The 137,449-nt window shown below is 43.3% G+C and overlaps 1 protein-coding gene across 4 annotated transcripts; it reads right to left on the bottom strand.

Moving 5' to 3' along the window:
- Nucleotides 1-22,071: 22,071 nt before the first annotated feature.
- Nucleotides 22,072-135,047, bottom strand: KIZ (kizuna centrosomal protein). 4 transcript variants are annotated; one of them, XM_082645290.1, is made up of 14 exons: nucleotides 134,893-135,047; nucleotides 129,548-129,610; nucleotides 125,936-126,098; nucleotides 117,183-117,275; nucleotides 93,301-93,946; nucleotides 92,605-92,920; nucleotides 67,099-67,212; nucleotides 59,775-59,925; nucleotides 51,277-51,442; nucleotides 50,345-50,410; nucleotides 38,978-39,082; nucleotides 35,369-35,465; nucleotides 23,902-23,945; nucleotides 22,072-22,211 (listed from the first exon to the last, which is right to left on the bottom strand). In XM_082645290.1, exons 1-14 carry the CDS (start codon nucleotides 134,979-134,981, stop codon nucleotides 22,105-22,107), a joined length of 2,220 nt encoding a protein of 739 aa, XP_082501416.1. In that variant the 5' UTR covers nucleotides 134,982-135,047; the 3' UTR covers nucleotides 22,072-22,104. The 4 variants fall into 4 exon arrangements, with proteins under 4 accessions (XP_082501416.1, XP_082501417.1, XP_082501418.1 ...); XM_082645291.1 differs by lacking the exon at nucleotides 134,893-135,047 and adding an exon at nucleotides 134,504-134,644; XM_082645292.1 differs by lacking the exon at nucleotides 67,099-67,212.
- Nucleotides 135,048-137,449: the final 2,402 nt, after the last annotated feature.

Raw genomic sequence — 137,449 nt, 5'->3', positions numbered from 1 at the left:
TAGTTCGGTTTCAAAGAACGGGATTTGACCAAAGCCACAAATCTAAATCCATACTTGTTATTACATGGATTTCAATGACAAATCCCGTGCTCTGAAATGTAACCCCAAACAGTCAAAGCCCGCCAGAATGTGACTCGCTTGTAAAGCAGGTATAAGACGTCCTAGGTCAGCACTATGAAAGGGTCCTGCTCCATTTCATTCCATAATATGACATTTGAGAAGATTCTGGCAGATTTCTGTTTAAGGCCACAGGTTGTATTGTCTCCTAAAGCAAAAGACAGGAAGTTGACAGAAGGCACATGTTTCAAGGAGTTGAACAGTAATAATTCCCTTTGGGGGTATAAATGGAGAAACTGGATGGGAAAGACCTCCTTCAAAGGATAATAAAGTGTGAAGCACTAAGAAGTGTTGAAGGTATGACCTCAACCCTACAAGCTGATAAGCAGGCCCAGACTTTTATTTATAGTGACATGAGTGACATTTATCTGCCTTTCACTAGAACATCTAATCCGCTTGTCAAGGTGTGTCTTAAGCAGACACCTGATTTCTGGTCAGAGTTGGCAGGCTTCGAATACAAATGTGACTGCCCTGGCTGAAATTCATGACTGAAAAAAAATCATGGAGATATGAAATCATCGGGGAAATATATCAACTAGATTTCAGTTTGCCACAGAGAGGACATCACCTGAAGAGGGTATTGGCTTTGTGGTAGAAATTACGGTCTGTCAATTAAAGTAGAAATGGGTCCAAAAGGGAGGGGATATCTGTATGTGCATGGCTGATTCATTTTGTTGTGCAGTGGAGGCTAACACAACATTGTAAAGCAACCATACTCCAATAAAAATTAATAAAAATAAAGTAGAAATGGAGATGAATTACTGAGGGGTTCACAAACCTCATTATCTCCCTACATAGTCCTTAAGTTCAATTATGATAGAGTTGTAGCTGTCTCTCCCTTATGCCAAATTGTTAACAGAGTCCAGTTTTAGAAACTGAAAATCAACATGAATCAAGAACATCCACAAAAACTGCCCGACTTCTCTGTAGGAACTGAGGGGGATCCAGGCTGTGATTCTCTCTTCAGGGACTCGCAGTAGCAGACGATATAAGGTGTAATCACATTTAAAATTAAGTAGCAATAAGCAATTTCAATAGCAGTACAAGAAAAAAAAAAGGCCATGGTTACTTACAAACAAATTAAACAGAACTTACTCTAAGAGTTCAGAGGAGAGAAAGAAGAAAAGGCTGTTGTGGGCAGGGAGTCAAGCAAGACTTCATGGAGAAAGTGGGACTGGGAACAAGTCTTGAAGGAAGAGCCAGATAGGTAAGATTTTCACTAGAATGACGTGCATTAATTAACTCCAGGCCACAGGGATCCCATCCCCCCCGCACGCACACACGAACGCACACACACGCACTCTCCTCTCCCTTCTGTCCACATGCTTCCTGGGCCATGGCACCCACACTGCTGTCCATGGTGCTGCAGTGCGGGGCCTCTATGTCACAGGCTGCAACTGACCTTCAGACAAGAGGACAAGCACCTTAAGAAGGTCTGTCTTGTTTCCTCTGCCTTGTATGGCATTTTGCCCAAATACAGTTCTTTTTCTTTAAAACCAGCTGCGTTTAGGTATAATTTACATACATTAAAATACTTCCATTTAAGTTCAATGAATTTTGACAAATGGACGTACTTGGGAAACCAACACTACAACAAGGATATAGAACAATTCCATCATCCCCAAAAGTTCCCTGTGCTCCTGTGCGTGCGGTGGCAACTCCCTCCTCACCCCTGGCCTCAGGCAACTCTTAATCTGCATTTTGCCCCTATAGATTAGATAAGTTTTTTCGAGAGTTTCCTATAAATGAAATCTACCGTTTATAGTCTTTTGTCTGACTTCTTTCCCTCAGTATAATGTTTTTGAAATTCATCCATGTTGTGTGAATCAGTCTTTTGTTTATCGCTATGTAGATGTACCACAATTTGTTGGTCCATTCACCTGTTGATGGATATTTGGGTTGTCTCCAGTGTTTTGGAATAAAGCTCTGTGAACATCCATGTACAAGTTTTTTTGTGTGTGTTTGCAAATACACTTTCATTTCTTTGGAGCAAGCAAATACTGGGAGTAAGGGCTGCTGGTAGGTATATGTTTAACGTTGTAAGAAATTGCCAAACTGTTTTACAAATAGTTGTACCATCTTACCTAACCATACATTTGATGATTATAAGAATGGCCTCCATGAGCATTCTTGTCATTGTCAAAAGCCTTGGGAGGATCTCTGATTGCTATAGAATGGAATTGATACTCCTCAGACTAGCATCTTTGGCCCTCTGCCATCTGCCCTTGTTTTGCTTTTCCACCACCCTAGTATATGCTTACTTCACTCACGCACACACCATTGAACTACTTGCTCATCCACAACTGAGCCAAACATAAGTGACAGTGCTTCCAGGACTGCACGTGGATTTGCACTAGTCCAGCTCCTCTTTTTGCCTCGTTGTCCATGTGACCACATACCTACCAGCCAAATGGTCAGGGTAAGGCACCAACTTATATGTGTGACATCACATTCTTAAGGCAAATTTCACAGACATCATTAATCTTGAAATTTTGTCTGTCTCTAAACATTCCAAACATGTTTCTAGGATTTCAGAAATCCTCTTTTTGAAGGGAAGGGAGTACAGAGAGCATTCTCTTGACAGATTCAGTCTACAAACATTTAGTGAGCATCTACTAGGAGCAAAGCATAGTGGGAGATACCATTTGTAGAGTCTCTATAGGATGGATGTGGGTCACTGCGGCAGTCTAAAAGGGGGAAGTAGCAGACGGCTCTAAGGGAGCCTGAAGTAACCACATGGGCTGATGCAATTTTACCTGAAGCACAAATGGGAAAACTGGAATATATAGTTCATGACAATTACGAAGAGGAAGAAAAAACGAGCAGCCCACCCTGTCTCATTATTCATTCATTGTTTAAGCAAATAAACCTCAAGTGTCCATTTGGTGCTGCTGAATTGCAATGATGTCTATTGCCATTAGGAACATCATCATGGGGACTTCCCTGGTGGCACAGTGGTTAAGAATCCGCAAAGCAACTAAGCCCGGGCACCACAACTACTGAGCCTGTGCTCTAGAGCCTGCATCCACAACTGCTGAAGCCCACGCACCTAGAGCCCGTGCTCCACAATAGGAGAAGCCACCACAATGAGCAGCCCGCGCACCACAACGAAGAGTAGCCCCTGCTCGCCACAACTAGAGAAAGCCTGCGTGCAGCAACGAAGACCCAACACAGCCAAAAATAAATCAATAAATTAATTAATTTTTTTAAAAAAGAAGCATCCATGAAAAGGATTTGTAATGTCTGCTGGGCTCAGATGCAGTCTCTTCCAGGTAAAGCCAATCATGAAGATGAAAACGGGATGGAGGGGAGAAGAATCGTGCATTTACAAAATTGCCAGTGGCCCATTTTGCTTGTTAAGACTGTCAGTTTGAAGGAGAAAATACATTGGTATAGGAAGTGTGCACGTGCCATTTTTTCTTCTATTTTTTTAAACCTGATTCCCACTGTTCTGCAAATCCTCATGTTCTTTTCTGAAATGAATCTTCCACCTGGACTAGTGCATTTCTTTGTCCTAACACGTTACTCAAATAGAATCACTCAAGAAACTTGAATAAGAACTAAGACATAGAATTGGATGCTTGTGTGGTGCAGAGATGAGTCATGATTTGGCTTCTGGCTGCACGATGTGGGAGTTGGTCCAGCACCATGGGAGAGCACCTTAAAGTAGTGCTCTCAGAAAGTTAACAGAGGTAAGAATCCAAAAGCTTTTCTGTGTGTGAATGGCAGTCACGTGTTTCTATCTTTCTATCGTGGGATCACTTGCTTAAGGAGAGCTGGCTTAGAAACTTCTATCTTTTACAGAGAGCAATTTAGCCAGTGGCCGGGGAAAACAGAGGCTTTTATGATACCAAAGACCAGTAGTATTTTTCATGCAGCTGATCCCACGACTCAAGGTAAATGAAATAAAACTCCAAAGAATGCATTTCCCTCGGTCTAGTACCCAGAGATCCCGCAGCATGCGAGCCTGACTTTTACTGTCCAATTCATAATCTCTTTCTAAAATCTCATTCATTTTTCCCAGCCAGCCAGCACTGTCAGGCTAGGGATGCTACAATCCTAAAAGATGCTGCATTGGAGAGAGGGATAGACACCTGGAGCTCTAACTCTACCTAGTGACCCAAGTCACAGACCTGGCTCTAGACCTACTGTTGTGTGGCCTTGAACGATCCTCTCACCTCCTTGGGACCTCACTGCCCTCACCTGTAAAGCGAGTTGCTAAACCAATCACCTCTGAGGATTCTTCCGGCTCTATCCGTCAGCATTAGACGCCACTTTCCTTGTCTGAATGCCTGTGTCATCATCTGTGGTCAGTATTTAATACGTTGACATACACAGCTTGTTGCTACTTGTTTTCAGCTGTGTCGGGCTTCCCTCCCTGGAGTCATTTGAATGCTTTCAGTAAGATTTGACAAATCTTGACTGTGCAGCTGTGTGCCAGCCTCTGTTGCAGGCGCTAGGTGTTCATCAAAAATTGCCTGTCCTCCTAGATTCTACAGTCTTGCTTAGCATGGGGAGTGGGGTGGGAGAGAGACGGCAAATAAGTGAAGAAACAACGTATAATACTGTGTTGGGTTGTGATAAGTGCTCTGGAGTAAAATAAAACAGGGTGCAGGGATGGGGAGTGGGGCCTCTATTTTAGGGTCAAGGAAAGCCAAATTTCCATTTTTTAAATTGGGGTATAATTGACATATACGCTTCTGACACCAATTTCAAAGTGTAATTGCAATTCTCCATCAAGCAATGCTCAGCTGGGTGTCCCACAATTCAACTCAATTCTGACACTGTCTACCTGGGGATGGTGTCAGATCCCACAGGCTGAGGGCTCAGTCCCCCAAGACTGCCCCTCCCCCCACTTCAGATGCCCCTCGCAAGTCTGGTCGTCACCTGTGCTTCTGACCCACTGGCTGTAGATCAGGGGTTCCCATGACCTCCTCCTCAGGTTAGACTAATTTGCTAGGGTGGCTCATAGAACACAGAGAAGCATTTTACTTACTAGCTTACCGGTTTGTTGTAAAAGAACACAACTCGGGGCTTCCCTGGTGGAGCAGTGGTTGAGAATCTGCCTGCCAATGCAGGGGACACGGGTTCGAGCCCTGGTCTGGGAGGATCCCACATGCCGCGGAGCAACTAGGCCCGTGAGCCACAACTACTGAGCCTGCGCGCCTGGAGCCTGTGCTCCGCAACAAGAGAGGCCGTGATAGTGAGAGGCCTGCGCACCGCGATGAAGAGTGGCCCCCGCTTGCCACAACTAGAGAAAGCCCTCGCACAGAAACGAAGACCCAACACAGCAAAAATAAATTAATTAATTAATAAACTCCTACCCCCAACATCTTTAAAAAAAAAAAAAAAAAAGAATACAACTCAGGAAACGGCCAGATGGAAGAGGTGCACAGGGCAGGGTGGGGAAAGGGCGTGGAGCTCTGGGTGTTACCACCCTCCCCAATTTCAACATATTCATCAACTCAGATGTTCTCCGGACTTGTACTTTTGGGTCTTCTGCAGGCTTCATCTAGTGGGCATGACGGATCATTGACTGCATTTCCAGACCTTATCTCCGCCCCTGAAATCAGAGGGTGGGACGGAAAGTTCCAATCATCTGATCAAGGTTGGTTCTCCATCCTCATTAACATCACAAAAGACACCCCTATCCGCTCTGGGAAATTCCCAGGCTTTCAGGAGCTCTGTGCCAGGAACTGGGATGAAGACCAAATATATATATTTTTATAGTAAGTCATAATACCACAACCTACCATAAGATGAACAGTTCTCAAATGTTCAGCCAGTGAATTTTGGCAATTGTGCAGATGTGTGGTAAAGTTAAAACGTGTCTGAACATTCCATAGCACTCTTCTCATCACTTCCTTCCTCTGAATTTGGACTGGTCTTAGTGACTTGATTCCAAGGCACAGAATGTGGCAGAGGGGACAGGATGTGACTTCTGAGGCGATACAGCTTCAACCTGGAGCCCTGTCTCCCTCTCTCTCTCTCAACCCATCCACCAGGCTGTGAGGAAGCCAAGCAGCCACATGGAGAGGCCAGGAGTAGCCATCCTGGCCGACGGCCCCAGCTGAGGTCCCCGCCAGGGGATATTGGTTTTCTCCTTATCACACCTGACGGGTGAGGAGGTGGGGAATCTGAGCACAGAACTCAGGGAACCCCAGGCAGACAGCCTCATGAGGGAAGGGTCGGCAGAGGCCAGGGGCAGAGTGCTGGTGGCTGGGGACAAAGGTACGGGGGCTTCTCCCCGACCTGTGGTCTGCCTCTCTCGGGCCAGGGAGCCTCCCCTCCCCCCACCCCCATGACGGGAATGTGGCCACCCCAGAGCCCCTGTCTGTAACTACCAGGGTGGGGAAAGATGGCCATGACCCCAAACTGCAGCTATTATAATACTTGACATTATTAAAAATCTCAGAATAAAGCTTTCTGCTGCCCTAAAAAAGGAGCCGGTTGTGTTCGGCAAATGGATGCAGAGTTAGGATGGAGGGGTCAGGAAAGGTCACGGACCAGCTTTGCAACTAAGCCATGCAAATGGGGACCCAGTGTGCTATTCTGTACTCACGGGGGCCAACGTCACGTCATCATCTCCCACTTTCTGACAAGAGACGCTTGGAGTGAATTGAACTTTAGGCTTCTGAAGGAAATGATAGAGCAAGGCGCTGTGATGAATGCTTTTCTGGCCAGGGCAGCAGGGGCAGCATAAAGATGAAAACGCTCCGCATTTGATGATGAGCTCGTGCCAGGATGGGCCTCCAAGGGGAAAGCTGAGTCTCCTTCTGCTCACTCTGAGCAGGGCTCGAGTGTCCTACTGGGCTGAGAGGCTCTTCAAAGATCTCAAGTTTGCCCAGCAGGGGTAATACTGACCTTCCTTTTTTTTTTTTGCGTTACGCAGGCCTCTCACTGTTGTGGCCTCTCCCGTTGCGGAGCACAGGCTCCGGACGCACAGGCCCAGCGGCCATGGCTCACGGGCCCAGCCGCTCTGCGGCATGTGGGATCTTCCTGGACCGGGGCACGAACCCGTGTCCCCTGCATCGGCAGGTGGACTCTCAACCACTGCGCCACCAGGGAAGCCCGAGGATTCTTCATGTCTATGAAAACCAAATGCAACGAGCAAGCCTTGGTGGCTCCTGGAGTTAAAAAAACATTATAAGAGAAATTTGGGGGGCACAAATGGTGAAATTAGAATAGGGACTATATAGTGGAGGGCATTACGGAATTAATGCTAGTTGTCTTAAATATGATAATAGTGCTGTGATTAGGTAGGATATGGCCTTATTGTTCAGAGATGCAGGCTGGAGGATCAGATCATCAGGGAAGAAGAGGGGACCACAGGGGAAGGGAGAATGAAGGTAATGAGAAGCCCCAGCTGGGCTGCTCACGACCTCACTCAGCCAGACAGGAAACATGCAGTTTGGAGTATCTATCGCTGCCCAAATCCACCAGCCCCAAACACAGAGGCTTAAAACAACAATTGCTTATTTGCTCCCAACGTGGACTTCGGGCAGGCAGCTCATCTTGGCTTCACGCAGACTCACCAGCTCTGGTGCTCACAAGGCTGGAGGCTGAACAGAACAACTTGCTGTTGGCTGGGTTCCTCAGTTCTAGTCCACGTGTCCTGCCCACAAGGCCAGCATCGGCTCCCTCACAGCTCAGTGTGGGCTCAGAGCAGCCAGACTTCTGACACGGGTCCTGGCTTCCCTCAAAGTGCCAGAGTGCAAGCTGCCAGACCTTCCTAGTCTTGAGGCCTGGAACTGGCACTGTGTGGATCCTGCCTCAGGTCACAGGGCCAGGCCAGATTCAAAAGACTTAAATACCAGGGAGAGAGGGTCACTGGAGGCCACTAGATGGACAGTTCACCACACACAGGGATATGGGGCTGTGGCCAGCGGCAATTTCCTATAGGCCAGCCAGCAACCACAGGAACAGGGCACATGAGAGATGGCGGTGTTTCAAACACCTTCGGCTCCTTGATTACATCAGGGCCACTCTGTTGAAGCGCAGAGATCAAACTGCTCCATGAAAAAAAAGGGTAAACAAGGGTTTCCTTATGCAGCACCTCCCCAAGGATTTCAGAAGCTCATATGAGTGGGAGGTTTAATATAAGTGTTTCCTGAACCTATTTGACCATGGTGCACACTTAAAAAAAAAAAAAAGACTATCACTTGGTACATTAGGACTGTAATGACTCCAATTTAGTTGTTTTTTTCTTTTAATTTAATAACACTTTAAAAAATTGTGGTAAAATACACATAACAGAAAATTTACCATCTTCACCATTTTTAGGGGTGTTAAGTTCATTCATGTTGCAGTATAACCATCACCACTGTCCCACCTCCAGCACTCTTTTCATCTTGCAAAACTAAAACATTAAACACTAACTCCCCTTTTCCCTCTCCTCCCAACCTCCCAGGAGCCACCATTCTACTTTCCATCTCTATGAATTTGACTACTCTAGGGAACTCATATGAGTGAAATCATACAGCATCTGTCTTTTTGTGACCAGCTTATTTATAGCCACCCCTGCTCTCTTTTTTTTTTTTTTTTTTTTTTTTTTTTTCCGGTATGCGGGCCTCTCACCGTTGTGGCCTCTCCCGTTGCGGAGCACAGGCTCCGGACGCGCAGGCTCCAGACGCGCAGGCTCAGAGGCCATGGCTCACGGGCCCAGCCGCTCCGCGGCATGTGGGATCTTCCCGGACTGGGGCACGAACCCGTGTCCCCTGCACCGGCAGGCAGACTCTCAACCACTGCGCCACCAGGGAAGCCCCCCTGCTCTCTTTTGATTGCTCTCTGCGTGGAGTATCTTTTTCCATCCTATCACTTTCAACCCATTTGTGTCTTTAAATCTAAATTGAGTCTCTTGTACGCAGCATATAGTTGGCTCATGTTTTTTAAAATCCATCCTGCTGATCTCTGTCTTTTGATTGTAGAGTTAAAGTCGTTTACATTTAAAATAATTACTGATAAGGAGAGACTTACTTGTATCGTTTTAACTTTTTTTTTTCTATATGCCTTAGAGCTTTTTTGGTGCCTCATTTCTTGCATTACTGGCTTCTTTTGTGTTGAGTTGACTTTTTGCAGGGAAATGTTTTAATTCCCTTCTCATTGCCTTTTGTGTATATTCTGTAGCTACTTTCTTTGTGGTTACCACAGGGGTTACCTTTAACATCCTAACATTATAGCACCAATTGGAATTTATGCCAACTTAACTGCAATAACGTAAAACAACTCTGCTCCTACACAATTCTGTCCCCACCCCTTTCCGTGACTGATGTTACAAAAATGTCTTTACACATTGTGTGTCCAAAACATAAACTAGTCGTAATTTTTTATGCATTAATTTCTTACATTGTGTATAAGACAAAATGTGGAATTACAAACAAAAGTTATAATAATAGCTTTGAAGCTAATATTTTGAAAAAATGTATTAGTCTCTTCAATCATGTGGAATATAAAAAATTGAGTTATAAACCAAGGTTAAAATAATACTAGTGTTTACAATTGCCTACATCTTTATCTTTACTGAGATCTTGATTTCTTCATATGGCTTCAAGTTACTGTCTAATTTCCTTTCATTTCAATCTGCAGGATTCCTTTTAGCATTCCTTGCAGGAAAGGTCTAGTGGCAACCAACTTTCTCAGCTTTTGTTTATCTGGGAATGTCTTCATTTCTCCATCACTTTTGAGGGACAGTTTTGCTGGGTATAAGATTCTTGGTTGACAGTTTTTCTTTCAGTACTTTGAATATAACAGCCCCACTGCCTTCTGGGCAAAAGTTTCTGGTGAGAAATCTGCTGATAATCTTACTGAGGATCCCTTGTATGTGATGCATTACTCTTCTCTTGCTGCTTTTAAGATTCTCCTTTTGTCTTGGCTGTTCTATAGCTTGATTATAATGTGTCTTGGTGTGGGTCTCTTTGAGTTCATCCTATTGGAGTTTGCTGAGCTTCTTAAATGTTTATAGTCATGTCTTTCATCAAATTTGGGAAAATTTCAGCCCCTATTTATTCAAATAATCTCTCTGTCCCTTTCTCTCTCTCTCTCTCTCTCTCTCTCTCTCTCTCTCCTCTTTCTGGGATGCCCACAATGTGTTTGTTGGTCCAGTTTATGGTGTCCCACAGGTCCCTTAGGCTCTGTTCACTTTTCTTCAATTTTTTTTTTTCTGTTCTTCAGTCTCAATAATTTCAAATTGTCCTATTTTTGAGTTCACTGATGTTTTTTCTCTTCTGGCTGCTCAAATATGCCTTTGAATCCCTCTAGTGAATTTTTAATTTCAGTTATTGCACTTTTCAGCTCCAGAATTTCTTTTTAGTTTCTTTTTTGATATTTCCATTTTGCTCATACATTGTTTTCTTGACTTTCTCCATGTCTTCCATTAGTTCTTTGAGCATCTTTAAGACAGTTGTCTTTGTCATCTAGCAATTCTGCCATCTGGTCTTTCTCAGTGATGGTTTCTGTCAGGTTCTTTCTTCCTTTGAACAGGCTGTTCTTTCCTGTACACCTTGTGAATTTTTGTTGAAAACTGGACATTTGAATCTAGTAATGTAGTAACTCTGGAAATCAGATTCTCCCCCTTCCTCAGGATTTGCTGCATTTTGGTTTTGTTTTGTTGCTTGTTGTAAGCTGTGTCTCTGCTGGGGATAAGCCTGAGGTATAAACGTCGATCTTCTCAGGTCTTTTTTTAAACCTGCATATTTCCTTGGGCATGTACCTTTCTCTGGTCTTATGTGTTGACTTTATAAATTCCCCTGTATTTGTGGTTTCTTTTCAAGGTCCTAGACTTTAAATGTCTGGCTCCCAAAAGGGAAAAGCAGAAAAATGAATGGAAGGGGAAAAAAGGGGTGCTGGCCCTTTAATTCCCTTGGAAGTTGCTTCAGCTGGAGGGGGAGGGGCTTGCCACCGAGGAGGGGTTCCACATGGGCCACCTGCCTATGTTTCTGCACCTCCAAGATCAGAAGCAGCAATCAGCAATCAGAACACAGAGCCCCAGTTTTTGGAGGTCAAGGTCCCTATTGCCCACTCTGGCTCCCCAAAGCTGCCCATAAGCTGCTCCAGGAACTCATGCACAGCTGCCTGCCAAGTGGCTAAGGGTCGGGGGTGGGTATCAGCCACTATGCTGGGAGCTGAAATTGGCTGGAATTAACTGCAGTTTACCATCCAAACCCTCCCCTGGAAGTTGCAAGCCTTTGGATAGGCTCCAGAATTCAAACGCAGTTACAACAGCCACATCCTGCCAGTGCAGTTGTAGTCTGGGCGAGGAGACAGAGTCCTGGGGCTTCCTACCCCACCACCTTCCCAGAAACCTCTCTCCTCCTGTTTGGACTCTTGTCCTCCAGGAGTGGAGGATGAGTTTCCCATTGGATCATAATCTTGGCTTTTCTGCTGCCTGTCCTCAGTGCCAGCATGGCACCTGTGCCCTGATTCTCATGATGTACATTAATAGTCTTTCTTCTCCCACATCCTCCCAAGGGGATTTGCTGAGGTTCAAGGTCACCGTGGCTCAGAATGTGAGACATGAGAGCCTAGCATGAGCTCTCCTGTTATATGAAAATTCTAATTGCTCACAGGTAAATATGATCACCTTGTCATGAACCTCCCTTGGCACACGCATGCCCGGAACTACTGAGCTCCCAGCGTCCACCTGCCAAACTCCTACTGGTTCTCTGAGGCTCACCCCAAAGGTAATGTCCTGATTGAATCCATGCACAGACAATCTATCCAATCCTTTAGGTGTGTTTCCACAGAACAGCAAATAATACCGTTAGATAATATTTACTGTGTGCCTTTGTTAAGTGAGTGATTGAATAAATCGTTACTTCTTATATTATTGCCAAACTATCTATGAGAAATGTTTGAGCTGGAGACCGGATGCAGGCACCTCTGAAAAGGGAGAAAGAACAAGTCCTTGGCAAGCACTGGAACAAGGATGCAAGACTGACAGCATTCCTGTGGCTCTGGAGGGAGTGATGTGGTCTGCTTTCGGTTGATTTCATACCGTTGGCATAAGTACACTCACAAGTGCTAAGAAGGCCTGGCAACGGGACCCTGCAAACGCCACTTAGTAAACTACTACGGTGATTAAACTGCAGGCTGCCGCAGAGTGCCTTCTTAGCTCTTTTCTCTAGCATGTTCCCTCAGTTGGGAAGCATCCGGCTCTAAATTTGGGAAAGCAGGAGATGGCAGGCGTCCTGTCCATCAGCATCATCTGTCACCATCCTTGAGCTGCCAGCGTGACAGCTGGGGAAGAGCGGGTTCAAGTTGACTGGCAGAACATTTTACATCGAATGAGTTTGTGTGGAATAACAGTATAATAAATAAGGCTCTAGAGGAACCCCGTTATCACTTGCATTCCAAAAGTGAGATATGGCCTCACCAGGAGCTCACAGAGCCATCTGTCATCAAATAGTCTTTGTGTCAAAGGCTGGACTGGCCTGAGGAAATGGAAAACATCAGCAGAGGAAAGCAAATGACGACACTGTGTCTTTTCAAAAAGATTTACAGGGAGCCACCTCCAGGAGCCAGAGATTTCCAGACGATTTTGAAATAAATATATAAAACCACTACCCAAAGCGGTGAGACTTGAAATCCTGGCTGCTGAATGCTAATGAGTCTTCCCACTGGATGAGTTCAGTTTCTGTCACTCGGGGTACGTTCTTGAGTAATATAATCCTTATCTGCTTGGATTTGGGGCTGGGATTACTGTGATCTCCTTTAATGTGTTTTTGCCAGTTTGATATATCAAAATCCGATCGTCCCCGAAGCACTCTGCTGATGACACAACTGCTGGTGACAGGAACACTGAAAGTGGATGAAATCTTGAGAATTGGAGAAAAGCTGCAGGGATTTGTGGTTGTTTGGTTTCCTCGTTTTTTTGTTGAGGAAAAGGAGGAGGGAACTCACAAGCTGACGCGATAGAGAATTGTTGACCTCATGGGTCAACAGCACGACCACTAGCTGAGCGCCACAGACCATGTGTCAACGGGAACGTCTGGGAGGGCGGAGAGGCGCTCTGGCCATTGGAGAAGGAAATGCATTAGAAGAGCAGTTCATTGAGATGAAAAGTTCAAGGCTAGCCAAGTCCCAGGGGCAGCAAACGCGGGATATTTGATGGGCCTTATCTGCATAAGGTCTTCACCCTGGACTGGCCCTGGTAAGGTTTAGTCCTGGAGGATGTGCGAGGTCCCACTGTGATGGGAGACCCTGCAGTGGCCGCCCTTGGGAATTACAGGGATGGGTCCCTAGGGCCAGAGTTCAGTGAGGCTGACTTTGGTGGTTCAAACTCACAGAATTCGCCTCTGATTGGGTTTCCCTGTTTGGAACAATCCTTCCCCAGTGTATCCCTGGACCAGGACCAGTGGACATTTATTTACAGCACGGATGGCAGGGTGGTCCCCACCTCCACCTGCCCCCTGCAGGGCGCCTCACTGCTTGGCAGAGCCTGCAGAGCTGAAAACGGTACCCTCCAGCCTCGACTAGAGTTCGGCTGTGATTTAGGGCGGTCCTACCAATCAGACGGACCTGTGTGAGACTTGGAGACTGGTTTCGTTCTGGTGGCCAGGAACGGGAGTTACTGCATAATGGGGACAGAGTCCCAGCTGTACAAGACAAAAAGAGTTCCGGAGACGGACGGTGATGACGGCTGCACAGCAAGGTGAATGTCCTTAATGCCACTGAACCGTGCACTTAAAAATGGGTAAGGTGGTAAATTTCATGTTATGTGTATTTTACCACGATTAAAAGTTGTTTTTTAAAAAAATTTTTTTGGCCTCGAGGCTTGTGGGATCTTAGTTCCCTGACCAGAGATTGAACCTGGGTCGCCAGCAGTGAAAGCGTGGAGTCCCAACCACTAGACCACCAGGGAGCTCTAAAAAAAATTAAAAAAAAAAATCATTCCACTCTTGTGCATATATAAAAAGGAAAATAATAGGCCGAATCAATAAGTTAATGCTTTTCTAAAACTCACGCACGTGTAGAACTTACTCCTTCTAAATCACTTTTTGATTCAGAGTCGCTGATGCCGAGGTTTACCAGCATCACTGGTCTCAGTGCCACGAGCAGCGCAGAGAGGGTGAGGCAGCCTTTAAGGCCGCTCCACCGTCTCCAGGATGTTCGTCCAGGTTCCTGACGGCCATTCTGCAAGTCCTGATGCATCAGCGACACCCACGCCCTGACTGCTGACTGGCCAACACGGCATAGCCCAATCTCAGAGTTGTCAAAACACGGGGAAACAGTGTGTGCCAGAAGCAATGAAATACTCTTCTTCACTTTTATTAGCTGGCCTGGATGAGCCTAAAACGAGGCTGCCAAAACGCTCCCTCTAAATGGAAATCTCGTCCCCTGTTTAAAACCCTTCAATGGCTTCCGAACATTGACCAAAAGAACAAAGTCCAAGCCCCTCTGCATGGGATACAAAACTCTTCACGATCTGTTTCTTTAAAAAATGATTATTTTAAGCACACAAACGTGTATAGAACAACATAACATAAATAATGTGGCACAAGCAACCAGATTGGACAAATATGACAAATGTTTGCACTTTGCCATATTTGCCTAGAATATTTGGTTTTTAATCTAAAGGAATAAGCTGTTCCCGGTGCATCAATGTTCTCTGTATGCACTGCTCGTCCTATTGTCTTCTTCTTCCCAGGGCCAATCGCTCTCTGGAAGATGTGACACACCCCTTCCATCCAGGTTTTACACTTTCACTTTATCTGAACCCTTTCCTCCCTCGCTGTAATAACACACTGGATTGTTTTGTGTTTTTCACTTTTATGTATATTTTATTAACTGTCTAAATCCTCCAGCAATGTGTGTTTCTCATCGTTTTCCTGTTGGTGAGCACTAATGTTTCCCAATTTTTACCATTTCAAACAATAGGGCAGTTAACATTTTGAGCATGTCTCTTTGTGTATGATAGTGAGAGTTTCTCCACAGCAGCTTTGTTAGTAGAAATATAATAAAGCCCCAAATGAGAGTTATATATGTAACATAAAATGTTCTAGTAGCCACATTAAAAAATATAAAAAGAAACTGATGAAATTAATTTTAATAACATATTTTAACCCAACATAGCCAATATATCCATTTCAACATATAACCAATACGTTAATGAAACACCTTACAGTGTTTCTTTTTTTTAAAAAAATTTATTTATTTATTCATTTTTGGCTGCATTGGGTCTTCGTTGCTGTGTGCGGGCTTTTTCTAGTTGCGGTGAGCAGGGGCTATTCGTTGCAGTACACAGGCTTATTGTGGTGGCTTCTCCTGTTGCGGAGCACAGGCTCTGGGCACGCTGGCTTCAGTAGTTGCAGCACGTGGGCTCAGTAGTTGTAGCTCGTACGCTGTAGAGCGCAGGCTCAGTAGTTGCGGTGCACAGGCTTAGTTGCTCCGTGGCATGTGGGATCTTCCCGGATCAGGGATCGAATCCGTGTACCCTGCATTGGCAGGTGGATTCTTAACCACTGCGCCACCAGGGAAGTCCAGTATTTCTTTCATAAAGTCTTCAAATCCAAAACGAATTTCTCAGTTTGGATGAGCCACACTTCAAGTGCTCAAGAGTCACACGATGCTGGTGATTACCGTATAGGACAGCGTGACTGTGAAGTATGTATTTAGAGATGGAAACATAGGGTCACAGGATATGACAGGCCATCTGCAACCTTGCTTGATATTATAAACGTGCTCTTCAAAGTGTGCAAAAGTCCCCCTTCCCTGGTGTCCTTCCCGACACTCAAGAGTGATCTGCCTGCCAATCTTGGCTCGTCTGTTGGGTATGAAAAGGCACCTAATTGTACTTTTCTTTGTTTGCTTTCCTGGTAAGTTTGAGTACTTTTTCATGTTTACTGATCACTTGGGTTACTTTTTCTATGAATTTCTCATTCTGATCCTTTGTTCATTTTTCTGAGTTAATTTTTCTTGTTGATACGTGGTTCTTTATATATTCTAGCTACAGAGCTTTGATGGGCATGTATCTTACGAACGTCACTTTCTAGCCCATGATTTGTCTTTGCATTTTGTCAGCATCTTTGTCATACAGAAAATTTTAATTTCAATGTAATATTAATCAATATTTTCCTTTATGGGTTTGTGCATTTTCCGTGTTGGTTAAGCAATTCTTCCTTGCTTGGAAGTCATAAAGACACTTGCCTATTACTTTTTTCTTTAAGAGTTTTAAACTTTTCCTTTTCACATTTAGTTCTTTATTCTAGCTGGAATTTTCTTTGTGTTAAGCTTGATGTAGAAGTTTTACCACCTCACACCCAGTAGGATGACTGCTATCAAAAAACACCAGAGGGCTTCCCTGGTGGCGCAGTGGTTGAGAGTCTGCCTGCCGATGCAGGGGACACGGGTTCGTGCCCCGGTCTGGGAGGATCCCACATGCCACGGAGCGGCTGAGCCCGTGAGCCATGGCTGCTGAGTCTGTGCGTCCGGGGCCTGTGCTCTGAAACAGGAGAGGCCACAGCAGTGAGAGGCCCGCGTACCGCAAAAAAACAAAACAAAACAAAACAAAACAAAAAAAACACCAGAAAATAACAAGTGTTGATGAAGATGTGGAGAAATTTGAACACTTGTACACTGTTGGTGGGAATGTAAAATGGCGCAGCCACTGTGGAAAACAGTATGGCAGTTCCTCAAAAATTTTTAAATAGAATTACCGTATTCCACTTCTGGGTACATACCCAAAAGAATGGAAAGCAGGGTCTCCAAGAGATATTTTTTATGCTCATGTTCACAGCAGCCTTATTCACAAAGTACGGCACATACATACAATGGAATATTATTCAGCCTTAAAAAAGAGGAAGTTCTGGCACATGCTACAATGTGAATAAACCCTAAGGACGTTATACTGAATGAACTAAGCCAGTCACCAAAAAGGCATACTGCATGATCCCACTTATATGAGGTACTTAGACTAGTCAAAATCACAGAGACAGAAAGTAGAATGGTGGGTGCCAGGGCTGGGGGGAGGGGAGGATAGGGGGTTATTGTGTCATGGGAACGGAGTTCCAGTTTTACAAGATGAACTGAGTTATGGAGATAAATGGTGGTGACGGTTGCACACCATTATGAATGTATTTAATGCCAATGAACTGTACATTTAAAAAATGGTTAAGATGGTAAATCTTATGTATATTTAACCACAATAACAAAATAGAAAAGGGAATTCCCTGGTGGTCCAGTGGTTAGGACTCTGTGCTTTCACTGCCGAGGGCCCGGGTTCGATCCCTGGTTGGGGCACTAAGATCCCACAAGCGCACAGTGTGGCCAGATAAAAGAAAAAGAAAGGAAAAGAAAAATGTACTGGGGAAAGTGGGAGGGCTTCAAATGTACCGTGAATGAATGAATGAATGAATGGTGGGAGAGAATAAGGCAGCGAGGGAAGGAGAAGGGACTTTAATCTAGAGAGAAGATGCCAGATGTGAAGAGATGACAATGGAAGGAGGACTGGGAGCTTCGACCTCAGTCTCAGCAGAACAGGGGCGAGGCCATCTCCTGACCAGGGGAGGGCGAGGCCATCTCCTGACCCGCGGAGGGCAAGGCTCGAGGTGTGGGTGTGGGGCATGCTCCCCTCGGGAACTGACAAAGAGTCACTACAGATGCCACTATCCACTGAGAGATAAATCAAAGCAAGATAAATACTTTATGATTGCCATAGAACACATTTAATTTTGTGTTTTACCATGTGGATTGCCAACTAACTGGTCCAGCATCATTCACTGAAAAGTCTGTTATCGCCTCATTGATTTCTCAAACATCTGTCTGTACCCAGCTCTCACGCCTGGGACTTTTTCTGCGGCCTCTATTCTGCTCCAAGTTTCTAGCTTTGAGCCGCAACCACAGGCCTAAGTACGATTTTTATAATAAATCTGGACATTTGCTATGGGGAGACCTTCTCTTCTTTATTCTTCAGAACTGTCTCGGCCATTTTGGACCTTTAAATTCCTTCCGAGTTTAATGAGCAGCTTGTCAACTTCCGGAAATGACCTGTCGGGATTTTGGTTGAAACAGCATTGACTTTTTGGATGAACCTGGACAGAACTCGTGCTTTTAAGATGGAATCTTCCCACCCACGAACATGTGGTTCTCTTCTGTCAATGGATGTTTAAAATTTTGTCCTTCACTAATTTCTTAAAATTTTAAAAGATTTTTGACATGTAATTTTTATTACTGTAAATGGCATCTTAAAAAAAATATTTTCAGGACTTCCTTGGCGGTTCAGTAGTTAGGACTCTGCGCTTCCATTGCAGGGGGCGTGGATTCGATCCCTGGTCGGAGAGCTAAGATCCCACATGCCGCGTGACATAGCCAAAAAAAATAAATTATTTTCAAACTGGCTCTCCTGGTGTGTCACCACACTGCTGATGTTTGAAGTTGCTCATAAGTTGCTCTTATATCAAAACTCTCACTGGTTTGAAGGCTCTGCTCCAGTGTCTGGATCTTCTTTGGGGACAACCGTATAGCCTGTCAACCACACACACCTTGTAGCTTCCCCCTCACGCCCAATCTGCAGCCCCACTTTCTCTCGGGCGCCCCTCCAGCCCTCATCCTTGCTTCACGTGTGTCTTGCACTAGCCTCCCGTGAGGACTGTTTCATTTGCACAAGTTCTGTTGTGCCTCTGGGCTTTGTGGGGGTCATTTCTCTGCCTGGAGTCTCCTTGTTCCCCTAGCTCCACCAGGTTTCGTGAAAATGTCACCTCCCACGTGAAAGGTCCCTAACTCAGCTGCGGGAGGAATAGTTTCTTCATTCCTCAGAACTTCGGGGACAAAGGCATCTCCCGTAAGGGATCTTGCACGACGTGCTGTGCTTCAGGCTTTGTCACCCTCGTTGGAGTGAGGGCGCCCGAGTTCGGTGACTGTGTCAGATCCAGCTCTGTACTCCCAATGACTGGCCCCCCAGAGCCTGGCACACAGCAAGCGTCAGGAAAGGCTTGATCAAGTTGTATCTGAACTTCAGTTGGTAGAGCTGGGATGGTGGTTACCCCAGATCTAGAGTTGTATCCTTATCATTGTGGGTTCCAGGGATTGATTTCATCACATTAACCAACCTCACAAAGTTTGATTTATAAGTTGGAAGACTAGTGTGAGAAAAATGGATTGTGAAATATATATTGATCTCTGCCCCCAGTTCTGGACACAGAGCTCCTAAAACCCTTGGAATTTCATGGGTAAATGAATTTTTTTTTTTTTTTAATGAGATGACTCGGGCAGCGGGGAGGGGGTGGTCCTGAAGAGCTTCAGGAGTGGGGCTGGTCACTCGAAAAACCAAGCCATGATTAGAAGCTTGGGACTTTCAGCCTCCTGCTCCCCTTGTCTGGAGAACAGAGAGGGGCTGGAGGTGGAGTTAATAATCCATCATGCCTACCTGATGAAGCCACCATAAAAGCACCAAGGATTCGCAGAGCTTCCGGGTTGCTCAACAAACACATGGCGGTGCCAGGAGGGGGGCGCACCGGCGGGGACAAGGGAGCTCCGTGTCCTTTCCCCAGACCCCACTCTATGCATCTTTCCATCTGGATGTGCCCTAGCCTTCATCATATTCTTTCATTATAAACCAGCAAATGTAAGGAAGGGTTGCAGTAGGTCCTATGAGCCATTCTAGCAAATTATCAAACCCAAGGAGGGGCTGTGAGGACCCCACCTCACAGACCAGTCAGACGAAGGTTTTGGGAATCTGGGACTTACTACCTGTGATTGGCGTCTGAAGTGGGAGTTAGCCTTATGGGACTGAGCTGTGAACCTGTGGGGACAGCACTAACTCCAGTTACTGTCAGAAAGGAACTGAATCACAGGACAAGCAGCTGGTGTCAGAACATGGGTTGAGGTGGGGAAAAATCCCCACGTATGGTGTCAGAGGTCTTGTGAGCATGGTAGTCGTCTGAGAGTAAAGGAAAACACAGTTTATTAACTTAGGCTGTGACTCTCCTCTTACCTGGGAAACAAGACAAGCCATGGGCCCACTGCACAGCCTCCCCAAGAGCTCAAGCCCACCGGAGACCCGAAAATAGATGAGGGAGTCATAGGTGAGCAGAGAACTCCCAGCTCCAGCCGGCCAGCCTTGCCCTCCTATCACTTGTAGCATCATTTTCTTTGCATATACATATTTTTTAAATATAAATTTATTTTTGGCCGTGTTGGGTCTTCGTTGCTGCGTGTGGGCTTTCTCTAGTTGTGGTGCGCGGGCTTCTCATTGCAGTGGCTTCTCTTGTTGCAGAGCACAGGCTCTAGGCACACGGGCTTCAGTAGCTGTGGCTCGCGGGCTCTAGAGCACAGGCTCAGTAGTTGTGGCGCACAGGCTTATTTGCTCCGCGGCACGTGGGATCTTCCAGGACCAGGGCTCGAACCCATGTCCCCTGCCTTGGCAGGCGGATTCTTAACCACTGCGCCACCAGGGAAGTCCCTCTTTGTTTATTTTTAAAAAGTCAATTATCTCCTTTCCCCTAAAATGTATTTGAAAAGGAAAATTTATATCACTTCTTTACATTTTAAACCAGGGTCACCGGAGATAAACAGAAAGTAACTGAAAAGAAAAAAAATGCATTAAAGTTTAGCTGGAAAGTTCTGCCTGCTAACAGTGCTGGGGCCCAGGCTTGCCCTACCTACCATGATTCAGTGTAAGACACATTAGTGCTGAAGGCCGGCACCAACCGAGGCTTCCTCCTGGACCACCATCAGTGGTCACAGCATATGGTCTCTGGGAGAAGCTGTTCAGAGGCAGGACTCTGTATACGCCATCAGCGTCACTGGCTATATCTAGTGAGCGTCCTGACTGAAGGGCTTCTTTTGTTTTCTTAGTGGGAATAAATCATTTAAACCTGGTAAGATTTAGAATTAAAATTAGAAATGTCTACAAGAACTTTTACAAGGTTTATATACATAGAAAATGCTTGGAAGAGTATCGCCCAAATGTCACTAATGTTGACTGCTGGACTCGTGTGTGTTGGGGGAATAATTTTAGATTTACAGAGAAGTTGCAAAGATAATGCAGAGTTCTTACGTACCTTTCACCCAGTTTCAGTTTCCCCTAATGGTACATTCCTTTTATCTCACATTTCTGTGGTGCATTTGTCAGAACTTAGAAACCAACACGGGACATTACTATCAACTAAATTCTAGACTTTATTTGGATTTCACCAAATTTTCTATTAATGTCCTTTGTTCTGGTTCAAGGATCCAACCCAGGGTCCCACCATTTCACTGAGTTGTCTCCTCTGGTCTGTGACTGTTGTGTCTTTATTTTTATGACCTTGATGAGTGTTTTTCTCTGTTGTTAGTGCTTTGAGTATCTTATCTAAGAAACCACTGCCTAATTCGAGGTCACAAGGGTCTTTACCCCTGTGTTTCCTTCTCAGAGTTTGATTGTTCAGCTCTTACACTGAGGTCCTTGACCCATTTTGGGTTACTGCTTGTACACAGTGTGAGGTAGGGATCCAAATGCATTCTCTTGAGTGAGGCTGTCCAGTCATCCCAGCATCATCTGTTGAAAATATCATTCTTTCCCCACTGAATGGTCTTGGCACCATTACTGAGAATTAACTGACCATAAATGTGAGAGTTTATTTCTGGATCATCAATTCTAGATTACATATAAATCAATATTTCATGCAGTACCACACTGTCTTAATTACTGCAGCATTTTAGTAAGTTTCAAAACTGCGAAGTGCGAGTCCTCCAACTTTTTCAAGACTGTTTTGGCTATTCTGGGTCCCCTGAATTTCCATATGAATTTTAGAATTAGCTTGTCAATTTCTACAAAGAAACCACCTGGATTTTGATGGGCATTGTATTCATCACTGTGCTTTTTGATAACACGGAAAAGCAAATATGCCAGTTCATAGTTATGTCATGAAATTTCACTGGAATAACAATATGGTCCCAACTTTTCATATTAAACAATTAGAAAACTTAAAGGGACACGTTTATTTTGAACATCACATCTGAACACAGGGGTTTAGTTTGTTTAAAGACTTTATTTCTAACAGATGTTACAGCTTATAAGTCATAAAAATCATCAAACTCATCGGTGGACGTGTTATGGTTTCTAGGACGTAAGGCAGCTTCGATCTCTGAGTTACTGTCGTCAGACTCGCCCCAGAAGGCTGGAAGAGAAAACCAGACAGCTGCTCAGCATCTCTGCAGTCTGATTAGCTCGGCTTACTCAGCTGTGGCCCGCAAAGGGCTTCCTGGGGGCCCTGCGTGGTGCACCTGAGCGGACGAGCCCGGGGCGCAGGCCAGTGTTGCACCCACGACTCGCTTCTGCGTGCTCCACGTGCTGCGATGGGAACTCATGGCAGAACACTTGCTCCTCCCTTCTGCCTGACTCTGCACTGTAGGATGGCAATCTGTACGCAGGGTGAACATGGGGGCAGGGCGGCTGGGTGCTGCTGTACCAGGCCCAGTAACAGCCTGCCTGACTGCTCCTCGCTGTGAGCTCCCTCTGTTCCTCAGCACGGGGACATGGTGGAGGAACAGCAGTGAGGTCTGCGCTGAGACAAAGGCGTGGGTACACACAGTTCACTTGGGAGGTGACCCTGGGCGGGATGGGGGGTGGAGAGGGTGTTAACCAGGAGAAGGGCTGGCAGTGGACGGCTGGGGTCAGTCCTGCGGGGGCCTCGGAGAGACTGCGGAACACTCCTCCGATGGCCCCAAAAGCCAGCAAGGAAGTGGGGTTATTTACCCACCACCTCCCACCCTTCAGTGGCTGGGGGTTGTTCTCAACCAGGCGTCGACTCCCTGGAGCTCCTGGCTCCTGTGGCCGGAGAAAACCCCCCGGGTGGAGCCGCAAGCTGCCCGACAGGGGGGCTGCAGGCTCGGCCTGGAGCGCCAGGGTGTGGCGGGCCCACCGCCTGCGCCACTGCCCACCCCTGGGACCCCCGTGTCTACAAGGCACGGCCTGCCACCGCCGCAATGACTCCTGAGATGTGACCCCATCTAATCCTCGCACCAACCTGGCGAGGTGAGTACAAACACCTCTGTTTTACCAAGGCTGAGAGGGTAAGTACTTGGCCCGATCACGGCGGCAGAGGGTGCTCAAGCCCCAAGTCCCACCGGACCGGCTGGGAACAGGGATTCAGAGGCAGGAGTAGGGGCGGCCCAAGCTCGGCAGGGGATACGCCACTGCCAGTGTGGAAGGAGGGTGTTGAGGGATACATAGGAGCTCCCTGGGCAGAGGAAAAGGGACAGGAATGTCACAGAGAAGGAAGGGCGTGAGCGGAGGCACAGCGGTACGAGGTGGAGCACAGGGAAGGCCGGCTGAGGCTAGACCCACCGAGGAGAGGACGAGACCTCGGAGGAACAGGGCTGGGAGCAGGGGCCGGGCCAGACCACAGGGGGACGTTCCAGACTCTACCCTGCAGGTGGCGGGGGCGCTGGCCCTGCTTCCCCAGCAGGCAGACGTCTGGATGGGGATTCAGAAGCCAGGGCTGGGGGAGGGGCGGGGGAGGGCTACAGCAGGAGCCCTCAGGTCAGAGCAGTGGGTACCTGCGGGCAGTGGCAGCGAGGACGGGGACAGAGGTGAGGACGTTTCATGTGGAAGACATGGCGGGGGGCGGGGGGGCGGCCAGGATCCCCTGCAAAGTCATACCTGCAGATTAAAGCGCTGGGCACCGTGGACCCCGGCACCCGTGTTCTCAGGAGAAGCCCCCAGTCCGCCCCCAGGAGAGCTGCAGGGCCCGTGAGCACAGGCAGGCGCCTCCGCCCGCCCCCAAGGGTACCTGACACCACAGGTCACAAACCACCCTTTTAGATAAAACACAAAATGAGAGTCTGGTCTCTGGTTATTTCTCTTACCTTTAGACTTTAAATTGGCAGCTAGTTTCTTTTTGTTTTCATGCCTGGAAAATAAAGAAAGAACCTAAGTCCTGAAAAAATAAAGACAATCAGACTAATAGTTTTACAAGGAGCGCGTTAGGGAAGAAGCACACATTACTCACTGGGAGGCCAGAAGGTTTACATTTACTCCCGGAGTTTTTTTTTTTTTTTTTTAACATCTTTATTGGAGTATAACTGCTTTACAATGGTGTGTTAGTTTCTGCTTTATAACAAAGTGAATCAGTTATACATATACATCTGTTCCCATATCTCTTCCCTCTTGCGTCTCCCTCCCTCCCACCCTCCCTATCCTACCCGTCTAGGTGGTCACAAAGCACCGAGCTGATCTCCCTGTGGCATGCGGTTTTAAAAGCAAAAAGCCCTGTGGATGCTCTGGTGGGAGGGTCCCGGGCGCATTGGGCCGCACGCTGGGCGCTCACTGGGGAGGCCACCGGGGCAGGAGGCAGGCCCTGGGACGCACCGAGCAGGCAAAGCTCAGCGCTGCCAGCTAAGCTGAAAAGCAGAGGGTCTGAGGAACAGGGAGAAGTCAGCCAGGAGGTTAAAACACTTACCTTGTCAAGCCATCGATACTGATTCTCAACTGCTTAACAAGGAGTTCAAAATAAACTGTTTGCTTAATTAAGGGTATTAACTCCCGGTAGAGAAAAACGCAAGAATCCTGTCACCTGTGTTGAGGTTTCTGTGTGTCACACACACACGAAAGTGCAAGTGTCCAGGGACGCATCTAACACCGGGTGACTCGCTTACTAAACACCCACTGGACCGAGAACCTGGCTCTGCGGGAGACTGTGTCCATCTGCGTCACCGTCTCCAGAGCTTTCGCAATGGTCATGCGCATGGAAGTTCCCTCTCGGAGCACCATTCCAGTTTCTTATTACACTTAAATTCTTTAAAGTTCACCCTAAATGGTCAATGAGATGTTAAAAAAGAAACAGTCACTTGTGTATGGCTTGACATTTTGATGTTTTTCTCATGCTCCTGTTGAAGTTTTCCCTCTCGTTTACATTTGCAGATTACTCCGTGAACACAGACTCCAGCCTTTAGGTGGGAAGCGTGCTGAGAAAAGACAAGGACACATCGTGCAGCAGCACCGCTGCTCTCTCGGCAGGACCCTGGCCCTCCTGGCGCAAGACACCCTGGGAACACATCTCTGTCACTTTGGGTCAAGTCTGGCTAACCTGTGGTTTGGAAATCTGCCTTTTGCCATAGCATAAGTTTCTTGGCAGTCTGTGCTCTGTCAGTGCTCCCTTTAAACTTGGTGCCTGTTTCTTTGTTTTGATTGAAACATAGTTGATGTACAATATTATGTAAGTTACAGGTATACAACATGGTGATTCACAGTTTTTAAAGGCTATACTCCGTTTATAGTTACTGTAAAATACTGGCTGTACTCCCTGTGTTGCACAATGTATCCGTACCTCTTAATCCCTTCCCCCTGTCTCGCCCACACCCCAGCCCCCTGCACTGGTAACCGCTAGTTTGTTCTCTGTTTTTTTTTTTTTTTTAATTTTTATTGGAGTATAGTTGACTTATAACGTTGTGTTAGTTTCTGCTGTACAGCAAGGTGAATCACTTATACATACACATATACCCATTCTTTTTTAGATTCTTTTCCCATATAGTCATTACATTACAGAGTATTGAGTAGGGTTCCCTGTGCTATACAGTAGGTCTTTATTAGTGTTCTCTGTATCTGTGAGTCTGTTTCTTTTTCTAGTACGTTCACTAGTTTGTTGTATTTTTTAGGTTCCACATATAAGTGATATCATACAGCATTTGTCCTTCTCCGACTTATTTCACTTAGTGTAGTACCCTCTAAGCCCACCCATGTTGTTGCAAATGACACAATTTCATTCTTTTTTATGGCTGAGGAGTATTCTATTGTGTATTTATGTACCACATCTTCTTTATCCATTCATCTGTTAATGGGCACTGAGGTTGCTCCCATACCTTAGCTGTTGTACATAGTGCTGCTATGAACATTGGGGTGCACGCGTCTTTTCAAATGGTGTTTTCATTTCTTTCAGATACATACCCAGGAGTGGAACTGCTGGGTCATATGGTAGTTCTATTTTTAGTTTTTTGAGAGACCTCCATACTGTTTTCTACAGTGGCTGGCACCAATTTACATTCCCACCAACAGTGTACGGAAGGTTCCCTTTTCTCCTCGCCAATATTTGTTATTCATGGTCTTTTTAATGATGGCCATTCTAACTGGTGTGAGGTGATACCTCATTGTGGTTTTGATTTGCATTTCTCTAATAATTAGCAATGTGGAGCATCTTTCCATGAGCTTGTTGGCCATCTCTATGTTTTCTTCAATAAATTTGAAAAATGTCTATTCAGGTCTTCTGCCCATTTTTTAATCATGTTGCTTTGTTGATATTGAGTTGTATGAGCTGTTTATATATTTTGGATATTAACCGCTTATCAGTCATATCATTAGCAAATATTTTCTCCCAGTCTGCAGGCTGTCTTTTCATGTTGTCAATGGTTTCCTTTGCTGTACAAAAGCTTTAAGTTTAATTAGGTTCCATTTATTTTTGCTTTTATTTCCTTTGCTTTAGGAGACAGATCCAAAAAAATATTGCTACGATGTATGTCAAAGCGTGTTCTGCCTGTTTTCCGCTGCAGTTTTATAGTATCCGGTCTTAACATTGAGGTCTTTGATCCATTTTGAGTTTATTTTTGTATATGTTAGAGAATGTTCTAATTTCATTGTTTTACATGTGGTTGTCCAGCTTTTCCAGCACCACTTGTTGAAAAGACTGGTCTTTTCTCCATTGTATATTCTTGCCTCCTTTGCTATAGATTAACTGACCATAAATGCGTGGGTTTATTTCTGGGCTCTCTATTCGGTTCCATTGATCTATGTGTCTGTTTTTACGCCAGTAATGTACTGTTTTGATGATTGTAGCTTCGTAGTTAGGGAGTGTGATTCCTCCAGCTCTATTCTTCTTTCTCAAGATTGTTTTGGTTATTCGGGATCTTCTGTGTTCCCATATGAATTTCAAAATTATTTGTTCTATTTCTGTGAAAAATGCCCTTGGTATTTTGATAGGGATTGCACTGAACCTGTAGATTGCCTTGGGTAGTATGGTCATTTTAACAATATTAATTCTTCCAATTCATGAACACAGTATATCTTTCCATATGCTTGTATTGTCTTCAATTTCTTTCATCAGTATCTTACAGTTTTCCGAGTACAGGTCTTTTATCTCCTTAGGTAGGTTTATTCCTAGGTGTTTTATAATTTTTTATGCAATGGTAAATGGGATTATTTTCTTAATTTCTTTCTGATAGTTCACTGTTATTGTATAGAAATGCAACAAATATCAGTATATTAATTTTGTATCCTTCAACTTTACTGAATTCATTGATGTGTTCTAGTAGTTTTCTGGTGGCATCTTTAGGGTTTTCTATGTATAGTACTATGTCATCTGCAAAGAGTGACAGATTTACTTCTTCCTTTCCAATTTGGATTCCTTTTATTTCTTCTTCTTGTCTGATTGCTGTGGCTGGGATTTCCAATACTATGTTAAATAAAAGTGGCAAGAGTGGGCATCCTTCTCTTGTTCCTGATCTTAGAGGAAACGCTTTTAGCTTTCCTTGGTGAGTGCCTGTTTATCTGATGTGACCAACTAGTGGCCTATGCCATTTCTCCATGAAGAGTGGACGGCCCCACAGCCAGTGCTGACTGTCATGGAGGCCGCCAGTCAGGTGGCTGCTGACAGTGTAAACCTGAGTCCACCTTCTGTAAGAGTGCATGCACACCCACACACACACACACAAAACACAATTGTGGATTGCGTCTACTCTCTATCCAGCTCCCACTTCATGAGGACACCAGGCTCAGTGCGGGGTGGGTAGGCAGACATAACAATGCTGTAAAGATGCAGAGAGACTAGTTTGCTAGCTGATGTTCAAATAGTAAGAGCCATGTGGGGTTGTGGGGAGACGGCAGGAGCACTGCAGGCAGGAGGCAGGCAGGAGGACTGAGAGAACAGGTGGATGATGGGGCGGGTGGTGGTGTGGCTGCAGGATCCCAGAGGAAGCAATGCACTCCCTGGACTCTACTGTGACAGCTGGAAAGGATTTCCAGGCCAGGCCCAAGGCAAGGGCACAGAGGCAGGCGAGCACATGCCAGGTCCTTACAGCCTGGCCCCTGCTCTGAGCTCCACATGCATGTCCAGGGCTCACCTGCTGGCTCCAACTTGGCTGCCTCCAAAGAGTCTCACGGCCAACACGCCCATCCACAGCCAAACTCAAGCTCCCCCACCAAACCTGGGCCCTTCTCCTGTCTCAGCTAATGGACCCCAAGCCTCGAGTCCCTCCCAACCCCTCGCCACTCCTCTGCCCTCCCACACCCAATCAGCCCCTCGGTCCTGCCAAGTTTACCTCCCAGCACTTCCAAGGGTCCTCACCCGTCCCCTATGCACTGCCACCGCCTGGTCGACCAAACCAGCATCTCTTGCCTGGACCTTCTAACAGCCCCCTAACTAGTGACACCACATCCACCTTGTCCCCTCCGACCCACTTTCCACTCGGCAGCAAGGGTGAGCTTTCGAAACACAAATCTGACCCCTCTGCCTCCTTGCTGAAAACTCTTCAGTGCCTTCCCATTGCTTTTGGCAAAAGAACTAAATCCTGAACAGCATCTCCAAGGTTGACGCCCAGGCTTCGTTGGGCCTCCTGCTGTAGCCTCCCCCACACCCCACCCTCGACCCCCGAGTCCTCACTGAATTTACTACTTCACAGCCATTTCTGTCACTAACTGACATGTGACTGCCCTTAGGCTGTCAGCTCTATGAGAGCTGCCACCGTACCAGTTTCAGTCCCCGGGGTACCCGATGCTCTGCACTTAGTAGGTGCTCAGTGATATGTGTGGAAGGAATAGGTGAGCCTCACTAAGCATAGGGCCTTGCCTAAAGGCACGTGATCAACATTTGATGTTAGACTATTTAACTGGCATGTTCCTACTTCTATCTGAGTTCAGATCAAGTTGTTCAAGTGTCTTCCCAGAAACATGTTTCAGAACTAAACGCATGTGTTCACCCTTGAGGAAGGTGGAAAATGCGTCCAGGTGTTTCCGATGCCATCCTCACCCCTTAGGGGAAGTATTTTTCCCTTTGGGAAATCGTCTCTGCTAGTCGATGTGACACTGCAGTGGAAGGTTGATTTTTATTACACATGACTCATAGGGTCAATATTTCTTTCTCCAGGTCACACCTAACGTCTAAAGCTAAGTCAAGGGGCTTCCCTGGTGGCGCAGTGGTTGAGTATCTGCCTGCCAATGCAGGGCACACGGGTTCGAACCCTGGTCTGGGAAGATCCCACATGCCACGGAGCAACTGGGCCCGTGAGCCACAACTACTGAGCCTGTGCGTCTGGAGCCTGTGCTCCGCAACAAGAGAGGCCGCGATAGTGAGAGGCCAGTGCACCGCGATGAAGAGTGGCCCCCGCTCGCCGCAACTAGAGAAAGCCCTCGCACAGAAACGAAGACCCAACACAGCCATAAATAAATGAATGAATGAATGAATGAATAAATAAATAAATAAAATAAAATAAAATAAAAATAAAGCTAAGTCAAGGCCAAAGGGGATGGTGAGAGATCTCGGAGTAGACAGAGCCAACTCGTTTAGCTATCATCGTAAACGAGAGAGAACCCAAACCAAATGCACATAGGAAAGCATAAGAATGCGAGAGTTCAGGTTATAAGCCACGGGGCATGGTCCCTGTGCACCATCAGATGTGCTTGGACTCCGACGGCCTGACCTTCCCTGACAGCGTGGACGTCACACCTCCATTGTGTAAGGCAGAGGCAGCGAAGGTGAGCTGTAGAGAGCCAGTGAGTTAGTGGTTCAGGTGTTGTGGTCTCTGTCATAACTACTCTACTCTGGCTCCTGTATGAAAACAGCCACGGACAATATGTGAAGTGGCGGATGTGGCTTTGTTACAAGCAAACGTCACTCAGAGACACTGCAACTTGAATTTCATATAACGTTCAGGTATCGTGCGGCATTATTCTTCTTTGGATTTTTCCCAACCATTAAAAAACATAAAACCTCTCTCAGCCTACAGGCTGCACAGAACCAGGAAGAGGCCCAGGGCCAGGGCTGCAGAGACCTTCATGAAGCGCTGCCACCACCTGATGCCCGGCAGCAAGCCAGGGAGCCCGCCCTCCCCGGCCTGCTCGTGGGCGACTCCTGGAATCCAAGAGAGCAGAGTTTTAATTTTTTCCCTAGAACTTTACAATTAGTCTGGAGGTCCTATTTCCAAACAAACCACTTTCAGGTAAGACACCACAGATAACTGATTAGATTAAGGCGTGAGCACGCTCTGCTGGTCTCATTCACGGGACACCGTCTCTGCGCAGTGTCCTGGGAGGTGTGGCACCTCCCCCTCTGCACAGTGACCACCATGTGCCCACCAGTGAGATGCTCCCTGTCAACATTTTGCCACACTGGCTCTGTCGCATGTCTTCTCTCTCTGTCTGTCCATCACACCATCTTAGTTTTCGATGCTGTTTATAAATTCCCTTGCTATTGATAAGGAATTAGGACAGACAGGTAAGGACAACTCTCATCAAAATCACTTTTGCTCTCATCCTTGCTACACATAAGAAGTTATCATCAGCTGGGGTCTTAACAGCAGGTTTTATTCTAAGCACAGCACCTAGTGAACACCTAGGATGTGATCCTGCTGACACGGGTGCTAGAGAAAGAGTCAAAATTAAGAGTGCTGACTGTTCAGTTAATTTTTTAAATTTTTATTTTGTTTTTAGTTTTGGCTGTGTCAGGTCCTAGTTGCAACATGCGGGATTTTCCGTTGCCGTGCGCGAGCTCAGTAGTCCTGGTGCGTGGGCTTAGCTGCCCTGCGGCATGTGGGATCTTCGTTCCCTGACCAGGGATCGAACCCGCGTCCCCTGCATTGGAAGGCAGATTCTTTACTACTGGACCACCAGAGAAGTCCCTCAACTATTCATTTTATATGAACAAAAGGCTAATAATATCGCTAGAAATAGGCTACACGGTCAACATAAGTACAAAGTTAGGGGGCAAGGATGTCTGCCAGGATTCAGGTTTGCTTTGTGGGGCCAGCAAGTAGAGACAAAAGTGAGGCATGGAAAACCTATGGTTCCTAGGAGACTCATCATAAAGTCACACCAGGGCTCAGGAGGCAGCGCGCTGTGTGAGGGGTGACGGAGGCTGTCGGGTGAGCACAGGGACCCAGGGAGGTGGGCCACAGGAGCTCCTCAGAGCCGTGGGATGTTCTAAGGTCAGTAACACAGACTCTCAACCTCATGGTCAGTAACATATTTTTGAAAGAAAAACATATCTACAGCCCATTAACAAACATACCCAACTTATTGTGGCTTTGAGGCCACGTCCGTCAAGTTTGGCAATGAGCTTTTGAGGGTCCTACCAAGAACATGGCCTATGGTGTCGGGGGCGATGAGGAAGGGCCCCAGCGGGAAGAGCCCTTGCAGTTCTAGAGTCTTATCATAAGCCTGAAAACATTAACTAACTTATGAGAAGATGTGGTCTCTACACTCTGAATTCTGTACGTTTAATGATTTTAACTAAGCTAAAATCAGTATTAAAATGTCTCACACAGCATCTTCAGCTAGAATTTTCCTCAAAAAAGACATGTTTCTGAAAAGCACAAGGCAAAAAAAAAAAAATCAGAAAGAAAATAAAAACTCCCAATCAGTGTACCAACATATCCCTGTAAATCCTCAATTTTAAGTGTCAGAGGCAGACGGGTCTGAGACAGCTTTAATTTGACAAAGTCTGAGTGCCCTCTGATGGTCAACCAGGGGCCCTGCAGCAGATGCCATTTTTCAGGGGTCAACTTCTTTACTCCTTCTCTTCAGCCAATCAAGCAAAGACTGTTCTTTCGTGCTGTGTCAAAAAAATAAAGTAGGCGGGCTTATGACAAGAAACGTGGAATGTTTAGGAAGCTGCTACTTTGGTAGAATTTATGGAGAATGTAGTTTGCTAAACCAGAGACAGAGACTGGGGCTTTTATACCAGAACATAAAGGACTTCCAGAAAAACCTCACTTTTATTTCTCTGGACTACTGGTTCCTTGTGATCACCTTATCATCCCAGGGGAAGCGGCACAGGATCAGGCAAGAAGAGACAGGACGGCTGCACTGGAGCAGCAGCTGCCGCCTGGTGCCCTCCGCTGGCCACTCCCATGGCTGCAGGGCTGGCACCAAATGCCACCAGCGGCCCTGCCAGGGGGCGGTAGCTGGGTGACTTCTGCTACCTTTTCCCCAGGCAATTATGTTGCAAGCACTCATCTTTTTCTTTCGGTAAAACGTTATCTCAATCCAAGCAGTAAACCGCAGTTACATGGCAGGCGGTTAAAATACGCTCTCTGTTGAATAAATGGATCCGGGAGAGTGAAAACGGCTTCCCGGGGAAGGTGGGGCGAGACAGTGTTTGCGGAGGAGAGGAAGCTCTGGCATGCACCTCTCAACAAAAGGGAACAAGTGGTCTTTACTCAGAGAACAGCTTCCTATTAGGACTCACTCCTTCGTACATTATGCCTTTCATCCCCACTCAACCACAAAATGATTTTGCTGAGGCAAATACAATGGTAGAAAAAGATTTACACTGAAAGAATCTTTAATAATAAACTGTTGCCGATCTGCCTACTTGCCCGTGGTTTATAATACAATAAACATCGGATTCTATTACGGCTCATGCACTGAAGCCGCTGCTCTGGAAAACGGAATATGAAAGCACGGGGATCCCACCACCATCACAATGAAATGAGCATGGATAAATGTGCTAAGAGTATCTCTTTGCATCTTTTATAGCTTGTGTGTATTAATCTGTAACGCTTATTAAGAAAGTCATTGCTATGCAAAGCAGCACCCAATCCCTTTCTCTGGCTTTTCAACAGAGTGCACTGTTTAGCCAATAGGACGGACCCTCTGGTCCTCATTCTGCATTCATCACAGGCAACATTTGCACAATGTATCTCTCAAAGGCGGCTGAAAGGAAGGCCTTAATACTCATGTAAACAACTGCAAACCAATTACTTAATGAATCAGGCCCACACATAATGAGGTGCAGACAAAGAGCTATAAATGCATTTTTGCGCCCAAGCCCCTGCTTTAAAGTAAAATCCCTCAGCTGTAGTTTGGGCTTAACTAGCACATCATAATTATTGTCGCTAGGACATCAGAGGAAGCCATTTTTTTTTTTTTTAAGGTCCAGCAGGGTCTTTTTTTTTTTTTTTTTTTTTGAGGTTGCTCATCAGCTCACTGACAAAATAGAGCAAAGAAGAATTTTTAAAAGTGCCACACACAGCACTGCACTGTTACGTTTATTCTCAAGTACTGGGTTTCGAGACCACTTGTAAAAGCAATAAAGCACGAGGAGTGACTGCAGTAAGTGGGATCCTTAAATGTAAGCCTCTAAGAAATTTCAGTGAATCCAGGCACAAACAGCGAGCCCGGGGCTCTCAAAAGCCTAAGGCGGCGTATGAACACCAAACCCAGCACAAGAACCAACCGTGGCAAACAGCGCGCCAAACCCACACACTCCATGCCCAGAATTTTCATCTCTGGATTATTATCAACTGTCGAGAACCAAGGGTCCCTTGAAGGCCTCTTTTTTTTTTTTTTCCCGGAAAGGGGATGATGTGATTACTTATAATTTAGGAAATTAATTTCATGCAGAAGCAACAGTAACAACAAAAGGCTCCTGCCTAAAACTGAAGGGAAGGGCTTCCCTGGTGGCGCAGTGGTTGAGAGTCCGCCTGCCGATGCAGGGGACACGGGTTCGTGCCCCGGTCCGGGAAGATCCCACATGCTGCGGAGCGGCTGGGCCCGTGAGCCATGGCTGCTGGGCCTGCGCTCCGCAACGGGAGAGGCCACAACGGTGAGAGGCCCGCGTAGCGCAAAAAAAAAAAAAAAACAACTGAAAGGGAAACGAGTTTGATTTTGTAATGAAATATAGATGCAAGATGTGAAATGTCAAATGATCAGACTGAGAAAATATTCTACAGAATCCGACTGCTTTCTAAATGTGTTTAAACATTACTCCAAGAATATATATATACACACACACATATATATCTAAATAAAAGTTTAAGAAGAATTGGTTTTTTTAGTGCCTCTAAAATATAAAGAAAATAAACACTTCTAACAATCTTGAAAACCTAAAGGGACGTATTATTAAGCCAAATGGTGACATTAAACCCTAAAAGCTACCTGTAGAATTTATTATCTTTTAAAATTTATTTCAGGAGACCTAGAACTTAAATTTATAATATAATCATAAAAATATAATACTTTAACACTCTTCCTGTCCCATAATTCATTATCTCTCACTTCCTTCAAAAACAGAGATGAAAGATATTAAAGGTAATAATTTCTAAAAATTAAGAGTGATTCCCTAAAATTGAACACACCAGGTTTCTAAAAGTAAGAACTTAATATCAGAAAACCAATCTCATTTAAATATATCCCAGGTCCTAAAAATACTGTAGTGTTTTTCAAAATAGAAATGAAAATGAGATTTTTTTTCACTGTAAAAATACCACATTTCTGAACAAATAATTTTATCTTACGGGACATTACAAACGTAAAGTTCCTGTTTTAAAATTTCATCAGGACGAGCAGTTAATTCGAATGTAATGCAATCACCTACAGGACATCTTTTGAGGGGAAATGTTATTACAAAAGGCAAACTTGTGTTGTTTTAAATGCTATTTAGCCCAAAGCGGAAAGGTAGGTATGTATCAGACAACTGCTTCTACTCCCATCCACAAATTCTTCCTAAGTGACTCAATGCCATTGCACGGTTAGTATTTTATGTTGATGACAAATCCAGCACACGACTCACTTATCACCGCTCCAAAAACTTACAAGGAGTGCTACAGTTTAACAAATGTGAAAAGATAAATTTTCACATTTGAAAATAAGCAAGAAGGTATCAGAAAGGGAAAGAATAGTCCAGCCCAAATACTTGGTAAAAAAGAGGAATACAAAAACAAATATCCAGCAATTGCTTGTATATATCTCCGCGGTCTCAGAAAGAAGAAACAGGCCACTTTATTTCTTTTAAGGCCTGGCTCTTTCTCTCTGCCCTCTCCGACACCCTCCATTGTGTGGTTTCTAAGCAGCCCTACTGCGAGCAGCTGTAGACGCTAATTTGTGGTTCACTGAGGTGTCAATTGAGTCTTAAACCAAGGAAACAACAGCTGCAAAACAATACTTGGCTCTGGTGCAAATATTTTCAAAGGTAGACTAAAGTTTCCACTGTCATTTCAGATAAACAAAAACCCAAACCATAACCTTCCATCAAGTCACAGAGCAAAATCATCTGCAGCCAGAGTTTAATTCCCCGAGGAGTGACATTTCCCGTCTTGCTGCCGCTATTCAGAAAGGCTTGCGGGACTTTACCTTGACAAAGGACTGCCTTCGCTAGACGAAAAACTCGCTTCTGAAGAGATCTTGTGAGTTGTCTTTGTCTTGAATGTACCGCTGCCAATATTCAAACCTGTGACAAGCACAAGCGTGGAGAGTGAGCGTGGCCATCACAGTGAAAGCAGAAGCGGCCCCACGATAACTTGTAAAACAAACATCAACAGAGGAAGAGCTGTTCACAGAAAGCGAGGGGTTTCTGAGGCAGGGAATGACACGGAAAGGAAGGGGGTGGCTTCCCGTGATAGTTACAGAGTACGTAAAAAGTAAAATCATTCAAAGGGCACCATTTTAAAGGCCATGATTCATGTGTGAGAACATGGGTCTCCACCGTGGCACTAAGCTCTGGATAATTCGAGTTGTTATAACACGGGGGCAGCGCTGGCTCACCGAGCTAACGGGAACTCGGAACCAGTCTCAGAAGCAACTGATACCTCTGGATGACATCACTGCCCACCCACCTTTAATCCCCTCTGCCAAATCCTCTCTTTTTCCCTCTCGTGGAGGAGAATGAACGTCCACTGAAAACCATCGAGGCTACTCGTTAACTAGCCTGAAAAGGGTGATGGGGAAGATGCACAGTCCACCCCCTTTCCCTGGAGCCTGGGGAACCAGACCACCCCACAGTGCTCCCAGCTTGCAGGGCGATCCCTGACCTCTGCCTCCTGGGCGTCCTCACCTTGGATGTTTCCGCTACAAGTCTGATTCTTAACTGGCAGTCAAACAAGATTGCGGATAGAGGGTGCATAAGCATCACCTCGAAAGGCACCTGCTGCATTCCTAACCTGTAATCTGTGTGCCTGCTCGTAACCTCTGAAGCAAAGTGGTTCTCTTAACAATGTGTCCATGTTCGGCCCCTAGAGGGTCTGCACCCGCTTAACAGGACCAGGTCTTTGCAGACATGAAAACAAAGTGGCTTCCTTAGAGACAGGTGTGGAGACAGAGATCTGGCGCCTGACACCGATGAGCCACGTGCCTCCTCATCCATGGTTACATCTGGGGTGGCTCTGCGTTCAGTGTGTGGCGTTGCACACTGGGCATGTGGCTCTCCCACCCACCGCCTGCTTCTCTTGGGAGCTCAGAAAAGTCCCTAGGGTCAGGGTGAGGGCGAGAATGAAAATGTGGTGCGTGACCAAATGCACAATGGACTCCAGAGCCAGCATCTACCGCCAATGCCGCCCAGCACTCTACCAGAGCAGCTCGAGGGTCCCAATGTCTTACAAAGCACACGGTATGCTTTTGAGTGTGGGGGAAGGGAACCGAATCGAGGGGTGCTTGGCTGTACAACCCGGGTTGTGTGGATCACGTCATCTGAACAAACGCGTATGCTAATCATTAGCATATTAACAGTACTATAATTTTTGATACACAGCCAAGGGACTACAACTTCTGTCAAATTTACTCATTGTTTGAGCCTGTCCTATTAGCCATCCAAAATATACTTACCAAAATCACATCTGTAGAGTCACCTTCCAAACCATGTATGCCTGCTAATGGGTTGTAATGCTCCAAAAGAGGCATTACTCTCTTGGGTAATTTGTAAAATGAGGGGGTTGGATAAATACTTTCTGAGATCCCTCTAGATTCTGGTTCTGTGATTCAAATGTGAAGATAGTGATGAAAAGCAAACGGTGGATAGGGCTTCCCTGGTGGCGCAGTGGTTAAGAATCCGCCTGCCAATGCAGGGTTCACGGGTTCGAGCCCTGGTCTGGGAAGATCCCACATGCCGCGGAGCAACTAAGCCCGTGCACCACAACTACTGAGCCTGTGCTCTAGAGCCCGCGAGTCACAACTACTGAAGCCCGTGTGCCTAGAGCCCGTGCTCCGCAACAAGAGAAGCCACCGCGATGAGAAGCCCATGCACTGCAACGAAGAATGGCCCCCACTTGCTGCAACTAGAGGAAGCCCGCGTGAAGCAATAAAGACCCAATGCAGCCAAAAATAAATATATAAAAAATAAATTAAAAACAAAAAAACAGTGAAGGGCTCACAAGAGCTGTACCTTTCTAGAGTGATGCAGACCTCCATCGGGGCAGAGGCCTGTTTATACCTCAACAAACTACAATGTCTCATGTTTGCCGAGTTCAAATCACCACCAACAACAACATGGCCAGCCCTCCCCAGGGGCTTTTCTCTACCAGGCACCGTGCTGGGCATTTAACCTGCACTGGCTCACTGAATCCTCACAACAACCAAAATAACTGAATTTTGCAGTAACTAATTCTAACACTAATATTATCTAGGAAATAGCTCTCCAAAGACAGACAGCTAAGTCTGATGTACCATAAATATCTCCCTCAAAAAAATGTCTGTCTGATGAAGACATCTTTGAGACAATTGAGAAATCTGAATATGGACTGGGAATTATGTGATATTAAGAAATCATTCTGATAGGTGAAATCATTCTGATAGGTGAAATTCATTCTGATAGGAGAAATTCATTCTGATAGGTGAAATCCCAGCATGGTGGTTTATATAAAAATTAGAGCGGGGACTTCCCTGGTGGCGCAGTGGTTAAGAATCCTCCTGCCAACGCAGGGGACACGGGTTCAAGCCCTGGTCCGGGAAGATCCCACATGCCGCAGAGCAACTAAGTCCGTGCGCCACAACTACTGAGCCTGCGAGCCAAAACTACTGAAGCCCACGCTCCTAGAGCCCGTGTTCCACAACAAAGAGAAGCCACTGCGATGAGAAGCCCGCACACTGCAATGAAGAGTAGCCCCCGCTCGCCGCAACTAGAGAAAGTCCGCGTGCAGCAACAAAGACCCAACACAGCCAAAAATAAATTAATTAATCAATAATAATAATAAAAAAAATTAGAGGGAGTTCCCTGACAGTCCAGTGGTTAGGACCCGGTGCTTTCACTGCCGTGGACCTGGGTTTGATCCCTGTTCGGGGAACTAAGATCCTGCAAGCTATGCAGCACAGCACCCTCCCCCCAAAAAAGCAAGTCGTTAAAGTATACTTCCTTCTGTTATTAATCCGTTTACTTTCACAAAGGGAGTTGAGGTGACTTATACCAAAAAAAAAAGAAAAAAAAAGAAAAAAGTGTAATAAAGTAAAAACCACTGAAAAATAATAAAAATACAATAATAACGTATAAGAAAACTAAGAAGATTACAATTAAAACCAAAATCCTAAATTGAAGGAACTACATTTAAGCTTAAAATTGAGCTCTTACTGGGATTTACAGTCTTTTCATTTGAAGAACCCCAAATCTCCCATCATTCAGGCAAGGGAGGTAGCCCAGATGACACTCCCCACTGCTGATTAACAAACTGGGAAGAGGTGGGAAGGGAAAGAATTTGGGGTGTCTGTGGTGCTTAGCGACAAGGTACCGTTGTGACACATCAGGCAGAACCCAAGGGCCTTTAAGGCCATCGCCAGCACACATCCTGGAGGGAAGCTTCTTCCAAACTCCTGTTCATTAAGGACTCGAAAAGTACTGGCTCCTTCTGAGATGGTGACAACTTGTTACAAAGCAAACTCCAGAAACCTCTGACAGCAGCGCATCATAACACTTCCCTGCACACAGCCCTGTCCCGTAGCTCTGGGTCTCCCAGATTATGGCTTGTCCGCCCTGCTTACCTGAGAGCTGTGATGCAGAGGCCTCGGCCTTCTGGAATCCGTCTTCAGCTTGGTGTGCACTGTCCTGAAGGGTAGACTGTTTCAGCATCTGGTAGGCTTTCGTTTCTGTATATGAGAAAAAGTCCCAGGCAACAAGATACCCACAGGAAAAAGAATGAAGTTGGGCCCTTACCTTACATCATACACAAAAATAACTCAGAAAGGATTAAAGACTTAAATATAAGACCTAAAACTATTAAGTTTCTAGCAGAAAACGCAGGAGAAAAGCTTTAGGATATCAGACTTGGCAGTGATTTCTTGCAGACAACACCAAAAGCGCACTCAACAAAAGAAAGACAAACAGGACTACAGCAAACTTAAAGATTTTTACATGTCAGAGGAAACAATCGACAGAGCCCTTAGCCCTGCTCTAAGTTAAAGTGGGGAAGACTGTTGGGAAGAATACTAAATAAGGGTCCCGTGAAGGACCTGAGTGACACAAGCTTCCCCATTGCCTCAGGTCTCAAGGACTCCTGGGCAAAGCGGAGGATGCAGAGTTAGAGTTTTAGCAGAGACACAGCAAAACAGCACCCATGGCCACACTCTCAACATGGCCACTAACTAAGGGATTCCCGTGTCAGCTCCAGGGGCTGGCCATCGGCTGCATTCCTGTGCTTGCTGGTTCAGTTGAAGAACTGAACTACAAGGCCCGTTATTACTGGTTAAAGCTACCATCATGCTGAAGGAGAAAAATATAACTTACCCTGCCCTACTGAGAATCAGTCAAGATAAAAAATAAGTATTTAAAATGAGCATCATATTTTTGAGTAGTAAATGCTATGTAATTAAAATATGCACAGATCAGGGACTCTTAACTCTGAAAATAATAAATCCTAAGGCAACATTTTTTAACACTGCTGGATTGTGAAATCAGTGTCCATTGGAACTAGCATCGATAGTTTGAAAACTTTAATAAAGAAAACACCAGATGCAGTAAATGCACGAGGGGAAAGTACTGTTTTGTGCAACATCTGTGTGTGTGGGGAGAAGTGGCCTGGGATAGAAAGTGTTTCTTGCTGTAGGTTAGTCCCACTGTCCCAGGGTGGCTCCGACAGGAGTGCATCATAACACTCACCGATTAATCCTAACAACCTGTCACCTCAGATTCATTGTCAGGTAATCTGTTGAGGGGGTAAGGTATTAATAAAATCAAAGGTGGAGTGTCTGAATTCTAAATAGGTTAAAGAATCACTGTAAAACATGAAAATGCTGTTTTGTTTTCATTTTAGAAAGATCAGCCAAAAAGATTTTCAGCTTTTAGGATACAAGTCCAGATTTTAATGACCATGTGCTATTTCTGCATTCAGTGAAACTTATTTGGTCAAGGAAAAGACGGCAAAAGATAGAAAGAATTTTTTAAAGAGAAATGAAGGAAGGAAGCGGGGAAAGAGGGGAGAGAAAGAGAAAGGAGAGCAGCTTCTTGATGAACAAAGGCTCCTGGTGGCTGGAAGCTGGAGCTGGGCTCTGCTGTCTACTGTCTGAAGGGAAATCATTTGACTCCAGTAAGCCAGCTCTCAGGCTTCTCAGAAACCAGGAAAACATGTGCTATTTATTTTCAGGAGAGGATTTTTGTGCAAAATATCAGGTTTTGTGCAAAATATCAGGTGATTTCAGATTGGGGGTGGGGGATTAAGTATTCTGTCCAAATACAAGACGGAATGTATCTCATCTCCGGTGTGAGCCTGGAAGGGAGGACCGGGCAGCTAGTCACCCCAGCCCAGGGGCCATCCTAGTGCTCAGAAATCAGCTCCACATGTCTCCCATACTGGGGCCTGCCTGTCCTTCTCGAAGGACTCGGACTCTCTCACTGGGCTGCCCGTCCAGGCTGCCTCAGTCTGCTTTCAACGGTACAACAGTTTGGAGGGAGAAAGCTCATCTCTCCCGCCCACGCAGCCAGACCCCACCCCCTTCCCACTCCTCACGGGCGCTTGATCCTTAAACCTCCTGTGCTCCTTCTCCAAGCACAGTCACTGGCGGCCGTCCGGACAGTTTTTATGTGGGATGTGGCGGCCCTGACCCGAGTAATCAAGGGTTGGCACGATCCAGCTGAGGACCGCCGGGCACATGGCCTTCCCCCACCTCCAGTGCATGCTTCCCCTAATGGTTTCAGCGCAGAGTGAGGTTTAAAAGGTGAAAGGATTACGTGCACTCCCTTGGAGGAATAAACACTAACTGAGGCAGGACCAGCGACCCCAAAGCAGCCGGAGGGGTTGGAGCAGACGCTCAGGACTGGAGTCGTTCTCCCACGGCACCTGATACCCTTATTCACTGTTACTTTAGCAGAAGAGCTGCACAAAACAGCAGACGAAGAACTGAGAGATGACCCAGAAAGGAAAAACAAAATCAAGGTTTGGTTAAAAAAAGGATCAGGAGAGGTTACAGGCTACACAGCCTGTGTAGAAACAAGGGAAGAGGGGTTCAAGTACACAGATTCTGCAGCAGAGAGGAAAGGGCAGGACTGTCAGTGCAGACACTCTCTGGGGCCCGGCAGGACCACACATGTGACTCTGGCCAGATGGGAGCGGTGGGAGGGGCGGGCTCCGCAGGCCGGCGGGAGAGCTCACGCCCTGTCCGGAGGGGACAGCTGTTCTGTGGCCACGGCCGACTGCTGCCAGCCGGGAAAGTGGGCCTAGTCTTGCCAGACTTCTGGCTTAAAAAAAAATTAAAACACTGCACAGGCCACACAGAACATACTTGCAACCTTGAAACTAGACAGCGGTGAGCAAATTTTTCTGTGTTCACTGAATGTGGCACAAGAACACTCAAGAGAAAAACTTCAGGATAGATGTTAAGGATAGCTTTCTCCTCTAAAAGAGCTGACATAGCCCGGGACATAGGATCAAGGAGACTGCAACAGCTATCTGGAGATTGCTAGGACGCTGTCTGTATCAAACGGACCAGATTCCAGAATTTTTGGAAGCAAGAGTATACTTTTTGCTCAAACAATTCAGACATTCTCCTGGAACAGCCTAGAAGACTTGGCCAGGACACCAACGGCATAAAGCAAAGCCACAGAGTTGAAGTCTGTGGCACCTCAGGCCCAGGCTTTTCTGGAAGGAAGGACAGTGAGGAATCAAGTGGCTGAAAGCCGCACGGTGCAGCCCTGCAAATTCAGCTGTTAAGTGAATGAGTGAACAGACAGAGGAGCGAAAGGAACAAAGCTGGAGGTTCCAGTTGGCCTGCTGTAAACAAGGTCGGGACGAGGGTCGTATCTCAATATTTCCAAGGTGAAAAGACCTGAGTCTTAACAGCAGGGACACCGTAAGTCTGCAAATTCGAGGACTGGGTGGCCCCTTAAGGCTTCACTTTGTAGCCTGCGACTCAGAACTCCAGAGAAATCAAACCCTCAGAAAAAAACTGAGTAGTGCCAACAATTAGATAAAACAAGCATTTCTAAGAATACAATGACTTTCAACTAGATGCTCTGGTACACACAGAAGTAGTGTACACGCAGGCGCAAGCTTCCAGCTCTGGGCTGCTCAGTCAGGCTTCCATTACACACTCAAAGCTGCGTCAAGACTGAGTTTCAAAAGTAGAAGCTATTGTGGCTGAAAATACAAAATAAGGCAAGGGGTCCAGGGGTGAAAATCTACCCTTAGCTATCAATTCCAGACCGACGACACAACGAGAGAAATATATTTTTCCTTACTCTGTTACACAAGCTGGCTGAACCCCATCACCTATCTTCCTGCCAAGTGGTGACGGATCACCGAGATTGTTTTTTTCTTTTTGATACGCATTTTGTCTAGAAAATGGGAACAGAGAAAGAAAATGAAAATGTGCTGAATAAAGGGAGGCAGGAGAGGGATGATGCTGAGGAGAGAAAGAAAAAGCCTCAACTTCTTATCTTTCGTTCTCTTTTATATGCAAATGTACACCTGCTAAAATACTTCTAAATCTACCAAAGAAAAAGAAAAAGAAAATATCTGGCGAACAAGTGCTTTTAACAACCCATTACAAGAGCCAGATAAACACGTGGTTCCCCAGCCTCTGAGGGGTGTCTCCGTCTCCAAGGCAGAGGCTCGGCCTGGCTGGCCTGGCTTTCGCAGAAATCCCTGGTGAAGAAAAGAAGAGAGGGAATAACAAAAGGAGATGCAAACAATGCCATACTACAGCTAGAAAAGCAGCCCTGAACCGACAAAGAACTGGGCATCTCTGAGTCAGGAAGGATAACTGATTCCTGTAGGAAGCTTGTAGAAATTCTAAACTTAAATTCGAAAAATAGTTCCTGCCCACGAGTTCCCCAGGGCTAATGCTTTCCACGTATTTCTGCACCCATGCCACGTTTTCATTCACACTGCACCAGATGTGTTGCTGATGGAGCAAACCCAGTTGTCTTTGCAAAATAAAACAAAAACTGTGGAATGTAACTCTAAAATTAATTCTAAAGGTAAATACTATTACTTAAAACCCAGAAATCACTTGTCTAGCAATCTACTCAAATTAAAACAAGAAACTATTAGGCTAAGGGTGCTTTCACAATTCTGAAAATACAGAAAACTCATCTATGCTTAGAAATTAAAAAAAAAAAAAAGCCCACACGGGACTTCCCTGGTGGCGCAGTGGTTAAGAATCCACCTGCCAATGCAGGGGACACGGGTTCGATCCCTGATCTGGGAAGATCCCACATGCTGCAGAGCAACTAAGCCCGTGCGCCACAGCTACTGAGCCCGCGAGCCACAACTACTGAAGCCCACGCGCCTAGAGCCCGTGCTCCACAACACGAGAAGCCACCGCAATGAGAAGCCTGCGCACTGCAACTAGAGAAAGCCTGCGTGCAGCAACAAAGATCCGATGCAGCCAAAAATAAATAAATTACAAAAAAAAAAGAGCCACACGTCTAGGTGAACGTGAGAGGCACACAGGTTGACTCCATAACCAGAATTACTTTTCATATCTAGACTTTCCGCGGTAACCACCACTCTACCAGCAATCCTGGGCCTGGGAGCCTCTTGTCCAGGTTTCCTCTGTCCTCACACAGGGAGGGCAGATGCACGGAGAAGGGAAAAGCTCCCCGTTCAGATGAGCTGCCTGGAGATGATTCAGGAAATAGGTGTTTCCATCACATTCTGAATTTCTATGGGGTGATTCAACAATTACACCTGAAAATAAGTGCCAGGCTTGTAACTGACCTTTAATGAACGTTCAAAAACTGAACTGAAACAGTTTTGCTGATACTACTTCACATGAAAATTCGTAACCATGTAACACTGCTCAGCCATGGGAGGTGAATTTTCAACTCTCAAGGTCATGGAATCTTTAACTTTTGAGTAATTTTGATCAGGAAGCTGTATCTTAATGGCATAGTTAAATAGTCTTTAAAAGCAACTTTCTAGCAATTTGTACTCAATGATTTATAAAATGAGAAGATTTGGAAATAAAGACAGTAATATTCTCATCATCATCATCATCATCATCTATAGTAGGGCCAGGAACAACCACTGTACACAATGAACCAGAAGCTGGCAGTGTGAAATATGAAGAAATCCCTCCCCACCCCCTGTACCGGGTTGACTAGTGTTTCCCCCAAATTCATGACCATCCAGAACCTCAGCATGTGACCTTATCTGTAAACAGGATCTTTGCAGATGTAATTAGCTAAGGATCTCAAGATGAACTCATCCTGGATTTACACTGGGCTCTAAGTCCAACGACTGCTGTCCTGCTGGGAAGAGGACACAGAGACAAAGGTGGCGGCGACTGGAGGCACGCTGCCACAAACCAGGAGCCACCAGAGGCTGCCACAGGCCAGGAAGGATGCTCCTGGGAGCCTTCAGAGGGCCCTGTTGCCACTTTGATTTTGGACTTCTAGCACCCACAACTGTGAGAGAAAACATTTCTGTGGTTCTAAGCTCGTGGCACTTTGCCACAGCAGCCCTAGGGAAATCACACCCTCCCTGACCCCTGATTATACTGAAATATCTAAAGCCCAACCTCTCCCCTCTCCCCACTCAAGTCTCTTGCATAAAATAAGGGTGTTTCACACTATGACCTATAAGGGCTCTTTCGGCTTTGAGATCCCCCGCTCCATGGTTCTCAAACCTGGGGAGTCACCTGGTGTGTTACACAAGACTGATGCCTGGGGCTCAGGACTGGAGGTTCTGGGGCACCCAGTCCAGGGTGTGGCTGGGGTGTGGGTCTGTTTTAAAGCTCCACACGGGATTCTGCTGTGCAACCACTGAGGAGAATTTCTCAGGCACTTCTGAGCTCATTTCCTTGAAAGCACCCAATCAAGAGCTCCTCAGAAAGGTGCCTTCCATTCTTCCATGACCACGTTAAACAGGCACCACCAGCCTGCAACGTCCTGAGTGAGAAGTTCTCTGCTGTCATGAGCAGCTGGACCCCTGCCACAGAGACGGGGCCAGGGCCAACCCAGTAGCACACGGTGCTTCCCTGGGCTCCCTTCCCCAGGCACAGCAGGTAAGGCATCCTGACCTGACTGTGCATTCCCATGACAGAACTGGTGAGGCGCAGTCTCAGGAAAGCCTCAGGAGTAAAAGTACTTTGCCACTGGACTCCGCAGTCCTCAGTTGTCACTGCAGTTTTCTCTCCCAGGATAAATCTAGCCACTGGTGACAATGTGGCCATCAAGTATTTCCAGCCTTTTCCCAATCTGATGCAAAACTCAAGCCATGATGTTTGGGGAAGCCCTGCCCACAGCCCCAGGAGCACCCTGCAAATCTAGGCTGACCTCCCACAGAGCTTCTAAATGGACGTACCTCAGTCTGACCCGGAATATTTCAGCTTGCCAAAGAATATCAGTGAGAAATGGCACAGTCAGGCAACCACTTTCAACACAGCTTGACCAAGAGAATTGGTGTCAAAAGAATGAGAGGCTGAATGGACATTCTTAGAGGCTTAATCCTCTTGAGATAAAAGCTGAGAGCCCTTTTCACATGGAGCTTAAGGAGATGAGTTTTGCCAGGATGGGCACGTGGGTGGGAAAGTACCGGTGGAGTGACTGATGGAAAGAGATGGTGTTCTGGCCTAAATCAACAAGCGCTTAAGGAAACTCCTTAGTACTTTCATTTTTATTCATTCGTTTGATGAAATGAGTGCCCATTGTGTGCCAGATACTGTGTCGGGGCTGGGTTTTTATGACATTTAGCATAAGCTGCATCATTTACTAAAATTAAAACTCACCAAGTCCTCAAAGGTAAATTTAGTATAAATACCAATAAAATTACTAATGTGGGAAATTTTACTTTGGGGGTATGAGTAGTTCAGAGGGAGACTTTCTCTCATAATCTAGACAAGCATGGCTTCAATTCTGGCCTAAGTGCTCCAGGGAAACACTGACCTGACTGTGCTGTACCCGCTCGTGGTCTCAGGCTCGCCTAGGGGTACAGACTCACTCCGCTTTACAAGGGCCACCCCAGGTCAGTCCACACTCAGAAATCCTCAAGAGCTGCCCACCTCTCCAGGCTTTGCTCATCATCACTCTCAAAATCGTCCTTGCAGGGCTCATCTTTTGTTAAGATACAAACCGATGTTTAATTGGTCCAGACGCCCTGATGCAGGCGCCTCTCTTATAAATCAAAAGAGGCTGCGTGGTGGGATGCAAGGACTTCAGGGCTTAATTCCTGAAATTTGAGTGTGATTCAAGATCTGACTTCAGGGCTTAATTCCTGAAATTTGAGTGTGATTCAAGATCTGACACACTGGCTATATGGCCCTGAACGGGGCTCTCAATCTTTCCAAGTATGCCGGACCATCTGTAGAACGATTTGCTTACCTGCAGGGCTCCTGAGACGATGGAGGCTTAGGAGGGCAGGGACCTGGTCTTTGGCTGTCCCTGGTATTCCCTGGACTCAGCCCAAGGAAAGGTGTAACATATATGCAAATTATATATTATTCTTAAATAAAGAAAACCACACACTCATAGATAATCACATTAATCTTTGATTTTGACCTGGATTCTTAAGTGTGAACAACCAGACTAAAGGAAGAGGTAGCCTGTGTTAACAAGCAGATCACAGGCTGTGGTTGTGTGTGTGCATGTGTGTGCAGGACGGTGTGTACATAAGTCTCCGCACAGATGACAGCAACTAGTGTGAAACTCACATTCCCCATGACGGTGACTAACAAGGCCGATGCCTTCAGAGTGACAGCAAACTCTTTTAAGTGGTGGGGATACGCAATAAGAAGGGAAATGAGGGCTTCCCTGGTGGCGCAGTGGTTGAGAGTCCGCCTGCTGATGCAGGGGACACGGGTTCGTGCCCCGGTCTGGGAAGATCCCACATGCCGCGGAGTGGCTGGGCCCGTGAGCCATGGCCGCTGAGCCTGCGTGTCTGAAGCCTGTGCTCCGCAACGGGAGAGGCCACAACAGTGAGAGGCCTGCGTACCGCAAAAAAAAAAAAAAAAAAAAAAGAAGGGAAATGAATGAGAACGTCAGCTCATTTGATCCCTTCACTACGGAATGAGAATCACAGGCTTAGCATTAGAAGCAATGTCAGTGCTCCCAGAAGCAAGAACCCTTCCACGGAGCCCCTCTAGAGAGCAGGTTCCTGCCACGGTTCAAGCCCTGGCACAGAAGCTCATGCATGGAAGACACCCGACTAAAAAAGCTAGAGAGTTCTGCCGTTACTGAGTGTGGATTCCTTCACTGCAACACTCACTAACAGGGCCCCCGAGCTACACTCTATGACTATGTTCGGTAAATCTGGCAGCCCTGCAAATATTTAAGGATAGCTTTTGTGCCCTTCTCAGGTTAAACTTTCCCAGGACCCTCATCATTCTGAAAACGGTGTCACTTCAGAGCTTCTGCCCAGTCTCCTGTGCTGGACCCTGATTTCCCCGTGGCCTCTCCCTACCATATCCCTTGGGAGATGGCTATAAAGCAGAATCACACAGAAACACCCATACTGAGGATGAGCACTTCCGAACTGTCCAAAGTTACTACTGTAACCTGCTGGCAGGAAGCAGCTTTAACAAGTCACTTTCAATCCTGACATCACCAGGGTTTAGTTACACTGAAGTAGCCCAGGTCAGGGGCTCAGACGGGTGAAGAAACGGAGCAGGAAGTAAAGAGCTGACAACAACGGCTGATGCCAAAGCCCAGGATCCACCACCACATCTCCTCAACTCCCAGTGGGCAGCCTCGCAAATGTTCCTTCTCTTTGGAATATTCCAGAAGGACTGTGGCCCATACAGACAGGAGAGCCTCAACAGAACTATTACAAAGGAGGAGGTGGCCTCTATTATCTTAAATCAAACGATACATCTGCCTTACTTCACCAAAGGTCAAATCTCCAAATAATCATGGCAAAAGACAGAAACATTTAGTAAAGAGATGAAGGTCAAGAACTTGGAGATCAAAGCAGCTGCAACGACAGACGCAGAGACCATGGAATATGCAAAGCAGAGGTGCACAAGCAGGAACTTGCAGGGACGTGCCGAGGAGGAGGGGTGTGATGGCAGGGCGCAGCACGGCAAGGCTCCCACTAAGAAAATGCTTCGGAAAGCTTTTTTCACATCCCCCAGGTTATTTTATATGCCTACTTCTTTGGCCTATAACAGGCACAAAGCGTTTTTTTAACTGCGAACTACTGATGGATCAATGACAATTTCTTTAAAAAAACCTTCATGGCAAATAGTCCGTATTACTTCTAGGTACATCACACCTCTTCCCACGTGAAGAAAAGAAAGACTTGAAACCCTGGTACTTGACTATCTCCTCTCTTATGAAGAAATTCTGAGATATACAGAGAACAGACTGGAGATTACTGCTGGAGGGGTAGGGGGTGAGTGATACAGGGGACGGGGGTCAAAGGGTACAAACTTCCGGTTATAAAATCAGTAAGTCCTGGGGATGGAATGTACAGCGTTGTGACTACAGTTAACACTGTGGTACCGCATATCTGAATGTTGCTGAGAGCGTAAACCTTACAAGTTCTCATTACAAGAAAAACAACTGTAACTACATGTGGTGACGGAGATTAACGAGGCTGACTGCTCTGATCATCTTGCAACGTCTACAAACAGTGAACCATTACCTTGTGCACCTGACACGGATGTAATGTTACATGTCAATAGTACCTCAGTGAAAAAGTCCCACGGGAAGACTACATCTGTATTAATTTGGGGACAGTCACTGACTCATACTGAACAGATGAGGAAGAACAGGCAACGAGGTCACTTCCTGGTTCCTCCCCAACAAGCCCTTAGGATTCCAACTGAAACAAATTCAGAGGTCATTAGAGATCCTGCACTCAAAGGTAGATGCAAAAGGGAAGCATTCAAATGGCTTCTTGGATATCTGCAGTTTGGGATCATCTACACTTCTATTAACTCTACTAATAAAAAAATAAATCGGGAATTCTATCAGAGTTTTCTCAAAATGAAGAATAAAAATGCAATAAACGTATCACCAGGGAAAATGTTTAAAAGAAAAGAAAACCTCTGTATTTTGGAGTGAAATATTATCTGATGCAGAATATATACAATAATTGCTCTACTATAAACTCCTTTTTCAAAATCAGAGTTCATTCTAGATACATGGGTTTAAAATTAATCATCAGGCCATGAATCATATTGCCATAAAAGAAACCATTCTCTTCTGCTTATAAACAACAAAACTAACGCATATGCAGATGCATGCCTCAGTACCTCGGTACAATGGTGTATTTACTTGCATAAATATTTAAAGTCAGACCTTTGAATTTATAATGAAGTAGCACACCACTTTACAAAATAAGGTACTAGTAAATGTAGATGTACGACAAATAAGAACTCTGTTCAGAATACTAATTGCTGCTGTTGGTATTCTAAAACTAAAATAAGTAGTGACATTTAGACTTCACCTAAACAAACCTAACATATGTGCAGAAATCTTAACAGGTCTTAATGAAACTTTACTGCTAAAATTTTTAAATGATCGGATGGGCTTTGTAACTGAGGCACAAGCAAGCTTCTTGTCCAGCACTGTTTTTTTTCCTGCTCTTATTACAGTATAATGATACATTCAATTATTACAGGAAAGAAAAGAGGGAAATCAGAAACATCTGTAGTTGGCCATATAATGACTGGTGTTCCCCATGCGGACTGACCTTTTCACACAGACCCAGGTGCTGAAAGGCTCATGGGGGGGTGGGACACTCACACGTGTAAACATGCAACAATTTTGAAGGACTCAGCAGACAGGGTTATTTTCTACCTTCCTTTATGTTAACCTAAGCTCACACCTCATGCTCTCAGGATTGATCCCTTGCTACAGCACGTGGTAGTGGAATGTACTTGCTCTTGCGTGGAGTCCACAACCACCAACCTGAAATGTTCTGGTTACATAAGAAAGTTGAATCTGAGGCCCTCAGGCAGCCACAACCTTACCTGTGACTGGCATCCTTGCTGCCATGCTTTCTTCTGCGCTCTCATCTCCGCAGCCACTGGAAACTTCTAAAAATCGAACACATGAGGATAAAAATGTATTTCAAGGTTATATGGATGGAATAGGGCTTTGTCTGTTTGGTTTTTTTTAACTGCCATTCCTTTTATTTGCATTGTCTCCCCATCTTCTTTTTTTGGTTAGTTTATCTCATCTGAAATGCACTGTTACTAAAAGAAAACCTATTCGAAAGCTAAGGTATCTCTATGCTGCTTTCATGCAAAATAATTTAGCCTTACATCTATCAGACTTGTGTGGGGCTTAACACAAGTGGGCCTCAGGTCCTGTGCACATTATCAACTTCTGACCATATCCTGAGCAACTCACAGCTGTCTTGGAAATGCCATTATAGCGGTTTACTGGCACGTCTTAACAGTAACACTAAAATAATCACAATTTCTAGATACTAAAAATTGCTTATTAAATTTTGGGATCATAAATTCATTGATTCTTAATCATCTGTTTAGACTTTTATAAGGTTCTATTATAATTAAAAAGAATGTTTAATAATTTTGAGTACATTCTATTAGGTGATATCAAAAACTTCAGTTCTTTATGGTATCATTTTAATGGAATCATCTTCATCTTTGTGGGATGATCAAAAGGTATATACTGTCAATTGTTAATTTTGTTAAGATTTCATAACTTACAAAAACATATTTTATTGGAAATTCAGCAGAACTGCAGACCTACGATTAGGTTTCCCAGTCTTGAAACACCTATTTCTGGAAGGTGGTATAAAACAAGTAACATGTCACGCATATTGAATCACAGGTATTCCTTAGAAGCTTTATTTTATGGGCACACCTTGAAAAAGAGGGTGTCACATTGATTCTGAACGCAGTTTTGCTGTGGACAGACCCTTAACAACAGCTACCTTGTTCCCTTGTAGGAACACTGCTGAGCCACAGAGCGGGCTTTCCGTTCTTCATTCCACTGCTGTCATTCAGAGTGGATGGCAAGCTGCAAGACGATTCACTGCTGTGAACAGCCGACCTATCCTTATGCTCTCCTGTGAGGCCTTTTTTCAATAATGCTGTTGCCTACGGTGTATAAAAGAAAGCACCAAGAAATGAAAACAAGCCGTGGTCACATTCCCCTTGGTCTCCAAGACCCAGCCTTCAAATGTTATTTTAGGTTAAGCTTTACTTAGGATTTAATTTGTCCCCTGACATTTAACTGAAATTAAAATGTCTTCAAGATAAAATAACACCTGATTATTTTCCAGCGTAATTTAATTCTTTACAACGACTTACACTCACAAGAAGACATTTTTTGAGGACTGAATCTTATGTAATGCTATGTTTTTCTACTTGGGAAGTATGTATATGAGACGTGACCACCTCTGTTAACCTGGGTGGTTTATCCAAGATCTACTCTTTCATTGCACGAATGCTGTTTTTCAGGCACGTGAGGACAGAGGTGGTTTGGACTAAGAAGGAGATCTGGAAAAATGTGACCTTATGGTATCCCCATTCTTCAAGAAATGACCCCTGAACTTCCCCTCAATGGGAAGATTGTGGAAAAACTTCGGGGCGGAGGAGGACACACTAAAGCAAAAAGAGAGCCGACCTTACTGGACATAACCTTCAATGAAGGATAAAGACACTCTGTACTTTGCCACTAAGCCTGCCGGGGAGCTTGGGGAAACTCAGCTGCCACAGGCCTACCTGCTTTCACAGGGCACTGAACTGTCGACATCGCCAGAAGTGTCCTGGGCAGGGAGGTGGACAGGGATTTTACCACAGCCAATGTGAGAGGCAGAGAAAAAGTGGCACTGAATAGGATAGGTTAATACTCATGCCAGCGCGTTTCCAGGTCAGCACTCCTCCCCCAAGAGATAAAAATATACTGGTGACCAGAGCTGAACAGCCATCAGTGCCGCTGTCCCGTTGCCAGAGCACAAGCCTCTCTCTCCCCCTACTCGGAAGTGGAGGCCTGCCCCAGCGGCGGGAGAGGAATGCTAGGTGGTGGCACCGACCTCCCCCTGGCACCTGACGACAGTAGTAAACACGGGGCAGGGTCCGACCCACTGTGTGGGGAATGGACCTGAGACCCTCAAGTGAAAGGGAAGGGGCAGCTGGGCAGAGGCTCCCTGGTCATCTTCTGTGCAAGAGTGCAACGGTAACAGTGCAAACATCTAGTGAACAAAGGGGAAGATCATACTCCTTCCTTGTCATCAACATGAAAGGATGTGAAGAATCGCCGAGGCCAAACCTTGAAGATTGAGCCTTGTGAGTTTGGCCGAGGCCACTGTCATCAGCCTTGACATCCCTGCAAGGCTCTTGCCTTCGGCCTGTCTTAGGACCAGCTGGCCTCCAGGACCCATGGCTTATCATAGGGGCCGGAGGTGGACTGAAGGGGACTTAAGGAGTTCTAGTCTCCTTGGCCGAAAGACCTGGTGTCAAGTTAGCCTTGCAGCCGAGACCTGTCTGTCCAGTTCTTGTAACCAGGAGCTTTTCCTACATTTGTATAAAGTGGGCCTTGGATTTTAGTCCAATTGGGATAACTCTGTGGAGTGAACTGAACAGGATCCCTGTTTCTGCCGGGGTTCAGGTGTACCATCCTGCCTTGAAGCTCGGGCCAGGGCTGGTTCCCATCACTGGCTGCCATAGTGCCCAGTCCCAGCTGCCCACGTAAACCACGGCACTGCACTTGCTTCTAGAATCTGTCCAGAAGGACAGGAGCTGCCATCTCGCAACCATCAGGATGCTCTCTGGACCATCCTAGCATGTCTCATTTCAAGATCTCTGCCCATCCTGATCTAGTCTGTCTGTTCCCAGAGAGTAAGCTCCTATTCTGTGCACCCAATAATTCTGGATACATAGAAAGCATTTTAGAAGATGAACAAAAAGAATTGGCTTAATCTCTGTAGTTAAAACTATAATTTTCTTAAAATAATCCAAACTTTTGAGAGGCCTCAAGTATGTATTTCTTCCTCATATTATCTTATGCAATAGCTGTAACGAATAATTTCTTGGCGTGACTTCACAATAGCCACTGTCTTAACCCACAGTTTAAGAATAAAGTTGTTAAAGGACTGTTGAGGCTTTCTACACTTTACACTGTAGACTTTGCAGACAAAGGAGATTGTCCTAGATTTTCAATAACTCGGGTTACTTCTCACTAGTCCCTCCTTGATGACACACAATCAACATCACTGTTTTGCACATCCCTTTCATGTCAGAACTTTTTTTGCTTTAGCTGGGTTCCACCTGGGCTTCCAAAGAACACAGACTAAAGTGCTATAATGATACTGCAAACATCCTTCTGACAAGCCCTTGTAAGCTTGCTAAGAATACCACCAGTGGGGTTTCCCTGGTGGTGCAGTGGTTGAGAGTCTGCCTGCCGATGCAGGGGACACGGGTTCGTGCCCCGGTCCGGGAGGATCCCACATGCCGTGGAGCGGCTGGGCCTGTGAGCCATGGCTGCTGAGCCTGCGCATCCGGAGCCTGTGCGTCCAGAGCCTGTGCTCCACTGTTGTGGAGAGGCCACAACAGTGAGAGGCCTGCATACCACAAAAATAAATAAAATAAAATAAAATAAAATAAAAGAATGCCACCAGTACCACCAGCTCTAGACTGAGCCCTCTTTTTTCACCACGGTGAGTAGGTGTGGGGCACACTGCAGGTTTTCATTTGTTTCGTATATTTTATCCCATTTATCTTCACTACTTAATACTCATATCTCTAGGCTTTCTCTTACTAATTCTAGAGGTAACTTCTCAGAGATGAGTATTTTATATCTATGAGCGTTTTTGATGGATGGTCAAATTACAGCATGAGAATGGTTGGTTTGACTCTGCTGGACCATGAAGCCCACAGAGATGGTGGTAGATCTGCCCAGCGGGTCATCCGCAGAGGAATTCACAAGTTAAGTCCCTAACAAGTAGGAAATAATGACAATATGGGACAGAAGCAAAAGTCAGCCTGAGACAAGGAACGGTAGGAAGGTCCATTCAAAGGACCCATCAAAAATAACTTATGTAGAGTCAGGAGAAACATCTATGATACATTCTTAAGATGTACTGTTTGCAGCTCTTTGAAAAGGTGCATTTCTAAGGAAGGCCCCAAACGGAAGGAGTTTGCAGTGTGACCCGCGAAAGAACCAAAGCTAAAAGAGTGAGCAAGCTGCCCTGCACGTCCCACCTGTGACTGAAGGGCTCTGCAAAGTGGGGCTCTCTATCTGAAAAATGCCACCAAAGATGGACCTTCTGACGGTGCTTATGAATGGCCCGTGCTTGGGTTCCAACTTATTTGTTAGGTAGTAAAGGCTCGCTCTCATCTCATACACTGGGAGCCCAGTGGGGGTGGCAGTGGTGGTGGTGGAGACTGCCTCATCGTTCTCAGCAGTCTGCAGCCTAAGTCAACACCAACGAACCAGTCCCTCACTCTTCTAACCTTCCCAGGAGCCAGGAGAAAGCGCTTAGAAACTCAGTGCCAAGGCACACACTATTTACAGGATGACTGAGAGTGATACCTCCATACTTCAGGTCTTATGAAAGAAAAACTGTCCTAAGAGTTACGCTCAGCAGGACACCTAGGATTAATTGGCTCATTTTCTCAAAGTTCTGTCTAAATATGGATCTTGCTAGGTCTAGAACCCTAAGAGTCATCTAGGCTGACTCAATTTACATCTAGAAACTTATCAATTGTGAAATTCACATGCATAAATAGATAAATGAAGATATTAATGGAAAAGGCTTTGTATCCAAACACCATTAAGAAAAATGAAAGGTGAAAATCAAACTGCTCAAAATATTGTAGCAAATAATACAAATTCATATACAAAGAGTTCTTAAAAGTCAGTAAGGAAAAATATTACTAACCTAATAGAAAAATGAGCAAAGAATGTGAACTGGCAAATTACCAATATAAAAGAAGAAATACAGATGGCTAACAAATAGGTGGAGGGAAAAGTGTGACTGCAATTTGACCTCCTTTGCACTTCTCAAAAAAAAAAAGTTGATAGTATCCAGTTTCATAAAAGCTCAGAGAAATGATATTTTCATCCATTCCTGGTAAGTGATGACCCTTCCAGGGTGAGATCTGACAGTGCAGAACAGAAGGCTGAGAGATGCACATACCCTTTGACCTAACAGATCTACATTTAGGAAATCATTCTCAGGAAACCGCATGGGAATCTGTAAAAACTGAACTGCTCAGATATTCTGTGAAACCTTTTTACTAGAGGAAAAATTAAAAACTTAAAATGTTTAACACCAGGAGCCTGGTTAAAGACACAGTGGAAGAGCCACACAGGGGTCTCTGTGCAGCCGTTAGAAAGGATGTAAAACACGTGACGGCATGAAAGGAAGTTCACCTGTGACAAGTGGGGAACACGGAGGCCGTGCACACAAACGGTAAAACCCACGTTTGTCAATATGTTAAATATTAAAGACCATACACCGCAGTGTTAACAGGGTTCTATGTGGACAGTGGGATAACAGGCAATTTTCTTCTTTTTGTTTACCTTAATATTCCAAGTTTGTTTTTTTCCCCTGTTACCTTTTTAAAGAAAACATATGCTAGCTCTAGAAGAATACGGTTTCTGCAATGGGTGCTACAAAAAGAAAATGAACGTGAAAGCACTTAATGAAATGAAATTACCTTCCATATGTAAACCAGTTAATGCAGACACAGAAGAACAAGAGAATGAAATACCACGGATGTTGACAGCATGGATGTTTCCCCTCATACACAGATTAACTGACCCTTCCTCAACAACCTTCCTCCTGCACACCGGAAGTAATTTTTCAGTGTTTAAAGAGAAACACAAGTTATCATTACTTAAGTTTTATCTGAGTTATAGGAGAGGAAGGGGATTTCATCGATGTAGCAATGAAAAGAAAGGGGAAGTATTCATATGAGCCAGTGAACGAGTATTCAAGAGAGAAGAACAGAACACCAGTCCCTCATTTCAGGAGAGGGGCAGGGGTTTCTGTGGCTGTTCCCACCTGCTCTGCAAGTGACGCCGGCAGGCTGGGCTGCTTTGCCTGCAGAGGTCCCCCTGGGTGGAAGCAGGCTTCACTTGGGAGAAAAGCAGTATTAAGGTACTCTGTATTTTAATGAAGCACCCAACTCATTTTTTTTTCACATAATTACAAATTTTCCTGATTTAAAAGCATGCAGCTCAATTATGTAATTGCCTAATAGGTTATGCGGGTGCTGTGGATCTTATCTAGTCTCAGGGGGACATAATCCAAATTTCAGCAGCTTTAATGATGTATTTACTCAGGAGACGGGTTGACTCCAGATGACAGCAAGGGACCCACAGGTAAACATCATTTACATGTGGCTGTTTAATTAGCCATTTACCCAAGAGATCAAAGTAAGTATTTCTGAGCTTCATTAGACTCTTAACCAAGTGATTTCTAGTAGTGCTTTCTTAAATTTTGAAAATCTCCTACTTTTAAGATTTTATTTACAGAGAAACACTGAACCCATACTATTTACTAAATGTATATATTGTTCGAATACAGGAAAACAACTCAAAGACACTTGACTATGCTAATCATTAAACGATTTGTGAATCTAACAGTCCTAGAGCCCAGAAAAGCATTTGGTTCTCACGTCTGTAAGGCTTGCCCCTGCCCACATCATTCTGGTAACGTTAGTCTTTAGGGCCGTGCATTTTTTCAGTCGCAACCTATTTGAGAAACTGACTGCTTGCTTCTATTTTTTTTTTTTTTTTTGCGGTACGCGGGCCTCTCACTGTTGTGGCCTCTCCCGTTGCGGAGCACAGGCTCCAGACGCGCAGGCTCAGCAGCCATGGCTCACGGGCCCAGCCGCTCCGCAGCATGTGGGATCTTCCCGGACCGGGGCACGAACCCGTGTCCCCTGCATCGGCAGGCGGACTCTCAACCATTGCGCCACCAGGGAAGTCCTTGTTTCTATTTTTAAGGAAGGATTTTTTTTTTTTGGCCGTGCCACAGCATGCGGGATCTTAGTTCCCCAACCAGGGATTGAACCCGTGCCCCCTTCAGTTGGAAGCACGGAGTCTTAACCACTGGACTGCCAGGGAAGTCCCTTAAGGATGGATTTTGTCATTCATTTATTAGTAATTTTTAGGGTGTCACTAAGATGATTTGAAAAGGAACAAGAAACCTACTAGGGGAGGAAGAATATCATTTGACTCATAAACTATTAATTGGGCAGCCCCCTTCCCATTAATGATGGAGCTATTATTTGAAAAATTAGGAGTGAACTGGTTGTCTGGAACTTGGGATATGTTTTCCTGATACAAACAACACCTTTAGAAAAAAAAAAAAAAGACGATGAGATGGCAAATGGCAGGAGACCAATACTTATTTCACCCTTGACATGGCTGAGATGTGGGGTAGCTGCAGTGAACAAGAATGGAAAACGATGTCGTTACAAAACAGTACTAAATACGATGGATAATGAAACCTGAAAACAAAATCCTTTTTAGGATCTACATTTATCAATAGATATGGAACGGATCTAAAAAGCACAGGTTCTGTTCCTCCTAAAGAATACTGTTCTTTCTTTAAGAACCTTCACACAAATGGCACCATACCTCAAACAAAACAAAACAAAACTAAGGGTTATTTACTGAGTCACACGCAACGCAGTAAAAGAAAATGTGTGCAGGAAGGATGCACACAAGGTTACCTTTGAAAAGGGCAGGAACTGTGAGGGGCGCCCAGGGGCTTATCTATACCTGCAATAATTTACTCCAGGAGGGAAGTGGGGAAGGAGGAGGTGAGGAGGGAGAGCAGAGAAAGGGCAGGGGGAGGGAAGGAGGAGGAGGGCGAGGGAGTCCGGAACAACACGGTGCCGGGGTAACACAGGTGCAAATGTGGGTCAGTGGCGTCACTGTATCACTCCACGTACGTGTGTTTGAAATGCTTTTAAAAAAAAAGTCCTTTTACTCTCTTTTAATTAAGGGGGCAGGGAAGGGGGGCTTGGGAAGGCTGGAGGGTGATGCAGAGGCTCTGGACTGCACAAGCTATGGCTTTGGGACAGAGGGGAAAGGTTTGCCTCCAGAGGGGGCACATGAGGAATCCTGAACATTGTGCATAATAAAAATAAAAACTTTAAAAGGATCAAAAAGCCTGAGAACCCTATATTATGTATAAGGATGAAAAAACATACTTGGAGGGAATTCCCTGGCAGTCCAGTGCTTGGGACTCTGCACTCTCACTGCCGAGGGCCTGGGTTCAGTCCCTGGTTGGGGAACTAAAATCCCACAAGCCACGCAGCACGGCCAAGAAAAGAAAAAAGAAAAAAAGAAAAAACACACTTGGAAACAAGACAAACTCCCAAGACATTAAGCTCAGGAGAAGAAAGGCCATGTCTCTGGGGCGGCCACTCTGGACCTGTTCTTCCACACACCCCCACCCCCACCCCCCACGTCTCCCCAGGAACGGGTTCCATCAGCTCGTGTCCAGCATCTCACGCTCTCCCTGGTGCCAGGTCGTCAGTCAGCCCCCAACTGTCCTGGCTGAGCCACGACAGGGTTGGCCATCCCCCTCCCATCCACGCAGGCTAAATTCCCTGAGGCCCTGCAGACCCTCCTGCAGCCTGGCTCAAGGGGCTCCGTGGCTTGCCAAACTCTGCTGAACCCGTGAACACCGGCTCCCGAGCTGGGTCAGACCCTGCACGGTGGGCGGTGATCCCTAGAGCTTCTCATCCCCATCCCCAGATGCAGTCCACTCCCCAGCCACAGAGAACAGCTCCGTTTCTTGGAAAAGTGTGGGCCTTCTTGGTCTGTTCTTGGGCTCCTAACAGCCCTTGCCCATCGCCCCGCCCTCTGAGCCTGTCAAAATCCTGCCTGTCTTTTAAGGGTCACCTCACACACCCCTGGGCTCCCTCCCTGTTTCTCCAGATGGCCTGGCTCCCTTTCCTGAGGGTCCATAGCCTCTGCTGTGTTCTTACTGCAGGCATCCCATTATGCCATTCCCCTGAAGGAGGGACCACGTGGGATTTCTCTCTTTCCCTCCAGTGGATCTGGGTTGCTGCCTAATCCACAGAAGTGGATTAATACGTATTTGCGGAGCTGACATAAATGACCATACAGTATTTTTAAAGGATGGAGTGGAGAAAGAAAACCAGAATTCTACAATATGCTCCTAAATTCCCTGGGCAAATGTTGTGGTAGCTATGTTTAATTAGGTTACCTCCAGGACCTGGGTTAACTTTATATAAGGACTTGAGATGCCTACATAAAACACTATGCAAAAGGCCTGAGATCAGACAGTTCAACCAACCAACCAACCAACCAACCACAAAACCTCACTTACAACTTATCATTTTTTTCAAATATGTTAATCATTGTTAAGAACATAAATATTTCCTCAAATGACTAACTTGTACATGTTGAAACTTATTTAAAAAAATAAAAATTACTAACCTTTGTCCTCCGGTCCACGTTTTTGACTGGGAAAACTTCAGACAGCTTCGCGACCACCTCTTCTTGGATAGAATTATCATGTCTTTTCAAGGTGGCAACACACTGACCCGATGGTGTCCTCCATAAACCTGAGGCTGGTGCTTGTTCAAACCTATGAAACAGAAACAGGAGACCCATTAGACGTGTGCCGCGCTGGGTGACTTGTGAACCTCCCACATTGTTAAAGGCCCCCATAATCAAGGTAGTATTAGACAATTTATCCAGAAAAGTCTGGAACCTAATATATTCTGGGCTAAAGGAATTTCCAGAGTGCAGTACTAAAAGGAACCAGGCCCACTTAGAAAAATGTGTTATATTCCAGGTCTGGGGCAGGAAATGCACCAGATGAGTCCGGAGCACCTTGTCGTTCCAGGAAGTAAGGAAGTTCTCAGACTTTTGAGTTGTGTGCAAAGGCCTTGAGGGTTCTCTTGAAGGGGCTTCCACTGGCCAAGGACAGGACAGTTTGAGAACCAAAAGGATAATGACTACCACAGACTGATACACAGCAAATATATAAAAATACATGAGTTCGTTTGAAAAATAAATAAGTAAATAAAATTTTAAAAATAATAAAAACCTTTGGATTCACAGGCCACAACACAGATGAATCTACAGACATTCTGCTAAGTGATATAAGCCAGTCACAGAAAGGCAAATACAGTACGATCCCACTTACATAAGATGCTTAGGGTAGTCAAAATTCACAGAGACAGAGAGTAGTGTGGTGACTGCCAAGGGCTGGGGGAGGGAGAAATAGGGACTAGTTTAGTGGGCACAGAGCTCCAGTTTTGTGAGTTGACAAAGTTCTAGAGATGTGCTGCACACCAATGTGAATGTACTTAACACTACTGAACTGTACACTTAAAATGGTTAAGATGGTAAACTTTATGTTTATGTGTGTTTTTACCACAAAAATATAAACAAACCAACCTTTGGATGCTGCTAGGGCAACAACTCGTTCATTATTCTGGAAACTGGTTAAGTAAAGGGATAGAATCAAGCATTTACCCTGCCTCTGTGGTTGAAAAAAAAATTTCAGAGTTACCAAGTAGTTGATGGGAAAAGTTTTTCCAACTAATAAATGCAGAAGAAAGAACTGAGTTAGAAAAGTCACCATTTTCTAAGTCCAAGTGAATGAAATGCATCTAGGAAAGGATCCTAATTTTGAGAAAATTGCGTGATGGAAGCTTTATATCAGAGGCATCCATCTGCCAACGCTTGAGCCCACGGCCCAGCCTTGGCAGCACACCTGCCGCCTTAGGAGGTGGAGTAAGAAGGACCAGCACTGCCTCGGATGTCATTCTGCCAGAATAACCCACCTGGAATGTAATCCCGGATCCGGGTCCAACCACCAGTTTACAGGGAAATCATTTGGATCCTGATTCAAACACAGCAAATACAGACAGACGTTTTTTGAGAAAGCCAAAGAAAACTGACAAGGACTAGGTAATAAAGAATCTTCTTAAATGGTAAGGTATTTAATCCTTGTACGTTAGAGATATAAGTATTTGTGAGAGAAAAATGTCTGTTTTAAACCACTCAAGAAAAAAGTGTGGGTGAGGGAAGGAGATAAAATAAGACTGGCAAAATGTTGACAACTGTGGATCTGGGTGAGGGTACATGGGATTTCATTATACTCATATCTGCTTTTGTGGATGTTTAAAAATTTCGAAGTACAAGCTAAAAAATAGTGTACTAATATCTGCAACCTACTTGGAAATGCAGAAAAATAACAGATTGGAAGTGATGGATGGATGGATGGGAAATGGAGAGAGACAGATATGGGAGTGTAATAAAATGTCAATGGTAGAATCTGGGTGGTGGGTATGTGGGTGTACAGTTCTTTTTACTTTTCTGTATGTTTGGAAATTTTCATAACAAAATGTGAAAAAAGTTAGTCTAGGTACAATCCAGAACCTTTTAAAATAAATCTTAATTGTTATAACCTTTGCCTGACCTAACCCTAATTTTTCCCAAGACTTGAATAAAGTGGGATGATGCCATCATTGGAATCCTGGAACTTATTTAAACACTTCCCCAAATGATTCCAAGGTTCCAGGCTGGTTTGGCAGAAAGCCCCTTCAGCAACTTGCCTCTCCTGGTGATGTCTAGATCCCACTGATGTCATAAAGCCCCCAGTTCCTCTGTTCTGTTCTGTTCTATGTGAATGAAGCAACCTTTGCATCTGTACTTGGGTTTGCAATAGATTTATTTCCCTCCTAGGAAAATGCACTCACAGGCCATCGGCAAACCCTAGTCCAGTCAGCAGGTATACTTCTCATAACGAGTAAATCAATTGTGTTTTTAGCCTGAAAGAATGTTTAGTTAGGATGAATTAAATTTGAAAACAAGTTTAATGAGGATGAGTTAAACTAGTTAAGTTAGTTGGGATGGATTGAATTATCAGAGACCAGTCTCTCTGGTGACTGATGCACATGATTTCTGCAGAAGCAAAGCCAAGGCAAGACTCGGGTTACTAACACCTCTGCCAACTGTTACCATCCTTTGGGTCCTGGAGTGAAAGAAGTAGCTAAGGTTTCCTATAATTATTATACCTGCTTCACAAAAGGACGAAACCTACGGGGTCAAAAAGCAAAGAAGCTCCTGGAGCAGGTCGAGCACTAGAACCTGTGACTTCTGAACAGCTAAACCAACACTCGGCAACAAGGAGGGCTTGGGCCATGGCTGGCCTTGTGTGGAGTCCCGCCCCTGGTTCTACACAGACATACAGAATCAGAGCATCTACACAATGGTACAAAGGACTTAAAGAAGTTTTTTCCCCTTTTGTCCACTTCACTTCGGAAACTTTACAGTATCAATATCACACGGAAAAAACAAAGTGTGATGTCAGGTAAATTATATACTCCTCTAATTAAAGATAAGTAAAGCAATAGACTCTAAATAGTCTATAATTAATTTCATATACTTGGAATGGTTTCCAATGAGAAAACTGCAATTTAAGCAAATGTACCAGCATTTCCTAACTACAAATGATTTACAACAGATTGGTAATTTGACAAAAGTTTTAAATGCAGACAAAGTAATAAGTACCTTGAATTTTATTCTGAACATAAGCAGAATAAAATAAAGAGATTTCTACATACTATGCTCCAAACACTATAAAGCTGACTCAATTGTTCAGCATTAGCTTGAGAGTACAGTTGGGTGACTCCATCTGAAAGTAGCCACTGACAGAGACAATTAATTGCACCTGGACAAACATAAGCTCATGGGTGGTCTCGTTACGGTTTTCATATAAGATAAAGTGATTAAGTAATCACTTTTGTGTTAAAATATATTCTCCAGGAGGCAATATGAACAAATTTTTAAAATCAACTTCCCCAAGTGACATGAATCACATTTTAAAAACTCATAATTGTCTAAAATAATGACTTGGTCCTCCACCTAATAATAGTAAACCTTTCATATGAAGGGCTTTCAATATTTAATCATTGATATAACAAAAATTAATAATAACGATGATAGGAATGGTTTTGTTCTTTTTTAAGATGCTTCACCTTGTGATAGAGAATTCAGAAATCTTCACACTATCTTTCAGAGTATGCTATGGGGCAGGTGTCCCATTTTCCAGATGGGATTAAAGCAAAGAGACAGATGTCGCCTGCCGAGGTTTGGCCAGGGGCTCAAGCAGGGCCACGACCACACCAAACATGGCTCTATTCACAGGCCTGCAGGAGTCCATAAGCTGTTAGAGCCTTCCCATTCTGCCCGGCTTAGAATTCCGTGACATCAATGTCATTAACAATTAAGGAACAAAAGTATCATTCTCTCCAAGTCTGTGTTTCTGGAATGACCAGCTGACTGTTTCAGTCCAAGGGATATCACAAGGCAGAAGGGAATACTTCACTTCGGGGAATACCTAGCAACAGCTCCTGGGTGCTAAGGGGCACAGGAGGTGGGCGCGCACAGAGGGCAGGGGGAGTGTGACACTGGGATTAAAGCCTGTGAGACCATTGTAAATAGTGCTGCAATGAACACTGGGGTGCATGTGTCTTTTTGAATTATGGTTTTCTCTGGGTATATGCCCAATAGTGGGATTGCTGGGTCATATGGTAGTTCTATTTTTAGTTTTTTAAGGAACCTCCTACGGTTCTCCATGGTGGCTGTATCAATTTACATTCCCACCAACAGTACAAGAGGGTTCCCTTTTCTCCACACCCTCTCCAGCATTTATTATTTGTAGATTTTTTGATGATGGCTATTCTGACCAGTGTGAGGTGATACCTCGTAGTTTTGACTTGCATTTCTCTAATAATTAATAAAGATGTTGAGCATCTTTTCATATGCCTCTTGGCCATCTGTATGTCTTCTTCGGAGAAACGTCTGTTTAGGTCTTCTGCCCACTTTCTGACTGGGTTGTTTGTTTTTTCGATACTGAGCTGCATGAGCTGTTTGTATATTTTGGAGATTAATCTTTTGTCCATTGGTTCATTTGCAAATATCTCCTCCCACCATTCTGAGGGCTGTCTTTCATCTTGTTTATGGTTTCCTTTGCTGTGCAAAAGGTGTGAAGTTTCATTAGGTCCCATTTGTTTATTTTTGTTTTTATTTCCAATAGTCTAGAAGGTGGGTCAAAAAAGATCTTGCTGTGATTTATGTCAAAGAGTGTTCTCCCTATGTTTTCCTCTAAGAGTTTTACAGTGCCCCATCTTACATTTAGGTCTTTAATCCATTTTGATGGATAAAGAAGATGTGGTATATATATACAATGGAATATTACTCAGCCATAAAAAGGAATGAAATGGGGTCATTTGTAGAGATGTGGATGGACCTAGAGACTGTCATACAGAGTACAGTAAGTCAGAAGGAGAAAAACAAATATCACATATTAACGCATATATGTGAAATCTAGAAAAATGGTACAGATGAACCAGTGCACAAGGCAGAAATAGAAACACAGATGTAGAGAACAAACGTATGGACACCAACGGGGGAAGGGGAGGTGGGATGAACTGGGAGGTTGGGATTAACATATATACACTAATGTGTATGGAATGGACAGCTAATGAGGGCCTGCTGTATGGCACAGGGAATGCTGCTTCACTTTGCTGTGCAGTAGAAACTAATACAACATTGTAAAACAACTATACCCCAATTAAAAAATAACAAAATAAAATATAAGGAGCATAAAAAAAATAAAGAAATAAAGCCTGTGAGAAAGGACTGGCAGCTAAGACCTGACTGCTTGTCTCTCAAAGGTCAGGTAGACACGTGGGCCTTTTTCCGAGGATAGAGAGGGAACCAGTGACAATCAGTGTGCACTGAACAGCTTCCTCAGTCACGGGGTAATTCTAATTGTAACAGAACACAACAGGGACATTATAATGGAACCATTCCTGACTTCTTTATCTGGCTTTAAAAAATGACTGTGGCAAAGAAACAGTTCCGAAGGACCCAGATATTAATTTTAAAATTTGTGTTGGTCATAAAGAAGGATCATTTCTTCTGGAAGGCTGATTTATACATAACTGTAGATCAACAGTCATGTAAAAATGCAACTTCTCATAATGGAAACCAATGCTCTATTTATGCATGTTGAGAAACTATAACAAACATTGGTGTAGTTGATGGAGATATCATATCTTATCACCCACAGTCACAGTTTGGCAGCCCAGGTTAAGAGAGTCACACGATGAATCATTTAGTCTAACAACTCAGTTTGCAAAGAGAATTATAAATGCATATATGCTTTTTATGCGACATACCACAACTGTGGTTTATGCCAAATAGTATATCAACAGACACACAAGGCAGTGAGAAAGAAGCCGGGGTCCAGCTGAAGAGCCTTACAGTACACAATCACCAAACAACCACAGACTCCTCCCCAGCCGGCTTCTTCCACACCCCTGTAAAGGGTATTTTAAGACTGCCTTTTGTCACTTCACATGATAAAGAACATGGCAGAGGATTTTCATGCACTGCCCTTTACTGCTGTTAAGTTGAAAAGCTACTGACCCAGGAAGGTCATGTCTAGCATCCTCTGTAGTCTGGAGATCACAGCATGATGCAGAAGGGAATGTAAACACATTCCGGACTTGTGAACCTCACCTTGTGGTCTGTGGAATGGAGCCCTGAGATTAGCCAAGTTTTCTTGTGACAAGGTCCTTTTAGAGGCCATTACCCTGACTTCTCCTCACGCCCTGATGGGACCCAATACACACTGGATTTACGCTGAATTCTACTCTGAAAATCATGTTATCCTTCCTGTTTATATCATTACATAAAAGTGCCTGTGTGGCATGTGGAAGGGAGAGAAGATGAGGCCGGATGTTAGACAACCAGACCCGAAGCCCCTCTGGCTCTCCTGGCCAGTCAAGGCCCTTTCAGATGGCTGACCACACCTGAGCTGTCATTTGTTCCCTGCTGCAAAACGGTGGGGACCTACTTCATAAACAGGAAATGTAGTTAGTCCCCAGAATAAAAATCGGGGTTAGGACACTGGTAACATTCACGTACCATGAGTCAAGCACCTACCAGGGGCCAGCACTGGACAAACCATTACACATACTACACACCTGTAATTTTGCAAATTCAATTAAGAAGCCCAGATGCCACGAAGCTTCTGAGGCCATGCGTGAGAAGACACCTAGAGTGCCGAGAAGGTGGGTGGAAGGATCGATTTCTATCTGATTTAGGAAGGACGTACAAGAATCATGGTTCGTATGCGCCAACCACCCTGCAAATGATTAACCCCCCCTCGCTCACCCCAGCTTTCTAGCCATTTAAGGCACGTCCTCCGAGCACTGCTCTCGAACTTGAGGAAGCAGAGTTAAACACTCATTCAAACCCTGCATGGCTGGGCCCCACCTCCAGACTCCTGATTCAGTGGATCTGGGGTGGGACCCGAGAACGTGCGTTTCTAATAAGCTCCCAGGGCTTGTCGATGCCGTTGGTACAGGAACATACTTAGGGGTCTGTATCACTAGCATGACCTTGGAAATTTAGGAACCTATCTGGGGTTTGGACCTGCTAAGGACATCCCTCTAGATGGTGGCTTTGCTGGATAACCTGGGCGTTCACCAAGGTATGCTAACATGCCAGACAAAGCCTACCCATCTTCCCTCCCCCCAAGTAAGCCTAAAAATGTTGCTATGGGCAGGGGTTGAGTAGATATATCCAATTAACAATGAAAAACAGACACATTCACAAAGAAGTAGACGGTGAAGCCACAGTTAAATTGATGCTACAAGCGCCCAGCACAGTGCTGATCATGTGGACCAGTGTTTTGAGACCCACCACAGCAGCAACTTGACAACAGTCATACCTGACTTGCTTTTCGTCGCCGCCACCCCCAGGGGAGATTCTGGGGATCTGGTGAAGGACAGCTGCTTCACAGGCGTCAAGGCCTTTTCTCAGAATGTCACTGTGATTACAGAGCCTATAAAATAAAACAGGTGCTGCAGGAGATGTTTATTTAAGCACAGACGGCCAGCTTCTAGAATCTATGGTGGTTCCTCATGGTTTACTGAAATATATCTGTAATATAATCTAGACATAAAAACGCAGCAACTAGACTGTCTCTCGACAGAGATGTAAAACGGGGTGGTTTGAAAAACTTGTTTGTGTGTATGTGGCAGTTTTAAATCCATCAGAGGAAGTCGCTTTTAACCCTTTGAAGACTTTAACGATGTTCAAATCCACAGCTGTGCAATCTCATTCCACATGCCACCTGACTGATAGGAATGCCAGATAATCTTAACAGCAGAAAAGGCTAATTTTACATTGTCAATCATAACAAAGTTAGAGCTCCTCAACTCACATGAAGTTTACTTAAATTGTCACTGTTGAGAAATTGAAAACTGCTGGCTGAAGTACAGGTTACGTCCTCTATTTCTGAATGTAGAAAAATGACTATTATTTCTCCATTCAGATCCCACTGCAACATTTTCTTTATTCTTAGTAAGAACAGGAAGGAGTGGAAAGAGGGATTTAGCCCTCATCATCTATTTGCAGTCCACGGGGGGACTGGTGGAGCGTTAACAATTTGGCCACTGTTTTAGGTTAGGTCGGTCATAGGGCCACAACAGCCTCCAAAGAGATTGGCTAGTAACTTCCTTTAAAAAAAAAAATGTCTGTTTGCATGATTCTAAAAAGCTATGGGAGAAGATATCAAAGACAAAACAGTATTTCTCCTTTAAAGGAACTGATCACATGTGTACTTGGGAAGATTCAATACATACCCCCAAAGGAAAATGAAGCAACTTATAAACCAATGTTCATTAGCAAAGTACTACTAATTTGTAGTTAGTGCAAAGGTTGGTTAAGTTACTAGATCTATTCAATGGCCATGCGCCCGATGATGCAAGGATGAAAAAGACCTGCTCCTCCTGTACACTGGAGGTACAGACCCACCCCCACTCTGGAGCAGGTTTCCACCCTGGGCAGGAAATAGAAATGGGCTCCCAGATTCAAGCCCTGTTCTCGACTCCAGACCACCCTGTCGGTACTCCAGCTCCTTGCCAAGTCCCGAGCTCCTGTCTAAAAGCTAAGCCTGGAGTCTCCATCCCTATGGGCCAGACCCTGTTGGGTCCTTCACTCCTGAGCTCTGCTGCCCCACACGTCCTGGACTCCTGGCCAGTGGGACTGACAGCACCTATGGATACCTGCTTTTCCTAAGGCAAAATCTGGGTCCTGATTCTCGATGGAAGGCTTTATCTTGTCGCCAACCAATTCACAGAATGAGATTGAGGCAGGAGATAGATGGGCTCCCCCCCACCCAGGGTAAACAGCTGGAGTTCGTTCCCTGTGGACCGATACTCCAAGATGAAAATAGCAGGACAATCGAGAGAAGAGCCTGGGCCCTGCCCAGACAAAAGACCACATATTTCTTATTCTCGAAGTCAAAGAGACCTGCCCAACTAGAAAGCTCCTTGGAGGTCAAAAGGGGAGTGATGCCAACCTACCCACAGGCCTCTTCGCTGGCATCCATCTTGGCTGAGAGATGCGCATGCACATGGCAGGACTCTGAGATATACCAAATATGGACTCAGAATCAGGCAACTCAAAATGACTGGCCAAAAGAAACCTGGAAGAAATGCCCCATATAAGTGATTCAAACTACCACAAGGGCATGACTCTCTCTCTGAGAGTCCACACGTACTGAACCCTTTTTCCTCCTAATAAACACTTTACTTGTTTCACTACCTTCTGTCTTTGTGGGAATTCTTTTCTGCAAAGCTGAAGGGCCAGGGCCTTGTCACTGACCACTGGTCTAGTGGCTAGGATTCAGCACTCTCACTGCTGTGACCCGACCTCAATCTCTGGCTGGGAACCAAAACCCTGTTCAAGCCGCTGCAGGCTGAGGCCACCGGAGATCAAGACCTGCCCTTAAGAAGAGGAAGATAAGCCAATTTCAGAGCAGTAAAGGAGCGCACAAGGGGAAGACAATCAGGAAGTGGGAGGAAGACCTTCTGCTTGGGCAGGATGCAGATGGAGGAGAGATGACAGCTGAAGCCAAGGAGCCACAAGGCAAAGGTGACGGGAAATGCCAGGGTGAGAGAGGTGTGGGGACCAGCAAGGAGATGAGTCTGGCCAGGTGGCGGCTGCAGTTGGTGGTGACGGGATAGTAAAGGGAAATAAAATTCGGTATAAAACTCTGGCAAGGCAACGGAGATAAACCTTGTGGATTCTGGAGCCATGGCTGGTTTCCTGGCAGCTGTGCCTGGATAGGGTTGGTGAGGGACAGACTGGCCAGGGGACTGACCCTGTGCTCTGGGTGGCCGGGGAGGAGCGTGCAGGTGTGAGTGCAGTGGGGGAGGACCCAAGCACCCATGGCTGGTGGGCCGAGGATGCTAAAAGCTGGGGCACATGCCAACCTCAAAGGGCCAGTCACCCTAGGCTCCCACTGAGGAATGTGTGTCTCAGTGAGGCTACATCTTTCCAGTTTTCGAGAAGCTAGAAATTCACAATTACTAGTTTTATTTTTATATGCCATCTCCCAAATTTTAAAATGGGGCAACTATTCAAAAGAAAGTTAAATACTGTGCTTGACAAACAGGGCCCTCTGCGGGCTTGGGGTCTCCAGCTTACGATGCCTCTAGACACACTTCCCGACCAGGTGGTAAACCCTGAGCAAGGGCTGTGGCTTCCGCACCTCCTCCCAAACCCAAGTACAGCAGGGAACTTGGCAGACACTGGTTAATGCCACTGTGCTAAGGAGGGGTGGGGGCAGCCTCCCTCCAGGGATGAGCATTTTCTCTCTGCCATTCTCAGGAAAGATGAGAAGAGAAAGCTGATGAGCGGTTTGATTATTGTCATAAACGCCCTACAGACAATGCTCCCTGATGCCAGCATCCGTGCCCACCCCCCAACCCCTGACACCACCACGGTGGGGCCAGTGCTCCACCACACGCCAAACGCCTGCGTTCTTTCCTAGTCTGATTGGTCCAAACATCAGGCCTGCTTAGACCAGCTCCCCCCACATCTGTCTGGGAGCTTCTCCCACTGCCTCCTTCGCAGGGATCTTTCTCATCCCTGAATTCCTCTAGCACAACGCAGACAGAATCCTACTCTGTACTGCTCTCCAGTTATGCCCTGTCTGCCGAGTCTTCTCAACATGACCAGAGGCCTGTTGAGAACAGCAACTGGACTTGTGATTTCACAAGATGCTGAAGACACACTTAAAGACACTGTGTGTTGAATGACAGGCCAAGATTTAAACACAGATTAGGGAATTCATGACACGCCTGTCGTCACAGCCTGTTTTTACATGTTGGTGTCACAACAGTCTGGGGCTTCCAGGGCTCGGCAACGAGTGATCAACAAGACAGTGATCAATTAGACGGCCGCAAGCACTGTCCCCGTGGAGCTACGGCCAATGCCAGATTAACTCCGAACCTTGACAAGTTGGTCTGTGTTGAGATTTCTAACAGTTATCTCCCCATGGGATAGACTTTAGTTTGCAAAATATCCATCAATCCTTTGCTGAAAATAACTCTTAAATAATTCACACAGTGTACTGAGCTAAAGATTAAAGACTATGTGTTATGAAAATACTATTTTAGAATTCAAGACCCCAATTTGTTTCATGTCTTCTATTTGCATTCCTACCAAAATACTTCAGCTGGAAGGGCAATGGCCTGACAGCCCATGTCCAGTCTTCCCTGGGGAATATGTGGCCTGGCACCAAGGCACTGGGCCCTACCATCTGGTTGTTTTCTGTGAAGTCTGGCAAGTGGACAAACCTGCTGGATGACAAGCAATTGCTAGAAACACAAACGGCACTTTAAAATATTTTATTTTATCGAATAATAGTTAAGTATACAATAGATAAAATTAGTTTTGGCTAAATTTAAAGTAATTACTTTTTTAAAATTTTATTTATTTATTTATTTTTGGCTGTGTTGGGTCTTCGTTGCTGTACGCAGGCTTTCTCTAGTTGCGGTGAGCAGGGGCTACTCTTCGTTGTCGTGCGTGGGCTTCCCATTGCAGTGGCTTCTCTTGTTGTGGAGCACGGGCTCTAGGGCGCACAGGCTTCAGTAGTTGTGGCACAGGGGATCAGTAGTTGTGGCTCGCGAGCTCTAGAGCGCAGGCTCAGTAGTTGCGGCGCACGGGCTTAGTTGCTCCGCGGTATGTGGGATCTTCCTGGACCAAGGCTCGAACCCGTGTTCCCGGCATTGGCAGGTGGATTCTTAACCACTGCGCCACCAGGGAAGTCCATAAAGTAAGTACTTTCTAAGTTTTTGGCTAAATTTAAAGTAATTACTTTCTAAGAAAGCTTCATTTTTCAGTCACACAGAATTTAGGACATAATTTACAAGAAAGCAATTCCACATCAGGCTAATGTGAGCACTCAAATTAAGGTAGAATTTTTTGTTTAAAGTAAGGGAGAAAAGGTGTTATGCTTTTTCTTTCAGTATCACAAGCTGAGAATGACTTCTTAGCAAACAGAAAATAAACTTTTCCTTAACTGTAGCAGATGACTTTCACACATGCCCGTGGGTCTTATCTTTGGGGGACTCAGCACAGATGCGCTTCAGCTGCAGTGATGCGAGCTTGACTTTCAGGCTTCCTTTTCTCCAGAAGACAGCAGTCAGCATGGTGTGGTCCCCGACTCCAGGTAGCGACAAGTTTGCTTACCTTATTTACATATTATAGTGTTACTTGTTAAAAGTTTTATGAATTACGTTTACTGTCTTCTTAACGAAATTGAAGAATCAGAAAGGAGATGGTTACATCCACAACAAAGTTTTAGGGAGGAAACTGTATTTCAGAACAAGCAACAACAAACAGGCATCACTCGCAGAGGTGGCCGTGGATGGTGAGCCTGTCACTGAGGAATAACCCACACGTGAGGGTGGGAAGGGGACAACCCAGATGGACTGTCTGCATCCGATTCCGGAGCTCGCAGAAACCCCGCCTGGAAACTCACGGCTTTAGTCCTACCTTCCTTTTGAAACATAAGTGGCTTTGATCTTTTCACTAAGAACACATGGTCTGGATAGTAAAGATGATTTTAAAACTATCATTTTATCAGATCCCAGGCCTGGTTTTCTGCATTTGATTCCCACGGAAATTTGTTGATTACAATGAACATTTAAAAATCCTCCTAAGATCCATGAGGTTCTTAAACAGAAGTAACAGAATGCATTCACGTACCTAATGCTCAAAGCCCACAACTGCTGCAAAATATTAACTAATGAACCAAAGCCGACTGTTGTCAGTCAAAACCCGAGCCGCTAATTCAATTTGTGTAGCTTACTGGTCCTCCTGAAGCAATTTAGCACCTTTGCCAATAAGAGAAAACCTCTAGTGACACCCCACCCACAGGTACACAAACACAACCCAGAAGCAGAGAGGCCCGAAGAAGCCCTACCTCCATAAAGATGCAAATTAAGATTTAAACAGGGTAGCAATCGGCCAGCGCTAATCCTTTTACCGAGGTGTAAATGGCTATTGAGAACTGAATTCTGGGCTGCCAGCTTTTGTTGGGTAGTCTTACAGACACATTTCACCCAGCAGCCACGCCAAGCCACCAACTCTGAGGACGACTGATAAACAGTTTCATCAGGCCAGCGTAATTTGTTTGCTTTGCTATCAAACTTCCTGACCATCAATCCAAACGCGTCAACGTAACCAGCATGAAGAATTAGCACCCTGGGAACAGGAACTGGGAGCAAGGATCCCAAGCCTGACGCCCGGTGGCCGGAACAGCTGTAGGTGCGGCCGAGGCAGGGTCTGGACGTGGGGTTTTGTTGGCCACACAAAACGGTTGTAGAAAGGACAAACATGTACATAGTTAAACAGTATTTTTCTTTTCATGGGCTGTCTTAGGAAACCTATGTTTTGGTGGCTACCTCGGCCCCCATTGTGCAACCCCCTGGGTGGTCCCTTCCGGGGGGGCCACTCGAAGGGAGCACAAAGCCGGAGGGAGGGGAGGAGGGGGCGGCAGCACAAAGGCCAGCGGCGGGGGTGGGGGTCTGCAGCGGCCGCGGGCCAGGGGTCACGAACAAGACTCCTCTCTTCACCGGGGAAACAAGGGCTCCTTCTCTTCACCTGGAGGCCGTGTGAGGGCGCTGACAGCTGGGATCGCGGGGCTTGCCGTGTGGGGCACCCGGGCCTGCCAGCGTGCTCTTTATTTAAAGCAGCAGAGGCTGCACGAGCAAAACCCCTGCCTTTTCCCCCTCGCTGGCCTCCAAACAGATCTCCTTATCCTGCCCCACTTCAATTCTCAGAACTACTCCCTCTCCCTGACCACCGGATTTAAAGGTCCTTAATGAGGCGCTGGAAGGCCCCCTTTCTAACTGGTGATCCCCTCCAGCCTTCACAAGAGAGAACCCGCCTGAACCCAGAACGAGTTCTTAGTAGCCAAGAATCTCTGTGGGTCCCAAACGTAACACCCAGGTTGATAAAAATCCACCCTGCTGGGAGGATGAAGGCTGGAAACATTTGCTCCTTGGGTTTCTGTTAAATCCCTGACATGTCACCAGAGGGGTGTCGTCATTAGGGTGCTGGCTGTGCTCTCCAATCTGAGGTGCATACAACCGATTTATGGAGCCAGTTACCTACAGTGACCTGGCTTTAAATCTCCGCTGCCAAAATGAACATGCAGGGTAAATGACTTATTATCAGACAACCTGATGCCTTTCAAAAATTTAATACAATCAGGCCGTGTATTTTGGAAAAGTTTAAAAAATACTATGAACATAGTAAAAAAAATTTTTTTTATTAGACATCATCATTGGTTCTATAATTAAAAGTGAGAAGGTGCTTTTGGTAAAGGGGTATCTTTTACTGTCAGGGTAGAACCATCTTTGCTGGGGCTTAATGACTGATGGGGGACCCTAAAACCAAACATCAGACTTTCGCCGTGCTGGTACACGTCTGTCTCCACACGTGTACGTGCGTGTGCGTGTGTGTGTGTGCGCGCGCGCATGCGCAGGGGTGCGTCTGTAGGAGAAGAGACCAGGAGGGTCTCCAGCTCAGGCTGGGCCAGCGTGGCTTCACCACCGGAGGGAGACCAGAAGGCATGATGGGTGGTGGATGGGTCGCTGAGGCTCAGGCAACGTTCAGACCCTGAAATAAGTTAGTGTTTATGTCGCTTCTCACCTAGAAGGGACATATGAGACTCCTTCAAGGCCAATTAAGTCTGATGAATGGGAGTGGGGTCCATGGCAGTCACTGACTCAGTGTTCTGGGTCCACCTCAATGATGCCACTGAAATGGCAGTAGCAGCACCCAGGGAGGGACCTGCAGGAAAGAGACTGAACACTTGGCTATTAACGCTTGCCCTCTGCTGTAGGAGTCAGTAGAAATCAAACACAGGACTGCAGGAAAAGACTGTGCCCACTTGCTGCTGGGCCCTTCAGAGAGGCAATACTGTATTACTATGAAGAAGTTGAATCACTTTATTATTCAAATGCTCACTCACCCAAGAAGCTGCTTAAGTGACGCCAAAGACAAAAAGAAGAAACAAGAAACAAGAAAGTGGATGATACCAAATCATCATTGTGAATGAACAAATGGATTAACTGTGGAGGAGAGGCAGGCAGGATGCAAGCAGGGAAACAATCCAAGTTAACTGGCCCTCCTGGGTAGACGCTGGGAACCAGGTGAAAAGGCTTCTCTAGTCAGTGTCGGGGTGCAGGGGATGTCAGACAAGCACATCCCTAATTCCAGGTAAGTGCACTTTTCAAAATGGTGGAAACCAATTCCCAGCGTGCTCGTGATTACAGATGTAATAATGCTCCAGACAACCATGGACAGCATATGTCCTTGTAATCTGTATTTCAGCTGATCAGTAAGGACCATCAGTGCCATGATTCAATACCATGAAAAATTCGTTTAGGGATCCGATGGTCCTGGAAAGTAGTGCTTTTCAGCGTTTAAGGTGGCAGAACACCTGGAGTTCACAGAACTTTCTGCAAAACACCAGAATGTACTAATGTACTTCGTTTCATCACACAAATCTGAAAAACTTTTACAGGCGGACAATGAATATATATGTACAATATAAAAATCAAACATATATCCATGATAAAAAGCCAATCTGTCAAAGCTAACAAAATCAGCTGCTTCCATATTTTTCGTCCTTATTCATTTGGCACTCTCACTCATTTTGTTATCTCCTAGTAGGCAAGCTATAGCAGGTACCAAAGTTTTAGGGAAATGATTTTGAGAAAGTTCTCAAAATTACAAAGATTCATTTTCTACAAACTTGGAAAAGACCACTTTACTCACTGCAGGGTAATGCCAGTGGAATATGTCTGAGCATCACTGCCATGGAGAAAACCAGTCTAGCATTGCTTTAAGCAGCAGATTTAGACACACATTCAGTCCATCAAAATGACAAGCAAATTAAAACAAATTACCCTGACGAGGGAGAGCAGTGAGAAAAAAATGAGAATTAGTTGGAAGCCGTAGAAGACGGGGGTTCAGGACTCCTCGTCACAGCTCTCCTGGAGGTTAAGGTAAGTCGCCCAGCAGGGACTGAAAATGGTGAGATCAACTGTAAAAGTACAAGAAAACATATCAAGGCCTCACTTTTTGCTTCCCTTTGGGTTTTCGGTTGTCTTATCTGCTTGGCCTACCTGCACACCCTCCCCGCAAAGCTCCCCTGAAGGGAAGCCTCCCACTCAGGTCTCAAGCTCCAATGTGCCTTCTCTAATCCCACCTTAAAATGAATTTGGTTTTTCCAGAAGCCTATCATCAATGGCTCAAAGACTGTTCTTCAAAGGTGGTAAATATCAGTTAAGGTGATTACGAACAGGGAAGCTGAGCCATGAGGAACCGAAGAGGAGGAATAAAACGGCAACAAAACAGAGAGGAGGGAAGTGTTGACGTTTGCCACCCGACGACCGGAAACAGATCCCAGTTTTGCTCTGAGGACCCCTCCCCATCATCATCCACCCAACTCGGGCAGGGCTCACGGTGAAGTGCAGGCCTGGGTAGAGCCAGTGGGTGCTGCCATGGCCCCAGGGACTGTGCAGGGCGTGGCCACATGGTGCGGTCAGAGCCATGGAGGCAGAGGCCCCACTGCTGGGCCCAAGCACGCGAACCTCCGAGTTGGGCAGCCCACCTGGAAGGGGGTCCCCAGGTCCACTTCAGGGTGAGGAGAGGGGACTGCAGTGGGTGCGGAGCCGTCTGCCCTGAGGACAAACTCTGGAAGTGAGCTCTGAATGGAGCTGAACGGGGACTATCAGGGCAGCAAAAAGCATCCTTCCACTTGGAGTGAGGAGGGGAGTAAGAGGCCACCTTGTCGACAAGCTGGGAGAGCAACAGGAGAGGGAGCTCTGGGGCCATGAAACAGGCAGCTGCCCCCCTCCCCACTCAAAGATGACAGAGGTTCTTAGCACTGTTGCAAATATTAGCATAGTAAGTTTATAGAACAACCCAAGCCTATCCCTAAAGAGATATTAAAGATTTCAGGTAGGTCAGGGTGGAGTGTGGAAAACACCACTGTCCCACCCCAGACATCTTCAGGGCTGTCCAGCCCTGGACTCAGCGCTTCTCTCCCCAGAGCGGCGCTGAACACACAACTACCCAGTTCTGCCTCTGGCCTTCCCTTCCCGCTGCAGGCAGACCTTGTTCCCGCTGCTCACACATCCTGGCTTCAGAGAGTCCCCCACAGCTGCTCAGACTAGGGTTTTCCTTTATGATACATTTTCAGCTCTGATTACCTTGTTTCTGGAAGGTATCTCATTTTTAAGGAAAACTTATCACACCCATTTGGATGATTATTTCCTGGGCGAACTCTGAGTTCTGGGGCCTCACTGGGGACCTCACATGCTGATGCGAAGCACAAGCTATGCTTACACGGCACAATACCCACCATTTCTCAAAGAAAAGGACCAACTAAAATAAAATGTCCATTTTGTCAGGATTCTGATTCTTCGATGCTAGAAATTAAATCTACCAAACTGCCAAGAGTCAGAAGTGGGAGAGACAGAAGCCAAGTTCATTTTTAACTTTAAAAAAAGGTTGGCCATTCCTGTTTTAACTCATGGACATCCCTGAGTCCTGACTTCTGGAACCATCATATCAGATCACCATGAACTAATTAATTATCAGATGCCAACATATGCCAGCCACTGTACCCGGTGCTTGTGCCAAAAAAGTGAATCTGATGAAGGTGATAAATGAGAACTGAGAAGTCAAGTTCGATTAGTCAGTGGTGATACCAGCCAAAAGGAGATCCAAGATCACAGTCACAATAGGTTATGGCTCTGCCACTGTTCCTGCAATTTCACGATATGTCTAGAGCAAGGAGAGATCAAGAGAACATTCCAAACCAAACAATTCCTGATTTGTTTCTTGTGATCATTTCTAGTTCAAGAAAGGAAATCAGGGGCAGGGCTAGCCTGATACGAGAAATAAAATAAGGCAACAGGTTCATATTCTGGGTAATTGTTCATAAATGTATATAAAACACAACCACATCCTGAAATAGCATATTCTATGTGTCAGCACATGGTCATCAGTTTGGAAGGCTTTCTAGAAATCACACACAGGAAAACAAGAAAGTATTGTGTACAGTCTGAAGGGACAAATTGTTAACAGACTCGAGAGGGCTCATCACAAGGGAAGAAAGATGTCATGCAAGGGGAGAAAGCCGTCCCAGGAACAGATTTAAAAGGTAAAGGGCAAACCAAATTAGAAATGATGTGGCCCAAACTATGCGTTTCATAATTAAAAGTGAAAGCGGCCAAATGAGATCCGGTTTCCTAGGTCTTCAGAAAGGAAGCAGCGGCCAAGCAGAAGTAACTGTGAGGGAGACGGGAGCAGGGGACACGGTGGGGAAGGGAGGGGGAGGCTTGGGTGCTGATGCTGTTCCTTGCCTGGGCGGGGTGACCACGTATTCACCTGTCATAATTAGTAGAGCAGCATATTCAAGATTTGTTCACTTTTCTGCATGCATGCTATCCTTCAGTAATAACACTTATCTTAAAAAGTACCTAAGATAAGGACTTCAGCTTCTTATTGGTAATGCAAGCTAATCCTTGAATTAAGACCAAAAAAATATATAAAAATATGTCTTTGATAACATTAGAGAGATAAAGTAGGAAAGAACTACAGGATCAAAATCTAGAGAAAAAGGAAATTCAGAGAGATGAGCCTAACATTTGGGGGCACCTTTTCTTTGAAGGGCACATGTCAATTTCTGGAAAGGTAGCTAATAGTGTGGGAAGCTGAGTGGAGCTTTGGATGACCTCAGAGAGCAAGAGAATAAAAACTCAAGCCCAGGTCCACAAAGGAAGGGGAACCCTAATAAACCATCCACACTTGGCACTGGAAACTCATAGGGCTACTTCCTACAGATAAGGGTGAAACAGATATAGTCTGGCCCTCAGAGGGACCAAAGCCTGGCTTCAACCCATCTCAATCCTCAGACTTGGATGAAAGTAACCCAGGACTGCTTCTGCCCGAGACGCTGCCAGGAGCAAATGTAAATCCTCTTTAGGTTTCTTCCTGAAACTCATATATTTTATATATATAAATGTCATTCCAAAAAAGAGCAAAGAAGAAAGGGGACATAATTATTGACAAAGTAGAAATTCTAAAATATAAAATATGCCCAGAAATTTGAAAACTTAGAAAATGGATCTCTTTCTAGTATACTATAGATTTTCAAAACTGACTCAAAATACATGAAAACCTGAATATACATATAAGCATTTAAGAACTGGAATAAGTAATCAAACAAAAATGGAGGAAATTTTCATCAGCAGACCTGTCTTGCTGGTGAAAGTGGCTCTTTTGTAACCTTTGCAAGTGCTTCTCAGCATTCCCCACACTGCCTTCGCTCCAGGTCACCTCTTCTGACTGAGGCCAGCAGCCTGTGATGAGATGGCTGGCAAAGGTGGGACACCAGGCTGAGGCTGGCCAATGGAGAGTTCTTTTAACATCTGTATACACACCAGGTGATAATGGCTGTAATTACTGCCTACTCTGCTGACAATCAGGTCTCAGGATTACTACCCTCTTGAAAACCTGGTTATGGACTTTAAAAACTTAAACCAAAACAAAGATAAGAAAAGTCTCAGATTTTTCAGATCAAAACAGATGAGCTAACAGGAGAGGCACAGGCAAGATTGGAGAATGAAGTGCCAGGTAGAACGTGAAGGGGATGCACTGCCCACCCCACCCCCACCCCGGCACGGGGTTATTTTTTTCCAGAAGTGTAATTCACAGCCTTACTTTGAGAACGAAAGCCAGAATATGTGGAGTGGCAAGAAAAAGCTCAAGGGAGCACCTGTACTGAGGGGCAGAGGTCATGTCCAGGAAAAACAAGCGACAGTGAAGAAAAAAAACAACTGAGAACAGATATCTGAAGGTGCCATCACATCAGAAGGAACACTGCATTTATCAATGTGCTTCCAGCTCCTCTAAAAGTGAACGCTGGGTAAATTCTAAAGAATTTGGTTGTAACCTATTACTCCAGGCAACATGATTTCCACCAGCAAGTCTTTCTCAGATGCAAGAATTTCCTTCCTATATTTAACTTCTGAGAGGGGCTAAATTAAAATCACTGGATGAGATTCAATCTATGTGATGGCATTTTTAGGACCTTGAGAAACCAAGGCTTTCATTTGACTTAGCTTAAAAGGCAGTATTACATTTAGCTTTCAGGCATGCTCCAGGGGGAGAAAGAACAAAGCAACTCTGCAAGTACTTTGTTCAAGCTGGAAGAAAGGTACATAGCACTTCATCAGCTTATTTGAGGCTGGAAGGCACAAAAATCAATATGCACAGAGCCAAAGGTCAAACTGCCGCTGCTTGGTTTTCTTTTCTTTTTCTAATTAAAGAATCTATTTGTTTCTTGAGCTTCCTTATTCAACCTTATGAAATATTATCCTTGATGACACTCCAGTTACGTAGGCAGTGGAGAGAATAATTGACACAGTTAAGAATGCAGACTCTGGACCCAGACGGCTGAGTTCAAAGCACACTGAGCCACTTTGTGACTCTGAACAACCTCTCTGTTTCTCAGTTTCCGCCTCTATAAGATGACGATGGCAATAGGAATAAATGGGTTATTATAAATAAAGCTCTCACAACAGTGTCTGGTACAGAGTTGGTGCTACTGAAGGGAACACCACCACCGTCATGGTTGTGATTTGCATGGCAGAGCACAGAAATTAGGAGCATGAATTCTGGCATCTGCCCGCCAGGCTGGACATCACCTGCACCTCCAGCCAGCTGTGTGCCCTAGGAAGGTTATTTAATCTCTCTAAACCCCACTTGAAACACTCTACTTGGCATCTATAGCACAAGCCTGGCCCTCAGTTCTCCTCACTCTTCACTGCAGACTCCTCCCAGACTCCTTTTCTGGTTCCTTCTGATCTTCCTGACCTTGAATGTGGAGTCAGGCCTTGGGCTGCTTTCCTATGTATGCTTACTTCCTAATGGTCCTCTCAGGGCCCATGGCTTTAAAACGCATTTATACTATGATGATTCAGTAGAGTTGCAGGATACAAAGTCAACACACAAAAAATCAGTTGCATTTCTATACAATGAACAATCTGAAGGGGAAATTAAGAAAATAATCCCATTTACAATAGCATAAAAGAACAAAACAGGGACTTCCCTTGTGGTCCGGCAGTTAAGACTCCGTGCTCCCAATGCAGGGGGCCCCAGGTTTGATCCCTGGTCAGGGAACTAGATCCCGCATGTCACAACTAAGACCCGATGCAGCCAAATAAATAAATAAATACTTTTTAAAAAACTGTTACTCCTGTTACGTTGTTAAAAAACAAAAAACAAAAAGAACAAAATACTTAAAAATAAACTTAACCAAGGAGGCAAGTTGTACATCGAAAACTACAAAACTCTGTTGAAAGAAATTAAAGAAAACACAAATAAATGGAAAGACAACTTGTGTTCATGGGTTTGAAGACTTAATGCTGTTAAAATGTATATACTACCCAACATGATCTACAGATTCAATGCAATCCCTCAACCTCCCAGTGGCATTTTTTACAGAAAAATAGCAAACAATCCTAAAATTCATTTGGAACCACAAAGGACTCTGAATAGCCAAAATAATATTGAGAAAAAAGAACAAAGCAGAAGGACTCACTTTCTTGTTTTAAAACATATTACAAAGCTACAGTAATCAAAACAGCATGGTACTGGCATAAATATAGACATAGACAAATGGAACAGAATAAAGCCATGCACATACAGCCAACTGATCTTCGACAAGAGTGTCACGATGGGGAAAATACACTATGGGGAAAAGACAATCTCTTCCACAAATGGTGTTGGAAAACTGGATAGCTACATGCAAAAGAACAAAAGCTGGACCCTTATATTACACCATACAAAAATCAACGCAAAATGGATTAAAGACTTAAATGTAAGAACTGAAGCTGCAGAACTCCTAGATGAAAACATAGGAGAAAAGCTACCTGACACTGGTCTTAGCAAAGATATCTTGGATATGACACCAAAAGCACAGGCAACAAAAGCAAAAATAGACAAGTGGGATGATATCAAACTAAAAAAATTCTACACAGCAAAGGAAGCCAGCAACAACATACAAAGGCAACCTACTGAATGGGAGCAAATATGTGCCTATCATTTGTCTGGTAAGGGGTCAATATCCAAAATATATAAAGAACTCATACAACTTAACAGCAAAAAACCCAAACAATCTGATTAAAAATGGGCAGAGGATCTGAATAGACATCCTTCCAAAGAAGATATACAGATAGCCAACAAGTACATGAAAAGGTTCTCAACATCACTGATCATCAGGGAAATGCAATAAAAACCACAATGAGACATCATCTTACACATGTTAGAACTGCTATCATCAAAAAGAAAAGAAATAACAAGTGTTGGCAAGGAGAAAAGGGAGAGAAAAGGGAACCCTTGTGCACTGTTGGTGGGAATGTAAATTGGTGCAGCCACTATGGAAAACAGTATGGAGGTCCCTCAAAAAATTAAAAATAGAACTACCATATGATCCAGCAATTCCAGTTCTGGGTATTTATCTGAAGGAAATGAAAACACTAACTTGAAGAGATACACACACCCCCAGGTTCACTGAAGCATCATTTGCAATAGTCAAGATATGGAAGCAACTTAAGTGTCCAGTGATGGATGAGTGGATAAAGAAATTGTGCTATATACTTACAATGGAATATTATTCAGCCATAAAAAAGAAGGAAATCCTGCAATTTGTGACAACATGGATGGGACTTTGAGGGCATTATGCTAAGTGAAATAAATCAGTCAGGGAAAGACAAATGCTGTATGATCTCACTTATATGTAGTATCTTAAAAAAAACCTCAATTAGTAGATACAGAAAACAGATTGGTGGTTTGGTGGTTGCCAGAGGTGGACAAAGGGTGGGAGGAGGCCAAATGGGTGAAGGCAGTAAAGTGTACAAACTTCCAGTTATAAAATAAGTTCTGGGGATGTAACATAGAGCATGGTGACTATAGTTAATAATACTGTAGTATATATTTGAAGGTTGTTAAGAGAGTAAATCCTTAAAATTTTCCCAATAAAAAAAATTTTTAACTATGTGTGGTGCTGGATGTTACTAGCCTTACTGTGATGATCATTTTGCAATGTATACCAATATCAAATCACTATGTTGTACACCTGAGACTAATATAAAGTTATATGTCAATTATATCTCAATAAAAAAATATCTTCAAATGAAAGATAACCAGCCCCGCAAAAGTTAACTTTTCATCAACATGCTGTAACAAGTGGACATCCACATGCAAAAAAAAAAAAAAAAAGAAAAGAATCCAAACACAGACATACCCTTCACAAAAATGTACTCAAAATGGTTCACAGTTCTAAACGTAAAACACAAAACTATAAAACTCCTAAAAGATAACATAAGAGAAAACCTAAATGACTTTGGATATGGCGATGACTTTTTAGATACAACACCAAAGGCATGGATCCATGAAAGAATTAATTGATAAGCTGGACTTGATTAAAAGGAAAAACTCATACTCTACAAAAGGTAACGCCAAGAGAATGAGAAGACAACCCACATACTGGGAGAAAATATTTGCAAAAGACACGTTTGATAAAGGACTATTATCCAAAATATATAAAGAACTCTTAAAATTCAACAATAAGAAAAATAACAGCTCAACTAAAACTGGGCCAAAGACCTTAAGAGAAATCTCACCAAAGAAGATGTACATACAGTAAATAAGCATATGTAACGATGTTCCACATCCTATGTCATCAAGGAAATGCAAATTAAAACAACAATGAGGGGAAATCCCTGGCAGTCTGGTTAAGACTTCATGCTTCCACTGCAGGAGGCATGAGTTCAATCTCTGGTTAGGACCCTAAGATCCCACAAGCCACATAGAACAGCCATACATACATACATACATACATACATACATACATACATAAAACAATGAAATACCACTGCACACGATAAGAATGGCCCAAATCCAGAACACTGATAACACCAAATGGTGGTGAGGATGTGGAGCGACAAGAACTCCCATTCATTGCTGGTAAGAATGCAAAATGCTACAGCCACTTTGGTAGACAGTTTGGAAATCTCTTACAAAACTTACAAAAGTAATGGGAATACTAGAAGATAAAAGAGAGAAAGGAGCAGAAGGAATATCTGAAGAAATAATGGCTGAGAATTTTCCAAACCACAGGTCCAGGAAGTTCAGAGAACACCAAGCAGGATACAAACCCAAAACAGCACACCTAGGAATATCATAAAAATCCTTAATGTGTATGTATGCAACAACAGAGCATCAAAATACATAAGCAAAAACTGGCAGAACTGCAAGAAGAAATAGATAAATCCACTCTTACAGCTGAATACTTCAACTCACCTACACCAGTAACTGATATATCTAGCAGGTAAACAGTCAGCAAGGATACAGCTGAACTGGAGAGCACCATTAATCAACTTGATCTAACTGACATATATAGGACACTTCATCCAACAACAGCAAAATACACATTATTCTCAAGCTCACATGGAACATTTGCCAAGATAAACCACATTCTGGGTCATAAAACACACCTCAACAAAGTTAAAAGAACAAAAGTCATAGAAAGTATGCTCTCAGATCACAATAAGATCAATAACAGAAAGATAACAGGAAAGCTAAAAATATTTGGAGATTAAACAACATATTCTAGATAGCACACTGGTCAAAGAAGAAGTCTTAAGAGAAATTTTAAAATATTTTGAATTGAATGAAAATGAAAATACAATTTATCAAAATTTATGAGATGCAGAGAAAACAGTGCTTACGGGGAAATTTATAACATTAAATGCATGTTTTAGAAGATCTAAAATAAATAATCAAAGCTTCTACCCTAGGAAATGAGAAAAAAGAGCAAGTTAAATCCAAAGCAAGCAGGAGAAATAATAAAATTTAGATCAGAAACCAATGAAATTGAAAACAAGAGAACAAAAAGGAAAATCAACAAAGCAAAAAGCTGGTTATTTAAAAAAGAAACAAACCAAAATGGATAAACCTCTAGTCAGGTGTATTTGTCTGCTCAGGCTGCCATAACAAAATACCACAAACTGTGTTAAACAACAGGAATTTATTTTTCATAATTCTGGAGGCAGGGAAGTCCAAGGTCAAGGTGCTGACTGATTTGGTCCCTGGTGAGACTTGCAGATTGGCCCCCTTCTGTGTCCTCACATAGCACAGAAGGAAGAGCTCTGGTGTCTCTTCCTCTTCTTACAAGGGCACCACCTCTACAGGATTAGGGCCTCACCCTTATGACATCATTTAACTTTTTATCGCCTCTTCACAGATCTTATCTATAAATATAGTCACTTGGGAACTGGGGCTTCAACATATAAATTTTGGGGATACAAACAAATTCAGTCTATAACACCAGGCTAACCAAGAAAAAAAGAGAGAAGACACAGATATTAGAAATAAGAGACTATCATTATTGATCCCATGGACATTAAAAGGATAATAAAGGAGTAATAAGAACTCTATGCTCACAAATTTCTTAACGTAGATGAAATGGACCAATTTCTTGGTCTACCAAATCTCACACAAACAGATGTAGGTAATATGAGTAGAACCATGTATGTTAAGGAAACTGAATCAATAATAATCTTCCAAAACAAAGCACCAGGCCCAGTTGGGTTCACTGGTGAATTCTACTGAATATTTCAAGAAGAAATTATACCAATTCTCTACAGTCTCTTTCAGAGGATAGAAGCACAGGGAATACATCCTAACTCATTTTATAAAGCTAGCGTTATACCTTTATACCCAAAACAAAGACATCAGAAGAAAGGGAAACTACAGATCAGTATCTCTCATGAACACAGATGCAAAAATCCTTAACAAAATATTAGCAAGCTGACTCCATCAATGTACAAAAAAATTATACACCATGACCAAATGAATTTTATCCCAGGCATGGAAGGCTGATTCAACATTTGAAAATTAATGAATGAAATCCATCACAACAGGTTAAAGAAGAAAAATCAGATGATCATATCATTAGGTATAGAAAAAACGTAAGAAAAAGTCGACATTCATTCATGATAAAAACTCTCAGACCTGGAATAGAGGGGAACTTCCTCAACTTGATAAAGAACACCTACAAAAAAACCTACAGCTAACATTATGCTTAATGGGGAAGAACAAGATTCCTTCCCTATAAGATCAAGAACAAGGCAAGAATGTCCCTTCTCACCACTACTACTCAACACTGTACTAGAAGTCCTAATACAATAAGACAGAAAAAGGAAATACAAGGCATAGATTAAAAGAGAAATAAAACTGCCTTTAATCAAAGATGACATGCTTGTCTATGTGGAAAATGCCAAAGAATCAAGCAAAAAACTCCAAAACCCTGGAACCAATCAATGATTATAGCAATGTTGCAGGATATAAGGTTAATATACAAAAGTCACTTCCTTTCCTACACAGCAGCAATGAGTAATTGGGATTTAAAATTAAAAACACAATACCATTTACATTAGCACCAAAAAAAGAAGTACTTAAGAATAAGTCTAACAATATATGTACAAGAACTGCAAGAAGAAAACTGAAAAACTGATGAAAGAAATCAACATCTAAATAAATGGAGAGATATTCCAATTTCATGCATAGGAATACTCAGCACTGTTAAGATGTCAGTGCTTCCCAACTTGATCTATGGATTCAATACAATTTCAGTCAAAATTCCAGCAAGTTATTTTTTGGGGGGCGACAGTGACAAATAGATTCTAAAATTTATAGAGAAGGGCAAAAGACTCAAAGCAGCCAATGCAGCACTGAAGAAAAATGAAGTCAGAGACCTGACACTTCACGACTTCAAGATTTACTTATAAGGCAGCCATAATCAAGACAGTATGGTATTGGTGAAGAAACAGACAAATAGATAATGGAACAGAATACAGAGCCCAGAAATAGACCCACACAAATATAGTCAACTGTTCTTTTATGAAGGAGCAAAGACAATTCAATGGAGAAAGGACAGTCTTTTCAACAGATGGTACTGGAACAAATAGATATCCACATATCCACATGAAAAAAAATAAATCTAGACACTGATCTTATTTATATCTTTCACAAAAATTAACTCAAAATGATCACAGATCTAAATGTAAAATGCAAAACTATAATATTTCTAGAAGATAACATAAGAGGAAGTCTAGGTGACCTTGGATTTGGTGATGATTTTTAGATACAATACCAAACACACAATGAAAGGACAAAATTGATAAGCTGGACTTTATTAAAATGAAAAACTTCTGGGGCTCTCAAGGTGGCTGGTTGGTGCCTTGAGTAGCTCATACCAGCAGCAGTGGTGGAACTTGTTGCTGGTGCCAGCCACCCCTAGAGTGGCTTAAAAAAAGAAATAAAAGAAAACAAAAACAAAATCTTCTGTTCTGAAAAAGACACTGTCAAGAAAATGGAAAGACAAGCTGCAGACTGGGAGAAAATATTTGAAAATCACATTATCTCTCTGATAAAGGACCTGTATCTGAAATATACAAAGAGCTCTTAAAACTCAACAATAAGGGCTTCCCTGGTGGCGCAGTGGTTAAGAATCTGCCTGCCAATGCAGGGGACACGGGTTCGAGTCCTGGTCTGGGAAGATCCCACATGCCGTGGAGCAACTAAGTCCGTGTACCACAACTACTGAGCCTGCACTCTACAGCCCGTGAGCCACAACTACTGAAGCCCAAGTGCCTGGAGCCCATGCTCAGCAACAAGGGAAGCCACCCAATGAGAAGTCCGTGCACCGCAACGAAGAGTAGCCCCTGCTCACTGCAACTAGAGAAAAGCCCGTGTGCAGCAACAAAGACCCAACACAGCCAAAAATAAAAATAAATAAATTTATTTTAAAAAAACCCCTCAACAATAAAAAAATGAACAACCCAATTAAAAAATAGGCAAAAGATCTGAACAGACATCTCACCAAAGAAGATATATGAATGGTAAATAAGTACATGAAAAGGTGCTCAACATCCTATGTCATCAGGGAATTGCAAATGAAAACAACGAGATATCATAACATACCTATTAGGATGGCTAAAATCGAGAAAACCGACAACACCAAATGCTGACAAGGATGTACAGCAACAAGAACTCTCATTCATTGTTCGTGAGAATAAAAATGGTACAGCCTCTGTGGAAGACAATTTGGGGGTTTCTTACAAAGCTAAACATAGTCTTACCATACACTCCAGCAATTGTGCTCCTCGGTATATTTACCTAAATGAGTTGAAACCCTATGTCTACACAAAAACCTCCACACGGATGTCTATAGCAGCTTTATTCATAATTGCCAAAACGTGGCAGCCACAGAGATGCTCTTCAGTAGATGAACGGATAAACTGTGGTATATCCAGATAATGGAATATTATTCAGCACTGAAAAGAAATGAGCTATCAGGCCATGAAAAGACAGGACGGAATCTAAAATGCATACTGCTTAGTGAAAGAAGTCGATCTGAAAAGGCCACATACTGTCTAACTCCAAGTACATGACATTTGGAAAAGGTAAAACTACAGAGACAATAAAAAAAATCAGTGGTTACCAGAGGTTTGGGTGATGGGGAGGAAAGAGAGATGAGTAGACGGAGCAAAGGGAATTTTTAGACAGTAAAACTACTTTGGATGACATTATGCATTTGTAAACAAACAAAGCAAAACAAAAAACTCTCAATACATTGCTTCATTCACTAGAGAAAGAACCAGAGAAATAACGTTTGCATGAGAAACAGCTTGTTGGTTAATACAGATGTGCACACCCACTTTTCTAGGTCCCTACCGGTCTACGCCCTTGCATCCCTGCTCACCTGCACGTGGCCCTGTGTGAAAAGGCACTTGCTCAGATGGTGAGGGTACAGGGAACGGAAAGCACAGGTTATTCTGGCTGCTGGGCTGCTCACTCCGACCCCCTGTCATCCTGTGCTCCCACACTGGACCCTGAACACATCTGATTCAGCCTGTTATGTGAGGCGACTTCTACCCATACAATCCTTGCAAAGTTATAATCCTTGATTCCAGTTCTTCAGTTGTATTAATTTCCTATTGCTACATAACAAATTACCACAAATTTAGCATGTAACACAAATTTATCTCACAGTTCCCAGGGGTCTGGGGTCTGGGTATGGGTTAGTGGGGTCTCCACTCAGTGTCACGAGGCTGAAATCAAGGTGTCAGCTGGGATGCAATCTCATCTAAGACTCAGGGTCCTCTTCCGGGTTCACTGGTATCTGGCAGAGTTCAGTTCCTTATGACGGAAGGACTGAGGCCCTCAGCTCCTAGATGCTGCACACCATTTCTTGCCACATGGCCTCCACAAGATGGCAGGTAAACAGGAGAATATCTCAGCTGCTTTGAATCTCTGAGCCCAGTCCTTTTTAAAGCCTGATCTACTTACATCAGGTCCAATCTGGATAAGTCCTTTTATTATCTGCAAAATTCTTCATCTCTGTCATATGACATCCTAATCACGGCAGCCAGCTCCATCACCCTCACTGTCCTGCCCACGCTCAAGGCGAGGGGATCATACAGGTATACACCAGAGGCAGGAATTTCGGGGGCCATCTCAGAATTCTGGCTACCTCATGGGTAAGTCATCCTGATGAAACTAACATCAGATTAATTCTCCTAGATCAAGTGATTCACCATACTACCTTCTCTCAAAATAGCCTTCAACAGTTCTGCAAAACATAGAGATAACTCTAAATACGTTAACTGGATACTCAAGGCCTTTCTCAACCATGTCCCAGGAGACAATTCAAACCTCCACTCTGACAACCCCTCACGGATAAGCCTTCAGCCACAGCCTCTGCCTGCCCCCTTCCTCCTTGTGTTCTCTGTACCTGCGTTCCTAGTTGCACTCTTCCTTCAGACCTAATCCACCCCTCCCCTCCTCCTCCTTATTCAAACCTGTACATCCTTTAACATGCTGCACCAACACCTGTATAAAACCTTTCCTGACCCTTTGGATTCACACCAAGCTTATCTTTATTTGATTTGTCCTAAAGTGCAGTGGTGGGTTACAAAAAATGACGATAAACTTCTCGTCCCTGGATACACACCCTTTGCAACGCAACTCTGCCACTCACCTCATCAAGAGATGGGCTGTCTTTATCTACCTTCTGACACTGTGCTGGGCCCTGTGAATGTTTTTAGCCAATGGGACATTAGCAAACATGATGCAAGCAGACACTTAAGAAGCATCTGTGCACTGGCCTTGCCCTCTTGCTGTCTTGGGAACTCTGCTACCTCCACCAGGTGACTGAGGCTGGACTAATCTCCCAGATGAGGGACAAGTGGCCAAGTTATCCCTGTGGCCCCAACTGACACTGGGCCAACCACCTGTCGCATGACAATTAATAAATGTCTGGTGTTTTAAGTCATGGGGCTTTGTACCGACATTTGTAGCAAACTACTCACTCCTTAAGAAAATAAAAGATTCAAGGGCCTCCTTTTCAACATTTCTTTTGTGCAGCTTCATTGTAGTAAGCGTTCTTCTGAGAAGAGTTAATTGCAGCTTGCAATGGAGGGTCAGCTCATGTGCATGAATCACATGCTCAATATCTGGAGGTAGCTATGGGAGCAGGCCATGAAGCTTCTCAAAGTCACTTGGCTTTTAAAGGTGGAAGCAACCCCAGTGTCCATCAACAGATGAGTGGATAAACAAAATGTGGTTTATCCATACACTGGACTATGATTCAGCCATAAAAATAAATGAAGTTCTGAAACATGCCACAACACGGATGCACTAGGGAACCAAAATATTCGTGTGAGTCGCCTTCTCAAGAGACTCGTTTTATTGTGTCCTGGAACCAGAGTGCAGTATCTCCCAGGTGTGTCTGAAGTCATCATCATTACTCTCATCAAATCAGAGGTTCCAGTTTCCTGTTCAAATCCTTCTGTGTGTCTTCCTTTGTCCCACCTCTTCACCTTTGTTAACTAAAATCCCTTCTAGTAATTTCTCTTCAGGCCCTCAACAGATCCTAAAGTAAACTGAGAACCTCTGAGGTCAGAGCGGTACTCTGTAAGTATGAAGTCACAGGCTCAGGTTAATAATCAACCCTCTGAGCAAAGAAGAAGAGCAAATGCTAGAGAGGAAAGAAGAGAATGCAGGCCCCTCAAGAGCAGTGGGGAGTCGGCAAGTTAGCCAGCACCATTTAAAACCAGCATCAACCTATGCCTGGGGAGGACTTTCACCACAGAAAATCAACAGACTCAAATTTGGTAACACAGACACAGAAAACCACCACTGCTGACTGACCTTTCATTCTGGGGGCATTCTATTAAAACAAACTTTCAAAAATTCCCCAAATGCCCCTATTTTCCAACAACTTTTGGAAAACTATATCCCAACATTTCAAGGAGCTTGGTTTTAGGGTCACAGGAAACAGTCATTCACATAGGAGAATAGGAGATAGAAGGTTCTTAATTCTATACACACTCAACTTTTTTCATCTCAGAAAAGGACTGAGTCCCGGGTAAGTACACTAGTCCTCCAGTTAGCCTACCAAAATACTAACTTGTCCAATGAACTATAAAAAGAAGCCTGCAAATACAAACCTAAAATGGAAACATTCTCTTTTTAGTAATAAAGTTTCTAATGATGTATTAATAGTATGTAATACCCGTACTTCCTTGATGAGAGAGAAGTATTATTACTAGAAAAACCCATCTGGCTTGCCTCTGCGATAAAGCCAGCCTCCCAAGGACAAGAACCACGTTGGTTCTTCCATCCACGGCGCAAATACTTTGTACTTGGATGCTCTTAATAAGTATGTCTTGAACATCAGTTTGGAGGCAATCAGACTATAAATTAAACTTTTCACCATAAGCAGGTAATGAGTGGTAAGAGGCAATATATTAGAAGGTTCAACGGTGCTTTAAAAAGAACACGCACCCATGCACACACGAGCACCCGCCTGGCCTTCCACTGTTGCTGGGACTGCTGGAAAGACACAGACAGAGGGTATCATAGTGTAACAACGTTCTGGGGGTGGGGTGGGGTCGGCGAGGCTGGCTGGAGGGTCAGCCCCCATGGCCTATGTGCCACGCCTACGCCCCTGGCCTTGGTGTCCTCGTTTAAACGGCGAGCCCTACCTCGGGTTGTGTACTTAAGTTCCTTGTATCCCGAAGAGATCTGATGCTATTTCTGCTACTTTTATTGCAGAATTGGTTCTCAACAGTTTCCATGTTTTCTACAATTCCACTATCTCCGGTCAACAGTAAAAGATCATATATGAGCTTTTATGACTTGGATATTATAAGTGTTCAAACTATATAGCACCGATGTTCCTATTTACCCTTAAAGACTCCAGTGTCCTCACTTTTACCTTCAGAAAATGAAAGCTGCCTTAGATATACAATTACAAAAACTGATTAATGCATATTTAATTGTACGACGAAAATGACACTCTGGCAAGGGACAGAAGGATTAAGCAAATTAATTAGATACAAAGTTCTTAGTCTCAAAAGCTGAATTCCTAGGAAGTTTAAGTGTTTGTCACCTGTGTTACTACAACTCCAAAATGACTGATTTTCCAAAAGGATGGCAGGTAGGGGGTGGGGGGAATGACTTATGAATTAACCAGGGATTCTTTAGATATAATTATAAACTGCCAATCACCATGATTTCAATGATATTCAGGCTTTTAAAGCTATTTCATAAAAAAAAAAGAAAAGAAGAAAAGAAATTAGTCCTTATCTAAAAGACTATTTATGAGACTTAAGGAACTTATATACATTCACGGCTGAGTGTTCAATAATATACTCCCAGTGGAATGGTCTCTAAAAATGTCTATAACTAAAAACAGAACAGTGAAAAAAATTGAATGGCTTACTCTCTTGTTGGCGAGTTAGTGGAGGATTCCTTTTTTGAATCTGGAGAGCTTAGAGTTTGCAAAATACAATTATGTTTTTCAGTGGACGGGGCGTCTCTTTCTTGCTTGGAGCGAATTAAATTTAAGGCCTCTATTCCATCTTCTTCCTCCATCGTGTCACCTGGATTTGGCTGTGGTTCTGGACTCCTTAAAATCAGATCCTCTTCACTTACAGAAACTGTGAGGTCACTGCTGCTGCTCTCACTCTCCTCCTCCTGCTCTTCCCACATTTTTCTGCAGGGCTCCTGTGCCTCTGGGTCCCAGTGAGGAGGATGATCTGTAACGGGGATATGAACAGATTACTGATCACTGACTTCAGGCGGCAGCAAGGGGTGAGACGTCCTACCTCCCAGAGCAGAGCTGCTCATCTGTTAGAGACGTGTATAAACAATCCACAGCGAACTACAGTATTTTAAGACCCATGAAAAATATTTTAAAAATATCACAGTGGGTTTAAAAATCAGAGAATTTGCTTGCAAAAATATTTCCATGTACATAGTTAAGAACTCATTAGAATGGAATTTGTTGGCAAAGTCACTACTTTGTTTTTTGACAGATACAATTAGACAGTATTTTGTATTCTTACATAAGACCATCACCACCCAAAAAACTAAATACCAACAAAAATCAGCAAACCGTTTCAGCCTCTCACCCCACCTGAGGAAGCTTCCCAGGCAGGATGCTTCTCTTGAGAACACTCGTTTTCAGATGCACTGTATTCTGAGCCTGACGGCAGAGAGACTGGCGGTCTGGCTCTTTCTTCCTCGACTTCAATATGCTCCCGTGTCAGTATTTCTCCCTCTGATCCCTCTGATCTGCTGGAACTGTCACACTTTAAATCAGTGGTTCTGTTCTCTGGACTTAATCTCTCCTGTAACGGGGAATGGAGTTCGGCAGACTTTCTGCCTTCAGATAAATTACTCTTGCCCTGACGTACGTTGCTTCCTATCTCCGAGCAATGAGTTTGTTCCTCCTCAGACAACGCGCTGGCTGTGACTGGCGTTTTCTCACCCATCTGAAGAGATGTCTTTCCATCTATTCTGTCAGACTTATTTAAGCACTGTGTGTCACTATGAATTTGTACTACATAGCTGTCTGTCACATTACTGCTCCGGGCTGTCTGCTGGTGTGAATGTGGGTCAGGAATTGAAAAGTTCTTTGTGGGTTGGGGAGATTTCTGCTCTGTACTGAAACCTCCAACGCCTGAGACGGCTGACATTTGGCGGCCCATAAAGATTGTTGCTGGTTGATACAATCCTCTTGACGCGGCGGTCCCTGAGTTAATTTCTGCCGGCATTACAACCTGTACCACCAAAAGACATGAAAGTTAAACAGGTTGTGTATGAACAATGAGGTTATTTAGGTTGTTTTCAGAAATGAAATTAGGTCAGGAAGCAGGACCAATGAAAGCAACACCTGCCATGTTCTATAAACCTCATGGCTTCCTACAAAATGAATGACCAAAAAACAGTACAGTCCACACTATTTAATTGTAATAACAATATTGGTTCACAAAGCAAATACGGTCAGGGAACTATGGAATCTGTATTTTTCAAAAAGAGATACATACATTGCATTGTACAGCTATGTGAATGTATTTAATGCCACTGAACTGTACACTCAAACATGGTTAAAATGGTAAATTTTCTGTTATGTATATTTTACCACAATTAAAAAAATAAACTTTGAGTTCTAAGCACTTTCCACAGAGAAGTAGATTTGATGAAGCTAGAGAGGTACTTGAACAAAAAAAAGTGGATATATAAAGGACTATTGGGGGTTTCAAAACTCTATTTCTAGTAGTGTGTGTAATATTAAAAAACTTCCAATAATCAGATATTCAAGATTGCATTAAAATATAATGCATATGTGCAAAATAATCTAATTTCCTGTCAAACTGAAAATAACAGCAGTTTTTCCCTGAACAACTTCAAGTAATTTTAAAGACATTTAAAGCAATTTAAATTCACTGGCACGTCTATGGGGAGTATGAGCATTGTCTCTTCCTTAAAAAGAGAGAGAGGAGGGGACAAGGGTGGGATGGGAAAGAGTAACAGAAGCAACTGGTTCAGTGGCTTGATCAAGGACACACAATGGGAAGCAGAACTGGAAGTAACAATCATAAAGCCTTGAAGAAGTTAAGTGTTTTTCTTCCAAAGGGACCAAAGCATCTCCACATACGTAACAGCATTTAGTCCACAGAGCACTATAGGTTGATGGGGAGAGGCATCTGCACCCCTCCTCTGCAGATGGAAAAACTGAGGCCAAAATTTTCAGAGAAAATGTCATTCACATAGCTGAAACAGAATCTAGGTCTTACTTCTCTTCAAACATACTGTCTCTTCTATTTCTAAAGATAAAACAAACAACTTTGAAGCAAAAACAAATGAAAAGGGATGTCAGAGAAATGGCAGAATAAGGACCTCTCAAAATTCTCTGCTCTGTAAAAGAAACAATAACAGTGGAAAACATCTTCAGAATAACTTTTCAGAACTCTGGAAATTAACCAAAGGCTTGCAGCAATCTGAGAAACATTTATTCAAGAAAAGTAACTGAATCTTGGTAAGAACAGCAGTATTTCACGGTGTTTTAACGTGCCCTATTCGCATTTCCCCCTCCTCCAGCCTGCAGTAACCTTGAAAATCAGCAGCCTGTAATCACAGCCTGTAAACCAGCACCCTTATAGACACTGAAAGGAGTAGAAAAGGACTGGAACTCTTTCAAAGCCCCATTCTCAGAGAACTGCCATTATCTGACCTGTCTAGTAGCTCCCTGGAAGACCACCCTCACAAGACTGTCTTTATTTGACCTGACTTGGAGCTGACACAGCACGAACAGCCTTTCCCTGGGGATTATCTGTCAAAAATAAGCAGAGGCAAATGTTTAACATCAAGGCTGCCTAAGGCAGTGGATAACAGTTGGGCAAACAATAGGCTAACTAAAATAACTTAAAAGGAAAAGCTGGTGAATGAACTGTCCACAGGGGGCTTTGAAAAGCTCCAGCATATTCCTGGAAACCTAGACTGTGGGCATGCTCAATAAAAGTCCTGAGGGGGCGCTGGTTCTGGAAGGAGAGAGATTTGCGGCCTGTGCATGCGCAGTTTGCTGCCCGGGCTGTCCGGCTCCGGCCGTGGCAGTTCGGCACCAGCACGACTTCGGTGCCAGACCCAGTTTCCCGCCACCTGATCATGCTCCTGGGAGACGCCCCACCTCACTGTCACTCGGAGTTTTGTGGGGGTCAGGCGTCCAAGAGGATTGAGATTTGCTTGATACGTGGCATGTGCGAGACTCCTGAGGACGACTCCAGAACCATGGGCCTCCGGCATCCAGGTCATTGAGATTCCACATATAAGTGACATCATATGATATTTGTCTTTGTCTGACTTACTTAATGAACTTTTAATGAATAGCATCCATGTGGCTGACAGGGTCTCGGTGCTCCGGCCGGGGGTCAGGCCTGAGCCTCTGAGGTGGGAGAGCCAAGTTTAGGACACTGGACCACCAGAGGCCTCCCAGCCCCACGTAATATCAATTGGTGGGAGCTCTCCCAGAGATCTCTGTCTCAACGCTAAGACCCAGCTCCACTTAACTACCAGCAAGCTCCAGTGCTGGACACCCCATGCCAAACAGCTAGCAAGACAGGAACACAACCCCACCCATTAGCAGAGAGGCTGCCTAAAATCATAAGTTCACAGATACCCCAAAACATACCATCGGATGAGGTCCTGCCCACCAGAACGATAAGAATCAGCCTCATCCACCAGAACACAAGCACAAGTCTCCTCCACCAGGAAGCCTACACAACCTACTGAACCAACCTTAGCCACTGGGGGCAGACACCAAAAACAACAGGAACTATGAACCTGCAGCCTGAGAAAAGGAGACCCCAAACACAGTAAGTTAAGCAAAATAAGAAGACAGAGAAGTGTGCAGCAGATGAAGGAGCAAGGTAAAAACCCCACCAGACCAAACAAATGAAGAGGAAACAGGCAGTCTACCTGAAAAACGATTCAGAGTAATGATAGTAAAGATGATCCAAACTCTTGGAAATACAGTGGAGAAAATACAAGAAACATTTAACAAGGACACAGAAGAACGAAAGAACAAACAGTGATGAACAACACAAGAAATGAAACTAAAAATTCTCTATAAGGAATCAACAACAGAATAACTGAGACAGAAGAACGGATAAGTGACCTGGAAGATAAAATAGTGGAAATAACTACTGCAGAGCAGAATGAAGAAAAAAGAATGAAAAGGATTGAGGACAGTCTCAGAGATATCTGGGACAACACTTCATGCACCAACATTCAAATTATAGGGGTTCCAGAAGAAGAAGAAAGAAAGAAAGGGAATGAGAAAATATTTGAAGAGATTATGGTTGAAAACTTCCCTAATATGGGAAAGGAAACAGTAAATCAAGTACAGGAAGCACAGAGAGTCCCATACAGGATAAATCCAAGGAGAAACATGCCAAGCCACATATTAATCAAACTATCAAAAATTAAATACAAAGAAAAAATATTAAAAGCAGCAAGGGAAAAGCAACAAATAACATATAAGGGAATTCCCATAAGGTTAACAGCTGATCTTTCAACAGATACTCTGCAAGCCAGAAGGGAGTGGCAGGACATATTTAAAGTGATGAATGGGAAAAACCTACAACCAAGATTACTCTACACAGCAAGGGTCTGATTCAGATTTGATGGAGAAATTAAAAGCTTTACAGACAAGCAAATGTTAAGAGAATTCAGCACCACCAAACCAGCTTTACAACAAATGCTAAAGGAACTTCTCTAGGCAGGAAACACAACAGAAGGAAAAGACCTACAATAACAAACCCTAAACAATTAAGAAAATGGTAATAGGAACATACATATCAATAGTTACCTTAAATGTAAATGGATTAAATGCTTCAACCAAAAGACACAGACTGGCTGAATGGATACAGAAACAAGACCCATATATATGCTGTCTACAAGAGACCCAATTCAGACCTAGGGCACATACAGACTGAAAGTGAAGGGATGGAAAAGATATTCCATACAAACAGAAATCAAAAGAAGGCTGCAGTAGCAATACTCGTATCAGACAAAATAGACTTTAAAACAAGACTATTACAAGAGACAAAGAAGGACACTACATAATGATCAAGGGATCAATCCAAGAAGAAGATATAACAATTGTAAATATTTATGCACCCAACACAGGAGCACCTCAATACATAAGGTAAATGCTAACAGGCATAAAAGGGGAAATCGACAGTAACACAATAATAGTAGGGGACTTTAACACCCCACTTTCACCAATGGACAGATCATCCAAAATGAAAATAAATAAGGAAACACAAGTTTTAAATGACACATTAAACAAGATGGACTTAACTGATAGTTATAGAACATTCCATTCAAAAACAGCATAATACACTTTGTTTTCAAGTGCTCATGGAACATTCTCCAGGATAGATCATATCTTGGGTCACAAATCAAGCCTTGGTAAATTTAAGAAAATTAAATTGTAACAAGTATCTTTTCCGACCACAATGCTATGACCAGATATCAATTACAGGAAAAAAACTGTGAAAAAAACCCAAACACATGGAGGCTAAACAATACACTACTAAATAACCAAGAGATCACTGAAGAAATCAAAGAGGAAATCAAAAAATACCTAGAAACAAATGACAATGAAAACACGACAACCCAAAACCTATGGGATGCAGCAAAAGCAGTTTTAAGAGGGAAGTTTATAGCAATACAATCCTACCTCAAGAAACAAAAAACACCTCAAATAAACAACCTAACCTTACACCTAAAGCAGTTAGGGAGAGAACAAAAAACACCCCAAAGTTAGCAGAAGGAAAGAAACCAGAAAGATCAGATGAGAAATAAATGAAAAGGAAGTGAAGGAAACAAGAGCAAAGATCAACAAAGCTAAAAGCTGGTTCTCTGAGAAGATAAACAAAATTGATAAACCATTAGCCAGATTCATCAAGAAAAAAAGGGAGAAGACTCAAATCAATAGAATTAGAAATGAAAAAGGAGAAGTAACAACTGACACTGCAGAAATACAAAACATCATTAGAGATTACTACAAGCAACTATATGCCAATAAAATGGACAACCTGGAAGAAATGAACAAACTCTTAGAAAAGCACAACCTTCTGAGACTGAACCAGGAAGAAATAGAAAATATAAACAGACCAATCACAAGCACTGAAATTGAACCTGTGATTAAAAATCTTTCAACAAACAGAAGCCCAGGACCAGATGGCTTCACAGGTGAATTCTATCAAACATTTAGAGAAGAGCTAACACCTATCCTTCTCAAACTCTTCCAAAATATAGAAGAGGGAGGAACACTCCCAAACTCATTCTATGAGGCCACCAAAACCTGATACCAAAACCAGACGAATATGTCACAAAAAAAGAAAACTACAGGCCAATATCACTGATGAACATAGATGCAAAAATCCTCAACAAAACACTAGCAAACAGAATCCAACAGCACATTAAAAAGACCATACACCATGATCAAGTGGGGTTTATTCCAGGAATGCAAGGATTCTTCAATATATGCAAATCAATCAATGTATATACACCATATTAACAAACTGAAGGATAAAAACCATATGATAATCTCAATAGATGCACATAAAGCTGTCAACAAAATTCAACACCCAGGGGCTTCCCTGCTGGCACAGTGGTTAAGAATCCACCTGCCAATGCAGAGGACACGGGTTCAAGCCCTGGTCCAGGAAGATTCCACATGCTGCGGAACACCTAAGCCCGTGCGCCACAACTACTGAGCCTGCGCTCTAGAGCCCTCGAGCCACAACTACTGAGCCCACGTGCCACAACTACTGAAGCCCGTGTGCCTAGAGCCTGTGCTCCACAACAACAGAAGCCACTGTGATGAGAAGCCTGTGCACCACAACGAAGAGTAGCCCCCGCTCGCCACAACTAGAGAAAACCCACGCTCAGCAACGAAGACCCGATGCAGCCAAAAATAAATAAATAAATAAACAGAAATTTATTTAAAAAAAATCCAACACCCATTTATGATAAAAGCTCTCCAGAAAGCAGGCATAGAGGGAACGTACCTCAACATAATAAAGGCCATATATGACAAACCCACAGCCAACATTGTTCTCAATGGTGAAAAACTGAAACCATTTTCCCTAAGATCAGAAACTAGACAAGGTTGCCCACATTCACCACTATTATTCAACATAATTTTGGAAGTTTTAGCCACGGCAATCAGAGAAGAAAAAGAAATAAAAGGAATCCAAATTGGAAAAGAAAAAGTAAAACTGTCACTGTTTGCAGGTGACATGATACTGTACATAGAGAATCCTAAAGATGCTAAGATGCTACCAGAAAACTACTAGAGCTAATCAATGAATTTGGTAAAGTAGCAGGATACAAAATTAATGCACAGAAATCTCTTGCATTCCTATACACTAATGATATCTGAAAGAAATGATATCTGAAATATCTGAAAGAGAAATTAAGGAAACACTCCCATTTACCACTGCAACAAAAAGAATAAATACCTAGGAATAAACCTACCTAAGGAGACAAAAGACCGGTATGCACAAAACTGTAAGACAGTGATAAAAGAAATTAAAGATGATATAAACAGAGAGATATACTATGTTCTTGGATTGGAAGAATCAACATTGTGAAAATGACTATACTACACAAAGCAATCTACAGATTCAAGGCAATCCCTATCAAACTACCATTTTTCACAGAAGTAGAACAAAAAATTTCACAATTTGTATGGAAACACAAAAGACCACAAATAGCCAAAACGATCCTGAGGAAGAAAAATGGAGCAGGAGCACTCAGGTTCCCTGACTTCAGACTATACTACAAAACTACAGTAATCAAGACAGTATGGTACTGGCACAAAAACAGAAATATAGATCAATGGAACAGGATAGAAAGCCCAGAGATAAACCCACGCACATATGGTCACCTTATCTTTGATAAAGGAGGCAAGAATATACAATGGAGAAAAGACAGACTCTTCAATAAGTGGTGCTGGGAAAACTGGACAGCTACATGTAAACGAATGAAATTACAACATTCCCTAATACCATACACAAAAATAAACTCAAAATGGATTAAAGCCCTAAGTGCACAGCCAGAACTATAAAACTCTTAGAGCAAAACATAGGCAGAACACTCTATGACATAAATCACAGCTAGATCCTTTCTGACCCACCTCCTAGAGAAATGGAAATAAAAACAAAAATAAACAAATGGGACCTAATGAAACTTAAAAGCTTTTGCACGGCAAAGGAAACCATAAACAAGATGAAAAGACAACCCTCAGAATGGGAGAAAATATTTGCAAACGAAGCAATGTACAAAGGATTAGTCTCCAAAATATATAAAGAGTTCATGCAGCTCAATATCAAAAAAACAAACAACCCAATCCAAAAATGGGCAGAAGACCTAAATAGACATTTCTCCAAAGAAGACATACAGAGTGCCAACAAACACATGAAAGGATGCTCAACATCACTAATCATTAGAGAAATGCAAATCAAAACTACACTATCACCTCACACCGGTCAGAATGGCCATCATCAAAAAATCTACAAACAATAAATGTTGGAGAGGGTGTGGAGAAAAGGGAACCCTCTTGCAGTGTTGGTGGGAATGTAAATTGATGCAGCCACTATGGAGAACAATATGGAGGTTCCTTAAGAAACTATAAAGAGAACTACCATATGACACAGCAATCCCACTACTGGGCATATACCCTGAGAAAACCATAATTCAAGAAGAGTCATGTACCACAATGTTCATTGCAGCACTATTTACAATAGCCAGGACATGGAAGCAACCTAAATGTCCATCGACAGATGAATGGATAAAGAGGATGTGGCACATATATACAATGGAATATTACTCAGCCATAAAAAGAAACAAAATTGAGTTATTTGTAGTGAGGTGGATGGACCAAGAGTCTGTCATACAGAGTGAAGTAAGTCAGAAAGAGAAAAACAAATACCGTATGCTAACACATATATATGGAATCTAAAAAAAAAAAAAAAAGGTTCTCATGAACCTAGGGGCAGGACAGGAATAAAGACGCAGATGTAGAGAATGGACCTGAGGACACGGGGAGGGGGAAGGGTAAGCTGGGACGAAGTGAGAGAGTGGCATGGACATATATACACTACCAAATTTAAAATAGATAGCTAGTGGGAAGCAGCTGCATAGCACAGGGAGATTAGCTTGGTGCTTTGTGACCACCCAGAGGGGTGGGATAGGGAGGTTGGGAGGGAGACACAAGAGGGAGGGGATATGGGGATATATGTGTACATATAGCTGATTCACTTTGTTATACAGTAGAAACTAACACAACATTGTAAAGCAATTATACTCCAATAAAGATGTTAAAAAAAAAAAAGTCCTGAGAAGGGCCTAAGCTGTCACCTCAGGCTTACCTTTCAAGGTAAGCTCTGGGCAAGCACTGACATGAAGGCTAAGGTAGAGTTGTAAACTGCCTGGATGAGTGCCAAAGCCCTTTGGCAAAGACTGTGAGAATTACAGGTTTCAAACATTTGAAGAAAGCTCTGTCTGATCATTAGCTGGTTACTAAGCTAACTGAACCGAAACTTCAGTGACCACACATGATGAAGAATACAGACTTTACACAATTCAGAAAATCACTAAGCAAGCAAACAAAACAATAAACTCTAGGAAGGGGTGAATCTGACATTCATTTTATTATTTAAAATGTCCAAAAGTTAACCAAAAATTATGAGATGTTAAGAGAAACAAGAAGGTATGATCCATACACAGGAGGAAAAAAAGCAGTCAATAGAAACTATCCCTGAAATCCTGAGGAAAAAGAACAAAGCAGGAGACATGACCCTCCCAGATTTCAGACAATGCTACAAAGCTACGGTAATCAAAACGGCCTGGTATTGGCACAAAAACAGATACATGGATCAATCTAACAGAATAGAGAGCCTAGAAATAAACCCACACACTTACAGTCAATTAATCTTCAACACAAGAGGCAAGAATATATAATGGGAAAAAGCAAGTGGTGTTGGAAAAGTTGGACAGCTGCATGTAAATCAATGAAGTTAGAACACACTCTCACACCATACACATAAATAAACTCAAAACGGCTTAAAGACTTAAACATAAGACATGACACCATAAAACTCCTAGAAGAGAACACAGTCAAAACCTTCTCTGACATAAATCCTACCAATGTTTTCTTAGGTCACTCTCCCCAGGCAACAGAAATAAAAACAAAAATAAACAAATGGGACCTAATCAAACTAACAAGCTTTTGCACAGCCATAAGGAAACCATAAACAAAATGAAAAGACAACCTATGGAATGGGAGAAAATATTTGCAAATGATGAGACTGACAAGGACTTAATTTCCAAAATATACAAACAGCTCATACAACTTAACAACAAAAAAACCAAACAACCCAATCCAAAAATGGGCAGAAGACCTAAATAGACTTTTTTCCAAAGAAGAAATGCCGATGGCCTATTAGGCATATGAAAAGATGCTCAATATCGCTAATTATTAGAGAAATGCAAATCAAAACTATAATGAGGTACCACCTCACACCAGTCAGAATGGCCATCATTAAAAAGTCTACAAATAACAAATGCTGGCGAGGGTGTGGAGAAAAGGAAACCCTCCTACACTGTTGGTGGGAAGGTAAGTTGGTGTAGCCACTATGGAAAACAGTATGGAGGTTCCTCAGAAAATTAAAAAATAGAATTACCATATGATCCAGCAATCCCACTCCTGGGCATGTATCTAGATAAAACTATAATTCAAAATGACACATGCATCCCTACGTTCATAGCAGCACTGTTCACAATAGCCAAGACATGGAAACCATCTAAATGTCCACTGACAGATTAATGGGTAAAGAATATGTGGTACATATATACAGTGGAATACTACTCAGCCGTAAAAAACAACAAAATAATGCCATTAGTGGTTGAGGGTCCGCCTGCCGATGCAGGGGATGCGGGTTCGTGCCCCGGTCTGGGGGGATCCCATGTGCCGCGGAGCGGCTGGGCCCGTGAGCCGTGGCCGCTGGGCCTGCGCGTCCGGAGCCTGTGCTCCGCAACGGGAGAGGCCACGGCGGTGAGAGGCCCGCATACCGCAAAAAGAAAAAAAAAAAAAAAAAAAATGCCATTTGCAGCAGCATGGATGAACCTAGAAATTATCATACTAAGTGAAGTAAATCAGACAAAGACAAACATCACAAAGTCTCACTTATATATGAAATCTAAAATATGACACAAATGAAACTACCTATGAAACAGGAACAGACTCACAGATATAGAGAATAGACTTGTGGTTGCAAAGGCGGAGGGAAGGTGGGGGAGGGATGGAGTGGGAGTTTGGGATTAGCAGATGCAAACTAGTATATACAGAATGGTTAAACAACAAGGACCCACTTATAGCACAGGGAACTATATTCAATATCCTGTGATAAACCATATGGAAAAGAATATGAAAAAGAATGTATATATGTATAACGGAATCACTTTGCTGTACAGCAGAAATCACAATATTGTAAATCAACTATATTTCAATTCTAAAAAAATTTTTTTAAATAAAAATTAAAGAAATTATCCCTGAGGAAGCCCAAATGTTGGACTTACTAGACAAAGGCTTTAAATTAGCTATTTTAAACATGTTCAAAGAACTAAAGGAAATCATGTCTAAAAGAACTAAGGGAAAGTATGGGAAAAATGTCCAAATAGAGATGATTAATAAAGAGATAGAAATTATTTAAAAGACAGAACCAAATAGAAATTCTGCAGTTGAAAAGTACAGTCACCAGAATGAAAAATTCACTAGAGGGGCTCAGCAGCAGATATGAGCAGGCAGAAGAAAGAATCAACATACTTAAATACAGGTCAATTATGATTATCTAGATTGAGGAAAAGAAAGAAAAAATAATGAAGAGCAATGAACAGAACCTCAGAGACCTATGGGATACCACTAAGCATACCAACATATGCATAATGAAAGTCTCAGAAGGAGAAGAAAAAGAAAGACTCTATAATTTTGATGAAATAATAGTGAACTCTCCCCAAATATAATGAAAAACATTAATTTACACATCCAAGAAGCTCAACAAAGTCCAAGTGTAATAAATTCAAAGAGATCCTCACCTAGACATATCATAATCAAACTACTGAAAGCCAAAAAAAGAGAGAATCTTGAAAGCAAAAACAGGGAAGTGACTCCTTACATAAAAGCGATCCTCAATAAGAGTAACAGGTGACTTATCATCAGAAACTGTGGAGGCCAGTAGGCAGTAAGATAACACAATCAAAGCACTGAAAGAAAAAGACTATCAGTCAAGAATTCTATAGCCACCAAAATGTCACTTCAAAAATGAACGAGAGGAATTCCCCTGGTGGTCCAGTGGTTAAGACTCTGCACTTCCACTGCAGGGGGAACTGGTCGGGGAACTAAGATCCCACATGCAGTGTAGCACTGCCAAAAAAAAAAAAAAAAAAAGGTGAAATTAAGGTGTTCCTCACTAAACAAAAACAGAATTTGTCACAACCATACCTTCCCTATATGGAATACTACAAGGAGTCCTTCAGGCTGAAATGAAAGGACACTACACAGTAAATCAAGTCTGCATTAAGAAATAAATAGCACTAGTTAGGGTAACTACACTGGTAAATATGCATTTAACTATGTTGGTACATATAAAAGCATAAATATATTTTTCATGTAACTCTAGTCTTGTCTTTTAAATCATATAGGAGAAAACAAGAAAACATTTTTAATCTTACAGTTCAGTACCTTGAAAAGTACAGTAGTCCAGTACAACAGCTGGCATACAGGGGCTGGCATTGAGTGAACAGGCAAGAAGAGTTACTGACTGGAAGAGGGAGAGGAGGTGGGAGATGGTAGAGCTGAAGGATCACCAGCAATAGGAGACGGAGGGCAAGCTGCAACTTCACTCATGCCTGATGCTGATGGAACACACGTTTGCATCTTTGAAAGTTCAAAACTTGAAAGTTCGTATGTAGGGAACTTACAGTATATAGAAAACGAGCAAAATGGCAGATGCAAATCCTACCTTTTTAGTAATTACATTAATTTTAAATGGATTAAATACTATAATTAAAGCCAGAGACTGGCAGAATGAATTTAAAATATGATCCAACTATATGCTGTCTAATGAGACTCATTTTAGATTCAAAGACACAAATAGATTGAAAGCATAGGGAAGGGAAAAGATATATCAAGAGAGCCCCATGGAAGAAAAAAATATACTATGCAAACAGTACCAAAAGAAAGCCGAAGTGGCTATGTTAAAATCAGACACAATAGATTTTAAGACTCAAAACTGTAACTAGACACAGGACATTTTACAATGATAAAAGGGTCAATCTGTGAAAAAGATATAACAATTAGAAACATGTAAGTATATCTAACAACAAAGTCCTATCTGAAGCAAAACCCAACAATAATAGTTGGAGACTTACATACTCTACATTCAATAATGGTTAAAATAACTAAATAGAAGACCAATAAAGAAACAGAGGACTTGAACCAACTATAAACCAACTAGATCTAACAGACATATAAATAAGACTCCACCTACCAACAGTAGAATACACAGAATATACATTCTTCTTAAATGTACATGGAACATTCTGCAAGATAGACCCATATGTTAGGCCATAAATCAAGTCTCAATAAATTTAAATGGATTAAAATAAAGTTCTCTGATGACAATGGAATGAAATTAGAAATCAAGAAAAGAAGGAAATTTGGCAAATTCACAAATATGTAGAAATTAAATAAGAAACTCCTAAATAATTAATGGGTCAAAGAAAAAATGACCAGGGAAATTAGAAAACAGTTTGAGATAAATGAAAAGGACAACACAAGATCCTAAAGCCTACGGGAAGAAATATTTAGAAGGAAATTCAGAGCTGGAAAAGCTTATTAGAAAGAAGAAAGAACTCAAATCAATAACCTAAACTTCCATGCTAAGAAAGTAGAAAAAGAAGAGCAAATTAAATCCAAAGCAAGCAAAAGGAAGGTAATAATAAAATTAGAGCAGAAATAAATGAATTAGAAAATAGAAAACCTGGAGACAATCGACAAAATCAAATGTTGATTCACTGAAAAGAGTCACAGATTTACATACCTTTAGCTAGACTGACCAAGGAAAAAACAAGACAAGTTACTAAAATCAGAAATGAAATTGGTACTTTGTTACCAACCTTACAGATATAAAAAACGTAAGGGAATACTATGAATAATTGTTTGCCAACAAATTAGACAACCTAGACAAATTGGACAAATTCTTAGAAAGACACAACTACCAAAACTCACCCAAGAAGAAACAGAAAATCTGAATAGGACTAAAACAAGTTAAGCAATTGAATTAGTAATCAAAAAACTTCTCACAAAGAAAAGCCCAGGACTAGAAGGCTTCACTGGTGAACTCTACCAGACATTTAAAGAAAGATTAACACCAGTCCTTCAGAATTAATACCAATCCTTTATAAACTCTTCCAAAAACAGGCGAGGAAAAACTATTTCACAACTTATTCTATGAGGCCAGCCATAATACCAAAACCAGACAAAGACATCACAAGAAAGAAAACTACAGACCAACACTTCTTATGAATATAGTTGTAAAAATTCTCAACAAAATGTTAGCAAACCAAATTCAACATAATATACAAAGGATTATATCCCATGACCAAGTAGGATTTTTCCCAGGAACGCAAAGTTAGTTTAACATATGAAAGTTAAGTGATATAATACATCATGTTAATAGAATAAAGAACAAATAAAAAACCCAAATTTTTATCTCTATAAACACAGATAAAGCATTAGACAAAATACAACATGTGTTTATGATTTTTAAAAACTCAGCAAACTAGGACTAGAAGGGAACTCCCTAACCTGATAAAGTGCACCTATGAAAAACCCATAGCTAACATCGCAGTCAATGGTAAAAGACTGAAAGCTTTCCTTCCCTCAGATCAGAGTTAACACAAGAATGTCTGCTCTTAACACTTCTATTTAACACCATACTACAGATTCTAGCCAGGGCAGTAAGGCAAGAAAAAGAAATGAAAGGCAAACAAGATCAGCATTCTGTGTTCAAGCAACATGAGACGTAAAATTGTTGAGATGGCAATACTCCCAAATTGATTTACACAGTTAATACAAACTCCAGCAAAATCCCAGCAGGCTTTTTTTTGCAGAAATTGGCAAGCTAATACTAAAATTTATATGGAAATAAAGGAACCCAGAATAGCCAAAACAAATTTCTAAAGAAGAGAAAAGCTGGAAGACGCACACTTCCCAATCTCAAAACTTACTACAAAACCAGGGGTAATTTAGACTGCACCAGCATAAAGACAGACATACAGATCAATGGAATAGAACTGAGAGTCCAGAAATAAATCCATATATCTACACTCAATGGACTTTTAAAAAGACATTATTTTTAGAGCAGTTTTAGGTTCAAGGCTAAAAGGGGCTGGAATTGTTATTTCCGTTCCTCCACGCAGGAGGCTAGCACCTTCTGGAGCTGGGTTTTTCCTTCCCTCAGGTCAGTCAAGCTCTGGCTAAACAGTTTCTCCTGAGGGCAGACCTTGTTAATAACAGAGCGTTCTGGCCCCGCTCCCCCTTCCCCTCCCTGACAGTCACTGTGAGGACCTGGTACAACTAGGGGTAAAACTCACAAAAGTGTGGGGGGCCCCTGTGGCTGGGTCCCCCGGAGTTTCTCTCGTGGATCTGCCCACACTGAGCCTTGTCAGTCACAGTTCCGGTTTCTCTGTCCAGCACTGCGTCCTGCAGAGGCGTCAGCTCGGCTCTGGGAAGCTGTCGCCCTCTCTAGTCATCTCTTGGTCTCTCCAGAGAGAGACAGCACATTGCCCTGGGACCTCACTTCTCTGTCAGATCTAAGAAGAGTTGTTGATTTTCGGTTTGTTCAGCTTTTTACTTGTTAGGATGGAGTGGTGACTTCCAAGTTTCTTACCCGTTGTACTGGAAACTGACTACATTGTAATTTTAAGAGTTGCGTATTAACCTCTCCTATAGATGTCCCATAAATTATTTAACGAGTCTTGTTTTCATGGACCTTGGTTTGCTTCCCACCACCTACCCTTCCAAACCATGTGCAATAATTATCCCTGAGTGTATGACTCTCTGCACACGTGAGTAGGACAGCCTCCTAGAACAGAAGTTGCTCCATCAAGACTACCTTATACGATACTACTGTCCAAAGAGGTCATTGTGTCATTATTAAGAATGTTTCATTATACCACATGGTTTAAACAGCAAAATTATATTAATCAACATTCTGATTCATCAGTATAAACAGTATTTGTGACATAATATGTGACCTATTATCAGTAACAAAGAAGTCTTAAAACAGGCGAAAATCACCAATTACCACTACCCTAATCTAACAACTACTTTCATTTTTCCTGTACTCAAACAAAAAGTTATTTAAATAGATGGCTCCAAGTGATGGGTTACTGTGGAGAGCTTCACTAGTGAATTCTACCAAACATTCAAAGAAGCATACATACCAATCCTTCTCAAACTTTTCCAAAAAAACAGAAAGGGAGGTAACTCTTCCAAACTCATTTTATGAGGCCAGTATTACCCTGATGCTAAAACCAGACAAAGATGCCACAAGAAAAGAAAATTACAGGCCAATATTCTTGAACAACATAGATGCAAAACTCCTAAAAAATATTAGCAAACTGAATTCGACAATGTATTTTTTTTTTTGGCTGTGCCACACGGCTTGTGGAATCTTAGTTCCCTGACTAGGGCTTAAACCCAGGCCACGGCAGTGAAAGCACCAAGTCCTAACCACTGGACCACCAGGGAATTTCTGACAATATATTAAAAGGCTCATATACCACAATCAAGGGGAATTTATTCCAGGGGTACAAGGATGGTTCAATATCTGCAAATCTGTAAATGTGATATACCACATTAAGAAAATGAAGGATAAATATCATATGATCATTTCAATAGATGTAGAAAAAATATTTGACAAAATTCAACATCCATTTATGATAAAAGTATCAATAAAGCAGGTATAGAGAGAACACACCTCGACATAATAAAATCCATATAGGGCAAGCCCATAGCTAACATCATACTCAATGGTGAAAATGAAAGCGCTTCCTCTAAGATCAGGAACAAGACAAGGATTCCCACTCTTGCCATTTTTATTCCATATAGTATTGGAAGTCTTAGCCAGTGCAATTAGGCAAGAAAAAGGAATAAAAGGCATCCACACTGGAAAGGAACAAGTAAAACTGTCACTATTCGCATATGATATGTATTATATATAGAAAACCCTTAAAGACTCAATCAAAAAACTGTTAGAACTAATAAACCAATTCAGTAAAGTTACAGAAAACAAAATCAATATGCAAAAATGTTGAGTTTCTATACATGAATAATGAAATATCAGAAAGGGAAATTAACAATCCCATTCATAACTGCATAAGAAATACCTACGAATAAATATAACCAAGGAAGTGAAAGATTATATATTAAAAACTGTAAGACATTAATGAAAAAAATTGAAGAAGACACAAATAAATGGAAAGATATTCTGTGCTCATGGATTAGAAGAATTAATATTGTTAAAATGTCCATACTACTCAAAGCAATCTACAGATTCAATGTAATCCCTATTAAAATTCCAATGAAATTTTTCACAGAAACAAAACAATCTTAAAATTTGTATGGAAATGCAAAAGGCTCAAATAACCAAAGCAATCTTGAGAAAGAAGAGCAAAGCTGGAGGCATCATGCTCTTTTATTTTGAAATATATTACAAAGCTACAGTAATTACAACAGTATGGTATTGGCATAAAAACAGACACATAGATCAGTGGAACAGAATAGAGACTGCAGAAATAAACCCACACATATGGTCAATTAATTTACAATAAAGGAGCCAAGAATATACAGTAGAAAAAAAAGTCTCTTCAATAAATGGTGCTGGGAAAACTAGACAGCCACATGCAAAAGAATGAAACTAGATCACCATCTAACACCACATACAAAAATTAACTCAAAATGAATTAAAGACTTGAATGTTTTACTAAATCATAAAACTCCTAAAAGAAAACATAGGAGGTAAACTCCTTGACATAAGTCCTTGGCTATGATTTTTTAATCTGATACCAGAAGTAAATGCAACAAAAGCAAAAATAAACAAGTGAGACCAGATCAAACTAAAAAGCTTCTGCACAGAAAAGGAAACCATCAACAAAAAGGCAACCTACTGAATGGCAGGAAAGATTTGCAAATGATATATCTGATAAGGGGCTAATATCCAAAATATATAAAGAACTCATACAACTCAAGAGCAAAAAATTATCTGATTAAAAAATGGGCAGAAAAATCTGAATAGACATTTTTCCAAAGAAGACAGAGATGGCCAAAAAGTACATGAAAACATGCTCAACTTCACTAATCATCAAGGAAATGCAACTCAAAACCACAATTAGATATCACCTCACACGTTAGAATGACTATTATCAAAAAACAAGAAATAATAAGTGTTGATGAGTAGGTGGAGAAAAGGGAACCCTTGTGCACTGTTGGTGGGAATGTAAACAGGTGCAGCCACTATGAAAACAGTACAGAGACTCCTCAAAAAATTAAAAATAGAACTACCATATGAGTCAGCAATTCCACTTCTGGGTATTTAACTGAATAAAATGAAAACACTATCTTGAAAAGATATCTGCACCCCGATGTACACTACAGCATTATTTACAACAGCCAAGATATGGAAGCAATCTAAGTGTCCAATGATGGCTGAATGGATAAAGAAGTGGTAAAAATATACAATGGCATATTATTCAGCTATGAAAAAGAAAATCCTGCCATCTGCAACACCATGGATGGACTTTGAAGCATTATACTAAGTGAAATAAGTCACACAAATACCATATGATCTCTCTTACATTTGGAATCTAAAACAAACAAACACAAACCAGGTTCACAGATACAGAGAACAGACTGATGATTGTCAGAGGTTGGGGGTGGGGGATGAAAGAAATGGGTAAAACTTTTTTTAGTTTAAATAAATTGAAAACATATTGGGAGCTGGGGAAAGTGATAGCAAAGCAAATGAATACAGTTGAAAATATTTTTAAAATCAGGAGTTCATCTTTACTGGCGGAAAGGGGAGAGGACATGCTGATGGAGCCAGCAGCAAGTTAAGAACTACTGTAATGGTGTCTCAGTTAATAATAACTGCTTACAGCTTTCAAAGCAGGTGGATCTTGAACATTATTGTACTTTGAAAAATATATTTATGTTATACTTCATGTTTTGCAGAATACTGCGGTAATTTTATTTTTTCTTATTATTTTTCCCCCACAGATGAGGGAATTGGTAAGTATCAAGATAAATGCAGAATGGAAAAATGGAGCTGTCAAACCCAATTTCCAGCTTTTCACACAGTACAATTACTGCTCTTAGTTTCTACGTAAACAAGTTCTTAAGTCACATTGAGAAGATTTCCAAAAATCCCTTAATAAAAATTTACGTATAACAATCCTGAAGGAATTATTTTACTTTATTGTGTGTTATAAACTGAATTGTGCCCCCCCCCCAAATTCTTATGCTGGAGCCCTCCCCCAATGTGACTATATTTGGAAATGGGGCTTGGAAGGAGGTAACTAAGGTTCAGTGAGGTCTATTGATCCAACAGACTGATGTCCTTAGAAGAGGAAAAGACCCGAGATCTGCCTCTCTCCACACACATGCACAGAGAAAAGGACACACGAGGACCCAGAGAGGGAGGACAGTCGTCTGCAAACCAAAGAGAGCTCTCACCAGAAACCACCCCAGCTAGCACCTAGATCTTAAGACGTCCAGTCCCCCAAAGCGTGAGAAGATAAATTTGTTGTTTAAGCTACCCAGAATGTGCTATTTTGTTATGGCAGCCCAGGCCGACTAAGACACCATGACAATGTGATTTTTAACTCTTCATTTTGCCAATGGGTTAGATTCAAGACTCAACCAAATTTTCACAAATGAGGCCAAGAGGAGATGTTACTGGCCACTAAATCCAACAGAGGTTAGAACTACCTAAATTTTTAAATGGGTCCATTAAATTCAGGCTTCAAAGGTATGTCCTGTAAGTTATTCTGTATTATAATCACGCTAAAATCATTTATTATGAGTTGCTACCACCAAGGGCTTTACTTCTCGTTTCCTAATTGGTAGGTAGCCTCTCTGTCCCCACTGCCATAGATAAGTGGTAGAAAGCCAGGGACACCCTCATACAGCCACCCCAGTGGAGAAGGAAGATGGCTGACGACAGTGACAGTGGGGACAGAGGCAAGAGGATCACTGAACACGTGCCAAGCACTTACCAGGTGTCAAGCAGACTTCTATTCATTACCTTTTTAAACCCTCAAATCAACCACTGTTATTATACTCACTCCAGCAAGACTTAAAAGGTCGGACAATTTGCTCTCGGTCACAGGATCCAAACCCAAATACGAGGATTCCAGTGCCCATCTCTTATGCCACAATACTCAAAACTGAATGAGTTAAACTCAAACTGTGTTACTAAACCACAGCTTTTTTTGAAAAAAAAAATCCCCAATAATGAATCTGAAGTGTATGTCTAATTTCTTACTCAATTCAACCAGCGCAAAATCAGATCTCACTTGATTCAGCTGGACTATTATACCACTAAGGGAGACCATTTCACTCTCTCCCAAGGTTAGGTGAAAATGCAGCATCTAAATGAATAACTGAAATATTTCACATGATATGGCTAGGCTGTTTTTATTTGACCAGGAATTTCTCCCAACTTTCGAGGAGCATTTCACCCATACTACCTTGGAAGGCAGTGTAGCAAGATGGCTAATAACATGGACGCTGAAGCCACATGGTCTGGGTTTGAATTTGGGCTCTGCCTAGCAGTGTAGTCTTGGGTAAGTTAACCAACCTCTTTGAGCCTTCCTCTAAAATGAGGATATGACAGTATCTACTTCCAGGATTGCTGACAGGATTAAATGAGTTGATGAATATGAAGTGCTTAATGCTGCCCGTGACAAAATACGTGTGCAGTCACTGTTCCCCATTGTTAATATTAGGATTAGAAGCAGAAGTAACAAGCTGCACAGTCATTCTCCACGTGACCCTTGCAGGGAGGTTTACAACAGTGGAAGTGGAACTCCCCAACCAGCCTTTAGCCCTGTGATGGAATTTTCTGGTCCTCCACATTCTCTAGCCCTGGCAGAGTATAACCTTTCTGTGAAGTATCCAGCTCACTTCTGCTTTTAGTAGAACATATTTCACAGTGTAACAGTTCAAAGAAACTTCACAAATCCCACCTCAAGGTTTATGCTCTCATTCACAAATGCCATCTCCACCTCTCCTGGGTGCATATGTTTTGATGTGTCTTTATGTGTATGCTCTAGTCACTGCTGATACAAAAAAGCTGGGCAACAAGAAGAACATGCCTAGAGACCAATGGAACGAGGGTTCACCCCAAAATCAAAAATGGCAACGTATAATAGACGAGAAGGATTACTATATTATAGTAAAATTTGTGAGGAGTCAAATGGGGACCGGAACTTTATCTTTTCTGTCTATTAACAACAACAACATAAGAGTTTACTAAGTAGACTAATATTAGAAACAAGCTTGGGGGATGAAGAGATCAATGATTACTTCTCTTCAGAGAACACATGACTCTGAAGAGCAGCCACTGGATGCATGAAACCACTGGACTACTATTATAAAACCGAGCTTAAGTTCTACATTGAAAAAATAGACAATTACTACCTGATCCTTCTTAATAGCGCATCCAAGCTGCTGCTTCTGGTTGAAAGTTGCACAACCACTTTTTAAAGCTATCTTTTCATAACTCAGAATTATCATTAATTTGACAGCTCCTCTCCCCTTCATTGGCGTTCTCCCCCTCAATGGCCACCCCAACTCAGGCCTTCGGTTCATTCCTTGCGTCTGAATGAACCCTGGTTTTCTCGCCCCATGAGCTCCTTCCTCCAAGGCATCCTGCACAGCACTGCCAGCCCTGCCTTCCTGCGCCTGTGATGTAACTGCTCTGAGCCCCAGTCCTTGCTTCACCTGCCCCATCATGCACGTGCACACACACTGACTCCAGGGGGAAATTTTTAATCCTCGAGCCTTGGACTGAGTTCCACGATGCCCCTTTCCAAGCTCTTTTTCTCCCACTTCCCTGCAAGAATGTTCCCCTTTAGCCAGACTGATGGCTTCCCGCTGGGCTTCCTGCTTCCACTCCTTCACTCACAACATCTTCAGACCCAAGAATGTCTATCGAATACTCAGCGACTGGCACCCTCCCCACCCTTCACCCCAGCTCATACACCACCTTCTCCCCTAGGCCATGGAGGACTCAGTGCAGAGGAAGCAAACTTTCTTTCTCCATGTAGCTGGGACTCAGCACACACTATCCCAGCCCTCAGAAAGAACATCGCTTTGTGGGAAGTGCCTCGAGGCAAGCATCGTGGCATTCCTAGAGGGACCTGCTGCAGCTTCTCAAACAGCACTCACTCAACAAAGATCTGCTGAATTCAACCACCGTGCTCAGGCCAGTCCCTGGAGACCAGCGCTCCGGGCACAGAGACTAACTCATGTGACTGCTGAAAGATAAAACATACCCCATACGGTAAGGAATTGTTCTGGTTTAGTGTATAATAAGTGTTAACTAATTCAGGGTTCTGCTGAAATATTTCTACCTTTTAATTGATAGAATATCAATGGGAAATTGAAAAAGGCAAGCTATGTCTCAAAATGTTACCTAGTTGAGTCTTACATACAGTCAATAGTCAAAGCTTTTAAGGAGATGACACATTCCAGTAAAAAGGAAACACTTCTAATTATTCTATGTAACATTTTAAGGAGTTGTCAGCTATACGTCTCTTGCCCTAATTTTAAATATGACTTAAAAGGAAACTATATAACTATATGTAAGGTAAGGAATCAGTAGTGCAAATATAAAAAAAAGTCTCCCGTTTTACTTAAGTACCATTGACACTGTCATACTAACAAGGTGTCTATAAGGAACAGCACAGAAAGAACAAACTGGATTATAGATTAAAAAACACATCAATTATTTCATGACCAAATGTCAAACAGAAAACCTGCCTGAATGTCTCAGAAGTCTATCACATCATACCACATTTGGTATACCTCTAATGGCAGAGAAATCATTTATCATTAAAGGCCTTTTTATATAGGTCAGGGTTGCTGGGGCTTGGTGTTTTGTATCTTACAGTTTAAAGAAGGCTCTAAAGTTCTAGGTTTTTTAACTTTTTAATCTCTGGGAAGGAAAACTAAAACTTCCTATAAACTCAGATTAATGCCTGTTAATGCACGGAAAAAAGAAAAACTAAAACCTTGCTCCTACTATAAAAACAAAATAGTGTGGCCTCTGTTTCTTTTCTGATAAGAGTCTTAAATACCAAACAGTTAACTGCATAATAACATTTACTGGCAGCCCAGCAGCCTGCTTAGCAGATATATAAAACAGGTAAAAGGAGAAAAAGTTAATTTCTTGGCTGAATGATTCCATCGGTAGCTATAGGGCAAACCTGAAAGTCTTTTAGTAAAGTAGCAGTTGATTCTTCTATCAATCTGTAGCACACATACTCTTCCAAGGAAAGCATTAAATATGAAAATCATATCCCGTTATCATCTGTTTCCAGCTTTCAGCCCAGTAAGCTTTTCTTAATGAATGCTGCAGCCTAAGGAGGAAGCACGCTGTTGGCTTCTCTGAATAATGGAGTGATGCTCCCATTTTTGCTTATTACAATATCGACTGGCTGAGGGGGTTTCACACATAGTCACAAGTGACTACTCTTGCCAGCATGCTCCAAGTTATTACAAGATGTTTTTAGACATTTCATCTAAAAGAGCTTTACTGCTTTTAGTGAAGAAAACATCTATGGTCTTGAGCAGAATCATTTATATGGAGATAGGCGGGAGGATTAGAAGCCTGCATTACGGCAGATACATAGCAGAATTTATTTAAGTATTCCTTGCCATTCTTTTTTGTCTGTTGCTGAGATATGCAATCCTTTCTTTCCACTTTATCTATGAAAAGGTTAAAATGTACAAAATTATGTATACAAAGAAAAGAAGCAAAATGCCACATTTCATTTACTTCTCATTTAAAACATTTCTGGAACTAAGAAAAAGGCAGCTACAAAGCATTATTTAGAAAAACAAAATTTCACCTACTAACAACACTGAGGTTTTCTTTGGAATCTCTCTCTTACAGCCACAGTGACTGCCTTTCAGCAAATTTAATTGAATTATACATTAAAGCAATACTCTATAAGCAAATGTCTTTAAATAATCACTTAAAGTTTAATCAAAAAGATCTTTGTAATAAGATGATTTTATTTACAACAGTATCCTAAAAGATGAACACGCCAAAAATCCTCTGTTAACAGAAGTTTATCATTTTAATTTATTACCTTTTCTCTGTCTTCATCTTTCAGTTCACCTTTTTTTCCCAGGCTATCTTTTGAGAGTAGATGCATCTTCTTAATTTGAGTCTCATATTCAATCTAAATATAAACAAAGTTTGATTTTGTGGAGGATATTATTACAACTAGCGCCTATTTATATTTTTCAGACTTTACAGCATAAAAGGAACAGTAAAGAGAAAGTAAAAACTGATACTGCTGAGAAATTCAATTTATCTTAGAAAACAGACAATTTCACAAACAACACATCAAAAGCTGAATTCTATAAAATGTTACATGTTTTAAATAAAATAACATTTGATGGATTTTCACTTAGTCCTTCATCAATCTAGGAAATAAAACCTGGATATATTAAGCTATCATGAAAAATCCAGTTACTTTATCATGAAAGTTACACATTTGATGGTGCTTCTTCTGAAAAGTTCTGTCCTAAAAAAAGGAAGAGAAAGCAATCCTACTGATTTCTTATCTGTATGGTATCCACGTAATATCATGGTCCTACTTGTCATAGCAACTGAGTATATTATTTGCTAGATCATCAATTGGAAACGAACTCCATTTTTTTTTTTTTTTTTTGCGGTACGCGGGCCTCTCACTGCTGTGGCCTCTCCCGTTGCGGAGCACAGGCTCCGGACGCGCAGGCTCAGCGGCCATGGTTCACAGGCCCAGCCGCTCCGCGGCATGTGGGATCTTCCTGGACTGGAGCATGAATCCATGTCCCCTGCAAACTCCATTTTTTATGGATACAAATACACTGTAGATGTCAATGATCAGCACCATAGGCATCAAGTTTGCTCTCGTGCTAATAACTCATAAAGATGTCTGTGTCATTACCACACTATAATTGATGAAAGTGATTCCATCATAAAATGACTTTTTCTTAAAAGCAACGCATAAAAAGCACTTTGATTCATATGTTAGTAAGTAAAGCCTTAAAAAGTCTCTGCTTGTGGTCCATCACAGATAAGTATCAGAACATTTTCTAAATGAGGCAGTGATGTACTGCAATTGGAAACACACCTATAAGATAACCAAATTAGAGAACTGTTTTCTTAGTTCTCAGTCTGAACATAAAATAGGCCCGAACTTTTGTTCTGACACACAAAAAGTGAACAGACAATAATAACCAAAATTGACTTGTCTCCCTCAAACTATCTTAAAAGGTATTATATGCTGCCCCATTTTTAATATGTTAAGCAGGGATTTCTTTTTTCTCTATCAAAATGCTATTAACACAGCAGATTGGCAGTAATGACATAAATAGAGACCTAATTAAATCAAAGTTTCATAAGGCCAGTAAAAATGACAAAACAAGCCAAGAAAAGATAAAGAAGGCAATTAAGAAAATACAATTTACATCTCTCTGTTCTATATCTACTCCTTTGAACTCAACAGATATTTAATTTTTAACCCCAAGAGCTTTAAATAGGCACACTCTACAAATTCCAAGAGAAAATACCTTTAAAAAGACATGAGGGGTGATTTACAAAATAGACAAACAAAATAAACAGAGGTTTATTAAGTAATAAACCTTAAGCAAAAATTCTTTGTTCCTGTGGCTACAAATGTCTTCTTATGCTCTTTGAGATCAGTTATAAACATGCAACAGGCACTGTACCTGATTTCCTCATTATGGGATCATTTTAGAGCCACAACTCCAAAAGACAGAGCATTTTCTCATGGAAATATAAGAGTATTATTCAATTCATTTTACTGAGGAAAAAAGTGCTAACTGCTTCAGGACTTCATAAAGAACAGCAGGGAAAGTATCTTCAAGAGTCCAATGCAGGGTGACCTCCCTGGTGATCCAGTGGTTGAGAATCTGTCTTGCAATACAGGGGACGCTGGTTTGATCCCTGGTGGGGCAACTAAGATCCCATATGCCGTGGGGCAACTAAGCCTGAGCACCACAACTACTGAGCCCTTGCACGCTGAAGCCCGCACGCCACAGCTAGAGAGAAGCCCACTCACCGCAATGAAGAGCCACGTGCTGCAAAAAAAAATTAAAAAGAAGAGTCCAATGCAGATTGTTCTCAGTGCATCTGAAACATCTGAACTGTAGTTACTCTTCCAAATTAATGATGCAAATAAACATTGTACAATGTACTTGAAATTTTACAAGTTACTATGATAAATTGATAATCGACACAAACTGTAACTCTGCATGACCTAGGACCGTGGGTTTGTACCTACAACTGTCTTTGCTCTCCTTCTTTGCCTTTTATTTACATACACAGTACTTGGTTATTATACACCCAATCCATCTCCTGAACACTGGAGAGCAGGGACTCTCAACCCACAGGGCTCCCCAGTTCTACTTCCTCCTTTATCTGCATTTAAACAAAGGGTTATACTATGTTTAAAAGGTTTTTTTTTTTAAGTTTGGGAAACATTGCACAGATGTATCTCTCCAAGATTTTCCAGCTAAAAATGCCTGATGAAGCAGTAGAACACGTGTCCTCATGCACATCTATTTCTCTGACCATCAGTCTTTCACGTCTTTTTCCCTATTTCTTCTCTGAATCAGGTCCCATGGGCCTCTTCTATCTCCACAATACAGGAGGGCTTGCACTGCATCCTTTCTCTTGGGTGCAGACTCAGGTTCCTGTTCCCTTCTTGCCACGTGGCCTAGATTCCGCACAGTCAGAGTTGCTGCTTCAGACGCCAAACGACTCACGTCTCGGTAGCATCTGCTGGCCTAGAGCCTGTCTAAGGACAATCCTCTCATCTCCCAATCAGGAACTTGCTCTGTCCTGTACTGCTTCACAGCACTGGATTTGCTGCTGCCCACCTAAATTTAGGAGGCCTTTCCTACTCACTTCCTTACTCTGCACAGGTGATTCATTTCAGCTCAACGAATGAAATCTGCTGACGGTAATCTGGGGTCGTGGGAAGAGGAGGTGGAGGTCCTGGCATGTCTGGGATCTCTCCATACTCACACGCGCCCGTTTTGTTTCCTTCTTTTCTCCTGTATTCTCACTTACATTCCTTCAGTTTTCCCTCGTCACATCACCACTTGCCTGAAAGTGCCACTATTACCTTTTTCATAAGCTTCCTTTTTTCACTGGTCTTTGAAATTGTACAGTAATTCTCAGTTACAGAGCTGAATTGACATTGAAGATCAGCTGGCCTGGCCTCCGCACATTACAGTTGAAGGATGGCTACAGAGAGTTAAATAAACTGATGTGACTCTCAGATGAATATGAGAGATTCACAGTCTTTTTGTTTTTCCCTCTCCTACTTTTTTCCAGTATATGGGCTTCCTCTTAAATGTGGAACTTTTACCAAAAGATATGGAGGAATATTTATTTATTCAACTAGGACATATTAACAGGCAAAAAAATGGGATTTGCTACAGACTTTGTCTTCCAGGAGCCAGAAGGTCATGCTCTGCCCACAGTGGCTGTCACAGTGCTTAGCAGGAATTGAATGAGAGCTCAAAAGATTTGTTCTCTTCAAATTTTATGCCCTATAGGCACATGTAACCTGATGACTGAATTTTCAACAAGATCACATCTTTAAATAATGACATTATGTCTTCAAAATGCCTCTGCTATCAAACACAAATGCTCCTGGGTGGTTTGCCATGGGTCCAATCACACACGTTCATCCTCACATAGTTGTTTACAGTCCATAAGAGAACAAAACAAGAATATGGAAGAATTAGTTTTCAGTCAGTGCTTACTAAGCACTTACTATGTGCCACTGAGAGCACTGAAATAGTAAGACAAGGAGCTCACGGTGAGGTGGGGAAACAGATACGCAACAATGACAGTACCGTGAAGGACGTGCTTATGTAGATCATATGACATAGACCTATGGCAGCATAGAGGGAGCGAGGTCTCCTCTATGTCCTCCTAGTCGAAGGACATAGGAGAGAATGTGGCGCATTCAAGGAATTGCAAACCGTTCAGCACGTGTATAGCAGAGAGAGTGCAGATGCGCATGTGTGGGAGATAAAGATGTGGAGGCACGGTGGGAAGACATGGAGTGGGAGAGAGAGGGGAAGAAATGGGGGTGTGGAGGAGGGAGGGGAGATGGCAGGAGGAAGACTGGGATAGGGGAGCAGGGGAGACAGGAGCGAGGGGTGGGGATGGAGGGAGAGGGTGAAAGGGGACTGGGATAGGGGAGCAGGGGAGACAGGAGCGAGGGGTGGGGATGGAGGGAGAGGGTGAAAGGGGACAGGGTGGGGAAAGAAAATGTGCACATCTGTATAGTTGTGTGAGAGGGACAGAGAGAGAACAGAACTTGTGTGTGGTCAGAAGGCTGAAGCTGTGGGTAGTTGGCAGGCAGAGATCAGCGCCTGGGCTTTGTCCCGAGAAGGCTGCGCACTCAAGGATTTCAGGCACAGGGGAGACATGACCAGATGATGACCCGCTCCCGGCCAGGGACCCTCCCTGAGCCCTGACATGCCAGCCCCAAGCCCAGCACTTGAATGCAGGAGGCCAAAGCAGATGCTGGCAATGCTCCACACGTGACCGTGGGACCTTTCTCAGTGCTCCTAAGTTCCAGTAACCCTGTCTCTGTGCTTAAGGCCCCACAGAGCCTGGGGAGGCTGCTCTGCCTACAGGAGCACACAGTTAACGAGCTCCCCACACCTGTGCCCTTCCCCCAGCAGTCCTCAATCAGCGATGCTCAGGAGCCCAGACTATGCATCTTCCAAATGCTCTGAACCATTTGGTGGAGTTCCCCTGCGGAATTAAGCTCCAGGTGTCGACTGTGGTAGTTGACTTAATACCCCCATTCCGGCCACTTGTCCTTCCCTGTCTCAGCTCCCCACTTGCCTCCCGGCATCCTTGCACTTCCCAAATAAGCCACTTACACCCGAACCCTTGTCTCAGGGTCAGCTTCAGAGAAAAGCCAACCGGAGACAAGAGCAAAGGGCACCTGAGGAAAACTGCTCTAAGGACCAGCTGGGCCCTTCCACTAAAGCTGCCAAGGTGGGGAGTGCGAGGAGGGAGGGGAAACAGAGGTGAAGTGGGCGGGGTGGGGAGAGGCGGTGAGGGGCAAGAAGAGGGAGAGAGCGGCACCCTCTTCACAGCACCGGTGAGTCTCCTATTTACATCCGTGAACTGAGTTTATTCACCCTCTTTATCCATCTGACAAGTAGCAATATGGCCACAAAACTGTATTTACAAAACTACATGATATATCACTATCCTTATAAAGCCCTGAAAATTATTATAGGCCCCCAATGAAGTAGTATAATTCATAAAATCAGTTGAAATGGCTTTTCAAAAAAAGTTTTTTAGCCCATTTTAAAAGATTTTAACATTCTTCAATTAAGTGGGCCTAGTCTTACAAAGAGGGAGAAATTCACTTAATATAACTTGGGCAAAATCCCCACTTCTCTCACAATGCTTCACCTTGTTTCACTTTCTGGCCACCAGTTAGAAGTTCATTCGCACTAACTATACTCTAGTCAAGGGAAAACGCCCCGGGGCATTCTGGGGTGTGTGGCAAATACACCACGTAGGTGCTGACCAGAATACCTCTCTCCTAAGACTTCTGCGAGGTGAAGATGTGACTCGGGAGTGGGGCGGGATTAAGGGAGACAAGTGGCTCTGGTACTCCTAAGGCCACAACTGGCCGTGGCACAAAGGAAGAGGCAGGAAGAAACAGGACGACCCCCACTGCTTGGACACTCCGCTCACTGCACAGCTTGCTGAGTGGGTGGTGTCACGGGCATCACTGGCTGGTTCACAGCCAATGCAGTTTTCCACAGAAGACGTGTGTTTCCCAACTGCAGCTACATGACCTGCCCTTTTATGCCATCAGCAGATTTTTAAAATGGCATTCCTTCTCCAAAATTCAAAAAGGAATATCTGTGTCATTTTTAAATGGTATTTATGAATAAAGCTTTACATAGTCCTAGAAATACAGTTTATCATTCTCCTCTTGAAAATGGTCCCCTATGCTGATATTCTTTAGTAGCTCATGAGAGAAGTTTTTTTTTTTAACATATCATACTATACACAACAAATGCTCTCAATATTAAAATACTTACAAAGGATGATACTTCCTTTCAAATTCCTCCCTCTCACATTTGGTTATAATGAGAAATCAACAGTTAAGAAAAGCATCAACATGAAAATAAGAGGAAAACTTCTATTATTTCCTTTATTCCACTGGGAAGAAGAAATTCCCTGCTTTGTCCACCACTTTTATTTTCTCTTTGAACTCTCTGAAAAGAAAAGAGGTTTACAATGTTGATAACAATTGCTTTTCTAGCCTTAAGCATTCTACTTGAACACTAGGAGGAAAAACCTGGAGTGCTGTAGCTAAGACTCACTATTGCTTGAGCACATCTAGCCTCCAGATCTTGGTTTCTAAATACCCCTTCCCACCCAAAGGAACCACAGCTCCTCAGATAAGAGGCTAATTCCAAGTCTGAGGCAGGGAAGTATAAGGTAAACCTGTCAAAAGGACACAGGAGCCAACTCGAAGAGACTCTCACTGGCAAAATTTGGGAGAATGTAAGCAACAAAAGAATTACAGTAATTGATAATATAATGACTAAATAAAGATTCACAAGCCCAGAGTGACATTTAGACAGAAAGAGGGAGAAAAAGAAGGAAAGAAACCTCTTCTTCATAGAAGAATGCCAGCTAACAAATGTAAAAGATGAGATCAAATTAGAAAATCACCATTTCAGAACCTCCACTATAACTGATTCAGGCATCATTAATGGAGTCTAAAACCGCTAGGCAAAAGGCTGTTGAGGAACAAGGTATTCCCAAGATGTCAAGCCACCACTCCACAGATTATTTACTAATTTACAAAGGGGAAAATGGTACCTTACAATAGAGAGACCTAGAGGTCACCATGTTAACAAAGGCATCAAACTCAGCCTGGCTCAAACAAGACCACCTGACATCATGGCTCATGAGCCTCCTGACGGGATGCAGTAGACTGTATAACCTCAGCTGTGACTATTTAAATTTAATTAATTAAATTTAACACAAAAACTCAGTCCTCAGTGTCACAAGCTACATTTTAAGTGCTCAGTAGCTATGTACAGCCGTATTAGCATCAGTACCGAGACAGAAGGTTCCCATCACCACAAAGTTCTACTGGGCAGTGCTAGTCTAGACCAAATTTCCAGTTTACAGGAAACACAGGGGATGCTACACAAGTTAAAATAACCAGTCAAATTCAGAATGTAAGTCATTCTACAAGCAACTGGCCTGGCTTCTTTAAAAAGCCAGTATCATTGAAAAAACAAAACAAGGAAGACTGGTAGGAAACCAAATTAGATTAACAGACTAAAAAAGGCACAATAACAAATGTAATGTGTACCCTAGGTGGCTTCTGGTCTGGAAAGACAGACTTTTGAAGGGAACTGTGGAAACTGAAATATTGGCTGAATATTAAACAATATTATGGAATCATTAGTAATTTTCTTAGGTGTGATAATGGTATGATTATGGAGGAGACTGTCCTTGTTCTTAAGGGATCCACACTCAAGTATTTAGGGGAGAAATGTCATGGGTTCTGCTGCATACTTTCAATGGCTCAGGAAAAAATATACATACACAGACACAGGCAAAGCAAATATAGCAAAATATTTACAACTGTTGCATCTGGTTAGATCATGAGCTGTCTTAGTCCATTTAGGCTGCTGTAATAAAACCGCACTGGCTGGGTGCCTTATAAACAACCGGAATGTACTGCTCACAGTTGTGGAGGCTGGAAGTCCAAGATCAAGATATCAGCACAGCTGCCTTCTGGTGACAGACCCCTCCTGGTTCAGAGCTACCACCTTCTCACTGTGTCCTCACCTGGTGGAAGGGGCCAGGAGCACCCTGGAACCTCTGTTACAAGGCACTAATCCCGTTCATGAGAGCCCCACCCTCGTGATTTAAGCACCTCTCAAAGGCTCCATCCACTAATAACATCACTTTGGGAGGTTAGGATTTCAATATATGAATTTGGGCAGGGAGACACAAACATTCAGACCACAGCATGAATGTTCATTATAATAATTCTTTTCCTGTGTACTTAAAATCTGTATTATACAAGGCTAGGGGAAAACTGTGAAAGGAAAAAAAAGAAAGGGAAGTGCTGAAGCCAACTTCTCTGGTAACCAGTATGCAGGTGGGTTAAGTTGGGCAAAAGCCCTGAGCAGCACAAATGGTGAGAAACAAGGCCTAGCCCTCCATGCTTGACACAGTTTGTAGAGCAGAAGGCTGCCAGGCAGCCTAAGGGAGTGGGGTCCAGGGTCAGAGAGGGCAGGGAAGGCGTGGCTGTTCTGGCTTGCAGAGTCGACGGGCATGAGGGTGAAGTCCTTGGGCCAGTTCTCCCCCACAGTCTCCCCCTGACACCCGGCCTGCCCAGAACAGAGGGGCTCAGGCCACAGAAAAAGAACCTCTGAAGGAGGAAGCAGGCTCCACAGGGAACCTGATGTTGCTCAAATTCAGTCCTGAGGCCAAGAGATCCCACGTGCCAGGCGCCAGGTCAGGTGTGGCCAGAGGCCGTGCCCGTTTAACTACCTGTGTAGAGTAACAAAGTACAGATGTTCCAGTAATTCCTCAACTAAAGTAGAAATCTGAGAAAATGCAATCTCAAGTTCTCTGACCAAAATCTGGACACATGGTAATTAATTCCCAGAGAAAACTGACAGTTAACTTACGGGTGAACAACTGAACATCAGTGACTGCCACGGACCAGAAACTTACTGCTCACTAGTCCCAATTTTAGCTAAAAAGGACAAAAGAAAACAGTACAAAATGAGCTGTCACCTTCAGTTCTTGCAGCTTCTCTGAACTTGTGGTAAAGTGTCCAATGTGAGCCTGGACCCGTTCAAACCGCTTTAAATATTCTTGGTTTCGAGTACGAGCCTTCTTTTCTGATTCACATATTTCTTTCAGGTAGTTCTTTAGTTTTACATACTTCAGCTTAACTCTAGAAGAATAAAAGCAGATTTTTAAACAATGGAGTTAGACTTGAACAACTCTAAGGAGGAGAATTTAACAAAATTGTTAATGAGACAATGTATTCTAAGATATTTTACCCAAACGCTGCAGCCTAAAGGACAGGATGCATATGCATTTTTAGAGAGGAAATTAATGCAGCATCACTGAGGTATCACCTCTAGGCATAACGCTCCTGAGAAATGGATACCAGACCACATTACACCACCCACACATAAAGATTTATATGGATTTCTTTCTCAAAATTAAGTGTGGTGTCAAGAGCCATGCCTAGGTGGCCCTTTTCAGATGAACAGCCCAATGGCATTCTTTTATGTGACAATTTCAAAACCACCTGCTCATATAGAAACAGAATCAAACTATGCACCACAATCCATAAACATTAAGAAATTTTGAAATTTAAAATGCCCCAGAAGTTCTCATTTAGATATTTAAAATTTTTTTTAGAAACTGCAATAACATACTGTATTATGAAAATATTTTATAACAATATATGGATTGTCACTCTACTCAAATTGTGAAGAAACCTTTGGAGACTCTCATCCAAAATGCAGTATCAAAAGACACAGCGGGCGGCTAGAACTGTGCAGCCCCTCTCCCCTCATTACCAACACTGCTCCTCTCAGCTCTTTCTTCTTCACAAGTATTTAAGTCGTAAGAGTACCTGGTATGTAGCATTTCCACTGTTGGCTCAATTAATTATTCAACATTCTCTCATCAAGCGAAAATAAGTTGAAAACTATAAAAATGTTCACCCTCAAAAACAGATTTGCAGAGACGCTGGATATGTTAAAAATTAATCAACAATAGACCTTAAACTCCCACCTCTAAGCCAATAATTTTCAAGAAACTCTTTATCGTGCTAATAATTCTGTGCTTTGACCTTGGTTGGCTGTCCCCATTTTTCCTTCTGAACAAAAAACTCAGGACTGGGTGTACGGCTGCCCATGCCTGCCGTTTTCGACACAAGTGACGGTAACAGAGGTGGAACCCGACATACTTTCCCACGCAGACACTTGGGGAGGCTGCTGGCTGTGACCAGAGTCCACCTGGAGTAGGTACAATAGGAACCACGCCTTCTCCACCCAAAGTCTAGCTTCACTCCTGCCCTCACGTTAACCCTCGAAGCTGACCACATCAACAAGTCATCCAGCCCTCCATGCCGTCATTCATACAGTCAGCACTCTGCATACGAAAGCCATGCAGCTTGGGACAACAGGGAAACAAAACTTAGATACACACAATATAGTGTGATGGCTGCTATGAGGGAAACTGCAAGGGACTCTTAAAAGACTGGGCAATGTGACCTAGCTGAAGGGGCCCAGGAGGCCTTCCCAGTGGAAATTAATTTTCAGCTGAGACGTGAAGGGTGAATTAACAGTTAACCCAAAATTGGGGAAAGCAAGAGTGAGAAGATGAGGGAAAAACATTCCAGCAGAGGAAAGAGCATGTTGGAAAGCTCAGAGGCAATAAATAAGAATAACACTGATACTGACAAACAATGGTCATAAACAATAAATTATTGACTCTTACTCTGGGTCAGACCCTGCTTTTTAAGGCTCTATTAAGTTCTCATAACTATCTCCATGCCCATTTGACAGATGAAGAACCAGAGGCACAGAATACTGAAGTTACTGTCCCATGGTTGCCTGGCTAAGTGCTGGCAGGGCTGAGACTAAACAGAGGCACCTGGCAAGAAAGCCTACCTGCTTCACTATACAAGACCTTGTCACATTCCAGAAACCGAGGATTCAGTCCATGCAGAATTTTAGGGAGAGGCTGGCAAGAGATAGTAATGATGAAAACTAAACAGGGGCAGATAATAGAAGCTCTGGTACACCACCGCACCACCTCACCTCCTCCTGGCCTAGCTTTTCTTCCTGCAGCCACGGCTGCAGCAACCTGGCAGCACCTGCATCCGCCGCCCCTGGTATCTTGCTTTCCCGGGGCTGCTTTTCTGAATTTGCAGCAGGGAAAGCCTGGAGGTGTGGAGGAGTTAACACCTCCTGAGATGGCCCTGACCAATGGGGGTCAGGAACCGATAGGTAAAGGGTCCCCCTCTTCCTTCCCTTGAATGGACACTTGGGAGGAGCAGAGAGATGGAGCCGCAGGGGCCCACAGCAGTTACCAGCTCCTACTCCATTCTTCCCAGCCCTTTATGTGACCACTTCCTAAAATAAACGACCACCTACACACTAACCCTTGTCTCAGACTCTGCCTTCTTGGGGAATCAGGTTGAGGCAGCCATGTTAGATGGTTTGGATTTTATCCTACGGGCAAAGAAAGCATATTTTTAGCAAACCATACCCTCTGTCTTCCGGGAAACAAGAGGCTGAGAGAGGGGGACAAATTCAGCCAGCCGAAGCTTGGTGAAGGTTCCCACTGGTCTCTCATCTTACCCGGCCTACTGCCATTATGCCGGGAAGCCACCTGAGAACAGGCTGTAGGAAGAGTCTATGCCCTGTCTTCTGTCCCTGTAGTCAGGGGCTAGAAAAATGGCAACTGCCACGATCCTCTCAGACTTGGGCCCACTTCTGAGGCCACAGCATCCACATCACTGCTACTTCTTCCACTGTCTTACTGACTCTCCCTGTCTCTTTTGGAGCCACTAGAAACACATGGCTGTCTACTCTGACTGGTAGCTTTGCAAGTATGGACACTAAACAAAGCGAAAGAATAATTTTGGAGATGAGGAAAAATGGACCTGATGGGTGCTTTGGTTTTAAAGTATTCTTGGCTTCTCTCTCTTCTGGATGAGATGTTTTCATTTCTCACTCGTACTGTGAAGTGGATACGTCACAAACTTAACTCTATCACAGCCAGAAAACTTTCCTATGAATAATATTGGAGGTTACACCATATATTTGGCTTAAGGACAAAGTTCAGTTTCCTTAAAATATAATTAAAAATACTAAATGTTTGCTCTTAATGTTAGAGTAAGTAACCTAAAAAGGATAATATGTATATTATCCACTGCTCAGAATAATTTTAACAGTCCTTGTCATACACCCATGAACAAATGAGACACCACGTAACCCTGCCTACAACAGTTTGTTGAAAGGTCAGCTATAATAATTATGACTTAATCATTCACAGATTCAATGTGTTTAAATTGTGACCAAAAAGATAAGTAAGACTCTAATGTGTCTTATTCTTAAGCTTTTTAAGCAAAAGATTCCTGAAATAACACAAATATCAAATAATGAAAATACAATAATTTTTATCTTATACGTTCATCAAATTTATTCTTACACTTAATAGTGATTGTATTAAATTGCAGTGTTTACTTGAAACGATTACACATTAGATATAAGGAACGGCAACAGGACTACAACTATGGTATTTGTAACATATACCGATATTAGGGTTAAATTTTGATTAATATAGGCAAATCGGTTTTAAAACTTTGTCATATCTTACCTGCATGTATCAGATTGATTATATTCATAGAGTTTCCCTTCCAGGTCCAATCTCTTCTTTTCACTATAATACAGAAAGAAAATATTTTATGAATAAATTACACTGATCGGTAACAGGCAGGCAGATTTAGAACACAATCTCCTTTGTGAGAATGCTTCTCTGGTCTAAGAAGCAGAAAATGCCAGCTGCATTTGAAACTCAAGTCACAAAAGTACTTAGCAGTCACTAGGGAAGTCTAAAAGGCAAAGAGGACAACAATATGAAGCGAAAAGAACAAGATTCTCAAAGTAAATGGGGAAACGTAGTGAGAAAAGGCTGGGAAGCAGGCTCATTCATTCAGCAAGTTATGTACTGAGTGCAGTGGTGAGCCAGGCTCTGCTCTAGGTGAAGACTGACCTGGTAAATGAGCCAACCAAGGCCCCTGCCCTCAGGCAGTGACATTCAAGGGGGAAGGGCAGACAATAAACAAGATACATATGCAAAATACAACATGGCCAGCATCTCTGAGACCACTGGGGGTTCCACACACAAGGCTTCCATAAATCCATCCTGGACTGAAGGCTGGGGGCAAGCCTGGGCAGGGCCACGTGGCTGAGTGAGGAAGAGATCTCTGAGAAGCAGACTTGGCCTCACTCACATCTGGGGGAGACCAGGTCCCCTGACACCACTACTTGGAACTGAAGGCATTTCCTTTTATAACTTGATAACATCGCCATGACTCGTCACTGACCACTAGTCCCCGGAGGTACCGCCAGTAGAGACAGCTTGTGATGTTCAGGTAAGTGCTGGCAGGAAGCTAGAGGACAGGGCTGACATGCCCACCTGCACACCCAGCCTGGGCAAGAAGCAGGGGAAACTGGGCAGCAGAAAAGGTAGCAGCAGCCAAAACCAAGGGGCTAGAGGGTAACACGGCTGAACAGGAAGCCATCCCAGTCTCCAAAAGAGTCCTTGGAGGTTTAACCACAGATGGCTCTGCTCGAAGACCACCAAAGTACAAGCTTCAAGTGAAGTCAAACTGGTCATCTAAGTTCACATTAATTAAACAAGGCTGAATGAGAAATCACATAATGTCTAAGAGAAAAATGCTAAAAAAAAAAAAAAAAAAAGACTGTGAATCAAAGGAGTCCAGCGGAGGATGGGCGCTCAGGCTGGCCTCCGGAGGGAAAGGGCCGAGGCCACGTCCACTTGGGAGCCCTTAATTATTAGCTTCTGTTTTCCTTCAGTCATTTTTTTTCCTTTAAAAAAACCCCCAAAGTTACACTGTTAGCTATATTATAGGTTCAGTAAATTTTTCTGCTTATTGTAATCTAGAATGGAAACCACTATTTAACCAAAATTCTTTTAAAGGGAAAATGGTGTCCAAAATCCAAACACCTAGTCTTTGCTTGGGGAACACAATCCATTGGTTGGGGTGTGCCTATGTTTAAACAAGAAAAAAATTACAGAATCACAATTTTTTAAATTAGTAGCTTCACACAGATCTTTACTTTCTCATTAAGAAGACTGGACTTGGAAGAGAAGTGAAGGAAATGTGGTATAACTGCTTCCCTGTTAGAAATATTTATTCCCCTTCTAAGGTTTCATGATCAATATGATAATGAAAAGTGATTGACTGGACAGTGTAAGCAATTTGCTGTTAAATTATGGGGACAGAAAGACCCTTAAATGCAGTTGTGACCTTGCCCCTGATGTCATGATTCACTTCTGTGGTATTCCTGCCAAGAAAGCACGATCACTGTCTGGTCATGAGGAACCATCAGACGGACCCAGGTTGAGGATCACCCTCTGGGATGAGAGCTTTATTCTATGAAACTGTCAGGAACACGAAAGACAGGGTAGGACGGAGGAATGGTTCCAGACTGGGATAGAATGGAGAGACATGGCAACACGGGTTCACAGGTGGGTCCTGGACCAGAAAAGAAAAAAGTGTTAGGACAGTTGGTGAACTGTGACTGGGGCCTGTGGATTGGTATATCAATGTTAGTTTCCTGATTAGAAGGGTTATATATGATCATGTAAGGGACAGCATATCTGCAATTCTCAAATGGTTCAAAGAAGTCTCATGCTTTTACATGACAGGCAGAGAGAGAGACAGAAAGGGAAAAAGAAAATGTAATAACATGTTAAGGAGTTGAGGAATCTGGGTGAGGGGAATATTAGAGGTCTTTGTCCTATTCTTGCAACTTTTCGGTAAGCTTGAACTTTTTTCAAAATAATTTAAAAAATTCGCCCGTGACCTCGAACGATAAAGGACCACCATCTTTATGGGAATCCATCACCTCCCAAGCAGAAAGTTCTTTTCAATAATGAATGTAAAACTTCCTTGTTCCTGCTCTGTCTTCAGTATATACAGACATCCACTGGTCATACTTCTCTACTGCGACCCTTCAAACACTGAAAAATCACAAACACCTCTTGGCTTTCTAATTCCAGGCAAAATGATGCTGATCTCATTAACTCTTCTTCACAGGCCCATTTTCTAAACACATCCAAGCTGCAGTGCCCCCGACACTGACTTTCATATCTATTTTAAATTCAAGACTTAAAACAAGATATTTACCCCAATAAAAAGCTAGAGAAAGGCTTATTAGGAGGATCATCTTAGAACTGCTGCATCTTTTTTTTTTTTTTTTTGCGGTACGTGGGCCTCTCACTGCTGTGGCCTCTCCCGTTGCGGAGCACAGGCTCCGGACGCGCAGGCTCAGCGGCCATGGCTCACGGGCCCAGCCGCTCCGTGGCATGTGGGATCTTCCCGGACCGGGGCACGAACCTGTGTCCCCTGCATCGGCAGGCGGACTCTCAACCACTGCACCACCAGGGAAGCCCGAACTGCTGCATCTTAAATCTCTATTTCAGAATCTTTAAACACCCAGCCCTGAGATGTGTATCCATAGGCCCCGGTTTCAATCACCTGCACCTCTGACCTGGACCTTTCAAAGTTTTACACAGCTGGGTGGTCCTTAAACTATAGCCACAGCATTTGGTTTTCTCCTTGTAAGCTGCTTATTATTCTATTTTTGTCTCAATACCATCTTCAGCTTTACTCAACTAATATCTCAGCATCAATTTCTGGACTATTATGATAGCTCACTCTGAATCAATATTGGCATTGAAAAAACTGGGGCTGGTTAATGGGCCTTTTCAAGGGATGTTTTTATATAATTCTAAGAGTCGATTCCACTTTCATGTTGCTACCATGCTTGTGGCACTGAACACACTGTAACAAGTCACTCCATCAGGCTCTTTTAGATTCAGTGACTGGCTTTTGCCATGATGCAGAGAAAACACTGTATACAAAAAGGAAAAAATTCAGAATATAAAATTACATCTATGTGTGAGTGTGCTAAGACAATTTGGGTTAGAAATACGCCACTTACAAGGGGAGGGCCCAGTTATTAGACCAGCTAACATTGCAATAACCCACCTCTAAGAGGACTGAGAAAGGGCAAGTTGTTTTTCTCTACCATTCCCAGGACATTTTCAGACTGACAAATCAGCTGTGACTACCCAGGGTTGCAGCCTTTAAAATGATTCTAGAGTTTTAAGGAGATAAAGGTCCTTATAGTCACGGGGATTGGTCAAACAAACAGGTACATACAAATACTCAGATGGGATACAGGCGGTAATATTCATTGCTTGCTGCTTTGCAAAACTAACAGCTTTCAACTTTTTTTTACTTTAAGGCTCATTGCTCTACTAGAGAAAGAAAATCTGTGGCCTCACTTTACATAGTATTCAAGGCCCCTCATTTCTGGTGACGAAGGCAGGTCAGGGGAGCTGAATGACCAGCTCAAGGTCACACAACTGTTGGTGGACTAGAACCTAGGTTTCCACAGTTGTCCTGCACTGTTCTTTGTATCCGAAGTTATTTGTCTCTGTACTTATTAACTACGCATTAGAGTTAGTTATGGACTTTTAAAATGAAAAATGAATACACATAATAACAAATTTGTACTGACTTAAAAATGAAACAAACCTCCAAATGCAGAACCATGAATAGGCTGTAAAATTTGACTCAAATTCCTTATATAATTTCAACAGCCTCACCTTGCTTAACAGTGAAAGCATTAAGTGTTAGACATAAAGTGAGTAATAATCATTACACAGAAATTATACCATAAGGACTATAAACAGCCAGGTGTTCCTAGCACAGGAAGCAAAAATGATAACTCACAATTAACTTAGTTTTTTTTTTAAATGCCATTGGAACCAGTAACATTTGAAAATTAGAACTTGGGTTAAGAAATACAAATAACTAAAGGCCTGGGGTAACTAAGCCACTCTTTTAACAGAACACAGAGCACTATCTTGTCTCTTAATGAAGGCACTGCAGGAAGTGATTTTTTTTTTAAGTTGGAGGTGAGGTGAGTGGGTGGGTGAGTAGTGGTATGTCAGAAAGAAAACAGGATGTAGAAAAGGGTTCAGAGGTAAATACAGTGAGAATGATTAAGGAGGCCGCTTGTAGATGCTCTATAAATATTAAACAATAAACCTAGCATAGGTTGAATATAATTCCTTTTCAAAACCAATAACTTCTGTCTTTACCTTCCACGTAACTATTGTCATTTTAGAATCATCACACACAGCTCTCTTGACTAAAATGATTTTGTAACTTTTAACACTCATTAAACGTTTTGTTTATCAAGAGATCCAAAAATCTATTTCCTTTCTTGTCAACTAATGAGATTTCCAACTCCAATTAATTTAGCAGCCGAATAATAGTTTCAACAGCCTTTTATGTAGTTATTTATAGTAAATTGCTTTATAATTTTCTCTTTATGTGATCAAGCTGTTTTTCTGTAGTTCTCATCTTTCATGTCTTAATCAAGGTATCATGAACCCTCTGAAAGCTGACTTCTCCCGCTGGAAATGTCATCCCTTCGCTGGAGATCTGGCCCCACAAAAAAGTCTCCTACATTTAAACAGGGCACATGTTTGACAAACACACACACTCACTCTCCCGCCTGCGTTCCTGGACCTGTCATCACTGATGCAGCGCAGCTGTCAGGGTGGGATGACAATGTGAAGAGCCGGGGAGGACGTGTGGAAGGGGACTAGAGAAATTCACGGGCTGCATTGAGAGTGACAGGCAGGACACTCCCGTTCTCACTTCTGGGCACATTCAGTGACACGGCCGCACGCTCCCGCGGGATACTGCCCATAAGGAGGTGTCTCTGGTAAACTCCATCCTCCTGGCCCCTCCGGGAGCTCGAGGCGGGGCGTCGCAGAACTGGACCCGGGCCCAGGGGAACCGCGGGCGGGGGCAGCAGAAAGGAACAGGGGGCAGGGCTCCGGCGGACCCTCGGGCCGGCCGACTCCCCGCCCCCGCCCCGGGTAGGCCGTACCTGTCCCGCAGCCCGTGCTGGAGGCGGCCCAGCCTTTCGTAGTAGTCGGGGCTCGCCAGGTGCGCGGACGGCGCGGAGGCCCGGTGCATTCCGCCGCCGCAACCGCTCCTCACAGCCTCCGGGCGGCCGGGGCCCGGGTTGTCCGAGGCAACGGCCCCACCATGCACCGCGGGTAGACGCTACGCCCCGACGCCGCACGGGGTGGGGCGGGACGCCGTGGAGGGGCGGGGGCACGGCGCCGTGAAGGGTGGGGCAACTTCCTGGGGTCATGGCGCCATGGAGGGGCGGGGAAGAGGCGGGGCAGACGGCTAGGAGGGGCGGGGCGCCGTGGGAGAGGGCGGGGTGCACGCCGGCGAAGAAGAGGCGGCATTGCGACTCTGTGCCCTGGCCTCTTTGCTTCGAGACTGGTGTCTTCTTCTACCCCCAACCGTTCGGAGTTCTCGTGGGAGAGACCCTGGCCCTCCTTCGGGCGGGGCCCTTCTCTGAAGGCCAGGTCTGAAGCCGACCCCGTGATCCCTGCCCCTTGGGTAGAGGATGGAGGCTGGGCGGGAGTAATCACGTGATCATTTTTGTCTTTGGCATCAAACTGCTTTAACTTTACCAGGTGCATTCTCTCCTTCCTTCCCTTCTTCCCAGTATTTGCTGAGTGCTGGGCACAGTGCTGTTTGTTTTCCTACCAGCGCTTAAAAGCAAAACAAAACACAAAAAAGACAAAATCCTCAGTCCTAAGCAGCTATGCTCAACCCTGACAGTAGACCCCGTTAGCTGAAAGCCCGCGCTGACCCTGAGGCTGTGGCAAAGGCTGCAGATTGCTGGCTGGTGAAGAGGGGGAAGTTGCCAGCAAGTTGCTTGCAAAGCTGACATTTGTGCAGACAGAGCTCAGTGGACAAACGCCCTGTACCATACTTCATCAGGGACTCTGGAGCCCGCTGCCTGAGCTCCAATCCCTTCTTCCACTGCCCAGCTGTGTGACCACGTACAAATCACCCTCTTTACCCCCAGGGTTCCTCGTATGTCAAACTGGGAGGCTGTTACTACAGGACCCACCTATGTCGTTTCTATAATGATGAGATTCATTAATGTGTGTGTTTAGAAGGGGTCCCAGCACATAGGAAGAAGCATCAGTTTTTATCATCATCATCATCACCAACTTGGGGGAAAAGCTTTCTGAAGAACCATAACTGTATTCTAAAACCCACAGGGCAGGAAAAAAGAAACTATAGAATTTCTTTAGTCTCTTATTCTTCACTTCTTTTGTTTTTTCTTTGTTATTAATTTCACTTACTTGTGTGCTAGGTGTGACAAACTAGGAAATAGATCATCAGCAAGAGAGATGAGCCATTCAAAGGTCTGCAGTGTAAAATGATGATGTTACTCAGCCTTCTCTTCACATTTGCTAGGTCCAGGACAAGAGGATGAATGGAGACCCTCATGCCATCCGCCGAAATATTAAACAATTATAAATCAAGATGACAAATTGTAGGTAAAATATGGTCCCTCCTACCTTGACCAATGTGCCTTCATAAAAGGGGAGAATTCATACAGGGGAATTTAGTTTTCTGACTCCTTACCCAGCCTTACCGGTCCCCACCCCAGTATCCCCCTCCCCCATACCAGTCCACAAGTCCTAGCTCTGTCCTCATCCCCACCTCAGCCTCCTCTTGGCCACTTCTCAGGCTGAAGAGTAAGCACACCAGTGATGGTCACCCTAGCAAGAAGGACCCAGGAAAGAGGTCTTTAAAGGCCTTGGAAAGGAGCTTAGGCCCCTTTGACCAGAGGATGTCAGGGTGATGAACACCTGGAGTGTATCCTAGAAGGACGTGTGTGTGTGTGTGTGTGTGTGTGTGTGTGTGTGTGTGTGTGTGTGACCTCCAGGCAGGCATGTCCTCTGACCCTGGGGCCTCCTTGCCTTGTATGGAGTGGCATGGCCAGACAAAGTCCAGAACAGGCTCTGTAACATATAGAAGCCCAGGTAGGGCCTCTTGCCTGAATCTAAGGGTAGTACTGATGTTACTTTTATTTACTTGTTATATCACATTATACCAAGTTGATCCCATGGTAGTGAGCAAAGGTTTGCTTACTGATTTTAGTGCCAACAATATTTTACTACAACCCTGGCCAAAAAAATGCATGTATGGTGATATTTTATTTAGGACCATCCCTACCCATATTAGTTTTTTAAGGAAAAAAATCCCCAATTAACATAACTAACTATTTTCAGCAAATATACAGAGTAAACAGATGAGGCAGTCATTTAGCATCCAAAATTTTTATTCGGCCATTTTAGGAGAGTCTAAAATTAAATATAATTAAGCAGTAAATAGATAATTCAAAATAATTATAATTTGCATTCTTTGGTTGATTTATTAATGACATATGACAACATCTAGATGCAGGATCCATTTATTAACAGTAACACCTAGCAAATTAAATGAATATTTCTAGAGTATTTATGCTAAAATTATGCATTCTCAATGGTGACAGACTTTTAATAAATTCAGAGTTCTTCACTTTGAATATTTAATTTGCTGGTGCACTCTCCTTTAACATTGTTCTT

This window comes from Mesoplodon mirus (genome assembly GCF_964341445.2).
Source record: "Mesoplodon mirus genome assembly, chromosome: 15".
Classification (NCBI taxonomy): Eukaryota; Metazoa; Chordata; class Mammalia; order Artiodactyla; family Ziphiidae; genus Mesoplodon; species Mesoplodon mirus.
This window is presented reverse-complemented; position numbering and strand designations above follow the sequence as displayed.

Bases quoted from the DNA above. Each gene is read 5' to 3' on its own strand.
- KIZ (XM_082645290.1), bottom strand. From the start codon at position 134,981: ATGCACCGGGCCTCCGCGCCGTCCGCGCACCTGGCGAGCCCCGACTAC. The intron at 129,611-134,892 runs GTACGGCCTACC...TCTGTATTATAG, and splicing joins CAGCACGGGCTGCGGGACAG to TGAAAAGAAGAGATTGGACC. The intron at 23,946-35,368 runs GTAAAGTCCCGC...TTTATTTTCCAG, and splicing joins GAAGGCAGTCCTTTGTCAAG to GCATGAAAACAAAAAGAAAC.